At 38.1% G+C, this 121,896-nt stretch overlaps 6 protein-coding genes across 6 annotated transcripts; 4 read left to right on the plus strand and 2 right to left on the minus strand.

The window, feature by feature from the left end:
- Nucleotides 1-20,176: 20,176 nt before the first annotated feature.
- LOC139444035 (homeobox protein unc-42-like) lies at nucleotides 20,177-41,489 on the plus strand. Its single transcript, XM_071224939.1, has 4 exons — nucleotides 20,177-20,315; nucleotides 27,284-27,573; nucleotides 40,418-40,741; nucleotides 41,363-41,489. Exons 1-4 carry the CDS (start codon nucleotides 20,177-20,179, stop codon nucleotides 41,471-41,473), a joined length of 864 nt encoding a protein of 287 aa, XP_071081040.1. The 3' UTR covers nucleotides 41,474-41,489.
- Nucleotides 41,490-49,624: 8,135 nt separating this feature from the next.
- Nucleotides 49,625-81,494, minus strand: LOC139444037 (GATA zinc finger domain-containing protein 10-like). Its single transcript, XM_071224940.1, has 5 exons — nucleotides 81,423-81,494; nucleotides 79,580-80,043; nucleotides 76,260-76,420; nucleotides 50,775-51,324; nucleotides 49,625-50,609 (listed from the first exon to the last, which is right to left on the minus strand). The coding sequence occupies exons 2-5, from the start codon at nucleotides 80,029-80,031 to the stop codon at nucleotides 50,480-50,482; spliced, it is 1,293 nt and encodes a 430-aa protein (XP_071081041.1). The 5' UTR covers nucleotides 80,032-80,043; nucleotides 81,423-81,494; the 3' UTR covers nucleotides 49,625-50,479.
- Nucleotides 81,495-81,765: 271 nt separating this feature from the next.
- LOC139443249 (TATA box-binding protein-associated factor RNA polymerase I subunit A-like) lies at nucleotides 81,766-90,860 on the plus strand. The gene is made up of 12 exons (XM_071224220.1): nucleotides 81,766-81,848; nucleotides 83,280-83,403; nucleotides 83,599-83,765; nucleotides 84,451-84,515; nucleotides 85,110-85,221; nucleotides 85,972-86,110; nucleotides 86,895-87,034; nucleotides 87,510-87,662; nucleotides 88,333-88,393; nucleotides 88,813-88,924; nucleotides 89,420-89,583; nucleotides 90,415-90,860. Exons 1-12 carry the CDS (start codon nucleotides 81,804-81,806, stop codon nucleotides 90,504-90,506), a joined length of 1,374 nt encoding a protein of 457 aa, XP_071080321.1. The 5' UTR covers nucleotides 81,766-81,803; the 3' UTR covers nucleotides 90,507-90,860.
- Nucleotides 90,861-91,989: 1,129 nt separating this feature from the next.
- Nucleotides 91,990-97,294, minus strand: LOC139442628 (eukaryotic translation initiation factor 3 subunit K-like). The gene is made up of 8 exons (XM_071223487.1): nucleotides 97,192-97,294; nucleotides 96,351-96,449; nucleotides 95,522-95,642; nucleotides 94,841-94,915; nucleotides 94,290-94,356; nucleotides 93,659-93,736; nucleotides 93,163-93,288; nucleotides 91,990-92,097 (listed from the first exon to the last, which is right to left on the minus strand). The coding sequence occupies exons 1-8, from the start codon at nucleotides 97,242-97,244 to the stop codon at nucleotides 92,066-92,068; spliced, it is 651 nt and encodes a 216-aa protein (XP_071079588.1). The 5' UTR covers nucleotides 97,245-97,294; the 3' UTR covers nucleotides 91,990-92,065.
- Nucleotides 97,295-97,666: 372 nt separating this feature from the next.
- LOC139442635 (tetratricopeptide repeat protein 9C-like) lies at nucleotides 97,667-104,858 on the plus strand. Its single transcript, XM_071223494.1, has 3 exons — nucleotides 97,667-98,022; nucleotides 101,451-101,621; nucleotides 102,371-104,858. The coding sequence occupies exons 1-3, from the start codon at nucleotides 97,746-97,748 to the stop codon at nucleotides 102,526-102,528; spliced, it is 606 nt and encodes a 201-aa protein (XP_071079595.1). The 5' UTR covers nucleotides 97,667-97,745; the 3' UTR covers nucleotides 102,529-104,858.
- Nucleotides 104,859-110,070: 5,212 nt separating this feature from the next.
- On the plus strand, nucleotides 110,071-117,053 carry LOC139442036 (26S proteasome regulatory subunit 4). Its single transcript, XM_071222810.1, has 12 exons — nucleotides 110,071-110,151; nucleotides 112,083-112,139; nucleotides 112,561-112,657; nucleotides 112,964-113,088; nucleotides 113,635-113,820; nucleotides 114,262-114,390; nucleotides 114,509-114,605; nucleotides 115,008-115,096; nucleotides 115,263-115,363; nucleotides 115,664-115,760; nucleotides 116,137-116,346; nucleotides 116,860-117,053. The coding sequence occupies exons 1-12, from the start codon at nucleotides 110,071-110,073 to the stop codon at nucleotides 116,992-116,994; spliced, it is 1,404 nt and encodes a 467-aa protein (XP_071078911.1). The 3' UTR covers nucleotides 116,995-117,053.
- Nucleotides 117,054-121,896: the final 4,843 nt, after the last annotated feature.

The raw sequence follows: 121,896 nt of genomic DNA on the forward strand, positions 1-121,896 counted from the left end.
CTTCCCGTTCACGCAGAATATTATTTGCTAAAAAAAGATAAGTAACAAATTGCATTAATAATACAGGTGAAAGATAACATATTTGCAGTGGCGTTTTAAACTTATTTACACAAAACTACGAAAACGCGATTGACAGGTACATAAAAGATCCAAGGCAAGTATCTCCCGGGGACCGTCATATATGAAACACCCTTTGCCACCGACACACTCTTATGATAAATGAGACCGTCACCGTGGTCTGGTGGATAGAGCGTCTGCCCAGAAACCGGATAGTTGGTGGTACGAACCCCTGGTTGCGTCATACCAACAGACTTTAAAAGATGGTACTTGTTATGAGCACTATTAAAACCTCTTTAGTCCGAAATAGCACACACACACACACACACACACACACACACACACACACACACACACACACACACACACACGCATGCCCTTTCCCCTAACCTCTATCTGAAACAACATTTATATAAGGGCCACTACTGCCGTCAAGATAACCTATGGAACTGAGGCGAGTGGGTATAGACAAGAAAACACGATTCTTCATTTCCATTTTGACACATTACAGCGAATGTTAAAACTAGTGTACACCCTTTACGTCTATCGATTGGCGTATGTTAAGTGTATTGTGTTGTGGGTAGATTTACTTAAAATATAAAACCTCGATCGGATTTTGCTTGTAGATCTTACTCTTCGTTGACTGGTACAGTCCTTATGACATCTATCCCAATGACAAACTGTGTCACTGTGTATTGATGTGGAATACAACCTCAAGATGGGGTAAATGAATCAACTTGGGAATAATTCTCAGATACTTCTGCCCCTGATGGTATATGTGACAGATTGTCCCAGAAATTGCTCTTCCTCCTCTACGTTTTCATATTCCGTCGTTTTAATATATGGTAACGATAGTTCTGGCAGGTACATTGCGTAATTAGGAATTCATCAGCAATCTAGCAGAGAACACAAGTATTTCCGTCAACTAGTACTTCGTTGCTACATTTGCATATGCTCTCACCATGGGGGATTATTGGCCCATTACGCTTTCAAACAACAATTATGAATATTCCAATACAATCTGCATTAACGAGAGGATACTTGATTCCTTACGACTATTCATATGTCTGGCGCGACGTGGGAGTCCTGTGTTGGACGAGTGTCTCATCACGTCGTATTGCGGAACTGTCCGTCCGGTCCCGCCACAGACTCTACAAGAACAAGTAGCTGAACAAGATGAAGATTGTATTTGGTGCCAATAATTACCCATACCATTTCCAACCACTTCCATCAGCGTAGCAATTTTCTGCCTTTGGTAACCAATATTTAGGAAATTGAACAAATTTTTTCGTATGACATGGCTAATCTCGGCAAGAAAATTCATTCCCTGGCCGTGATTTCGCTAATACGGAGGACAAATGTTGCCAATTACTCCACCTTCAAGATATGTCGATTATCTTCAGTGTCGCCATCCCTTCTCTGATTTCTGCCCATGGGCGTCTTTTTCTTCAATCCACCCATCAACCTTATTATCCTGGCAATTTCGTTCCTCATCTGCTGCTCAGGATTGTCCCAACGACCGAAAACGACGTTACCTCTCGATCAGTCGTCCAATTACTAATATTAACCGACAAGGGGCGCTGTATCAACTACCAAACTTTCTTTAACTCTTAAGTACTATTTTCCTTTCGGCGTAAACGCATAGTTAGAGAAGGGCACAGGCCTCTGGCGAAACATTTAACGTTCTATTACGAGTTTATTTTTTGGCTTTTCTTTACTGATAAAACTTCAAAAACTAAAACTTTCCTCTTATGGCGATTATTAGAACAATGTGGATTTTGTACGGTATATATCAGCTTTAAGTAATCAACTTTGTACAGGTGCTAATCCACTATGGGCCTCTTACTTCGTTTCGCTGCTGTGATTCTATTTTGCTAACAATATTTATCTTTCTATCATATATAGCAATGAAGGAATAATGGCGTAGTATAATACAGATGAATGCAGTTTGGATCACATGGCAAATTATTTAACAGTTTTACTTCTAACCTAATCACTTCAAGCTGATTGACAAGTTCCCTCTTGCAAAATCAAGATAAATGAAGAGGATAAAGTACACATTAATCTCTTTTCTTATTTTGTGAAATATTTATCTACCTTTTCAGCTTGTAGAACAAATAATCTTAAGGGGTGATTGGAAGTTGTTACGATAACATCATTTCAGGTTCTCGTGGCACTTACCATTGTCAGGTCACATTGGGTGTGTGTTCACGTCTATGTTATAGATAATAGGAACAAGTGTGGTACAGTGTGGGAGTTGATCACAAAGGTGTAGCTTCAAGGTGTGTTTGCAAGAGTTTGGTTGAACGTTAGTAAAACCGTAAAAAGTGGCATTGCACTTTATACAGTACGTTTAAGAGTAATCTCATATCATGGTTGATCCCTGAATGTATGGTTGACTATTCACATGTTAAACTGCAGCCTGGGGAGAGGAAGCTATTCTCTGAAGGTGTAACATACACTGTGGGGATATGGTATGGTGTATGTTATGAGAACAAATTGTGTAGGGAGAAGGTTTGGTTATGTTGAAGAAACATACATTCAAATAGTTCACAACAATGTTTCAGGTCTCAAGGCGTTGTGTGTCGATCTCCAGTTGTAGAGATGTAACTAGGAAGTTGGCAACACATAACCTCCAACTACTTTCTGATTAACCCTTCGTATGTAAACAGAGTGAAGAGTGTCACTTTCTTTGAGATATGCTGAGTTTCGATTAATATCGTCAAATCTGGCCTTGATATATCACGAGTCAACAGTATTATTTTCACCAAAAGAGCAACAATTGCTAATAGCACCTCCCAATTGTTCAATGACGTCACATATACGTCATGGGGCTCTAGCAATCGAATATCTTTCAAATATGGTGGGAGTATTTGCCGAGAATAATCGCGACGAAGGCCCGGGTTCGAGTTCTACAAGGTTCAATGCGTGAAGCACCTGTCTGATGTACCCCGCCGTGGTATTGCTGGAATATATCTGAAAGCGGCTTAAAACCTCACTCACTTGCTCTTATCAGGTGGTAAGGAAAAGCAGATATTTTCATTCCATTCGACATTTCTAACATTTTGAGTAGAGACAAAAGTGGTTCATTGTTTGTAGACAAAGTCCAGAATGCAATTTACAGATACATCTGTCTCGTCCTTGTCATTGTCTATAGACCATGTTCTCATAACCATGAGACCATATTTCCGCAAGAAACAAAATCTGAATCCATTCAATATTGGAAACTAAGGCATATTTAGGAAATGAAGAATTAATTGACAATCGGTCTGCCGACAAGTGGCAACATGAGAGGGATTAGTTCATAAGTAACTTTGCCAGTGACCAAAACAACCTACTAGAGAATGAAGGTTTTGTAAACCCATTTACCTTTTGTTACAGCAACATATCTAGCGAATTCTAGGAAATCAAACGTGAAGATCCGGGGTAGATTAGGTCTTCAGCAATCCATGCTTGCCGTAAAAGGCGACTATGCTTGTAAAAGGCGACTGACGGGATCGGGTGGTCAGGCTCGCTGACTTGGTTGATGCATGTCATCGATCCCAATTGCGTAGATCGTTGCTCATGATATCAATCACTGGATTATCTGGTCCAGACTTGAACATTTACAGACCGCCGTCATACAGCTAGGAATATTTCTGAGTGCGGCGTTAAACAACAAACCAACAACATAGGAAATCAATCAGGAGTTCGATCAAATGTTGAATATTTGCCAACATATATTTTTAGCAAATAAACAATTTAAAGAAACAGAATAACAAAGTGAAGTATTTCACATTCATTGGCATTTTTGTCTTTGGAACAGGACATGAGATGAGACCATCTCTTTCTAAACACGGACCAGCGAACCACGCCAGTAATTTCGAAGCTAGAAATGTGTATTTAATGTTACAAAAACATGTTCGCAATAAATAGTGAAATGCACAAAGACCCAACTCAGTAGACCCAACCTTTTTGGTTAAACACTTTTGATTCAATGCTGCAAAACTATTTCAATACCTATTTTTTATATATGTTTAAACACTACAGTATCACATTGCGTATATTTTTGTACTACGTGAAATAACATTTAGAAATATCTACGCAGTATCGTTTCAAAACCCTGCTATAAAAAACAGGTATGTTTATTATCGAATTCATTTTGCAAAAATAAAAATGCTATTCTTTTTTAACCGACTTGAATAACTAGCCGACAGAAGTCCATCCACGACTTTCGATAGAGCGATTTGTATTTGATTGACACATGTGAGCTAGGTAAATCCCTCAACAGTTCACTTCCAGCACTTCCAACAATAACACACTGCAGTATGGACACGGCGGTGCCCTCATGAGCGTGAAATTCGAGGCCTGTCTATGAAACCATATTCATCACTCTTCAGTCTAAGGAGACCCAAAGTTCAACCTCTTTGTAGAAGGAGGTAAGAAAAGTCGTGGCCCAGGCCCCCTAGCGGGATTCAATTTCTTCAGCGAATGCTTCCCCGACCTCGACCGCCCCCTTAACAAATCGATAGTGTTTATTATTCACGGTCAATCGGCCTGACCGGCAATTTTTCGCTTTGGCGATTCGAGAATCGAGAGGGGTTTTCAATTATCGGTTTTATTTTGATGTAAATACAGAATCAGGGGCGGTAATTGGGGATGAAAGGCGGTCGGATTCAGTTCTTTACGCAACCTCTCTCGTCGTCTTGATTGGAAGGGCGATGACCAACTGGAATCGCAACGTTCGTAAATGACTCAACCAACCCCCGTCCGTAATGAGCCAAAGCTTGTTAAAAGTCTTTCTCTGCCTGATAATCTTGTTTCCATTTCATGTAATGGTAAATAAAAGAAGTTGGAGGGTAGTGAGGCGGACAAGGAAATCGTGAATGTGGAAGAATTGACTGCCTATTGTTTGCTGCGTCTGTCAGGTTCCAGCGATTGTGAGGGCACGTGCGTGACGCGCGTGCACAAGTTACACGTGGAGATTCTTCTGTCTGTTCCAAACACGTGATGCACTGGATGCCAACAGTTTAAAAATATTAAAAAAAACATCTGTGTGAAATTCAAACCAGTGAACATTTAACTCTGATTCAAATACACCAACACTCCACAATCCTATGAAATATTGTTTCAGAACAGCTGAATACTGTTTGAATATATATATATATATATCATATCAGACAAATAGATATTTGCTTGGAAAGTGTGTACACAAAGTTAGTCATTATTTTATTGCTGAAAAAAACTATTCAGGAGGTACGGTCCGGTATATTGTTGACTGAATGCTGTTAATAAAAGGAACATTTGCCCTTGGATAGGTTTTCACATGGGGGATGCTTAATATAGAATATCAGGATTAAAAGGTTTTCAGAATTTATCGCAGGGTCAATATGTCCCCTTTTTCAGTGTTACACACTAAGTTAATCAAAATAACCCGAAATCCAGTTCGATTTAATAGTAGTTCGTTATTCATGTAATCAAAAACAGTAAATACTTCCATCAAAATTCGGTTCAATAGTCATTTTTCGCTAATATCAATAGAGTGCTGTTTGATCCTCCTTTACAACTAACAGCTGTCGTCTTTGCAATTTTACATTACGTAATCTAAATCTAAAAAATATGTGTGTTTGACACATCTGTCTTTTTTTATTTTGTATTCAGTGGCACTGGTTGCTTAGTGGTCTGAGGCCTCTTACTTTAATACTGTAAAGTGGGGCGTGAAGACTCACTCACTCACATGTGTTGATGTCCCTAGTCGGGATATTGTTGAGATACTGTGGTGTCAAACAAGTTTCAGTATTTTGTGTTGATGATTTCAAGGTGGTGGTGTTACATCGTCATTTACGTTCGTTTGACTGTCCACAATCAATACACTAAGTGATGGATTACCAAACATACCGCTGCAGAAGCTGGTGGTCCAGGCATATTGGATTAATATTTAGTGAATGGCTTGTTTCAATATGCAATGCTACCTGGTAAGCTAATAGCGACCTTCAGGTCAAGTCAGCTCCACTTATTTATTATAATGTTTTATTTTTAATTATCTAAATGACTTACAGACCACCAATCAAACATTTCATTGTGTCTTATTGTCTTTCCGTCAAGGGCGGTCGGGTTCGATTCCCAACATGGGTACAATATGTGCAGCCCATTTCTGGTGTCCCCGGCCGTGATATTGCTGGAATATTGCGAAAAGCGGCGTAAAACCATACTCACTCACTCTTTCCGTCAACTTTCATTAATTTAATATAGGAAAGTGTTGCGGAAAGTGGACTTGGCAGCTCATGATTTAAACGCCACTTCGTGTGGCCGCCAAGACTCATCATACTGCAACAAACCTGTAGGTGATATAATCACTTCTCTATTATTGAGAATAACACCTTCTTCGGTTATTCAAATATGGACCAAAATATCATGAGCAGCCTCCTACCAATTGGGATTACAACTTCAAAATTATTATGGATGCTGTCGAAGTATTTGCCAATAAATGGACTGGAAGAACCTGTCTGTCAGAGTGGTGTCAGTGCGTGATGTTGTCATTTGTAGAATGCACAAACTGAAACAGAAGAAACAGTATGGGAGAAGTCTGGCTGGCCTACATGAAAAATGTGTAGTTGTGTCCACTGACAAGGCCTCAAATAACATAACCATTATTTATAAGCATCAGTACAATACTTGTGTGATCAAAGAACTTGTTATAAGTGGCATTTCAAATAATGCCACATATTAAGCCAGTATGTTAGCTGAGGAAGAAATCAGCCAAAACCTTGCACCAGTGATATCAACTTTTGACTTGATTCTAAAACCTAAAGACATGTCCATTCCTCTTTTGTAATGGATGCTAAGTAAAGATCCGTTCAATGAGAGATATATTGCTGGATGCAGCAAATGAACACGAAATACATGTCTCAAACAATAACCATAATCCTTAATACAATCCCAAGAGGATTTTCTATATATTCACCGAAAGTATTAAAATCAAGTGGATTTAATACCATGTGGATTCTCAAACACTCAAAGGATTTGACTATCTTTTTACCATCTCCGAAACGAACCAGGTTTAATTCTATCTAAACATTTGATTTTTCAACTTTGTACACCACCCCAGATAAAGTTACACATCCCTCTTCCGAGGTTCAAGTTTGTTAGTCATAAATGAAAGCAAATGCCATCTGAACGTTTCTGAGAAAACACTATGTGAAATGCTGGACGTCCTCAATGATAACATCTATGTAATTTCGGGGGGGGGGGGGGGGGGGGGGTGGGCATTTAGGCAAGAAGTAGGCATCCCCATAACTTAAGCTTCAGGTATAGCGATGATCTGATAACGTTGACTAACCAACACTGATTTACCTACCTGAAAGAGAAATAAAGAAGACCAGTGAGGCCGTTTCATCTGTTTCATATTTTGATCTTTGCATAAAGATTCTCCTTAAAATACAAAACAAAACACTCTCCACGAGACTATGACAAGAGGTATGACTTCAACTTTCCAATAGTCTATGTTCCCTTTATGTCGAGAAATGTTCCTGAAGTTCCAGCCCTTGGTGTCTACATATCACTTTTGAGGTACAATCGAGCATGCTTTCTCTACCAAGATTTCAAATCGCGACATACAACTCTTGCTCAGATCAAGGTTTCAACATTCATGGCCTCAGTTAAGGTTTCAAAACGTTTTAGGGTAGACATGATGAGGACATTTCCAATTTCATGCATAAGTGGAAAAAAACTGATGTCCTATGCAATTCCCTTTTTTGATTTCACCATATGTTCACGTGGTTTGTTTTAGGTGAACAATTGACTTGCCTTTGCATGCGTTTGTTATGGGTGCAACCGGTGGATCAGGTTTCGCTCACCTTTTCGCGAGCACCTGGTACCATCTATAACACATGTTCATGATATAATCGTACGTACAATCGCCTGTGTTTTTGACTGAAATTTCTTATGAATATGGAAAGGGTTTTATTCATATATACGATGTATGTAGACCTTGCATATACAATGCATTTGACGTTCTGTTATAGTGAGTGAGTTGGGTTTAACGCCGCTTTTAACAGTATTACAGTTATATCACGGCGTTACGTTCTGTTATAGACGATGTATGTAGATGTTCTTGTATGTACGATGTAGGTAGACGTTCTTGTATGTACGATGCAAGAAGACATTCTAGTATTCACGATTATTTAGACGTTCTTGTATATACGAAACATGTAGACGTGTTTGTATTTACGATGTATGTAGACGTTTGTGTATTTACGATATATATAGAGAGAGATTCTTCTATTTACGATGTATGTAGACGTTCTTGTATATGCGATGCATGTACACGTTCCCTGTATATACGATGTGTGCAGACGGTCTTGTATATACAATGCAGGTAGACCTTATATTAAGGATGCATATAGACATTCTTCCATTTACGATTATTTAGACGTTCTTGTATCTACGACGTATGCAGACGTTCTTGTAGAGACTGTGAATGTAGACGTTCTTATTTATACGATGTATGTAGGTGTTCTTGTAAAATATGATTTGTGTAGACGTTCTTGTATCTACGATTATTTAGACATTCCTTATTTCCTGACTGACGGGTTTCACTGTATTGGCGTGAAGTACATTAGGGTGCAGTCAGCATTAATGAATTATTTCGAATACATAACACGACTTGGCTTAGACCAAATCAAATCCAACTTTATCATGTGACCAACTACTTGAAATTCTGGGGCGGGACTAGGGTGTTCTATACACAGCATTGAGGAAAATATTATTCAGCATTCTCCATCTTCTACAACCAAGTTAGAATACATAGCCTTGAGGGGAAAAATCTCTTCAACTTCTTCCATTAAGTTCGAATACATAGCATTGAGGGAAGTATTCTTCGGATTATACCATTAATTTAGAATACACAGCATTGAGAGAAACATTCTACCGTCGAGTTAAAATGCATAGCATTAAGGGCAATATTCATCAGCTTCCACCATTACGTTGGAATACATTGCATTGTTGGAAATATTCTTCAGTTTCAACCATTAAGTTAACATTCATAGCCTTGAGGGAAATATTTTTTCAGCTTGCCCCGTTAACTTAGAACACAAAGCATTGTGGAAAAAAATCTTCAGCTTCTACCATTACGTTGGAACACATAGCTTTGGGGGAATTATTCTTCAGTTTCGACCATTAACATCTACCAGCATTAGAATACATGACGTTGAGAGAAATATTCTTCAACTTATACTACTAATAAGTAAGAATACTTAGCCTTGAGGGAAATATTCTTCAACTTACACTATCAAGTTAGAATACATAGCTTTTATTTTATATTATTTTCTAACTGATTTTTCTCACACATGTTACCATTCTTGTAAAACATAGGCTTCGGTCTATCCCCCCGAGGTCTTACTAGTCTCACAAAAGACTGAATTCGAGATCGGGAACTGGCTTATAAACCGATATCTTCTCAGATTTATACACGCATTAATAACAAATGTTATATTTATTTTATTATACCTCTATCCGTGTTTAAAATGGGCTCGTCTAACGCTTAATAATATGCTGGCACATGCAGTAACGTTATTGCACGTGCACCAACCGGTGGGCGACGCACGCTGTCACAAGCCATGTGCTCAGAGCCCCGGTGGCTCATTGGACAAACACTTGGGGTACAATACTATACATCATTTGTGTGGTTGCTGGTTCCATTCACGTCAGGGAATTATGTGACTTTTAACCAGTCACAAATCATCATTGGATGCTAATTATTGATATGGTTCAAAATTAAGACCTCAAGTAAAACTTTACTTGACAGAAGTAAAACCACAAAGCAGGTCTTCGTGGGACCTCCCTTTGTATATTCATAGTCGCTCCCGAGCTGTGACGTGATTGAGTTCGAGTACACACTTAGAGGAACAAAATCCGTAAAGATCAATCAGATGACGTCACCGGAGGTTTATAATCTATTCGTAAGAGCCGGCTAAAATGGGGATCAGATGGCCAAAATCTGCGACGATTCTATCCGTGAGTCATCGTGTTCCGATGGCGTTGATATTACTTAACGTTCAGTCACTGGTTTGTCTGGTCTGACTGAACAAAAATCACTCGCTGTACGGTTTATCTACCGTATATAGTCTCCCGCTCATACACAATGTTCAAACATTTTTGGTGATATATTAATGCATATATGCATGTTTGATATAACAGTCCGATAGTTTCGAAGAAAATATAAACATAAAACCCTTCAAACAAACGGCAAAACATTGATATAACTTTATTTTACTTCATGACGAAGTTAATTTTACAACTGTTTACAATTAAGACCTATTCCCCTGGGCGTATTTCCGCGCTGTGCCCCACTAATTGCTTCTTAAACAGGCAAACAGTTTGCACATAATTAAAAATACTGGTTCCTTTGAAACAGAAAGGATTGTCGTGATATCTTCGGTCAAAAGCTTCACTTTGCGCTTTTTACCTTAATCCTTGGAGGTACTTCTTGAAGCTAATTTAAGAAAACTTTTATTTTAACTCTTACAAGAAACTGATCCTTTCGCAGCTGTTCATTTGTACAGAACATGACACCCACAGAGGTGTTGCGTGACTTGAGAGGCTTTTACAGAGGGTGGCAACAATTAACCGTTTAGCTCCAAACTGACTTTTCTTAACATCTAACAAAAGACGGTTACGCTCCCATTAGGTCTTGATATTTCCACACCAACAACCCTGTGCGGAGCCAAGAACTCGACTGGCCACGTGATCAAGATGGCGTCAGCGGGAGTCCATCTATTCCGGGTAAAACCTGTCCACAAATTGTCGTCAATTGCTGTTCAAACACTCGATACATTGTGAAGTAAGGCCGACAACTCTGTCATTTGAGATCCGTTGCCTAATAGCCGAGTCTCCTTACAAAACATTGCCCCGCCTATTCTGTAGAGTTTTGACGGTAATGTAAGGTTATTTCAGAAGGGGATACACCCATCTGTCGTCGCCTTAGTGAACCCCATCTGTCATCCGCGCTAATAGGACCACGATTGAGACAACTTAGACAAATATTAGACCTTTGTTTGTTTTTATTGATATCTGATACGATTATATAGGAAAGTAGTGGGAGTTTAAAGAGAACATTGTTTTTTTTAAAAGGAGTATTGAACAGTGTGAATAATCTGTTGGGGGACATTGTTACGTCCGAGTGTGAAGAATGATGACGAAGTTTCCACGGTGCGAGATAAATTGTTAAAATACCGTGTGAAATGCAGATGATGACTTCGCCCATATGATGTTAAATTATGTTGCAATGAACCTAATAATCCGGCAATATTCTCACGTCATTGACGAAGACGACCGCTTAACATTTTATCGTAAACAGTAACTTAAAGGGAGACTCGACTCGAGACTCGTGTGGATTGTTAGTCCCAGCAAGTTACATTCAAGTTGTTCAAACACCACGGCGTGTGTTTCATTTCACGTCATACTTAAGTTGGTAATTACTCTAATTAAACAGAGATATGTCTAAATTTCTCCAGGACAATTTTTACAATAGTAAATATAAGCGACTGAACCCATTTACATAATTAGAAGAAATCTCAGAATCATTTTGAATGATTCCGACCATATCATGTACATATGTTTATGAATCACTATCAAATAGTGATGATACCAGGTGTTCGTGAAAATGTGAGCGTATCCTGTCCCATCGGTGACACCCGTCACAAACAAATGCAAAGGCAAGTCAATTGTTCACCTGAAAAAGAAGTACATATGGTACAAGTCAAAACAGGGAACTGCACCGGACATCATTGTTGTCACTGATGCGTCAAATTGGAAATGACCTCCGCTGGTCTCCATAAAATCTTTGAAAGCTTTGCTGAGGCCTTGAATGTTGTGACCCTGATCAAAAGTTTTTAGCAAAAGGCGGATGAAGACCTTTGAAATCCTCGTAGAAAGAGCATGTTCGATTGTATCTGAAAAAATCTGAAATGTACACTAATGTAGACACCAAAGACTGGAGCTGCAGGGTTACTTTTTACGACATAAAGGAAAGTTAAGTCATCCATAGTGTCACACAGTCTTGTAGATATTTTTGTGTGACTGTGTACCTTAAAGAATCGATAAAGACTGGAAATGTACACAGGACCTAGGAGCATGGTATCCCTTCAAAGTTACCCATGACCATTGTGAATGAGTGTGGTTTTACTTAGGAGTTAGCGATATTCGTGCCATTACGAAGCGAGGGACACAAAAGAAGTCTAACATTGAACCCCCTTTCAGGAAACGATCTTGAACCACAAAAGCGTAAACCACAGACAACCCAACCGTCCCTAAAAAACATCGCCCTGGTGCATTTGCAGATCTTACATAGGTGAGCGATCAGCTATGTTGAGCCCTGATCTGGTCGACCGTGTAACGTCTTCATCCGACGTAGATGTGATATTGCTGTCATTGGCATAAACCCCGTCCACGTTTTCATATTGTTTTTAAATATAGAGTAGACATCAACATGAAAAGAACTAGTGGTCATACCAGGATACAATTGCCCCCTGATTTAAACCAGAATTGACCAAACGTGGCATAGCTACAAAGTATGACCTGGCTGAATGGGTGTCACTGTCCCCCGATGAAGCAGAACGCTGATCATGCTCTCAACATCTGGTTCGTTGATTATTTTCAGGATGCCGTTATATAGATGCAGCATACAACATTCGCTCACTTCTACAGGAGTTGTTGCATGACAGTCTTGCTTGATGTTTCCGTGGTAGATAACTCGTGCACGTCGTAAGGCCCAGTAAAAAAAGAATGGAAGGGTACCCGTGTTTGCCCTGGCTTATTGCGTGTCATCGCACACTGAAGCTGTGGATCCGTCTTTGCCTGTGTTATCAATTCCGGTTTGTGTGGTCAGACTCGATTATCTACAGGTCGCTGTGATAATGCTGTGAATGTTGTTTTGGTCTCAGTCGTCAATATTGCTGTAATGTTGCAAACATAAGAATCGTATGTCATCTGTTTCGAGAATCTGAAAGAGTGAGTGAGTGAGTATGTTTTTTTCGCCGTTTTTAGCAATATTCCAGCAATATCACGGCGCTGGACACCTGAAATGGGCTTCACACATTGCACCCACGTCGGGAATCGAACCTGGGTCTTCGGCTTGACGAGCGAACGCTTTAACCACTAGTCTACCCGACCGCCCCTTCTGAAAGATGATAGTAACTTGTATGTATATTAGCTGAAATATTTTGTGTATGAATGGATCGAAAGAAATGTTGCACATGCAACCTGAGACACAGTATGTCATACCTTAGTAAATCGAGAAGTGGGAAATCGTTCAAAATCGTTCACACATCACTTTTTCAACATATTTTTCTTTGACTTAAATATATTTGGTCCAGCAAAGCTTCAGCTGTGTTATAGCTGTATTTCAAAATCATTTATCTTGGTTCCCACATTAATAATTCGAAGCCACAATCTGCAGCTGTAGCCACTGCCACTTGTGACCTGTGCGCATTGTTCTGAAGCAGTAGCACACATGAACGAAGCTTTCCTCGACGTATTTCTTTGGTGCTTCTCTCAACTGACGTAGTTCTATGTGACAGTATTACCAACTGATGGTCTGAACTCGCCGCAGATAGTCAAGCATGGTTGTCCTCCGTGCTCTCCCAGAAGGCAGCAAAACAATACTTTGCCAACTGACGCCACGCGCATCAATTTCTTTCTTCGGGTTGAGGCCAAACGGCTCGAACGTTTTGACTCCGGATTAAAGCGATGGACCCGTGTAGCATCCCTGGTTACAATTCACGTAACCAATTATCAGAGTTTTCCTGAAAACGGATCAAAAGGTCCCCGGATCTGTACAGTTGGGTCACCCTCTGACCTGGTGTCAACATTCTCGGTACCTGTCTTGCCGCCACCCTGCTCATATCTTGCTCCTTCAGTTGAATATAAACGGCAGTCATCCCCACGTGTTTCGTGACGTCATGTAAATGGAGGTCCAACTCGCACCGCTCGCTGCACTGATACCATGGGCGAATACCTTAGGCGTACCTAGACGGCCACACTAATACCACAGACAAATACCTTGGGCATAAGTAGACTGCTTCATCGATACCAAAGGGAATACCTTGGGCGTACCTAGACGGCCACCCGTATACCACAGACGAATACCTTGGGCATAAGTAGACTGCTACACCGATACCAAAGGGAATACCTTGGGCGTACCTAGACGGCCACACTAATACCACAGACAAATACCTTGGGCATAAGTAGACTGCTTCATCGATACCAAAGGGAATACCTTGGGCGTACCTAGACGGCCACACTAATACCACAGACAAATACCTTGGGCATAAGTAGACTGCTTCACCGATACCAAAGGGAATACCTTGGGCGTACCTAGACGGCCACACTAATACCACAGACAAATACCTTGGGCATAAGTAGACTGCTTCATCGATACCAAAGGGAATACCTTGGGCGTACCTAGACGGCCACACTAATACCACAGACAAATACCTTGGGCATAAGTAGACTGCTTCACCGATACCGAAGGGAATACCTTGGGCGTACCTAGACGGCCACCCGTATACCACAGACGAATACCTTGGGCATAAGTAGACTGCTACACCGATACCAAAGGGAATACCTTGGGCGTACCTAGACGGCCACACTAATACCACAGACAAATACCTTGGGCATAAGTAGACTGCTACACCGATACCAAAGGGAATACCTTGGGCGTACCTAGACGGCCACACTAATACCACAGACAAATACCTTGGGCATAAGTAGACTGCTTCATCGATACCAAAGGGAATACCTTGGGCGTACCTAGACGGCCACCCGTATACCACAGACGAATACCTTGGGCATAAGTAGACTGCTACACCGATACCAAAGGGAATACCTTGGGCGTACCTAGACGGCCACACTAATACCACAGACAAATACCTTGGGCATAAGTAGACTGCTACACCGATACCAAAGGGAATACCTTGGGCGTACCTAGACGGCCACACTAATACCACAGACAAATACCTTGGGCATAAGTAGACTGCTTCATCGATACCAAAGGGAATACCTTGGGCGTACCTAGACGGCCACCCGTATACCACAGACGAATACCTTGGGCATAAGTAGACTGCTACACTGATACCAAAGGGAATACCTTGGGCATACCTAGACGGCCACACTAATACCACAGACGAATACCTTGGGCATAAGTAGACTGCTACACCGATACTAAAGGGGAATACCTGGGGCATAAGTTGACATTTTTAGATTCAATTTCTTCGTCCCTTTTCTGACATAATGTTTCAACAAGTTTCCTCCTTTCTGTCCTTTGTGCTTGAGCTTGTGCCCCTCCCCCTGACAGGCCCGTCTTTGCTCGCTCTGTCACAACAGTTTTACGTCAGTATGTTCTTGGCCTTCTCCTTCTCTTCCCTGCTGGTGTCCATCTCAGGACAACCCTTGGTAATGAGTCTTGTGAAATTCTGAAGACATGTCCGAGGCCCAGTGTCCTAAGCATCTTGATGGTAGAGGTTGGGCATAAGTATATGGATTGATACAGTAGACGAGTACCTTGGGCATAAGTAGACTGTTACATTAAGAATGGTATGCCAAGGACATACATAGTCGGAAGGATAAGAAACCGGGAATCCTGTATTCTGCACGTTCTAAAACTGAAGATGAAGAAATATCGTCTCTTGCCACACAAATGGATCCACCTGTAAATATGTTGGTGCAGATGTTGCCAGTGTGAGCATGTCCCGTAATGCGGCAACCGCGTCATTTGTATGACTATTTACAAACACGACAATGGGGTTTATGGAGGAGAAAACTGAGATTGTAATCTGGTCATAATAAAAATGTCAGGAATTTGAAATCATGGGACTCCATAAACAAATACCCAAGTAAGGGCATATTTAGAAGAAGAAAACATAGTCACTTCATATCACATGTCATTAACGTGATTTGCCTAGAGTGAGTGTGAGAAACTATTTCTTATTTTTAATAATGAAGTTTAAAGTTCAGGTACAATTTAGTGTCGTATACTAAGAAAATATGAGCTAAATGACGCATATATCTCACAGTGGCAGTGTTTCAGAAGGAAAACAATATTTGTGCATGTGACAATGGACCGTTATAATTATGGCTTGCCTTGAAGAAGTTATATCAACATTTATATATCAAGTTATATGGACATTTCTATATTCCCAATTGTTTCCAAGCCTAACATCATGGGCACATTGAGAAGAACTCCAGCGTTTGCAAATATAAATGTGTCCCAAATATGGACAAAACGATTTATGAAAAAATAATATATTTATTCAATTTAGAATAAATGTATTTGTTTACACCAGCTTTGAAAGTCGCGTTCCGTTTCGCTCGTGTCCTCGATCTACATTATCTATATTATTTCCGATACTTATATTTTAATGTGTCAATGAAAATGAGAAATTTGAAATGCAACCCTACTCACTCACTCATCCATCCTGATATATTAATATTTCAGAACTATACATATGATATCAACTATCTCAAACACTTCCAAGCCACACCCTCAATGATTTCTCGAGGCGACTGAACAAATTTCACATTTGTTCATAGCCGTTCAAATAATTTCACAATGTCATCTAAGTGGCTTCAGCATACACATCCTGGACACTTTGACAACAGCGAACGGTAGTGCCGACAACCTATCTATCACGTCTCCGTCATATCTGCTCTCAACACAGTCTGTACATCTAGGTAATTAATCCTATTCGGTTCAGTGCCGATTCCATCAGCCCTACGCGTGCTGCAAATACAAGTCGCGTGTCACAGTTTAGCCGGGCGATATTGAGAGGGTAATTTGTTCCTGATAGTGAGATTTGTTGACAGTTATCCTTTAAACCGCTTTCGGTGTTGTGTATCTGTGTGGTTTAAATTCCCTGAAAACAACCATAGGGCATGTAGAACGCGTGGATAGAAAATTGGAAAGAATGTACTTTGATTTGTTTGTGGCGATAGTATTTGTTACATTCGGGGGAGACAGTAATTTGGAGTGAGTTTGACTGTAACTGTGAAATAACATTACTGTTGTATTATCGAGCTGAAATGGAACCGTTACTTTCATCTTGCCGTTCAACATTGTTTTCCTGTCATTTAATGTATTTTAAAAGAATGATTTTACATTTTAGATTGTTGGCAATTCTATGATTTGTTAAATAAATTTTATATTCAATTATATGAAGTGAAAAATATGCGAATACTTCATTTCCAAATACAGTATGAGAACTCTTTAAATGTTCCACCACATTTAGTTTCTTCATAATCATTTGCGAAATTCTTCCTGCAATCGACATGAAAAGGGTTTTGTCGCTTTCATTTAACATTTGGATATGTCTTCTTTGGCACTGTTTTCACACATATCTACCGAAAAAGATTCCATAGGGCGTAAAATGCAAAAAAGTGACATAAAATTATATGAATGGATCACTGAAAATCAGTGATGACACCAAGTGTTCGCGAAATGGGTAGGTGTGTCAAGCTTCACCGTTAGCACCCGTCACTCACGCAATGTTATAATATTAAACTACAGTAAACTACGGTTATAACGAACTTACGGATATAACGAACTTACTTTTTTGGTTCCGACTATTTGCTGTAGTTATGCTGTATATATGCTCATTACGAACTACGGTTATAACGAACTAAAATTAGTAGTCCCTTTGAGTTCGTTTTAACCGTACTTTACTGTAATATACATATGGCATAATATGCTAACAGTTAATTTTAGTTACATTTTCTAAAATGAAATTATATACTGCGTGGACAAAAAAAAACTTCTACAAGTCCTTGGTACTCACAGTAGTAGTAGTAGTAGTAGTAGTAGTAGTAGTAGTAGTAGTAGTAGTAGTAGTAGAAGTAGTAGTAGTAGAAGAAGTAGTAGTATAAATAGTTGAAATAATAATGAAATTTATTTAAGAAACGTTATCATCACCAATTATCGTTGTTAGTTAAATCACCCCTTTACCGCCGTTGTCGTAGTTGTAGTAGTACAGTAGAAGTTGCTGTCGTGCAACTGCTCGTGACTGAATTTGGAACAATGTCTGGCATTAAATGTACAACTGAAATTAAAGTAGAGACAAAATCGTTATCACGAAAAAGTCAATAAAAGTGTTTAGAGCAGTAAAAACCTGAAATGTCATAGACGAATTAGTTGAATGTGCAACCTGATCACGAAGCTGTCGACTAGTATGTATGTATTTAAGCATGTATATCATTTTTTGTACACATTCAACATCCTGAAATATTGTTTAAAAATATAATTTTGGAAAGTAAATGTGTCACTTTGTTTAATGTCATTGTATATTAGGTCAACGAAATACGTTTAAACTAAACTGGCAGAAATTCTGCAAAGACAAATGATTTTAAAAATTAACGTAACACTTATACTCAGGCAAAGTGAACACAGAGATCACATTAAAAATGTATTTGCTTAAGAATTGTTCTCAGAATAAATTAGTTCCTTGAGAACGAGTGTGTTAATAACCCAAGGCCCAGTGCAACTGTGAGCGGCCACATAACGCGCGGGATGGCGACAACGCTGCCAGGGTAGTTCCAGTAGTAAGACACACATGCCTGGAGATGGATCAATGAGGACGATAGCCCTGGTGTTAATAACTGTGATCTATCCCAGCAAGTCAGATGATACTGCCCGTGCTACTTCCCGACTCTGTCAGTCATTGTGGCAACTACTTCAGCTAAGATAAAGTCGAGGGTCCAGAATCAGATAGAATCATGATACCTGACGACGTAATTTGATACCTCAATATTAGATTATTACAATTCATATTGATATTCATATGTCATCTGTAGATTGTTAACATCTAGAATTATCTTTTAGTCTTCGTTTTACATTGTGTATAGTACTGTCGTCAAAGTGTGGAAATTCACGTCTAACGTTGTTCCAGGAATACATGACACTTTTTTCTGGATACCAACTTCATTTTCATTCAAAACAAGTTACTATCCATAAAAAGTGTCATGTATTCATGTTCTCCCATCTTCTAACTGCCTATCAAAGACTTTCTTTTGTTGTTCCAATTTTGCTTGATTAATCCGAAACAGACGGCAGTCGCTCTCACCTATGAAACCAAAGTTGACAGATTCTTTCTGAAAGAGTAAAATAGTTATTATTCAATCATTGTTACATGTATTTTGTGACTAGACATGATCATCACAAATACTATATGTACAAATACTATATTTTTGATACGACTGATGCTTGACTTAAATATACATTTAGATATCATGTTCTTTTCAAACATTTTTTTATGCAGCAACTAAAAGTACTTAAGAAGTCTCAAACATGTAGTCGAATGTTTTTACTTGTCGTTAGACCAAATGGAAATATTTTTTTTAGATGTATGTACTTTAAGGATAAATATTTAGAGTTTTAATAAGAAATATATTTATTTGCCATTCAGCAATGTTATTTAAATATATAGAAAGAAATGCTTTACATTACTGTATTTTCAATGAATTAAATAGAAAGTTGTCGTTCATGTATTTATTATGGTTATTAGTTCCTAAGCATCGAGACTCGGGTCTAACATTTCCATTTTATGAAATACTTTGCATGCATATCATCTCCCTCTTTTTATGAAAAAATAAACTTTTCTTTAGTAAGTTGCTTCCGAGGACAGGGTCTGAATTTGAGCTCTTAACTTTTTAGCTTTTAATACAGAGCAGGCCCAAGGCTATGCGAATCTTTTTTCTCGTGTTGTGACAGTTGGTAATATCACGGGACCCAATTTTCAGGCGGTAATTAAGGTCCATTTACGGCCCTAACATTCCCTTATTGATTCTACGGTTACATCTCGCACAGAAAAGGAGCTTTGGGAATTCCAGATTCACTACCGAACACCGCGGCACCGCCTACATTGTTAGCAAACCATAGGAGCCTAAAACCAACCAATCAAAAGCGAGAACGGCTCATAGTCGCGTGCGACGAATCATTGGCACTATTGTTGAATTCTGATTGGTTGTGAGCGTGCGGCATTTCGGCGCACGACAAGAGGCGGTATAAATGTACGTGAAAGTAAATTACATTAGTCAGTTTAATTTTTTCACAGATCCCCCCTTCAGCTGAACAGGTCTGAAATATCGGAGGAAAATGTCGGCCTTAACAGAAGAGCAAAGAGTCCCTACCGCTGACGACCGCGACAAGAGAAAGTGCGACGATTTCACCAGTCTGTACTCTATGGACGCCGCGGCAGCCGTTACCACCCCCCGGTCTCTCCCCGACCCCACAGGTAGGTCCCACAATAAACAAATCACTTTTGTTGCTCTATCCGTGTTAATTTCTCAAACAAAAAATTACAGCTGAGCGCGATGAAAATCGGATTTTAATAATTGGCTTAGCTATTGTGAGCGTCCGACCTAATCGAATAGATTGAATGTTATCAAATACCTGGCTTCGGAGAAACGCTTAATGAATGTAACATAATATACTTGTTTAAGTAATTTCATTTTACACTAGTGACGATACAATTTCAAAGTGATATTTAATTATTGATGAAAATCACACACAATTTCTATCTCCTCCGGTATTTCTACGTGCAACTTGTAGAAGATGGGAGAACCAATAATTTCTGTCTTCCGAATACGGACATATTTCTATACGAGGTAATATTCAAATTTATTTTTTCTCCTTCAAAATTCTTTAAATTTATACCATTATTCGATTCCGGGTTGTCGACAGCTTTGAAATGTCATTGTATCAGTTCAATTTCAAGTTTTATCTCAGCGTTCGGTAAATCGTTGAGTTATTTTTTAAGAAATGTTTCGCGACACATTCTGAAATTAGTTTTACCATTTGGATGCAAAACAGTCGCCGTGTAGAGATCGTGCAACTGCGTGGAGATAAAACATTATATTTAGCTCTGATCCCAGCCCTCTCTTTAGTATTCCGAGAGGTCTCAATACGGAAGCTAGGTATGTGGATATTTTGTATGCGTACATCTTCTCTCTTATAACGTTATACATTGATGCTTAGAGGTTGTTACATTAGGCATTGTGTGACTTTCATTTTCAGCTGTATTCAATTTCATATGACTGGAATACAATTTGGAACCTTTTTACTGATTGTGTATTACATTTGTGTGTGTTTATGTTGTGTTCCGTGTTTCTAGAAAAACAATCAAGTTCATACTATTTGCTTATTCATCAAATTCTATGGTTTCGCCGATACAAATTCACCTCGTCGGACTTTTATTCAACATGACTTAAATACCATTTTGAATCCTCTTCTGATTGTGTGTTCTAGGTGTGTATTCGTATTACAAAACCAGCAGGTTCATAGCACAGGGTTCTATAAATTCGTTTTGCAGATTTTCTACAATAATGTGAATACCCCGCCATCAGTCATTCTCATAAGAAATGTGTATGAAGAAAATGATGACTTGTTTAAATTTATTTTCAGAAAATATTTGTTCTATTTACAAGAATGCTTATATATATTTAAAAATATAATTTTCATATAGAAATAAATGTTAAAAATCATCACTTCGACACGTATTTTTCGTCTCGAAATTTATCAAATGTTTCTCTTGGTTGCGAATTTTCGTTTGTGTTTTGGTGCATACTCACGTGTGGCTATGTTTCCGAGTCCGATATGAATTGGTTCACACAAAGTTATATTTCTAACACTTTGTCATTGGTTGCAATAAAACTATTTATATTTAGAGAGAGATTTAGGTTCTTAAAGAATTTTGTAAATTTTCACGAAAATGTCAATAACTGGACTTTTTTCCTTTTTCTATTATTATCATCTTCCGCATTATCATAATAACAGACGGGTGGAGACGTGCTGTTTTTATGTTGCTAATTTCAATAAAGATGAAGACAGACTTGCCTTCTGGGGTTCAAATTCATTATTCTTTTTAATGCGACGGTTCGATACAGATGCTAGAAACATTTTGAACTGTCCTTTTGAATGAATAAAGGGGTTGAAATCCACAAGTCGGTGCTGTCTTCATTCATACCGTCGGTACAAATTCTAGAATGCCACTTAAAAATATCATAGGACCTAGTATACGATTCAATGATTGCCATTTTTCGATTTATCAATATCTTAAACTTAACATTATTTTACTTTCAATATTTTATCCGACGGACATTTACCGAGAGTATTGGAAATACGGGAAAGAAACATTCGAAAAATATTATTAATGTGGAATACAAATTCTCTGATACACAATAATATTGAGGACCGTACGACAATGAAGACAGTTTCCAATAAATTCTGAACCTTAGCTATAAGTGCATTATTATCAAAACATTGGAACCTTTGTAAACGGTTTGCGAGTGGAGAGCTTAACAACCAAACCATACATTCCAGATATCCCATGTTTATCACGGCTTGTATAACTGCTCGGTGACATAATGATACGAAAATATACAAACTTCTCCTTGAAAATTCCCCTACCAGCCATTCAGGTATTATCCCGTCGTTTCTAATTAACGAGGAGGTTTGGCGTATGACAGTCAGGGAAAGTCGCAAGTCGCTCGTAAGACCTCTTTACCACCAGCTAACAAACAAAACGGTCGCGCGTGCTGCTCGGGGGTCGCACGCGTTCGTGTAAGCTGAGAGGGGATAAGGAGTGTGTGGGTGGGGTCGGGAGGGGAGGGGGACCCCTCGGGGTGTGACACACGTTGGGAGAGTGATGTTAGCGGAAATGACTCTATCACTTTTGTATTGTTGTATGTTTGTGAAGTGTTGACAAGTATAACTAGTTAGTTTCAAGAGCTCTTCGCTGCCATGTTGGAGAGCGGGATAGTGTCCGAGAGATGATGCAAGATGCATCTGTTTACACCTCAGTGTGAGACTGCGTGCCAATATTACCGCCATGATATAATGTGTCATCTTATATATTATTAGATTTAAGTGTCAAAGGGTTTCTTGGTTGCGTTACCCCTAATTATCTAGATTCCTCTTGTAAAGTTGTTATTGCCAGAGATTTAGTGACAGTTTCACGTGTTTGAACCATTGTTCAGAAATATGTTATAATGTATAATCCATGTCTGTACATGTTATTATTGTTTCGTATGCATTAATTTCTTTATAGTACCTTAAACTGAATGCAATACAATATTTACATGTTACGTACAAATTACGAATATAGCGAACACGCAGGAAAATTATTTAATGAGAAGTTGGAGGATGAAAAAGAAAATTCATGTGTAATCTGTTCAGTATTCATGTCGTTTTCGGGTAGAATTTGAATAGTTGATGCGCATATTACAAGCGCCGGTAATAACTTACATGCTTATTACGTATTTAGTTAAAATATTTAAGAGTAAAGAGACAAAACAATTCTTCGATCCTGAGATATCTGGGATGACATTACTAAAACATTACCAATTCGCATTGAAATCTATTTTGTTTTCTTTTTTTACAACTAAGTATGATACTTTAGGATGTTTTTCAATTTGAATCTACAGTTAAAAGTAATTAAATTTAATCGAAAAAAACTTCGGTCTCATATAATTGTGGGTTTCCTATGAAAAAAACAAGGCACAATAGTATCAAATTTGTAATTTTTAAAATAATATACTTTCATTCAATATTATTGACGAGCAGTAACGGAATAGTTGTACATGTTAATTATAAACGTTGACATCGGTTAACTATTTAGAGTATGGACAATGTTGATGGAAATAGTGTTTATCTTTTGTTTTCAAATACTGGAAAACAGTGAAGATAACTATGACCCTGATCAAAAGCATATCACTGATATACTGATCAAGAAAATAAAGCAAAGAAAAACTGCTCTCATAAAATATCACAACCTTCTTAGAATGGATTTTGCAATTTTGGGCTTGCAGGTTTCATTACTGAAGTTAGTAAATGAAAAGAGAGAGAGAGATTTTGGAGACCTGGCTAATTTGCATTTGTAAATTCAATGCCAATATTCACGTTGTGGTAAGCTTGGTTAAAAAGATAAATAGTATGAAATCAAAGTTTATATGTTTTTCAAATTTTGCATGTTCTACTGCAACATTTTCGTGTCGATAGTGATCCGTTTTCCAAGAATAAAGACATGATATACTTAATTAGACAATGTCTAATAATAATAATAATAATAATAATAAAAATAATAATAATAATAATGCGACAAAGACCTTTTCATAGTCATAAGAAATCTCTGTTTATTGTACAATTCCGACAAAATCAAATAGTGCCAAAATATCACTACCGATGCAGCACAAGTATATTAGTTTAAAAAACCAAGACACGTTGAAGGTTGGATTGATATGGATTTCAACATACTTTTTACGCTTTCAAATGCAACGTACAGATTCCAGTGCCTTCATTGCGTCAGTAGTTTCTGTACCGACACGTAGCACTGAAGAGAGAGAAAAGAAGTCGAAATTCATAAGTCAACCCTTTCTTTATTGGTATTAAGGCTATTAAATATACATATATCACACTGCATTAGTAACTATATATGTGTTAATCCTGACATGTTTCCAAATATTCTACGAGTAGCCACACATAAATCTCCCTTGTCTGGACCGTGAACAGTAATTAGCCGTAAGCACATGAAAACTGTCACAAATATCACAGGCGACAAATGAGACAGATTTGATTACGGGTATTCAGTATTTGGCCTTTGTTGTGGTCATTTAGCGCTATGTGTTCGTGATGTCCAACTAGTAACAAGGTCCTGTCCCCATCTGTCACTGGGGAACAACTCGATACTGTAGCGTCGGGTAGGAAGCTTGGGGGTCGAGGTCAGAGCCCGGGGGTCGGGGAAATATATGCTCAGACAACTGAGGGCATGGTGAGAGATGCTTTAATTAAAGCGAGATGTGGAATTCATTTGTACATACTTTATGATCTAATGTAAACATTTGGGTATTTCAATTTTAGATATGTTTTATGTATCAGTGCACATATTCTTCCTCTCATTCTTCCATCCATTATAATTTTAATTTATTTGATATATTATTTGCATTTATATTTATTGTATTTATATTTCAATAATTATTAAAAATTGTGAACATATTTAATGAAAACTCATCGGATGAGTATTGCAGTAAGTAGAATATTAACGCAGTAAACAACAGTAATCGTGATAATGACTGTATCTAAGAAGTGTCAATTTGAGTTTGACTGACCACAGTATGTTGATAAATGTACCACCGGATACCGAGTGTACAACATGATGTTGACAAATATCGAAATGATCAATATGTTCAATCCTCTGGCCTATATAAAACATAAACATTTCGAAAGAAATGAATATATTTACACGTTGAAATGCAGGAAAAGAATATAATTATCGAAATGCGGTCAATCGTTTAATAGTGTTCAATCCTACAACATAGATCATAAATATATCAACAACAAAATATTATTGAAATTTGTTAACGCGTTGAAGAGTAAAATATATCAGTAAAGGGATATAATTATCATACCCTTGTTTGTCGTGACGTGACAGTGCACATGTCGGACTATACTACTGCACGACAGCGGAGATCATGATATGGTCGCTGTTTATACACACCTATATGTGAAATGCCGTTTCTTGACCCAGTCAGAGTGTGGGGTACCTGGTATCCTGTCTTTAAGTAAAAACGTTTTACTAAAAACTACCTATTATATCCATGATGGTGGTTAGTACAAATTATACATTTTCCATACTTCTGTTAAATTAATATTAAAATTATTAATACATTCGGGGGGAATTATGCCTTGTTATTTTCGTTATCTCGAATAGACGGATGCATAAATATGCGCATTTATTTGTGACATAGATAGCTAAATAATAGTTTAAGTACATCGAACAGAACATAATTAATTGGTTATGTGACAGCGAACATATTCCAAACAATGAAGTTGTCAATTTATGTAGTTCTTGTTCTGTTCATGGGTGAGTGAGTAAGATTTTACGCCGCAATATTCCAGCAACATCACCAAGTATAGGCACTCCGTGAATACTACCTTTTGAGTTGAGAACCAAATGTTTCGACACATTATCACCGAATCATGATAGATTTCTTCAGAGTATTGGGCAACTCTTCAACACAATTCATTCAAAGTAGGTCCTCTTTATATACGAATAGTTTTGATATTTAGCTAATAACATAAGAGTTCGCATCTATATAGGATATGACTTTTACAATGATAATTGAATGTATTTGTTTACCAGATATTTCATGATATAATTGTTATTATAGTTATTTTCATTCATGTAATAATATAATAATTAGGAGAACAAAATCTGTTCTAAGTGGCACTTGTGATGTAGTGTAAAGCGTTGGTCATAACCAGATTTGTTTAATCCGGACTGCTGTCTAAACCGGACTTAAATCCCGTCTCCGCTACATCTTCTTGTTGTGTTTACAGTTATATTACAAATAGTGTAATGCATCTCGCTTTTATTCAGCTTTGTGAACAGAATCTAATCACTTTCTGACAACTCAATAATCCCCCTGTTACATTATTTACAGTTATAGGACATTTGCACGGATTGAGACACTGAAAAAAAGTAAAAAAGACATTGTATGATTTCTGCATGAAGCAATGTTCTGCCACAACGTCTAGTGATTACATAATGCGTGTTCACAGAGTATAGCCTACCTTCGAGGTAGTCACCACTGACCATTGAGATATACGCCGTTAATCTTCACAGAACGTTAGTGTGGGTACGATCGTTATATCTTTTCAGGGAAGTGGAGGGGGTGCTAGGATCTTCAAAATAACATTATCTATGCGTAATAAATTCATCAAACAACCTTTTATCACCATAAGTGACATGTTTTGTATGACTATGATATAAATATAAGCGACAAAATCCTTTTAAAAATCGGAAGAAAAATCTACTAAAAGTAGAGTTCATTTCACGCTTCCGACTATATCATAAGCATGTGTTCATGAATCAATATCAAATGATACCGAGTGTTCGCGGAAAAGTGAGCGTATCCAGCTCCACCGTCGGCGCCCTTCACAAACACATGCAAAGGGACAGGAACACAAGGACAAGTCGAAATAGGGAATTTCATCATTCATTATTTTTGTCACTGATGCGTCAAATTTGGAGATATCCTTCAAATAATATATACTCACGTGCTACCGCTTTGTAAGAAGGTCGTGATCGTTATTTTGAACATTCAACATATTTGAAGTTAATACGTGTCACGCATAGGAGTGAATGAGTATGGTTTTACGCCGCTAACTATATACTTATCAGCTAACCTTTGCCAATGAACGCAGGCCATTATTCGCTTTCAGGGCAGGAGGGTGCCTTCAAGAAGCTCAAACCAGAAAGCAGCTCGCCGGGCATCTCGCCCCTCTCCTCGTCATCCACAGGGTCAGGGCCTTCAGGGGGACATAACCCATCTGCAGCCACATGCCCAACTCCCGCGAGACGACGTCACCGAACGACCTTCACCCAGGAGCAGCTAAGAGAACTGGAAACGGCGTTCTCCAAAAGCCACTACCCTGATATATATTGTAGAGAAGAACTGGCAAGAATCACCAAGCTAAATGAGGCAAGAATTCAGGTAAGCATTAAAATATAGTGCGTATTATTTTAAGTGTATACGGTATTTTGGTTTTAACATGCAAATGCACAATGAGCAATGGAACTACTGCTTGATACATTCTTCATCAATTTCAATAGAAAATAATTATGGTGACTTTAAACTAAATGATACTTGTTGATAGAATAGCAGGAGTCTTATAAGGTGCCGGGATGTTTGTGCAATGTGGCTTGCGTCCTTAGGGTGGGCAAAAATCGTATGATCGTGGCTTCGAATCCTAGATTAGCAATCATATGATCTCTAGGTTTGTCAGCACTGGGTTTCATCAAAGTGGTAAACGTTTCAGACCTGCATTATTTTGGGCTTTCCTCTAACATGAGATGATGCATAGTATATATATAATGAAATACTGTCAAACGTCGTTAAACACAATTCACTCACTCACTCAGATACACTTAATTCAAACTGGGCTTTCAAAATTAAATGATCACCAATGTATCTTTTTATTGAAACGAAGCTGGAGCATAAAGAACAGCTGCTTAAGAGATGTTCGACGATGTTGTAGCTCTATTGTTTAGAATGTGAGTGTATCAATCCTTTGTTTGTTTGTCTGTTGTTTAACGCCGCATTCGGCAATATTCAAGCTATAAGACGGCGATCTGTAAGTAATCACGTCTGGACCAGACAATCCAGTGATTGACATCACGAGCATCGATTTACGCAACAATCCTTCACTTGTTTAAAGAGAAACACAGAATTATATGTCCACGCAGGTTCTATTGTGATGAACCGTGATAATAATAAATTAAAGCGACAAAATCATTTCCAGATTCATAAGAAAGCTCTGCTGAAAGCAAAATCCATTGTACGCTTCCGACTGCATCATGAGCATGTGTTCACGTATCGCTATGACATAGCAATGATGCTAGGTGTTTGCGAAACGGTGCTCGTTTTCGGCCCCACCTGTGACATCCGTCACAAACACTAGCAAAGACCAGTCAATTGTTCACCTGAAAAAGAAACACGTGAAAATATATAAGTCAAAATAGGTTTTTGCATCAGACATGCATTATTTTATCACTGATGCGTCAATTTGGAAGTGTTCTCCACGTATCTACCATAAAACTATTTGAAAGATTTACTCAGTGAAGAGATAAATGGAGACAGTTAACAAGCAGACAATGTCCATAGCATCATGTTTGTTAAATGCAGATGCACACCGACTTCAGTATGCAAATATAATAACAGATGGTGATAGTGTTGAATTTGCAGTAACTTAAGTCTTCATGTTTAGAAACTATGAATTATTGTTATATGCTGATAACCATGCATTGTTCTCAAAATCTCATATTATACGTTAAACACTATATGCATTAAGAGACACGAAAAAGGATGTTTAAGTACAATTCTTCAAAAAGGATGTTTATGCTACATTCATCAAACAGTATGTTTTTGTAGAACTACGATAGTTTCATCAAATACATTTCAAACTAATGTCTTCTACATTTTAGTTTCCTGAATCTTCTTCCATTTTGATACTTTACACCTTTTTGACACGGTATCAAATGTCACATTTAAATCAAGTCATTTAGAAGGCGTTATTCAATTCACCCAGTAACTAGATTCATGTCCGAAAAATAAGGCGAACCTATTTTCATATGATGTGTGTATAAATAAATAGTTAGTACTTAATCCCCCAAAACCCAGACCAAAGACTAGGACACATTTGCAGGATCAGCCATGTTAACCACAAGTGCCGTACCAAGTAACTTCCACACAGCCGTGCCGTACCAAAAGTCTTTCACTTTATCATCACTGTCCTGCTTTCTGCACAAACCCGGATTTATTTCAGTGATTTGCCCCGAGCGCCATCTTAATATTCCTCTATATTAAACACCAGTAATGTATCCTGAGTTTTCGATGGCAGTCATTAATGGCACTTAAGCCTGGTATATTAACAATAATGTAATCATCAACGACCTCTTCTGGGCCATTGCACTGTTTTTATTACCAGCTACCCACCTAGTTCTACCTTGGGGGGTTTCTCTTAACGAGGGTTTATTCTGTTGTAGAGGATTCCTTCACTCTCGTGGCCCATATCTGTCCCTAGCCGTGTCCGATACCTGATGCGGTGGCATAATCCCCATTTCCTAAACCTAAATCCGACGCCATTTTCTTGAAAGGTTAATACGGATTACAGGAATTAAACTTGAGATTTCATGCCAGTCTTGCTCTTTCATGTAATGCATTTGAGTTTTTTCTGGTTGAAATGTGAAAAACGATGTCGCTGACAGGGTTTCATTGCGAGTTAAGTTTCCGTAGGACCAGGGAATGTACTAATTTCAAGACTTTCATGTGAAACACTGGAACGTTGTGTTCTGCTAGACTTGACTTCCGTGTAACTGGACAGATATTATTTGGCATTGAATGTGATAACTCACACATATCAAGGCGAATTCATAAACATATGATTTCAAATATACATATCTAATTACTAACCTCTGGATTATGTCTCCAACACATGTTTAGTCAGATACACAGCTTAAGTTTCTTGAATTGCACATACTTTTTTAAGCATAGATATCGCAAGAATTAGCCTCAAGGTACTTCCAGCAGATATTTAATAGACATAAATAAAAATAGACTAATGCGTGCTTCCACACTACTGAATGTCGTGTAGGGCGGTGTGGTGGATCTAACGCTTCATTCACGCTGTTTCAGTCCTATGTAAGGAAATTGAGCTTCTCCCGAAACACAAGATGAAAGTTCCCCCCTCCCCCCATTTGTCAGACGCTTTAAAATGCCACTGTTGAGTTCTCACTCTATCCAGTGCTTGTTACCCAAGTGGTAAAATAGATTCGTCCCGATACTCCATTTGTCAGAGACCCCATGCCCCATGCGAATATTTATAGATATCATATTCAAATGAAAAGAGTTTCATTGTCTTTCATTTGCTTTAAAAGCCACATAAATAATTCACCACGGTTTAATGTACTACTACATCAAGATAGCACCGTGGAACCGATTATTAGAGTCAATCCAATTTCTGTAGATGTCTTAATGACGCATCACCAGTGAACACATAATCTCTAAATCGGGTCATTCTACAGAAAATGGCAAAACGATGTCAGTACCTAAAACATGCTAGGTCCTTTCACATCTGTGTTTCAACACTATCATTAGGGTGTATTGCGTCATAAAAACACATTTTTTTTGTTGATTCTGTTTTTCATTTCGGATGTTTTTCGTTCAAAGATTGTTTTCCTTTAAACGCATTTTTCTATTTATTTCATATAAAACAATAAACCTTAATATTATAAAATTTGTGACGTATTCACCTTGGTTTGTCCTGTCGTATTGAGTATATAATCAAGGTCTATACTAGCAAATAACTGCAAATGACAGCAGAACCTGTTCTCAGATCAATTCTAACAAATTAAGATTTATATGGAAATGAAATTTGATGTTGATGTTCACCCTTCACATTTCACTATTTTTATCAGTTAATATCGTGCAAACGCCCCGCCGAGCATGGGCGTTCTATATGCCTATGTAAGGCGTGTGTGAAAACGGTATTCGTTATTACTGTACCGGTACTATTCCTTTTCTGACATCACTGAATTAATCAGGATGAAATGAATTATTCATAAGCTCGTGTTCTTTTGCATTTTTTCGTTACATGTTTGAATCCCCAAACATTTTACTGTTCTGTCTTTTCTTCTTGTGTATATATATATATATATATATCTTCTTATTCTGGAAGTTGAAAGAATAATTTGAAAAATATATTAAAACATGTATCACAAAAAGTACAATAAACATGTAATATGTAAGTAGATATGCAATCAAACGGTATAACCATTCAATAATGTTAACGCATTTCATTACAAAACTACCAATAGGAGTATTTTCTCAAGAGAAAGGTCTCCATCTAGTTCAACTCTTAACGTCACCATTAAAGTAAAATTTTGTCAAAGAAAGAAATCAAAATATGTAATTAATTTGTTTTTGTCTCGGAGGAACAAGGACGCGGGGAGACTATTTTCACGCAGACACGGCAGATCATGACAATAATCCTTCGTCTTTTACTTAAGCCTATTACAAAACCCATCCCACCGTGAGGTAACGGGATACACCTGGTGCAACCTTGGTGTACAGTTTCATGAGATTTGAAAAAGAGGCATATAGGTAGCGACAGGTGCCATTAAAAGTGGTCGGAGAATTTGAAACTTCGACGTGTTAGCTAAGTCTAAGGATTTGAAGTGTCAAAAGTTTTTGCGCCGCGTGGCATAGTGATGCTATAAGCGCCCTAATGGGGTCTTCGGATGAATATTAATGTTGACAGATGCCGCGACTTTTAGAAAATCTTATTTACAAATCTGTATTTTTTATTCCGGAATTTCAGTCCTTGATCCTAGAAGCAGACAGAAGAGGAGTTTGACTTCTCGTAATAAAATTAGACCATGGAATCCCTCCTCTCTTTCTCGTGTCCAAACGCTACGGGTAGCTGTAGTCGTACTGACCCCACTCAATTTAAGATATTCTCCCGACTTTGTGTTATAAATTCGATTACTGTTCAAGGCTTTGACTGCTCGCGCTGTTTTACTGTAGAAGCGATTGGTTACGAGATTGTCAATAAATTTGAACATGTTGTTAGATTAAAGAACGTCAGTAGACAATCATTTGATTTGTAAGGCGATGAGTGATTGTCATTGTGATCAGTCTGCGTCGACACAGTTGGTAAAACATCTTATGTTAACTTCTTTATGTATACAGACTATTTGTAAGAGAGAAAAAGCTATAAATAAATGTGAGAATCAACATGTTCATAAAATTACAGGCATTAATTCGCATCAACCTAATTTACGATAATATAACATTTTGTTCAATTAACCGTTCAGCACGTTCGTCAAATAATTTTGAAACATTCACAAATAAGTACGATCTTTTTAACCATAATAGAAGTTTTAATGTACAAGAAAAAAGTAAAAATACAAAAAAATATTTTTCTTGATAGAAGCTACAATGTTTACTAAAATGAATGTGGTTTTTTTATTAAGAATTGTTGAAAAGGATTACAATGTACCCTGTATCCCGTTTTCAAAGCTGTCAATTCCAACTGCAAAAATAGACAAATTATATCCGGTATGAAAGTATTGACAGAAGGGGAGGCATCGTCCTTGGCGTCTATCATATTCCTCAAAGAGACATCCCCCTCAATTAGAGACGATGAAGAGAGTCCCGTTTCATAGCGTATCCCCTCGCGGTACCCCCTGCCGGGCGTTCCAGGCCTAACTGTATGGCAGATGGGGAGATGGTAAGGAGGGGAGAAGTCATGTGTGAGGGCCATTGTCTTAAACACATCTTCCAGGCTGGTGGCGAATAGCTGTAAGGTGCGCTGCCTTAAGTACGGTGCTCTAAACATCGAGGTACTAATTACAAAGGAGGCCTAACATCCGACTGTGCCGCCGAGGTGGACAGTCTGTCGGCTCTATTAATGGTGCCAAGGTAACAGACCGCTGTCTTTGGTCCGGCTGACCGTTGTCTGATCGTGGAATCAATCCAGATTGTCCTGTTGTTCAATATTTGGTTCATTGAATGAAATTGTTAGATTTCTTCACGTCTCCTGTCTGTGTATATAGATTCATGGCAAGTGAATCAATGCTTGCATTTGTTTAATGTCCGGACAATCAAGATTTCCTAAGTATCTCAATTCCAAGAAACATGCTGTTTATCCGAAATATTTAAATTATTGGGAAATTATTCTTTTTAATTCTTTCACATTGTCTTTACCTTTAACTTCTTGTCTTTTCAACGTTGGCTTAATGAACGTTTTAACTGAAACCTCTGTTTAATAAATAACCATAAAGAGGACAAATTAAAATATATTAAACTATGGTGAAGATAAAATCTGATTATGTTATGACTTTCACGGCCACCTAATGGTCAGCATGGTGCTGTTATGTCTATGTTGAAAATATATAAATTTAATATTAATATGAATTACATACCAGTAATCTTAAAGGATATTTGTTTATGAAAAGTTAATGACTATTTGACACAACCTTCAAACCCGAGACTGACAAGAAAATGTTAAAAAAACATTGAATGAATATTATCTCGATAATAAAAAATAGTATTCGTATCTAAACTATCACACAGAAGGTCAGCTACATCACCATGTGCACACTAAATATTAAGAAAAGTGTATTTGTAATTTTGTTTTCATTGTTAACATTATTTCTATTGGTAAGTGTTAACCAAGGTAAATAATTTCAGATACCAGAGAAGTTGCATTTATTATATATCAGAGCTTGGGAACACAAGTATACATATCTATTTAGCTCCAATTGATGTCATGTATGTTAATATGGTCAATGCACGTTAAATGAATAAGTCCGTTTGTGCCAAGTTTTACAAATTGTAACTATTGCTATCATACTTTTTTTAAATAACTATATTAGACTGTATTTAATTGACGAGGCATATAACGGTATATCAAAGTGGCACGTTAATGTAATGACATAGCGGAAAGGGTCAAGACGCAACATGGTCAAGTGCAAAGGTCACTCTGTCCTTAATGACAACTTAAACGCCGACAAGATCAAAGAAATGTCCAGTTACTTTAACGATGAAAATGCACCGTTAACAAGACACACAACAGTAAACAAATATCGCCCCATTGCTACAAATTAATTAAGCTACAGACACTTGGCATATGCCATGGCGTTCTGGGGCCATATTTGGGACTACGCTATTTGCGCCTATTATCTATCAGATCAGCGATTAACGCCAGAGACTGGTTTCTTGTGGAACCCCTTTTAATCACTTTCCACGGTAGGGTGGATGAGGAATTAAAGTAGCACTGGGAACATTCTAGTTAATAGAGAGAGGAGTTTGGGGGGGACTCGTTATCGTCAATTAAAAGTCATCGTGGGTTGGCTGTGACTTGCCGGCTCTGAGTGTAAGCCACTGAGGTACTTGGATGTCCTTGGATGAAAGGGGGGACCTGGTGGGAATTCACGGGCTCTCCTTCTTGCTGAGCATCCGTCTGTTGTCCTGGTAAACTTAGAGAAAAAGATTAACGATAACAACAAGGTGTAATTACTGCTGAGATGATTGGTAAAAAGTGTGAAGTTGGGGAGGCAAGGAGATGGCCTCTGGCCATATTTGTTCATGAAAAAAAAGCGCTCGAACAATTTCGATTGTTTTGCATGACGGGTTTTTGACACTCTTAATCCTTGGAGGACTGCTGGTTTAGAGTTACAGATGGCCTTTAATAGTTCTTTAGCTTATGGGTGGGAGTCGTGGTTTTTACATGTCCGACACTCCAAAATGAACCCCGTAGAACAACTGTCGAAAAATTTGATTTGTTATCTTCAAACTTCACAAATACTGTGGTCCCCCGTGCGCTTGACGTTAAACGAAGGCAATCTAATAAGAGAATTTTCAGAATTGAACTGTTTGTGTGATGGAGAGGTCGCCATTAGCGACATTTGTTTTCTCATGATTTGGAACTGATGTTTTCTTATTTTATAAATTAGGCTAATCTGATAAGCGTATTTTCCAATTTGTTTTTCCTGTTAAGCGAATTTTATGTAACCCGATTAATTCATAATACTAAGCAAACACAATCCATGTAAAAAGAAATCGATGGATACGTTAAATCACATAAATGTGAAGCGAAAACGTTTTACCTTTCATTTAAGTGTGTTCTTTATGTTTATTTATTTTTCAATATGAAATAAATTTATTGACGTAAACACCGTAAGATATAGACGTCCAATTCACCAGGCGCGGTAGCATAGCCTGCATTCGCTCGGCACGCCGAAGACCCGGGTTCGATTCCCCACATGGGTACAATGTGTGAAGCCCATTCCTGGTGTCCCCCGTCGTGATATTGCTGAAATATTTCTTTTCTGAAACCGCGTAAAACCATACTCACTCACTCCAATTCATCGACAGGATATGTATAGAAACAGAAGATTGTAATTTTTATATTTTATTAAGTTGATGAAAGTTATCTCATACCTTTACTAATGATAGATGACAGCAGCCATAGCAACTGTTCCCAAAATACCTTGAATTGCTTTTGAAATTATTAATTCTTGTCATAGCTATGTTGATAACTTCTTTACGTGTCGCAAAAGGATTTTACTTGAATCTAGAAATATCCTTTATTCTTTTTAGTTAGAACCATCCACACAGACCAATGTTTTGTAAAAGCATATGGCATTGTCTGGAAACAGTTCTTCATATATGTCTTGATTCCAGGGTAAAGGTGGAGTGTATATGACACAAATCGTAAACGTATAAAACTCGGAAGATAGTGAACATTAAAAATTAAATAATTGGTATAAATAGGTCGTGTTTTGCAGAAAGTATATAAATGCACATCTATTCGCGCAGGAGGGTTACAATTATGTTATTTGCATGTTATTGGTCACGTAATATTTTTTCTGTCGTTCAAACATGCGTTTAAAATAAATATTAAAACTTTTAAGCATTCGTGAACTATAAGTTTCAAGCCTGTTGACTTATAGCAATTAGTCTATATTCATGGAACAGTCACTTAGGTATTAAACAGTTTCAAAACTTGACAAGTAACTCCTCTGAAACATAATGAAAACGGCAACGAACCAAATTTGGAAACGAAATCTAACATTTATATTTTCACCATGCTCCAAACTAGTTAAAACTAAGTTAGTACAGTACACAATAAATCGAAATAAATAAACCCACCTACTTAAGTCACGACTCTGTAATTTAAAGCAAACTGTTAATACTTTAAAATTCAATTTTGAATTTAAATTCAAGGTTTAAAACTAGCGCAGTATCGCTTCCTGCATACCGGAATTTCTTCCGACGACCCTATTACTTTAAACTTATTCAAAATTGACGCGTAACATTTTTTTGCCCCCAGGAAAATTGTGAGTTCCTGAGCGCCCTAAGCAAGTCCTTGGTCGAAATGCGAAAGAAATGAGCAAGTTGTTTTTTGGAGTTTATCGATCGAAACGTATTTTTCGACGTTTTTTTAATTCAAGCTGGACCAAGAAGCATCGACGAAATCATTACGAACACGTCATATGGAGTGAAAGAATAGCGTTATAAAACACGCAGCAAATTGAACTTAAATTCAGAATCGTTTGAGGATTTAGTTCCTGAAAGAAACAAATTGGATTTCATCCTGACATATTCTTCGATATCTTTAAGCACACCGATAGTTAATACTTTAACGTTTCTTTGTTGTAAAATTCTTGTGAGTGATGCTCCGTGTAAAAAAGGGCACGACACGTCAAACAATTTTAAGTTTAATGGAAAGTTCACTATTACGTCTTATTTCATCTCCTACAGTTAACAAGAAATGACGAAAACCAACATTATTGAAAAAATGTTTCTACTTATTTTTTACATTAGAAATAAGTCTGATTGTTTGTTTTATCAAGAGGGACATCAATGACTTTGTTTTGGTTCTTTGTGGAATACAAATTTAATGCGGTTTCAGTTTTTAGAAAATATTTTTTTTAAGAGTTAAAATCATCTGGATAGATGTTTTAGGAATGAATGTACATAATACCTACATTTACTGTCATTATTTGTTATCCTTTCCACATGTGTTATTTATCATTTCAAATTTGTACATTTGTTCATAATGAAGATTCATAAGTGCAAAAATTCAGTTCCTTTCAAATGAACCAGCGACGACGATCACAGTTCCGAACGCAAACCACGAAATCCCCAACCGCACATTATAAGTGATACATTTTGGACACTAAGTGGTGTCATTGCCAGGTCTTCGTCTGTATGGGCGTGGTTAGAAAGGCGAACTCTGTACCCAATAGATAATAACTTATGAACCTTAACGGCAAATAATATTAATTATATCCGTGGTATTCAATCATCCCATTTTTATTCTTGTTCTTGTTGGAAGTTGATCTTGTACATCTGTGAGAACCCTTAATGATTTTCCCGAAATAAACCGGTAATGATTTTCACAAATCAATCCACACAAACACGGCCTAGATTGACATCTGGCTGTGAACAAGGTATATAAGCGCTTGGCCGGCTTCCTGTATGTGACTGCTAACCTATGGTGTCGGGGGGCAGATTTGCCATCATCAAACGAGACGAATATAATATAAATCAGCATCATTTTTCGGCTGCCAGGTCGAAGGATCAATAGTCCCCGTATCCATGATAAATCTTATTTATCTTTTATGTCGTCTACCACACGAGACTAAAACAATTTACACCGATCCGACCCTAACAATTCGCCAAAATTAATTCCATAACAAGCGCGGTAGGTGCAGTCAATTGCAAAATGTTTAAATGAGTTTGTGAGCATTTAGATTCTAACGAAGTTGGCATCGCCTCTATGTGATAGTATTTGGCAATCCTGATGCTTTGGGGGAAGTAGAAATTGGATTTCGCAAATGACGAACACTTGCTCTTCTCGTACGACTCTGGTCGATGGAGGGGGAATTTTGCACACAGAGCGTCGAAGCAGTGCCACGATCTTCAAAGACTTTTCCATTAGCGACTTTGTCAATTTTCATTACGCCCGAGGTTCTCAGGAGACGGCGAAGGCGATGAGAGGAATACATTATGACTTCAGCTTCCACCGCGATGAGCTACCACCCCTCGCCAAGGTACTTCTAATTCAATGCGAGTGTTGTGCTTCATAAAGCTTGCAAATTTCTGTCTTCGGGCGACTGTGTGTCCAATTCTCCGATGACACAACACGCGAGACCTGGTCGCGCCCCTGCCTTCAACATCTCTTCTGCACGCGGGCCAAGTCCCAAGCCGTCTGCTCGAGATCCACAACTATCGTCTGCTTGCCTCTTAAAGTCGCGATGGATTGCTGTTTTGGCGGGGAATGGCTCAAATGGGCTCTCTGTTTACTTAATGGCCACGTATCGATCAGTGTATAGGAATGTGAAAGTAGGACCATAAACATCTGCTTAGATTAATTAATATCAAATAAATTGCAACCGGTATGAACCGCACGTCTGTACGGCAGTTAATTTTTGGCACGTGCTCACACGTGGAGCGTGTCCCGAGGTCTATCGACCGGCTTGTGGGCAGGTGTAGATTGGTCATAGTTATCGCTCATAATAGAGCTATTTACAAAGGACGTTAATTGAAGAGCTGAATAGACACCCAAATGACTAGGAAACATCAATTTCGAACATAATTCGATTACTAAGACATTTCAAGATTTCCAAAGAGCTGAAAAGAGGCGACTTCCACGAAATGGCGTGGATGAGGCGAGATGAATCTCTCATGCAATGGTCCATTATTCGTAGACGGTGAGTTTCCCGAGAAGGGCTGAGTCTGTTCACAGATCACGCTACGTCCCCTGACCCAAGGAGCGCACTAACCCACCCTTCTGACCGGGGCAGTCTCGCGTGGAGTAGCGGCAACTCCACAATAATGCAAATCAATACCGAGGACTTTAACCAAGTTGTCTGAAACTGCTTGCTTGTGGAATCAATGGACCCCCCTCTGACATCCCGAGCCTGAATCATAGCTGCTCCATGTCCTATTAGCAACACTTCTGCTTCTGTTTGTGGTGTGGGGAGCATGGCGTTAGCCCTTTGGACTTCTGACCAGAAGCATGAATTGTTTGCAATCAGACTGCCACCTCCCCGAGCTAGTCAATATATGTGGTCTGTTCATCAGTATCGTCATGCGTGAGTCGCACTCTTAGTGACAAAAAGTGAAAACAAAGACCTGTTTTTGCTGCCAGTTGTGTCCATTATCAGATGACAGATTTGATGTTGTTGATGTTTTATATTAAAGACGATTCATCTTATGGCTGCTGGTATTGATTTTGTCTTTACATCCTCCAGACATCAAAACACAACAGTGATACATTTTTTGCAACAGCCAGTGTTCTCGGAGCTTTGATGGCTCAGTGACATTTTCCCTGCGCAATATAGACATAATTCTTATGACATGGAATACATTCAGAAAATGTCACAGGAAATTATATTAACAACGTTGACATTCCGCAGATGGTCATCACGAAAATAAATTATCACTTCAAAAACATCAGTGTTTTCATTTGCTTTCTGAAGTTTGTTTCGTTTGCTTGTTTACTTTTTGTTTGTTAGTGTGTTTGTTGGTGTTTAACGCCTCACTCAGCAATATTCAAGCTATATGATGGCGGTCTGTAAAGAATCGAATCTGGACCAGACAATCCAATGATTGACATTAGTAGAGATCTACACAAACGGGATACAATGACATGCAGCAACCAAGTCATTGAGCCTGCTAATGCTGTTAGTTGCTGAAGACTATTATCACATGGTTCATTTCTCTATATTTGACGTAACATATATAAAATATCACCATGTAGTTGTCGTGTATGAATTTAAACGTTCTTTCTGTGTTAAGCCAAAACAAGGTGAGGTGAAATGTGTGTGTGTGTGTGTGTGTGTGTGCGCGCGCGATCGGGCCAAAACAAAGAAAGGGAAATGGTCCTCATCGTTGTGCGAGTCATTCCTTTTTTTCACGGTTCCGCCATTTCAGCCAATTATTATTTTCTGCGCTTTAGATTTTAGTCTTTAATTAGAGTTATGTTTCATTGTTGGAATTAAATACTCACTCTTTTTTTAGTGTCTCTGGTTGTCGTCTTTCATAGAAAAATGCCTTGCCATATTTATCATGTGGAATTGATGAGAAACATTTTTGTGGCCTTATTGGGATAATTGTTAAATGCCAGTTCGATATCAATCATAACCTTCCAGTTTCCGGTCAAATTTAAAAGTGATGTAGGTCTGAATGACTCGCATCAAACTTGCTGTAACTGTCAATTTGCCCGAGTCTAGTTTTCCTTTAACACGTTTGGGGTTTTTTTCAGGTGTGGTTCCAGAACCGACGTGCTAAATATCGCAAACAGGAGAAACAGCTGGCCAAGTCACTGTCGCCTGTCATCCCCACCTGCAACGGCATGATGCGTAACATCTACCCCACCAACACCCGCCCCTACGCCTACCCCAGCCCAGCCAACGTCAACATGAACACCATGACTCGCTACCCTCAGATGAACTCAGGGTACTCACCCGCCATGGCCCAGTTCTCGTCGATGGGCTCCATGCCCAGTTCCAACATGGCGTCCATGACCATGCCAAGACAGGTGCAGCAGTTCCCCATGGCCACCGACTACAACCTTGTCAGCCAGATGGTAAGCACCACTGTATTGAGACATCATCAACTATGCACGTTAAACGTAAAGAACCGACCATTTGATTTACTGAGGGAGCTACACTTTTCCAGTAATTCCTCAAACCGTTTCCCAAGATAAAATCCCTTCATGGTTAATTACATTTATATCTGCGTGCGTGCATGTGTGCGTGCGTGCCCGAGTGTGTGTTTGTATTGTTTTGCCAAAGCTTTTTGGAAAGAATTCAGATTATCGTAACCTAACGTTAAAATAGCTGCTTTCTCCGTGTTGTCATTTTAATGTATTCATTTTAAGTTAATTTTGGGATAAATACTACTCAGGTTATATTTACAAGATAAATACTAGAGAAGTTTGGAAACACCCGATTTTGTCACATGAATATAGTTAATCTAGATTCAGCAAGTGTTCTCTAACTTCTTTTGAGTAGTATATAATATACAATCCCATTGACCATATGCCTCAATGAAATATGTTTAAAAACAAGCAATGATTTGTGAATAGAGAATCAACATTGTCCATCAAAGGTATTCTCAAATACGAACCATTCCAATAACCTCGAATGGGAGGATGTATTTCTGTGATGTCCACCTCTTTTACTCACGTGTGAAGGCTTTGTTTCAGGAAAATCCTGAAGAGGATTGGTACAACAAAAGTCTGACAGCTCTGCGCATGAACAACACACATCCGGGTGCCCTGTCTAACTCAGTGCTACAGTACCAAGCCCAAGTTTAGTTAGCGGCCATCTTGAATTCCCACAGACAATCATAACTGACGTTGGTGTTTGTGTAACACGTGCCAAATACAGTGCGGTATTGGATAGTGCTGTTGGGGTATACCCTTGTCTCACAACCACCGATACGATCTTCCAGACAACAACGTATTGATGAACCTACCTTTTTCATCCAGTTCACCCAAGAATGTAATGACGAGCATGATGCTTTCGATTCAAAGACGTTTTCATACAAGTATCATTATACTCATCCTCGATAATACAGGGTATTATACTTCATACTGTTAAGATAAATGCCCTGGATCCATTCGTCACCATAGCTTCGTTTCAGAAGTGACGTCACCATTGCAATCTATATTATCACTAACGAAGCACATAGTCTCTTCCGCTCCTGAGTGTAAAGTTATTGGACGGCTATTGCAAAGTTACGTAGGTTGAATCGGGCTCAAAATTAAGTTATTGTCGCGAATGGGTCTAGGGTACTTATCATAAAAGAATGGAGGCATAATATAAATGGATTATCGGGGAGGCATTGTACTGTGTTATTCCTGGTGTACAAGTCCAACCATGACCTTTACATTGACCGTGTCCAGATACTACTGGAACACCCCTTTACCACACCACGCCAGTTGATATAGTGCAGCGTTGTGTGTGAACATATTTCAATACTATACCAAGTAGTGAAGTGAGACGCACTTCCTATATTTCCCTTCAAACGATTTTCCGATTCCATTTGGTTGAAAGATCAGTAAACTCTATCTCTACATTCAGAAGTGATAAGAATTACGTTGTCACCATTATTATAAGGCTGTCATATTTCAGAATATATATTTATGTCCCTTCAAATTATTTATTGGCAGTGGTGAAGCCTCGTGGTTAAGGCGTTCACACGTCATACCGAATCCCCGATCTTTGTACCTTTGGGCTCCCCTCCTCCCCCCTCCCCCACCGCCGTGATAATATGACTAAAATGATATTCAAAAGTGACATCAACTACAATTCACTTCCAATAACCCTTTCTGTCACATATAGCATTGTGTTTCGCTTAAACGGGGTTGTGCAATATACTCGACATATCTGTCTTTTTACAGATTACTGTATTATTTACACGTTATTGTACCACATGGTAAGCAATCAGTTTGTATATTAAACATGAATCTATGAATCAGTCACTGACATTTTATTGTCCAATGTACCATTCAGTATTCCATATTAGCTGTACATCTTCAAATGCCACATTTTCTCTGCTTCAATTGGTTAAACGAAGTCAGATCGGTGGAGTACTATTCAACGATCATATGTACACACGGATATCCCTAAATTAAAAGTTTACTATTTATTTGTTATTTATATTAATCTGTTTGCATTATGATTAAATAGTTTATTTCGTAATATAAATACGACGTATTGACAATTGTATATAAAAATGTACTAAATACCCTTGTAGCGATAACAGTTGAATAACCTTGTCTCTTTGATCTCATTATGCCACACTGTTTTTACCTGTTCTACGGATCAGCCGACTGTAAATTATGTTGAAATAGAACAGAATCAGAATTTGCTACCTTTTTATCCCGCCGATAATCTGATAGCATAATACATCCAAAAAATATTTTCTAAACAAGGACCCACTGACGTTAATGTATTAAACTTGAGAGTCAAAATAAAGTTTGTTGTTCTTGAAATTGATAGAATGGATAGATGAACAACAGTATTCCCGTTGATTTACATCAGAGTTGCAGGCTCTTCTCCCACATTAAACCATTATCATTTTTTAAATACCAGCTGACCTGTATTGGAGCAGTAACCAAACAAAATGATTTTTTCTGTAAAAAATCTTTAAAGCAAGTAAAACAGGTGTGACCTTACATTAATAACACTGCCACAGTAGAGATACAATTCAAATTGTTCGAACAAGATTCAAATTGACCTCCCAACTTGTTCTCTTCTATTACCAAAACAAACGCACAATTTGATTAGTCCATGAAAAACTACAATTGGTCAAATATAACCTTTATGCTTAAATACATAAATGCTATACATTTACTCTGATATATTACAGACGTACTTTATTGTTTATACAAACCGTCAGTGTAGTCCTTCACACTATGATGCCAACAGATACAGAAAGGGCTGATGTTTCTGTGTACATACCTACAAGATGTTTCTCCATGCTAGTCGGTGTTCCTGTCTCCGTGCATACATGTCGTGCATCCTGTCTCATTATGTTATATGTTCAAGTCTTTCAATGTTCACATAGTTTCTACATTGTAGACGACCAGTACGGTTCTAGTTTTCAAATGACCACTTTCTCAATAAAATGAGGAAACCTACCGTTGCCTTTCTTTGTATTTTCGTTGAGATACTCAAGTGAAGATAACTTTAACAGTGCGGTTACGTCCACTGCGAGTCAATACACTCACTGCTCATTATATGCACGATGACAAAAGAGTTCCCCTGTTTCTGCCCAAGCATGTACATCCTCGATTGTCCAGTGCATTACATGTCCTTTCTATTACGATACATATCCTGGGCCAGGTCCGCACCAGAGCTTCGTTTTTTTAAGTGAGTGTGTCTGTCCATCGCTGTTATCGCTAAAATGAGACCAGGGCCCACTTGCACAAAGCGATCTTAGTGCTGAGACTATTGTAAGCCTATGTTAAAGTATGGGAGTTACGATCATCTTAGCGCTAAGATCGCTTTGTGCAAGTGGGCCCCAGAACTTGTCTCGCACACTAGTCCTGCCATTTGAAGCGGACTCAAAACGAAGCTATGGCATGAAGGATAGGATAGTGATATAATACAAGGGACAATCGAGGTTACAATTATATCATATATAAATATATTTGCAGTTAATTTGGTTTCATCTTGTATAACGACCCGGGCACAGATGAACCCAGTACCCCTTGCATGCCATAAGCAGATGTGAAATGAGGTTTAACGTTGCGTTCAAGAATATTGCACCTGTATAGCGACGTACATAGACATGTGTGGGTGGCTGTTTGTACTATTCCGGATTAATGTCGGTTTTATTGTGTGAGACTACTGGGATACCATGTCGTTGTTTTAACATGGATACCCGACTCAGACAGATTAAAATCAGACTCTTAGCCCACCAATCCTTGCGTTATTCCCTGAATTCCGAGCGCCAGGCAGGGTAACAAGTACTAGTATGAGCTTTCAACGTCTTTGGACACGGGGGCGGTCTTTGTCATAATAACAGACTATGGATACAGGTGGATACAGTGTGTGACTTTGTTTGCCACGTGTCCCTATGGAAGGGGTGCCAAGAACAACATACTTGCCTTACCTGGACACGACGGCATTCAATCCGCCGTGTAATAACTGGAATATGAATGAGTGAATATATGGTTTACGCAGCGGTCAACAATCCGGTGTCTTCACTCATTCATTCTTCTCATCCGTACATCGGTAATATAAATCAAATTGGAATGTAAATGACATATAAATGACACACATTTGAATAAATGCAGATGTATTGTTGACGGGGCGCAGGGTGAAATTCAATATCGAAACCTGATCGATTCTTACCATGCCAACAAACACGCTTTGAAAGCAATGTCTCTATATCACGGTGATTGGAGAGCAACAGTTTCGTTTCAAGCAACATTTCAATTAAATTATGTTTGGTGCATTTACAATTTAGAGATACATATGTGGTTAATGCCGTATCCTTTTCTTTGGAGCCAACGTCTTCACGTTTCTAAGGCTACCAGAGTGATGGGACCAAAATCAGCATAACATTTTACCATAGAAACCCGAGGTAAAATATAACTCTCATCATTTCTATATTGCAGTGCGTTTACATAGTGTTTCGTTATATAAATCACAAACGTTCACAAATAACGATAACAAAATACTTTATTTTCTGACATGTCATGAGCAATACATCACACCCACGGAATGTTCATTCGTTACAATGAAATATACATGGGGCAAGAAGGACGCATATGCATAGTTCATTATCTACTTGAATAAATCCCTTTAGTACCATTTATTGTATATATTCTACGTTAATACCATGATATTCCAACATTGAAGAGTTAGTCATTTCTTGCAATGGAATATACAAAGGTTACACATTACCCTTAAAAAAAATCATTATAGCATCGCCCACACGATATACATTCTTGACGACACATGATACTGAACTTGTGAAAATTAATATTCAAGATATAAGTTTTATTAGCGTTAAATACCTAAAGCATAGGCTGCTTAAATTAAATGGTAACGAGAGTTTCCTGTGTTCAACGCGGTACCAAACCTTCATGTCTGTGTAATGTCAACGAATAAACGAGTCCGGAGTCGACAAAACAATGACCAACAGAATGATTTGTTTGTTTGTTTGTTTGTTATTTAACGCAGCATCCCCTTATTCACCTCTTACGACAAGCATAGTAGCATGTTACGGCAAGCATGGGTTGCTGAAGACCTGTTCTAGCCCGGATCTTCACGGGTGACCAACAGAATGAGAAGATCCGGAACAGATCTCAAACGAGTCAGCGAAGACACAGTAAAGTGTATTTCAGTTATAGAACGGAATGTTTGCTAAATACTGTGGACAAACAACATTATACAGCTTTTTGGCATTTTGGTTGGGCAAGCGGATAGGGCGTCTGCCCCAAGAGTGGAAGGTCGGAGGTTCGAACCTCGGCCGTGTCATACCAAAGGACGTTAAAAGATGGTACTTGTTGTTCCAACGCTGGCGCTAGGTACTAAGGCGATTAAACAAGTCAGTTAGTAGTCAGTTTGGAGTCAGTTTGTAGTGTCTGAGTGGAGGTATCAATGTCAAACTGGGGCAGGATATTTCAGTGAGCTAGCACCATAAACAAGCATAAGACTAGAACAAGCAGATGTACACGCACGCAATCAAACACGTCGCTACATAAGTTCTAAAATCTTGATTCCGACGTTTTACCCCATTTCACCTCACTTCACATTTGGATGGACACCAGAAGAGCATAAATACATAGGATAATAACAGAGTAGATTCTAAGATTCCACTCACCGACAATGAAGTGTGGAGACTTCAATCTATACAAGTAGTATCATGTATCAACTATTGCCAACTGATACTAAAGCACGACAAAATGAACACTTGATCAAAGTTTGGTAGAAATCGCTCCAAAAACATTTTCTCGCATATGTTCCGGAAACGAAAGCAGTATAATTCGATTGTGTTTCCGTTGACAGTAACAACAAATGAAAGAGACGGGCCACACTTCACAACTCGGACAACGTTTCTAAGAGATATATCTTGAACTGTGTTAAAACTGCACACTAGAAATCAAGAGCGTCAGGCAAGCGTGTATCCATAACCTGTTCAGGCTTCAATAATACCACCATCAGTTAAATACTCAGATAAGTTTCCTAGTTTCACAAGTGTAGTTGGCATATTTGATATGTGAAAAAGCCTTGTTCAAAGAACAAATACATGACAAATGCACAAAAGAAGGTGTTAATTACTAAATAACAATCGACAAAAATAACCCATTTTTACTCAAACAACTGACTGACTGAGTATGGTTTTACGCCGCTTTTAGCAATATTCCAGGAATATCACGGCGGGGGACACCAGAAAAGGGCTTCACACATTGTACCCATGTCGGGAATCGAACCCGGGTCTTCGACGTGACAAGCGAACGCTTTAACCACTAGGCTATCCGTCCACCCTTACTCAATCAAAAGATTTACCAAAAGATGTACGACTTCAACCACTTCAAATAATGTGTAGTGCCAATTTGACTAACTATAGGGGTTGTGTATGAATGTATTTATAAGAAAGCATTTCTTTGGAAGTAGCAAGGTCAAGTCATTTATTAAAAAAGTCTTAAAAAATTCGAGGAATACTTGTTGGTAGGCACCTTCAGTTCTCCAGACCGGTCAGGTCATCGTTTATATCAACAACACTGTTCTTATGTGAATTCCATGTAAACTACTAACACCGTTGGAAATCAAATGGAGATACATCAACAAAAAGAACATGTTTAGGATATTTATCACCTAATTGACTGCTATAAGTAAACATATACTAGTATACACAAGGAATTAATTTAGCACCACTCCATATTTCCAAATGAAATCGACTTTTATTCTAAAATGGTATGATGTATATATTTTCTGATGAAACATATTTGTTTTTGTTTACAAAGTTGGGTACTCATATTGACATACAAAAACCGAAAGTGGTTATGTAATGACACATTTTTTGTAACCATTCCATGGTGATATTAATTTGACTACCATCTCAATTGCTTCATCTCCTTCTTTGCATAATATTTGAATACTGACCCAGTTTTAGGGACCATCTGAAAGGAACATACAATATTCTTGTATCAAATATTCATCAGATGTCAGTGGCATCGTAGACATTTTTCAAAATGAGATCAATGTCATATGTAGATATTTAAAAAATATACCGGTAATCAGTTCAGAATATTTTAAAATGGAGTCTTACTTAACTTTTTCCCAGGTGTACATATGTTTACCCCCAACATGACCAATCTGACAGTGAGTTCATTTGTATAACAAGAAAACTGATATGTACAACTACTGGTCTATTGCACTTTGAATTGCTTTGAGTTTACCATTATCATGGTATAAATTGGGTAGAAATACTTAATACAGCTTTATGTTATACAATATAATGCTTAAAGTTATTACTGTTTTATGAACACTAATAAAATGCCAGAACCAGTTATTTTTAACTCAAGACCAACACGAATTACAGCATATCAGAATATGGTCAAAATGTTTGTTATCTATTAAAAAAGAAACAACAATCCTAAATAATGGATCTTTCATGACATAACTTGTTGTGATACTGCTAGTATATATAGTCATGTGGATTACGTCGTTTGGCAGACAATTAATATTTAGTTTAATTTTAAGGAAGAAATTATCTGTGTTGACTTTCCATTGACTACACAGGAGTCATGGCCCTACTGTCAATGACATCAGTTTCTATTGCATGTGGTGTGATGTTACTGTCAGTGGATCACAAGACATATATATTGTATATCATACACACATACACTGAACCTTAAGTATTGCCACTGACAATAAATAATGTACAATGTCAATAGTTACATATTATACACTGCCTTGACAATGACAAATGCTATTCTGCCATCAGTGATCAATGGTATTGCATACATTGTAAATGTTGTGATTTACCAAATAAGATAACCACAATGACTCCCATTTCTCTCATATGTAAATACCAATACAGGGCATCGCATCTGTTGTACTGTCAACTGATAACAATAAAGCCAGATCATTTCATACTCCCGTTTCATGGAAGTAACAAAATACTTCAACATCAGAATGCTTAACATTTTGATTGGAAATGCGATGTTTTGTTCAAGTTTTGTTTCCATCACTGTTTAAGTGAAATTAACCAACAATAAACCCTGATAATTGTTGTTTTTGTACTATCCTGCCTCATTGGATGAAATTCATAAATCAAGAAAATGAAGTACGGTAACCTTGGTAACACGTATAAGCAAATCCCTTCATACAATAACAGAGGACATACCAAGTATTAACAAAAAGACAAGTTTTTGTCAGAGGTAGATGGACATGATTTAAACTTGTCAGTAGTTACCATTTCAATGGATTTGATAATTTTGTTATCTTGTTTTCTTCAGATATTATTGACAAGTTTTAATGTAAGCAGGTATATGTCAAAGTGTAACAAATGTTAAACTTCAAGAAGACAATACATATATAATGAATGTAAATGTGGAGACAAATACAGAAATATGTTGACACCAATATACCAATGGTCTCAAATTGAAACATTGTGCCACAGGTACTGTAGCTCACCTGCTGTGGAGTAAAGTCCAAAAGATGTTCAGCTTTCAGTATGGTCTCAGTGCAAATGTAAAAATTTTAAATATTACAAAAAACAGAACATGTTTAGACACAGCATTACTTACAAATGTACCAAATATCATAACTTTTTCAAACAATCTGGTTGTGTCAAACCTCATGAAAAAATTAGGGCGTCATCTTAATTGAGAGGAAATATGTGAAGTTTCAGCTTCATTGGTCCTCTGGTTTCTGATGAGATGTTTCTGATGGTTGACACTCAATGGACGATGAATAATTGACACGTGAGAAACAGCTCAAATAACTTTAAGTTATGTGAGCTAAAATTTAAAATACTGAATTATAGTGAAAAGTTACATAAATCTCATGTATTGTCTGTAGGGCAAAGTTGGCGACATTGTCACGAGATTCCCACTGCACTGATTCTATTGCTCTGTGTCCACAGAATAAAAAAGTGGTCATTGCCCTAATAATTGGTGGATACATTCACCAGACTAAGACTGAAATATTCAGACTGCGGATAACTGTGTATACAGGTTACCATTATTTTATTTATTTCGTTGAGATATGAAGATGACCTGGTTCATGGAGCTTTCTTCTTAGTGACTAAAGCATGTTTGCTTCTTCAACTTATGACCATCAGTATGTTCATGTCAACACCAACCAGTGCTTTCTTACATAAACATATATGTGTAAAGGACTGTTAAATGTTTGGACGGTTGTGAAAACATATATAAGTAGTATAAACTTCTTAAGCATAAAAAATACTGAGCACAGAAAACATCATATAAAGGGTACATATTATGCATCCTTACTGTATATGTATGCATCGATAAAACAACCCATGCTTCAGTTGCAACATAAATCAAACAAGTAATTTTATATCTTATTAAAATGATATTATTTACACCAACAAGAACATTTTGAAATTCATCAGAAACTAATAACAAAACACTTGTAGAAACTAAAGACAGAAAACATGATATACTTCATGAAAGGAATGACAATTTGGTTTTCAAGGTATATGTGCAGCAGAAAATATTGGGACAAATCTAACTACATTTGATATATTCCTCTCATTGAAAATGAAATGTTGTGTGAAACTAAATGGTTGACCTCATTCCCAAAAAGTCACAAGTGATATTTACTTATTACTAAGGAACTTGATTTTGAAGTGGTACATGTTCTCCCTCTTGAGTTTGCATTTGTTGCACGGGAACATGTTCTACAGGAATTTGCTGCTGCTGCTGTTGCTGTTCTAGTGAACCTTGTTGCTGCTGTTGTAGTTGCTGCTGCTGTTGTTGTTGCTGTTGCTGCTGTTCCAGTGAACCTTGTTGTCCCTGTGCCTGTTGTGGCTGAGATAGATGTTGATCCTGAGTCAATTGTTGCTGTTCTTGTTGCTGTACCTGCTGCTGCTGCTGTTGTTGCTGCATTTCATTTTGCAGCTGCTGCTGCTGTTGTTCTTGCTGCTGTTGTAGATGCTGCTGCTGTTGTTGTTGTTGCTGCTGCTGTTGCTGCTGTTCCAGTGATCCTTGTTGCTGCTGTTGTAGTTGCTGCTGCTGTTGTTGTTGCTGTTGCTGCTGTTCCAGTGAACCTTGTTGTCCCTGTGCCTGTTGTGGCTGAGATAGATGTTGATCCTGAGTCAATTGTTGCTGTTCTTGTTGCTGTACCTGCTGCTCATTCTGCTGCTGCTGCTGCTGTTGTTGCTGCATTTCATTTTGCCGTTGCTGTTGCTGTTGGTCAACAACGTCCTGCTTGGACTGGTCCTGTGGCACATGGACTTGCTGTTCTTGTTGCTGTACCTGTCCATTGTCTGTTGGAGCAGTAAGTGGTGGCACTGCCTTGTCAGCTTCATGCTTGGCTCTCCTCTGAGCGGTAATAAACTCTACATACTCTACATAACCATCATGGTCCAAGTCATCATCATCCAAGACAGAATCGACAATCTTTGCAATTTCATCATCACTAAGTTTCCGTTTTCCAGTTAGTGCTTCACCCTCTGAAAGATACACAGGACATTTGTTAAATTTTACCTTCCATGGCATTTCTTTAGAACTGAAATAATATTGATTGATCACTGTTTTCTTCATTTCAAGACAGACTGATAAAGAAGATTAATACGTATGCAAATATGAAGAGACTTAAAAACGATTAAAGGGGAAGTGTACACGCAAAAATCACTTTCTTTCTTTTTCTAAACAAAAAGCAATTTTAGAATTAGTTAGTATCTGTGTTTGAAAATATACACTCATTTTTTTTCACAGTGAAAGTAGGAAGCTCACAATAGTACGAAAGTGATATGCCGTTATGAGGCCTTCGTTTTACGAGCAAAATAGGCCTGAGTTATCCCCCTTAGATTATGACGTAATTGGTGCCAATTCAACTGGGTCCCTGTCTATTCTCAACGCAAAAGATATCAAGGACCAGTTTGCGGTAAAACAACATGGTCTACGACACACTCCGGCGCAGTGGTGACTCAGCATAACACAATTCTGGCTGGCATCTGAGATGCTAGAATCACAAAACTGTACCTACACCACGTGAAGCGGCTCTAACAAAGCATGATGACGTCATAATGTTTATCAATTGGCACCAATGACGTCATATTGCAAGGGGCATAAGCCATGGTGTTTTTGTTATGGAAATAGAACACTTGGTAAATGTGAAAAATATAAATCGTTTTAGTGCAAAAAATATGTTAATTAAATATGATATTTTCATATTTTTGTCTATGACACTTCTATGTTAACACTTTTAATGTGGAAAAAGTACAAGAAAAAATGGTTCATTTCCGTGTGAACTTGCCCTTTAAGCATCACAGCAGCAGATTCGGTGTTTCATACATCTGACACTTAGAACACACTGTTGTATGCAAGAATCTGGATGACTTTCATAGAACTCTGCCTTGGGTATATGCCTTGGGTATAACTACATCTGAACTATTACTTATGGGTGTTAAAGAGAAAAGTTAAGAGATGTGAAAAGCACATATTCAAACATAATTTTAAGGAACTAAATCTTTATTCTATTAAATGGTTCTACCCTTGCCCTAATTTCCAAATAGAGGATATTCTCAGAAGTATCAGGTTCAGGTATTCAGTATGAAATCAATATGTAATGCTGGAGTTGACAAAAATCATATGTGTTTTTTATCATAGCATTTAACAAAATTTGTAAAACAGCCAACTTAGACTATTCTAGAAGTGAAAATCTATTGTTTACTCCCAAAATCTAACCCACATGACATAAACACACCACAAGCTATAGTCCAAACTGACCTGTGGACAAAGTTGGGTTTAATCTCTGAACAGCAGTTAAATGCAAGACTGTCTGTCCACCAGGAAACCATGTCACAAACCTTCAACCATATTGCGATATGATCTAAATGTGTTTGTATGTTGAGAACATATGTAAATAAGTGTATTTCTGTAGGTTTTGTCAAAAGTGAAAAATAAATTTAACTCTTCCTCATACAGCAGATCTCAGATGAATACAGTGTCTTATACACCCTGAGTTACCGCACTTGAGTAAGCTCTACTATTGGCGGCCAAGCATCTTGACTACAAGATCGCCCCGTTCAAAAGGCTAAAAAGCAAGGCACTATTTTGATCTTTAAAAAAGAAGGGCAATATATTCTAATAAGTGTCACAACACACACCTAAACATCACAATATATCGCAATTGAAATGCCAGGCAATACACAGTCCTAGTAACAACAAATGAAAGTAGTAGTAAGAATATGCCATCTTCCTTCCAGGAAATATGTTCAATAAAAATTGGGTTAAAAGTCAAGTTGATATAACATCTCCTCAGCATATCCATGTATGGTCATATTCCCCCAAAATGGAAAAATTATTTTCAACAATTCTAGTTTTTCAGGATAAACTACAATAAATAGATAAAAGATATTTGCTTAGTTGGTGTTGCTAGATATTCAAAGCTAAAGAAGCAGTGCAGTGTATTATCTCATAAATACATTTGTTCATCACATTGCCTGTACCAAAAACGTTGTTGAAAGTTCATGGCAAATGGTTAGTATACTTTCTACCTTATGTTCTACAGCTCAAAAGAGCTTCCATGTTATTCCTCTGCTGTTAAACATAATAAATTAATGAAGAAAATCATAACATGACGAGATGTTGTGTCAACATTTTATTCACCAAATATGACAATCTTAACTTTTAAAAATAGATTTCTAAAAGTTTGAGATGCAAAGTATGTAATAGTGAAACCCATTCTCAAAGACAAACAATCCTTGTACTAACTGATGTTGAAAATGCAATTTTAGTAATGTCAAAGCATTCAACATATATTATCCTCAGCTGGATTTACAACAGATGTAAGTTAGACTTAAACAACTTCCCATGTACATAATAAAAGTACTTCTTCATATAAAAACAAATAAAACAACATAAAACAAATCAGATGACTAAATCCTTCACTTCAAAGCTTCGCTGGTAGCAAGAATTAAATATATATATATCATTATTTACATTGATAATAGTAAGTATTCAGAAATGGAATGTTTTTAGTAGAAATATCAGTATCAAAGGTTATTAAAATACAGGTATATTGACTTGATTAATATATTGACTTTGGCACCAAACAGGCTGTGACTGAGTTGACTCCAAATGAGCCACAAAAACTCTTATATATCCATGCATATTCCATGTAATATTACAGCATCATAATGAATTTCCTATGTGCCCCTGTACACTGAACATTCTGCAGTGTATAGGATGGGGCTGGGATTAGTATTGGAGACAGGACATTTTCAGTCACTGCTTCAAAACATGTAATTTGTGTCTGTGAAAGGACAAAACCAATTCAGAATTTTTCAGGAAACCTAGTATATCCAGAGACCAATGTATTTTGGGGTAAAACTTGAGAACAAATCATATTTTCTGGAGCAAATAATCGTTTTCAGAAAAATACCCCCACCACCCATCCAAATGAAAGGCCCGTAACTCAATAACTACATTAAAACATTGGAATATCGTGAATGTATCATTGACAGTATGATGCCGGGACTTGGTGGTCACTTCAATAGTATGACATACAGTATGAGCTCCAGGATTAACAAAGTGATTTTAAATGAAGATGACATAAGTCTCTGGGAGTCTCTGTTCCGATACTTAATACAGAAAAATGTGGTATGCACTATCTGAACTGGTAGTGACACCCTAAAACTTGAGAAATGCTCTATTACGAAAGACGTTCATTGCCAGAAAATAACCAGGCTCTATTATTTGACGAAACAGATTCCATTTGACGAAAAACACAACACAGTGGTGGCAATCACATACAAATGAGGAGGAAAACTACTTAATTCTATATTTAGCAATTTGTGAATGTACACCACTTGCCAAGTGGTGCCATGATAAAATGATTTGGAGACTATATTGGTAAATTCACATGTACTTCCAAAATGACCAAAAAATATGATGGCAATGAATTTGTAAATCTTTGGTGTTCATTATATGCAATCTAAACAGACCAATTGTTTACGATGTCTAAGTATGTTTAAAGAGCTTGGGGAAATGAGGTCTCTTGGTAGTAGTAGGATTGTCCATTTGTAAAAAGCAAAACATTTCTTTAAAAAGAAATCACAATATAATAGTCATAATCAAGCTATCCAAATTGAGTGCAAATGTCACATAACAACCTATCAGTGAGTGAGTAGTGGTTTAAGCATTTAAGCAATATTCCAGACATTCTATCTATAAAATAGATATTATATTAAATGGATTCCACACACACAAATGTGGGGAATCAACAAACCTGGGTCATCAGCCTGATGAAGCATCACCAGTCAGCTTATCACAGCAACCCCTCCACCCATGAGACACTTGGTATAAGTTGTGGGATTCCTATTCATTGGTAATAACAACATAACATCATTTTGGCAACTTGCCTTCTTCTTTGGATACTAGAATATCAAAACGGTTCCTTGGAATTTGATGCCTGCTTGCAATTACTCTAATATATGTTTATGGAATATCAAAACTATATGAGCAACATAATATGTTGTACACATCAAAGAGACACATATGTACTAAACAGGGAGCGTTTGTACTCCCCCGTGTTAAACTACGCCTACTGTATATGTACAGTTTTGATTTCACTTTTGATTAGATGCCTTCCTCTTTGTGTAAGATGCATATAGCATACACAACGTGCAGGTGTCTAGCATTAATTGCACTACATATGGAACACACTTCACAAAATATTCAAAGAACGACCCAATATTACCACATCATATCAGGGAAATCCATGTCATGGAAATATCATAAAGTATCAAGATAGAAATAAAATCTAAATTTCTCCTACATTTACAGATAGAGGGTTCCTCACCATGTGTGCCCAGGCACTAAAGCTCTCCTGTAATTGTTTTCATAACACTTAAAATGAAAATCATAAGGTCTTTCAGGCTTGTCATATGCATTTGAGACATCCCTCTACGGAACATGTATGAAAAGGTAATTTTAATAAATAACTACAATTGTACCATTTGGATCTGTGTTGGTGAATCATGCAAATGTGCTTGTCACAAAACATAAAGTTGTCTCCTTGTATCAGTTTGGCCCTATGAAAAGACCAGAAACTAAGTAGTGTTTGGAGGGTTATGAATCAAAAATCAAAATATTGTTTTATTCAAATGCTTTTTCCTCAAATGATCTTGAACACAAGACGTGACCATGTTTCAGGTTTTTTATTAAAATAGTTACTACACTTCTGACCTTCACATATTTGAAACCGCCAGCGGAAGGTACGGAGTTTGATCCCCGACCGCATCATACCAAAAGACGTTAAAAGATGGTACTTGTTGTTACCCTGTCTGGCGCTCGGCATTATGGGCTTAAAAAAGGACTAGTCGGCTCGGAGTCAGTATACTGTGTCTGAGTGGGGTATTCATGTTAAACTGCAGCATGGTATCTCAGTGAGCTGGCACTATAAATCAGCATCAGTCCGGACTAGTACAAGCAGCCACACACACATGGCATGCACGTTGCTATATAAGTGCAATAATCTTGGATGCGACGTTAAACTCAATTTCACCTCACCTCACATATTTGAACCCAGGGTATGGTTTCATGAAAACTAATTATTTTTCAAAAATTGTATTGGCCTTGATCATGATAATGCCCATACAAGGATATTGATATTTCATTAAAACTAACTGCTGACTGATGTTTTCACAGAGAAATAAGGATGAAGCTTAGTGACATCTATGATGGACAAGTGTTGAGATCTTATACAAATGCTACCATGAAGTAAAAGCATCTAAAACAGCTGTAAAAAGACAGTTACACACATAAACATAACAAGTTCAAGAGTAATATCAGAATCTAACATCCCTTTTGATGAATTTGACATTGAAAGGCACATACAATCAACGATTCATAGTCTGGTATACACTCACACTCTGAGTGTCCACATTTGCACAGCAGCACATCACATAAACTTCATCACCTGACCCAAACACAAAACCACTCCCAACAATGTTCACCCAGCAAACCTAAGTAACAATGCATTCATAAATTATCCATTCATTACAAGTAAACTGTCAGGTGCAATTCAAACATATTCTAATGTGCAGTGATCTTTATGTTGTTCTGACATATTCTTTTCATGTTCCCCTAGTGGGACTTGTCTTATCTCCTTATATAAGATCATAAGGAAAGGACATAAACTGAAGCAGATACATGCTTTCAATTACCTTGATTTGAGATTGAATGGTAGGTATTTCAGGCATAAAATGTTTCTTCATATGCTTTCCTTTCTCACATCCATTATTTATATATCATATGATAGCAAATATCAATAATGGTTTGATGGTATTAGGCCTGAAAAAGTCATCCAGTTCCCTCTTAATAGATTTTGTTTGTTTGTTGTTTGCCGCATTCAGCAATATCCCAGCTATGTGACAACAACCTGTAAATAATCGAGTCTGGATCAGACAATCCAGTGACTTGTGAGCAACTTATATTGTGATCCATGCTGTCGGGTAAGAGACCACAGCATCAACCAAGTCACCGAGCTTGACCACCCGATCCATTTGGTTGCCCCTTATTACCAGCACAGGTTGCTCGGAACCTCTTCTAACCTGGAACCCAGAATTAATATCCTAATAAGACCAATTTGTTTGGCGGTGCAACTACATGACAACAAGCCCACTACCCACAAAACCATGGAGATCTGTAGCACCTTCTTGACAGTGCGCATCCTGGTGAAGTCCACCAGAAGTATACAAAGAACATCAACAAAGGAAGAGTGATAACCAGATATAAAGGGTTTCCACCAAATAGTCACTTGGGCTTGATGCTGTTTTAAACGGTATCAGTCACCCTCTTAGTCCAGATAAAGCCCTTCATTGTGAAAGTCAAGATTTAGGAGCTTCATATTAGTGAATCATGATACATGATATTGTCCCTTTAGGCCTCCAAGAAGTCAATGTTTCTGGACATATGATCAGGGTTTTACATTCAAGAAATGATATGTTTCTGTGCTTGTTCAGATAAACACTTGACTTGCCTTTGCATGCATTAATAACAAGGTTTTAGAGTACATCACACATTGCACATATGAAGGAATAGAACACTTCACTGTGAAAAGCAAATGCTTAAAACACAAAGATGACAAACAGTTTTTTACTATCACTGTCAAAATAATTGCAAACCATGGCATGACCATAAAGTTTGAACATGACAAATTGGAACTCAAAAATTAACCACATAAAGTGTATTTGTTTAATTTGTATGACCCTTTATGTCATCCTCTGATTTAATCATTCTTCCTTTGTTGACTATTCTCTATCATTTACAAAGGATCAATCTCAGTCATTCAAATTCATAAGTAATCTTAAAAGCTCATTTACACATGGACACAAACTTCAGAAAACAAGATCAGGGCTCGATTTAAGGAGCTTCATTCAACTTGCACCAGGGGCATGTTGATATGAAAACCTGGTTGCACCAAACACTCAAGTGTCACCCTGGTCCAAATTTTTTTCAAAGTTGAAACATCAGAGCATAAACTACACTTAACATACAAAATTTCCGATCTCTGATTAGTGTGTCACGACTTTTAATACACATAGTAGAGGAACATGTGCACATAATTTTGAAGTACCCACAGTTTGAGGATGTCAGGCCCTAGACAGCATGACAAATTACACGAAACACAGAGATTAGTAAAATAGTACATTGTATATAAAGCCTAGACGTATAAGAGTGTTCAAAGATTAATGTTGTGTGGACAAGTAAGGCTTAGACACAAATTTGAACTTTTTGACATACTCTTGGAGCATGTTGACTTAATATTACCGGTAGGTTGCATTTTTCAGTAATAGGTTGCACTGGTGCATGTTTTATTCAGTTAAACCAAGCCCTGAATATGCATGCAAAAAAAATTAAATCTTCTGAAAAACAAGACACAAACCCATATTAACACATCCATTATTTTGTATGGCCAAATATTAAAAAATAAACAATGAAAAGTTTCTTGTGTTAAAGCTCAGTGCCCAGGTAGACAATATGTACATATCTGCCATCATGGTGATAAGAAAAAGCATGATCATGAACTAAGCCATTCCTTTGCACAAGCACGGTATCTCACTTTGTTAATAAACACTTACTTAAGAACAAACTTCCATTTTTGCTCCCCCCCTAACTAATGAAAGCAGTATTATGTAAGTTTGCAGATACACAATAATGATCATCTTGGAACCATTTCAACAAACAGATTCTGAAGAAAACGAGAATTTCAGCATATATCATGGATGCAATGCAAATGACAGTACTGGAATTACACTGATTTTCTTGTTGAAATTTTGAAAGGTAAATAACAAATATGGCAACAATTCTATGAACAGCTGATACCAGTTTGATAGTAAATTCAAAACCTCAACGCCAGGGAATATCTGCTTAACTGAAGAAACGGATTAAACTGAGCATAAAAGGCAAAATAGTGATGAAAATTATATGAATGGATCACTGAAAAAATGAGTCATGACACCAGGTGTTCATTTCATATAATCATCATCAGCCACAAATTATTGATGAAAAGTAAGACAGATTCCCCAAAGACAATACTACTGACATATTCACATATTAAACCTAACCAGAACATCAGTATGTACTGTGTCATAGGGAGCGAACATGTTGATCCTATTCTATCCCATATAAAAATGATTTTCCCAAAACCTAAATGATTTCTCCAAAACCATAGAAGAAAATACTGTATGTTCTAAAGGAACAAGTTTCACAACTTCTTTTAGTAAAAATTCCATCTCAAGAATGACCAAATGTATTTCATGTAATCCATGTTTGATCAAACTATCGATATTCTGTTCAACCATTGAGTCAAAATTTGAACGGTTTATCAAAAATATTTCACTGAGCATTCCACTTCATCAGTTCCACTGACACATGTACCAAGGAACTTCATGGTGTCAGCATTATTACAAGAATGACTTTTCTTAACAATCAAACAATCTTTCAAACTCATTATTCATTAGTTTAGTATTAGGTGTGAGATATACCTCTACCAAATATAACCTTTACAATCAGCTACAACATACAAACAATAATATCAAAAACAATATCCAAAAAGGTCTGGTCTGTTGAAATCCTTCAAAATAAATCCAAATATTCTGAACATTTAAGATGCTTTTGAGCTGAAATGATCAAATCAACCTTTTACAAATGACATTTTGGCCATCCACAAAACAAATCATTCAAAGAAACTTTGTCAAACTCAAACAGTATTTGGACAATGATGAGTGTCAAACTGCTGTTTACTGCTGGGGAGTCTCAGTGGGTGGTGGCTTCTGCTTTTCTTTATCCTGTGCACGTTTAAATTCAGCATACTCAATGTACCCATCCCCATTCATATCATTTTCTTTTAAAACAACATCAACGATATTGGAGATTTCTTCATCAGTGAACACTTTCACTTCTGGAGGAGGTGCAGAGCTGTCCTTGTTGCTAGCTTCTGAAAGAAACCAATAAAATGCTGTCAGATTGAGCTTCACTGGTCACAAATCTTCTTTCAAAGTCTAAAAAAGGCGTTATCTTTTCTTCACCTTTAATCTCAGTCTGTTAACTGAAATCAGAATTGGACCTCTGTACAATCTGGTTACTGCTTTAGGATTTCAAGGATGCATTTATCAAGTAGGCAAAAGGTCTTTCATAAGTTTCTTACTCAATCATTTCACCATCCTTGGCCACTATGATTATAAAAAATATCTTTTAATAATTTTCAATAATGAACTTCCCATCTGTTGTTATCATGATCTGACTTCATGTTATCCATTTGACTGACTAAAATATTACGTCTTCCTTTGATGTGTTTCAGAAGGGTTTGATGATGATGGTGTGTGTTCAGTCAGATCAAGACAACAACTGGGGTTGATCCTAGATGTTGTTACTGTATCCCATCATTCAGTTTGGTTACTAGGGTCTGACCATTTGAGATTCTGGGAAGGGCCTGAGAATTTTTTTTACAAAAATATTTTGTTCCAAAATTACTGGAAAAAAATTTCCTAAGGTTTTACTTAAAATAATAATTACTTGATGGCTATGCTGGATGTCCTAAGGAAATGTTATGAAAAAGAGAGGACAACTGTTTGTCTCCTTTCAGAGAAAAGCATTATGTATTTTGAATACATGTATGTAACCCAAAAAGTATTCTATCGCTAGTGAAAACTCAAACTGTTCCCAGAATATCAAATGGTTGGATATAATATTTCAGACATTCTATGTGTGACTACTGGGGCCACAAGGGGACATATATGTAACTGGTTGATCCAGTAGCCCTTAGAAGTGACACACAATAGCTGATAACAAACTATGAACAAATAAATGAATAAGGTAACCACAGCTAGGGTTGATCCCACAAGGATGGGTATATGCAGCACAGATGGGGCAGGGAGATGTTTCCAAACAGAAGGGCAAAGAAGTTAAAACCACTAGGCAACTGCTGGCATGCACATGTCATACTTATTGCTTCTAGATTCTTCATGAAAAGCGACAGTTAAAAAGGCTGAAAAGGGAATGTTGTCAATCTTGTTGCTTCTACAAACTGGTTAAAACTAAGCAAGACAAAGATTATCTATACAAATGTATATGTTAATTTCACCACCACCAGAAACCAGTTTGTATGCCCACTTGCACTAACCTCAACAGCTTGCATGATGTGTTAACAACAGGAGAGGCATTCCACTAGCACCAGTTATAAAACATTCTCATTTTCCATTCACAGTAACAGTTCCAAAAGTAATAAACAGACATTGGTGTCTTTGTTTGGTTGTAGTTTAATACTGCACTTAGCTATAACCCGGCCGCATGATGCCAGTCTGTAAGTAATTGAGTCTGGACCAGACAATCAAGTGATTGATACCATGAGCATCAATCCATGCAATTGAGATCGATGACATGCGTCAACCAAGTCAGTGAGCCTGACCACCCGATCCCGTTAGTCGCCTCTTACAACAAGCATAGTGGCCTAGTTGCAAGCATGGGTTGCTGAAGACCAATCCTACCCCGGATCTTCACGGGCCTGGTGTGTATGTGGACAAGTTGGAACGTGTTCAGTAGTGTGTGTGAAATCCAAAGATAGTGTTACACCTGATAGTGTTAGATCATTGGACTCTGAATTTAAACTTTCTTGAATTATTAACACTAAATGTTACAGTAATAACCAGTCTGACCGCAACAAATAAAAATTAAACTAATTTCATCAGTGCTATGGACCAAACCAGGACACAATAACTGTATGAAAGCCTTAAAAGTTTCTGTCACAAACATTCTGTAACAATGCCAAACATAACCTTGTTTTATTTCTCTAACACCTTAGACAGTTACAAACCTAACCATATGAAAACAATACCCATATCACAGTATAATAAATATGTTTATTGACAAAACCTCAAAAAGATACCATGTTGCACATCCAAGAAAACACTTCCATTCACAACCCAATATTTAACTATTCAAGGTTTCAAAGTAAACTGTCACAATTATTGAAATTAAACCCACCACTGCAACTTATACATGTACTTTAAAACCCTCTTCCCAATTTGATGGCATGTTTAATTTCATAGAATTCTATGTAACCATCATCATTATAATCTGGTTGTAAACCATGGTCAATTGCAACAGCTAATTCTTCATCAGATATGACCTTGATTGGAGCAGACTTATAAATATGTTCTGAAATAAAGTTGAGAAAGAAGGCTTCTTGTCAAACATGAACACTAGGAATAACTGTTCAAAGGCATTTAAAAAGAAACTAAAACAAAATGCTAGGAAATACACAGGACTCCTCACCAGTGTCACAAGGTTGGAAGCATAAGACACCATAAACTTGATTGCACAATAATGCAACATTGCACACAGGACACACCTGACAGTTACTGACACATGCAATAATGCACAAAGACACAATGCTACACACTCAACATAGGCATACACTGTTACAAAGGTATCAAAGGACAGTGCAACACTCACACACAATAACCATGCCACAATATATTTTTTCAAGAACAAGCATTGTTTTGTTGACATCATTTTCTGTCTTATGTATTAACAAGAATTTCAGAAGAATATAAGTCAACATTTAGTGAGTTTGAAATGCTGATTTGGTCATAACATTTATTTTCTGGATGCTGCCAATGTCTGTTATCCATCTAGCTGGGGTACTTAGGGACCAACCATTTCATATTCTGGGGATGCCTGACATTTTGTATGCAGGCTAGATATTTTTTCAGCTAAATCTAATAATTTTTTATCAAAAACACCTCGCAATTTTTTAATTCTTTTGTTGCAAACGATCTTCTTCTTTTTCAGCAATCTGAAGCATATTTATCTCAGGCATTTTCTGAAACAATATATCTGTTTCGATAAAATTCCAGACCACCATCCCCATCAGAAGATCAAACAGTCGGACCCTTATCATCATATTACAAAATGAACATTTTTTTATTGTGTATTCTTCCAAGAATCCTCAGTTTGAATTATTTGTATTGACCATTTTCAAGCCTATATCATTATCTTATGGAATGATTTCTTAGGCTGCATCAATAGTCAATAGAATATACACCAGTGTACCTACTTTTACAGCTTACACATCAGCCATGGCACTCTTTCCTTGTAAATAAAAGCGACAAAACCATTTCCATATTCACAAGAAATCTCTACTAAAAGTTGCGCTACATTATTACATAACCACATATTTTCAATCATGCATTCAACCTACTGTCATCTACTACTATCAAACAATACTTGTGTACTTTCAAAGTCCTTCTATACACAGTAATCAAATCATATCTCAACATCTCCCTAACAGGCTCTTATATATCAACATGTGCATCACAACGTTCCTTAATCTGAATACAGCTTATCCCAGCAGCAAAACAGCTTACAAATAGTAGAAACTACTTCATCAGTACAATGCTCAACATGATTTCTCCAGTCACTATCAAAGCATTTCAACAACTGCGTACTACATATCCCTCATAAAAATCTTAACTGATTGAGAACTCCAGTTCTACCAACACATCGTAAACCCCACCTAACAACGTATCTACATCACATCCGTCATTTTGAAGGATTTGCCTCCCATTTGTGGCTGTATCCCTCAGCTCCCACACCAGCTCCCAGAGCCTGATATAACATGTGCCCTGGGCAAAGAGTTTGTGGCCATGCATCCCTCCCTCCTCCGAGCTCTCTTCCATTTGGCGCAATAATTCAATTACCTTTTCTGTCACTCGGCTGGGCTAAGGGACTGGAAAGCCAGGGGCTTTTACACCCAGCCGTACTCAGGCGCTCAGAGAGCCTCAAAAGGATGCTCTTGTGTCCATACACCTTCAACACTCCGACATGCTTTAATCGCCTCACAAAAAGACGCTCAGGCTATTTCCGAGCCCATTTCCGAGCTGTTGTTAAAACTTGGACACCGCCTGCTTAACAAGGCTTCAAAATCTGTAAAACTCATGTCTTTCAAAGTTCAATAACGGTTCTTGAGATAAAAAGCATTTATGTATAGAGACATCTGCGTTTTACTGATTGTGTTGTCGTCTATGTCTGATATGACAGCGGTCGATATTTCAAAAAGTTAGTTCAAAAAGTCAAAACTAATTATGCTGTGTGTAGGTGACTCACCAAACAACACAGTAAAAAAGGTTGTAATTGTGAACAGTACGACAAATGAGAGTAGTTCCTCAAGGTGTATTCCTTTTGTACACGGGAAACCTACCAGTCAAAACAAATGCTAAAAATATCTGTTTTTGTTCATGGTTGCAAGAAGTTTAAAACTGAGTTTTCATCATATACATGTCACTTCACAATATGGAAAATATTTTGGGGAAACATAAAAAATGGAAGCTGGAGTCAATAAAACTGACTGATGCACAGTCTGGGGGTGCAAAGAATACACTGAGGTGAATTTGATACGTATCACGAATATAGGGTAACGAATATGAATATTTATTTACAAATACAAAAAGAAGTCAGCAGTTGATGTGTTATTTATTATATTCAGAGAAACGACAAAATATATTATTTGACATTGTTTGACCATGTTGACAGTGTTAATTTATTACTGTTAATTACTGTCAAAATAAATATATAATAGACAATTAATTTGATCACATAAGGTATACCAGCCCTGCAAGCAGCATGACATACCAGGAAATGTACTTCAAGTTACACACAGTTTGTAACTGTTGCAAACACTTTTGTCTCAGAAACTCTAAGAATGTTTTACAAGAGAATGCACGGAAAGAAATACACTTAATCCTGTATGAAAGAGGGATATAACAAGCCAGTCAATACAAAATGGTCATGCACCTTGTCTTGTATTGGTGTCACTTTATGCCAAGTTAACTTAGTCTAAACTCTTCAGTGACTGAGTGAGTGAGTATGGTTTTACGCCGCTTTTAGCAATATTCCAGCAATATCACGGCGGGGGACACCAGAAATGGGCTTCACACATTGTTCCCATGTCAGGAATCGAACCCGGGTCTTTGGCGTGACAAGCGAACTCTTTAACCACTAGGCTACCCGACCGCCCCATAAACTCTTAAGAGATAGTGAGTGAGTGAGCTGGGATTCACACCACTATAAACATTGTTTCAGTTATAAAAATGTAAGGTCAGCGTGGAAGGAAAGGAGGAAGTGACACAGGACGTTTACCACTTTGGTGAAACCCACAGCCACATGGCAACCACAAATCTTAATCCAGGCAAGTCGGAGATTTGAACCAAAGATCAAGGGACACAACTGCACAGAGAATTCAAGCCCCTTAGGCTACTGGGAATTTGGATGAAGTTGTCCATCTTTTGTATTTCTGATACTTCGACTACCTATCACACTATCCTGATTATGTCAGTAAACAGTTCCAAATTGGAAATTATAACCCTAATTCATGTTGTTCAACTACTGATGTTACAGCATTGTGGAGGTGATGTTCAATTGACAGCAGGACCATTATCATGATAATAGAGGAAGCTGATCTTATGCTTAATATTTATACAACTGCAAAAAAAGTAATGTTAATATATAAATTTTCAAATCCTTATTTTGAACATTCCAATTTACCTGCTAAATGCACTTAGTCTAGAATCCTAGATAACTCCTTGGTATACACGTCTAGCAATACCACTATTCAACAAATATATTGATGCTGGCCATGCCATCTCTTAGACTCATGAATATAAAATAGTTTGTATCTCATAACATTTCCACCAATGAAACATTAACTTAACTATAAAGGCATGCCTACTGTCTCTTATCATGTCAAACACTAAATACAAATCAATCAAATCAGTCATGAAAGTACTTCACACATTTTAGATCATTTTGATAAATTGAAAATTAACATTTGCATCCAATAATCCCCCTCCCCTTCCACACATGACTTTGTGGAGCGGAACAAGTGCACACCACTCAACTCAAGGGACATTATGCTCCACTGCCAACAAAACCAGATCTCACAGCGCCAGTAATTAAAATTTGGTAACCTGGTTGTCTAACTAGTGGGGCGTGGCCAATGGTCCCAGGGGAGCAGGGCTCCAGGAGGGGCTATTATCACCGTCAGAGACGGCATCAAGAGGAAGGGAATTAACGGATCATTTCAATTACCGCTAAACAAACAACCCTGACATGGGATTTGGTTGAGGATAAGTGCTGGACAAAAACATCATGTAATATTCTTATTACATCTTATACACTTGATGTTTCTTTTGTTTTGACTGATGGTAGTTGATTAAGTTGTCAAATGTGGTGAAAGGAAAAGAAATTACGAAATTTACTTTCATAATCATAATGAATAGTCTTTTAAATTTCACTCCGCAATATTCAAGCTATCATATATCATGAGGACATGTAAAATACATTCTGACTTTAGCTGCTGGTCCAAAGCCAGAGTCTAATGACTTTTATTTCGGTCAAGTTAGTTCAGCTGATTCTGGTCCATATGCTAAGAGTAAAATCTGCTGAAAAGAATTCCAAGATACAATTCCGGGCCAGTAGATTTAAAACTTTCTTGCACAGACTGCAAGAAATTGATTGCACCAAACTAAGAATGGGTGAAAGCAGGAGCAATGATTGTTCCCATCGGAGTTGACATTACCACCCACTCATACTTTTAGTCTTTTCTTACAACAAGCATGGGTACTCCAAACCTATTCTGGCATGGAATGCATCAAAGACAAGTCTGGTTATTTCTTTTGATGAAGAACATTATGAAACATGAGTTGTGTTCAACACCGCTTTTAACAGCATTCCAGTTATATCACGGTGTGTCAGCTTAATGTGGGAGGGAAGATTTCTGGCGGCACCCTAATGAAACATGACATACCTGGTAGTTGTTGACTACAATAGTGTGTGTTGACTCAATGAATACACTATGTAAAGGGTCATTGCAACATAGACCAAGATAAGACCTGCCAATGACACAACATTATTGAAAGAACAATGAAATGATATGTGCTTGTATTTCTTTGAGATAAGTATTCACTTAGGTTTAACTTATAACTAACTTTATCAAATTTATTAAAGCAAATTTGTCAAGATTATCATGATTATAACTTTGTAGTAACAAATTTTACAGAACTGTTATTGACAAAATGAATATTAATTTTTGTTGATAATATATCAAACAAATAATATTTTTGTAGGTCTTGATATGAGAAAATGTTCCATTATTTCATTTTCTACATGTCAACAACTAAGAGAATATGACTCAGTCATTAAATACAAGGATGACTTCAGGGTACACATGGTATAAACAGTGGCAAAGCAGGATAACATAGTGTCACAAACTTCACAATCAGAATGTGATATCACCTCATGTCAAGATGCAAAATGACATATATTTTTTTAAAACATTAACAATTAACAGTGCCTGTCAAATATTGTTTGACGTTGAGACAAATTGCAGACATACATTTATATATTTAAGCCTTGAATATCTGAAAATACCTACAGGTATTAAAACCTCAATGTCACAGAATCTGTTGCCTTCAAACAGTCCACTAAATTGAAAGTGACACTGTCATTAGTTACAGCTAGTACGCTTAAGATCCCTATGGCCCCCCCGGCTACTGACTAGATACTGACGACCTATTGACAACCTCTGTTGCTATCAGTTTCAACAGCCTCACTGTCGGGTTGCGGCTGGACGAAATGCTCAGTCTGACCTGTCAAAACTATAGGCTTGTTTTCAAAAATGTATAATAGACACCTTACACAAAATACACAAAATATACCATGTATACTGACAGGGGGATATAGTAAATAACTCATTGTAATAATAATAATAATAATATTATTAATATTAATAAGAATAAGAATAATAATGTACATTTATGATACATGAATGGTTGCACAAAGTGATACAAGGATGTATAAAGAAAATTATTAATGTAAAATTATTCATTGAAATTGCATCAGAAAAAATACAAAAGGAGAGAGGATTGAGGCTTGAAACACTGTTATAGCAGCTAGCAAACAGGAAGGTGTTGAGGTTAGCTCTAAAGTTATCATTATTAATGATACATGCCATGTTTTCCTTCAATGATTTCTTATCCAAAGAGAACTTACAGCCTGTGTAATTCTGATCTGACATTTTGTTTGACACACCCAAAACTCAAGAAACCACATAATCAATCAAATTAGGTAAAAAGGCAAACTGATTCACAAAATGATAACAAAATATATACAAAATTATTATTGCAATATAATTCCTATTTTCAATTTGAATTAAGTGATAAATATGAATATACAAGAAAGAAGCAAAGTAATATATCATCAGAGTAAGTCGAAGGAACAGTGTAACGCCACAACTCATTTGGATGTGTAGCCAAAAACTTTCCACTTCATTTAAGTTGACGTTAGGCTTAAAATTCAATTTTTGTCTGCATAACTACTGAGGACTACTGGACAAATAAGAAACAAGTAACTCAATTTAGAAAATGTTTCTCAATCTGCAACACTGTAGTAAATACATGATGTAATATTGCAAGCATTGTTTCACAGTTTTAGATGTCCATCACATAATGTTGCCTCTCTTAGGCATATGTCTTCCGACAAGAAGTTTTCGTAAAGATTCATACTATTTTTCCAATAGTAGTTTCACAGAAGCAAATCTTCCAACTTTGATGATTCGGCTGTTTCAGCTGTTTCTAAGGAAATGTTCAGAAACTTAACTTTTTTAACATTTTTTAAGATGCTTGAAGTTGAATGGTGCCTCAAACTGATTTGAAACTATTTTTGTCTGTATAATTCAGGCTGCTTGCGGCTTTCTTGCTGCTTTATGCCTTCCATAACATCAAAAGAGCAATTGAAACATATGTGAATTCTAAAAAAAATGTAGCCAATTAATTTTGATGATTTTATAACACTTCAACCTTGCTGACATCTACATTTGGTGCTTCAGATCCTGAGGAACGGCGGGGTGAAATGGGGTTTAACGTCGTATCCAAGATTATTGCACTTATATAGCAACGTGCATGCACGCCTGTGAGTGTGGGTGCCTGTACTAGTCCGGATTAATTCTGTGGGCTAGCACCGATTTATAGTGCTAGCCCACTGAATTACCAAGCTGCAGTTTGACATGAATTCCCCACTCAGAGCTGACCAGTCCTTGTTTTAGCCCCTTAATGCCAAGCGCCAGACAGGGTAACAACAAATACAACCTTTTAACATCTTTTGGTATGACGCGGCCAGGGATTAAACCCCTGGTATTCTGCTCTCGGGACGTAGTTCTACCACAGATCACTGAGGCAAGTTCCTGAGAATAAGTAAGGACAAACAAGTATTTGTGCAATATCACCTCCGACACCCGAAGCTGAAAAAGTCCTGCCTCTAACTGGACAATCACTGTCACAGTTATCATCCACAAGCAGTAGAAGCTCTTTAAGCCTTATCTTTTAAGATCTTAAATACCTTTTTTTAAATTTTATGCACATGGTGCCAAAGCTGGGCACCAGACAAGCAATCAAGGTAAGCAAAACAGAAAGGCTTTTGACAGTTGCTTCACACACCTTTACCTTTCAAACCTGTGGAGTGTTTGTTTTACATTAACAGTAAAACAAACAGTCCACAGATTTGAGCAAATGAATTTTTTTCCAATGATGACTCTTTGGGCAACTTCACTATTGGAAGGATGTACAATATTAAAAATAAATGCTAAAGTGTTATTAACTAATGCAGTATGGGCTAGTATAGTGGCAGAATGTAACATACCCGTACCTTCCCACAATACAAAACTGACTGTCAGCAAAATAGACCGTCTTGGACTGTCAGGCAAGTGGGTATTTTAACACTGTTTACATGATCTCAAAATGCTCAAATCCTAACATCTCCTTGGCTTCATTCCAGGAACTTGTTGCGACGTTAAGGGAGGTAGTCTGATTATTTTCCAACATAAATTCATGAACAGTTGTATGATGGATTAAAAATATTGATATATTAGCTTGCCTTTAATATATTGCAACTAGGTCCATACTTACACGCCTTAAAGTTCTATTACCTTTTTAAGGTTCTTTATGACACTAAATGTCATCTTTCAGCGAGATTTCAGTAAGTGAGTTAGGGAATGTTGTGTTATGGCACAGTCAGCAATGTACATCCCAACTTGGTCAGACAAAACAGTGGTTGACAGCAGGAGCAAAGATCTATCCCATAACGGCATGATGACACGCAATCAGGCAAAAGTCGTGAGGTGAGGTTAAAGGGCAAGTTCACACGGAAATTAGCCTTTTTTTCTTGTACTTTTTCCACATTAAAAGTGTTAACATAGAAGTGTCATAGACAAAAATATAAAAACATCATATTTAATTAACATATTTTTTGCACTAAAACGATTTATATTTTTCACATTTACCAAGTGTTCTATTTCCATAACAAAAACACCATGGCTTATGTCCCTTGCAATATGACGTCATTGGTGCCAATTGATAAACATTATGACGTCATCATGCTTTGTTAGAGCCGCTTCACGTGGGGTAGGTACAGTTTTGTGATTCTAGCATCTCAGATGCCAGCCAGAATTGTGTTATGCTGAGTCACCACTGCGCCGGAGTGTGTCGTAGACCATGTTGTTTTACCGCAAACTGGTCCTTGAAATCTTTTGCGTTGAGAATTGACAGGGACCCAGTTGAATTGGCACCAATTACGTCATAATCTAAGGGGGATAACTCAGGCCTATTTCGCTCGTAAAACGAAGGCCTCATAACGGCATATCACTTTCACACTATTGTGAGCTTCCTACTTTCACTGTGAAAAAAATGAGTGTATATTTTCAAACACAGATACTAACTAATTCTAAAATTGCGTTTTGTTTAGAAAAAGAAAGAAAGTGATTTTTGCGTGTACACTTCCTCTTTAAACGGGGTTAAATGTCGCGTTCAAGGTCATGTTCATTTGAGTGTGGCTGCGTGAATTTATCTGGATTTATGCCTTTTGTTTAGTGCCATGCTGAAGTTCAACATGGATATTCCAATCCGACACAGTTCCTCTCAATGCTGCATGCCAGACAGGGTAACAAGTACCATCTTTTAATGTTCTTTAGCATGATGCAGCCAGAGATCAAACCACCTACCTTCCACTCTCCCCTGAAGATGCTCTCTCCACTGGACCAAGGAGGCATTGTAACTACCCTATTGCCATCTGTCACATGACAAGTGTACTAGGTACTAGGGCGACCTATTCTTCTGAGAATCCCCACAGTGGAGTGAGTGAGTTGGGATTAACGCCACTTTTAACAGTATTCCAGTTATATCGTGGGAGGAAAGCCCGAAGCGATGCAGGTCTCAGACGTTTACCACTTCAGTGAAACCCACGAGCACGGGTATGGTGCTGACAAACCTAGAAACATAATCGGGACGAACTGGGATTCGAACCCACAATCATAGGTTTCTGGCGTGCCCAAGAGATGCAACTCTGCACAGCGAATTGCAGCGGCTTAGACGACTGGGCCACCCGTGCCCCCGTGAAGGAGAGGATCATAAGGTAAGTTAGCTACACAGATTTCACCCATGACCATCGAAACAATAGCTATTTCGATGAAAATTTTGCTTTGAACTAAAATGTATTCAAATAGAACTTTTGAGATTTATCATCACCGAATAACACTGACAATCACCAGGATGCAGCATCACTGAGGGAAGTCACATCAGAATTACTGATCTTCTTTAACGTAGGCCTTAGTCAGAATCACACTGATGAGTGATCATGCATCAGGGGAGGTTACTCAGATCAACCTATCAACTTGGATATGCACCTTACAATGAATCAATAATGATTCAGAGATTGGCATATGTCTATTAGCAACCGTTACTGACTAACTTTATGTATTAATAATGTCGACAAACATTTTGTTTAACAGAAAGGTTGTGTCTAAAATTGCATCCATATTTGGGTCATGTTTGGAGGTGTGCAGTATTACAAATATACCAGTCTATTCAAAATAGCTTTGAAACAATATGTCTTTTAAGCATTCTGGCATATTGCGTATATTTGTTTCTATTTTCTCCCCTCACACTTTGGAAAGTGTCAATATACAAAAATGCCAGTCTACACATCACAAAATTTGTTTGAAATAAGTCCCCTGAAGACCCACTGTTGTAGATATTTGGTACTATTGTTTGCCTATTTTACATGGCTGAAATTACAGAGAAATTTATCCAGTTCCATGTTGAGTGGGATATTGTATGGTGCAATCAATTGACTTCAACAACACCTAACTCTGTAGACGGGAAATTTGATAAAAGAAATAGAAAAATCCATGTGAGTTACAGACGTTTTTCAACAAAAGATGGGTTTCATTTTTAAAAGTTTACTTCAAAAACTAAAATAATTTTATCTACTGCCAAGTTTCCCCCTCTTTAGCATATTTAGAATAGGTTAATTGATATATTTTGCATGCTTAAAAAATAAACGCTTTAGTTATTTAATGCAAGTCTGTTAACAGTGAGAGCAGATGTGCCGATTTATTTGCATTCAAATTAAGGATATATATATATATGAAACAAGAGTTCAGACAATAATGAAATCCGGAACATGCAGAAGGCAATCCCAATTTTAGAAGAAACTCTCAATCAGAATCAGATAAAATATTTGCATACTCTGCTGATTGTGTTCATCGTGTGATGGTTTCTCAATATAAGAAGAAGCTTTCTTTAGTTTTTTATCTGAAATGGAGTACAGAACATGTGACAAACCATGAATGAATATGTGTTAGAGGATTGTTCACTTTTGTTTGTATGTTTTTTAATGGCGCATTCAGCATTATTCCAGCTATATGACAGTGGCCAGTAATCGAGTCTGGACCTAACAATTCACTGATAGACATTATGAGCAATGATCCACACTGTAGGGTGAGTGAGTGAGTAAGTTGTTTTAACTCCGCGTTAAACAGTATTCCAGTTATATCGCGGCATGTCAGCTTAATGTGGGAGGAAAGCCCGAAGTGATGCAGGTCTCAGACGTTTACCACTTCGGTGAAACCCACGAGCATGGGTATGGTACTGACAGACCTAGAAACATAATCGGGGTGAACCGGGATTCGAACCCACAATCACAGGTTTCTGGGACGCCCAAGGGACGCAACTCTGCACATCGAATTGAAGCGCCTTAGACGACTGGGCCACCCGTGCACCCCCACACTGTAGAGGTATCTGACAATCCACTCTGTCGATCCACTCTGTTTGGGTAACATGACACGCAATCAAGTCACCAAGTCTGACTACCTGATCCATGCAGCTTGCAACCAGAATAGATTGCTGGTGACCTATTCTTATCTTGAATTGTTTGATAGGCGTTACTTAGAAGTTGAGAGATGACAAAGTAGAGATAATTTATGGAAAACAACTTCTTAATTTACCGTAAAGGTGGCGTTTCGGTATAGTGAGTGAGTGAGTATGGTTTTACGCCGCTTTTGGCAGTATATTCCAGCAATATCACGGCGGGGGACACCAGAAATGGGCTTCACACAATGTACCCATGTCGGGAATCGAACCCAGGTCTTCAGCGTGACGAGCGAGCGCATTAACCACTAGGCTATCCGACCGCCCACGTTTCGGTATAGATCCTTATACTGTTGTCAAGCAAGGACAACGGTATAAGGATCTATACTGAAATGTCACCTTCACAGAAAATATTCTAACCTTGAATCCCCACGAGGCAGATTTTTTGCAATATTACAGCAATATCAGCACTTTTCCCAGATAGGATCATTTGTTTGTCTTCTTGCTTGTCATTCAATGCTGCAATCAGCAATATTCTACACATGAAAGGTGGTCTGTACTTAATCATGTCTGGATCAGACAATCCAGTGATTAATATTATGAGCAAAGTTCCAAGCTGTCAACTGCCTACAGTCAACCCAGCCACCAAGCTAACCACCAAATCCACTGAGCAATCGTTCTGGGAACCCATTCTAACCTGAAATCCCAACATGGTCCAGGATATGATGAGCAGATACTCTTACCATTAGATTCCCACAACATCCCTTCAATGAATGTACCAAAACAATCCAACATTACTAACAAATGAAAAAACAGGTATATAGATTTTAGAAAACTAATCTCTTACAGTCTTAAGCATGTTAAGTCAACTGATATTTGAATGTCATACACAGAAGAGGTGTTGATAGTAATGTGACATTAGCTATTGCTAACTTAATCTGAGAGAATCAGTGAAAGTTTGTAACAGCTGGCCATGGAGGCCATGACAGTCATACAGTCAGTCAGCAAGTCAATACATCCCCATATTTCCCAGGTCTGTCAATCCTCATCCCATGATACAGAGGAAGATTTTATATTGCTTCAATCACTTATAGGTGAGGTGAGGTGAAATGAGGTTTAACATTGCGTCTAAGACTATTGCACTAATATAGCAGTGTGCATGCACGTGTGTGTGTGTGTGGCTGCTTGTACTAGTCCGGCCTAATGCTGATTTACAGTGCTAGCTCACTGAGATACCATGCCAGAGCTTAACATGAATACCCCACTCAGACGCTGTATACTTACTCCGTGCCGACCAGTCCGTGTTTCAGCCCCTTAATGTCAGGCGCCAGACAGGGTAACAACAAGTACCATCTTTTAATATCTTTTGGCCGGATCAATCACTCATAAGTTAGTTGTTTTTCCTTCAGTATTTGATAACTTGACATATCTTAAGTCAAATTATTTAAACATTTGAATAAATTAAACAAATAGGTCTCTGATTCCCAGCCATATTCCACTCATGGATACCTAGAATGGGTTGCACACATATTACCAACAACTGTCCTCCAACCCAGCTGTTCTGATGCACAAGTAAATACACAAACATGTTAAATATATGTCAATCTGCAATTCTGGATTGTTCTTTCTAGATCACTATTTTTTAAACACAAACATATCTGTACAATACACCATTACAACACACAAATCTACAAAGAACATACCCATCACCACTTATAACAGGCATGACACACATGAGCCATTTACCACATACAGAGGCAACATACAAATTGGGATTCCGTGTTATCTGCCTCTACCAAGTTTGCCAAAAATAAACACACACACTTCTAAAAAAACATGCAGTCTACTGAATATAAAGTAAGGACACAAATTTCTTCCACCAGCTGTTGATATAGAAATTAAACATACTCCTTATACATATAGTTCAATTGAACAAATGAAACAAACTTCACAACTGTTTGTTTACACTATTTCTCAACAGTACAAGGGAGATAACTCTGGAAAAGAGTCTAACCGTTAATTCTGATAGTCTATTCAAAGTATAACTGTATATTACACTTGACGTGTATGAAGGATGCTGATTTAATGAGATGGATAAAAAAGGTAAACATGCTAAAGAAGCTCCAACATCTAAAACATGTAAAATATCAAAATACTGGTTATTCAATTCAGCTGATGTTTTATTTGATTTCTTACTACAATATTATGCAGCTAATACACTATTTAGATTTTTTTTATCATTTGTTATAAGATCTAAGTGGTACTTAGAAGTTTGGGATCACTGAAGACAGGGTTCATTGGATTTCACTTTATTATTCCATCAATGCAAGTGATAATTTACAAGCACCTATACTGTAATGTCGCATTGAAAGATTAACAAAGTTGAAGTCCATAAGAAAACCTGGCTTCATGAAGTGTATAGGTTTTGTTTTAACACAACTGAAAAAAATCCCCTCCCTCCCATACTATCAAGAATCTTGAAATAGCTGAAGAAAGATCCACAGTTTTCACACATATTGTAATCTGCCTTCAGGTTAATCTCCTGTAGATATGTCAAATATTTGATATTACCGGAGACTCAATCCACTGCATACATAATACATGGGTAGCTGATGGAGCTTCATCAACACTGGAGCTAACTTGTTACATATCAATCTATACATGCTATATGTAAAACCTACCTGCATGGTAGTGTGTAAGGGCCTTGCCAATCTCTACACCATCCAGCTTGTTGTTGTTGTCATAGTCATGCATCTTAAAGTAATGGAACTCTAGTTCTTCTTCAGACATCTGGTCTTTGGGTTTGGCTTCAATAACGTTCTCAAGATGTTCCATGACATGCCTGCCAAAAAAAAAATCATTCACCAATGAAAATATTGTTCGACTGTTTGTTTGTTGTTTTATATCACACTCAGCAAACTTCCAGTTATATGTTGGCAGTCTGTACATAATCTAGCCTGTGCCAGACGATCCAATGATTCACATCATGAGCATCGATCTTCATAATTGGGATACAATGACATGCATCAACCAAGTCCCCAAGCCTGACCGCCTGATCCTGTTAGTCGCCTCTTACTACAAGCATGGGTTGCTGAAGACCAATTCTAACCCGGATTTTCATGAGGACAATGAAAATAATGAAATATCAGTAGTATGTATCAGGTGCTTTCATGACCCAACAATACATTTATTGACACAACCACACTGCTACGATTGAGTGACTTCAGGATCATAAGTGCTTCTTTTGGGTAGTTTAAATAAACTATGCAAAAAAAGAAACGGTAAAAGTGATTTTAGAGGAATATTTTATATATAATACAAATAATCAACAGTTTGTAATCAACTGTTCAAAATTGGCACCCATCATTGTCATTGACCCAGCTTCCATATGTCACACATGGAACAGCAGATTTTCCAAGGTGCAGGTCATTTGTTCTCAATATCTTGTATGGCCATGATTAGAGTCCAAAACTGACTGGAATTTTCGTCCTATGGAAGCAGTCAGATCCAAAATTGTGGCCTGGGGAATGTTCACCCACACTGCCTGCAGTGTTGAAGGTTCTGTGGTTGTTGCCAACGTGCTCGCAGTCATTGATCAGGTGCAGTCCATAAATGTTCCACTGGGTTTAAATCCGGAGACCCAGAGGGCCATGGCAGGACCTGGATGTTGTGATTCCTGAAATAGGTTGTTGTCAGTCTTGCTGTCTGAAGTCGGATGTTGTCTTGTTGGAAAAAGACGTTCACTTGTCATATCATGGGAATTTCACCCCAGTAACATTGTGCCATTTATTTCCCCAGAACTTGGTCTGTTCTACCAGTGTAGAAGATGGCTGCCCACATCATCACTCCTGTATGCAGTTTTGTGCATAACATTCCCTGTGACGCCTGTAAACACGACATCTACCATCCGCACAGCGAAGCATATAACATAACTCATCACTAAAGCAAACTTGTCTCCATCGCAGTTCTAGCTATGTTCTGTGACCCTGACACCATTAAAGTCACTGACGACAATGCAGGTCCATCAAAATGACACCTCAAACTGGTCGTCTAGCGCAAATACCTTCACCGCACAATCCTGGGGTTGCCAAAGTTGCAGAGGTGGCCGTAGCCGTATGAATTTCTCCTGTGCTCTAGTAGTCATATGTGGTCGACCGGATCAGGGAAGGTCACGTATTATCTTGTGTGTCTGATAACAGTTCCACAGTCTTGTAATGGTGCTTTGTGCTACATGACAACTTTTAAAGCAGGGCAAGTGGTGTTGCATGTGCATGTGCATGTCATGTTTGTGTGTTTCAGCACCAAGCACTCACATGGTTGTGTTTTTTGCGATTTTCCTATCTTTTCACCAAATTTCTGCAGTACCTCATTCTTTCCACACAAACCAATCCCAATCCATGCAGAAATGACCTATTCATGTTTGGTATTAGTTTTGAAAGGATGTCGGCAACACTGTCAATTATTTAAGAGTCCCTTGGTAGAGGTATTTTAACACTGCATTCAATGAAATAACACAGAACAAAGGATTAAAGCTTCTTCCTTTACATTGGTCTTGTCAACTGTGAAATACAAGTCATTCATGCAAAGCTGTTCAGCTTGGGAGCCTATATTACCTCACAGACCTTCATTCACTGATCAAATGAGGCATCACACATGTGAGAACTCCACTGCAGTGAATTATAAATAAAAGTGCCAGGTCTCACTTACTGTTACTCTGATGTCTCATGAAACAGCATTATACATGTTATAAGCAGAATATTTTTTTTAAAAGGTCTACCCCAGGGTACTCATTCATTAAAAAATACCCAAATGTTATAGACTGGACCCATCGAAGTAAAAATATATTGATTACATAAACAAAAAACATAAATACCAACTGTGATAACATGAATTAAAACTGGATGGCCCACAAATGTACCTGGATCCCAGTGAGAGAGTGTATTAAGTGGTCACCGGTCATCTGCTAGTTCTGATCTGTACCAATATACTCAGCTGACACAGTGAGATTCAATGCAATTTGTGGGTATTCAGTGTTAGAAATTGACATTAGTCCTATAGTCCTTGTCAAACTGACCAGCTGTTAAGGTATCATAAGGACTAGAAGAAATTTGTCATTTTGAAGGGTTTTGCTATATGTTATCATTATAAGGACTAGTGGACTGAAACTGTCAAGTTTCTAACGCTGGTATTATAGACAATACGGTGAAAGCCTGCACATAAACATAAGTAACTTAAGTAAAACAATCAATCAGGTGATTAAATGAAATTAAAATCAACCAAGCAAGAAATCCATATGTCAATAGAGATTTATGAGTATTGTCAACACCTGACAATATCAGTAATTTAAAATGAGCAGATGTTACAAGATGACAAGATTGCAACCTGCTTGTCTCTCATCAGCAGATATCCTGATATTGCTATGGTCACATAGGCTTTCACAACAGAACAGCCACAAACAATATTCATCCAATTCTTTAATGTTCACACTGAAGTCGGGTAAGGTAACATTACCAATAAAAACCATACCAGGGGGTACTTGATACAGGTGACAGTATCTGTACCAACCAGTGTAATTGAAATCGCCATCCAGTGTGGTTAGCATGCCATTCAATTGTTTCATATTAAAAGCCCAAGCTTTTTCCTTTCTTTCTTTCACAAATGTGGAATATAATTAAAATTACAAGGACAGTCAATTTCTTACAACTGCTAATAGAAAAATTAACATTGCCAAGGGTAAGTTTAAATTTCAAGGTCTTTAAAACAAAGAAGTAGGTGTGTAATAATTGTTACAATTACTTTAATACTTGTTTACATACCTGTTGACGTGGCAAAAAGAAGTTATAAAATGGATCATGGTTTTTTTACCCTACAGACTAAACTCTTTACATGCTTAAATGGCTGCTTAAAAAAATGATATTGTGCAGTTTTCTTTTTATATCAACCACCAATTTTCTAAAAATTAATCTAGTCTGTGTTAACCAAGAAATAAAAAGTAGCTTACTCAGCATTATGGATGTCCGAGCTGAACTTCATTGTGTCCCCATGTCCATGACCGTGTCCACCATGGACAGGCTGTGCAACTCCCTGTGGAGGGGGCACCTGCTGCTGATTCATCTGATTAACTTGCTGCTGTTGAAACTGTTGCTGCTGCTGCTGTGGTGGTTGCTGCTGGTACTGTTGCTGTTGTTGTGGTGGCTGCTGCTGATACTGTTGTTGCTGTTGTTGTGGTGGCTGCTGCTGATACTGTTGTTGCTGTTGTTGTGGTGGCTGCTGCTGAAACTGTTGTTGCTGTTGTTGTGGTGGCTGCTGCTGATACTGTTGTTGTTGCTGTGGAGGTGGTTGTTGATGGTGTTGTTGCTGTGGCGGGGGCACGCCTGGAGCAAACCTTTGTTCATTCAAATGAGCATTTGCTGTTGCAGCAAGGATTGCCAAAGCAAGGAAAGGAATCTTCATGTTGAAAAGTTCCTGAAAACAAAGAATGTAGAGTGAATCTACAGTAAGAAATTAATTATTACATGTACATGATGAAAGCAACACACAGAATCCATGACTGTAGTTTCAAGCGAATATTATGCTTAATTGGAATTTCACAATTTTAGATGTCTGCAACAACTTATCTTCAAGAGACGGCTCTAGAATAGTCTGTCATACAGACCCTGGAACAAATATATCCAATACAGCCCATGCAAGTCTATAATGTTTGGCAAGTCTAGATGACTGCAGTATCAGGAAATGAAGAAAGTCTCTGGGATCCTTTTTATTATATTTTATATAAACTATAATTTAGCAACTGTTTCTTCTGTAAAATATTTTCATTTCAGAGACTAGATGTTAGTCTAGTTCCAGAACAGTCTTTGGAATTAACTTACACTAAAGTATCATACTAGTAAGTATTTAATAAGAAATCATAACAAAATGTTTTTATTTCAGTTTATGCAAAAAGAGTTTTATGCACTTTTCTCAAACAGTCTGTAGTGTCCTCTTACTTGGGCATATAAAACAAGAAAAGAGGTACTTGATTTATAGCTTATGCTTGTAAAAGCACTGATGTTATTTGTAACTTAAGTGTTTGCAATATACAATGTATATACCTTAAAATACAATATTAAAGAGAATATTGTAAAGCTATGGAACTCATTAAATTTATGCATTTAAATCCATAGTTGTTTTATTCCATTTAATTGATTTTTGATAAATATTTGTATACTTCTGACAACTGAACAATATTCAGATTAAAAGAATGTGTTGAACATGTAGGATCTAAGTTGTATACACTTCAACCTTCTCTTTTAATTTTGGTGCTTTTCATTGATTATGATCATGATTATCACATGTATGATGAATGTACTTCTTAACCAAAAAATGCAATAAAACTCAAAAACAGAGATATGGCTTGTCATTCTGCAAGAGATTTGTGGGTACATGGATCTTTCATGTCTTTTTCATTTCTCTTTTATTGTTAGTGTCCAGGATATAATACGATTTGAAATGTTAACGAATAGAATCTAGACTAAGTACAGATGTAGGTTACATGATTTATGTTCGAAAATATTAAACAGTTAAATAGTACCCACGAGTTCATAAAATAATCCGTTGTTACAAGAAATTAAATTTACTGAGGAATTGTCTATGGTTTACTAAGAATCCCCTCTAAAGTGTTGAAAACACAATAAAAGAGATTCGGTGCCAGTGAGCCATATGGAACTAAGTGTGTTGTTGACTCTGCTGCATCTTTATATTGTTATACACGACAGTTACTTTCTCAATTGTATCTGATCACTTCTGAAGGGTGCAATAAATCAACACTTCGTCACAGTTACTTCAGCAATAAATCATATACTTACAGAAAATAAGGATGAACATATATCCCCGAGTGATTCTAAACGATGAGGTGTCACTCGTCCGAACAAGACGATCTTGTGTGATTGGAGTTACGATATATGTAGTACTATTGGAAAGTCAACTAATAATATAAATGTATATAATCCACTAATATACTTGACTCTTCTTATGTTTAGAAATATACAACATATACAATATGACGATGATATTTTCTTTATTTATACATATTACATATTTCCTGAGATTTGATATTATATCTTCTAAACTGTATTGTTATTGTGTGCGCAATAAAATATGTTGTCAATAAAGTAGGACTTTTCTTCCACGTGGAGGAAGTGCTGTCTGCTTGTATTTAACTGTTTACCCAGCGTTTTGGTGGCGTCATGGATAATGATGACGATGATATGTCCAGTTCTTTGAGACGTTTGGTATGTGTGTACAAGTCAGAAATATGCATGATAATAGGATCAACAATCTCACGATACCAACTTCTGAATAAACAGAATGTTTGGCTGATGTTTAAACGTTTGTCAGAATCAAAAATTCACTGTGTCAGTCGCCGATATCCTCAGAATAATAATACCAATTACGACTTATCAGCTATAATAACAGAAATCCTTCTCGGGACTCGGAAACACGACATTACATTGTGTTTTCAGGATAGTGATACCCATCAAAGCGCTCATAAAATAAGCCAACAAATTGTCTCCCCTTCACTGGTTCTTCCTTACCTTTATTTCTGTCCATGACATCTGGCTTGTGATTTGTATTATTGTCATGATCAGTCAAGTTTCAATGAGGAATATATGGGGGAAGACTCCATTTGTAATTTTTAGGAGCATGGGTGGCATAGCATAACCTGTCGTAACTGACTTCATCAAACTCATTATTAAATGCCTATAACTTGAATCACTATGGGCATTATTGTACTTTAGTATACCTGAAATATGGATTATATGTCATATGATGTGGTAGTTTCACAATAAGGCTGGGATGGGTAGCTCGGTTACTTGGGTCAGATCGGTCCTGAGTAGGGCCTGGGTATGCACAGGACTACCCGGATCCATGGTTAGTCCTGTGATATATTGTTTTAAAAAGATTAATAACAATAGAAGTCTATGGTTACACTACAATTTGCTAATGTTCGCAGTGACTGCCTCCATGGTTTAGTGGTAGAGCGTCTGCCCCAAGAGTGGAAAGTCCGGGGTTCGAATCCCCAACTGCATCATACCAAAAGATGTTAAAAATAGTACTTGTTGTTACCCTGTCTGGCACTCGGCATTAAGGGGCTAAAACAAGGACTGGTCTGCTTGGAGTCAGTACACTGTGTGTGAATTGGGTATTCATGTTAAGTACTGGTCGGTATACTGTCGGAGTCAAGTATTCGGGTTAAGGTAAGCTGTGGCATGGGATCTCTGTGGAATAGCACTATAAAGTCGGCATTAGTTCAGACTAGTACAAGCAGCCATACACACAACCACACACACACTTGCAAGCACTTCGCAAAATAAGTGCAATAATCTTAGATGCAACATTAAACCCCATTTCACCTCACCTGACCGAATGTTCATGTTTCTTTCTAACTATGCACATATTCCTTCAGACTTTTATATGTGTGAGTAAAGATAAAGCTTCAGTGTATACATAATCACATTGTTTTATATGTGTATCTAAATAGTTTTTGCCAGGGCTCTGGTAAAACAATTCCCAAGTGGTGGAAACTTTGTACCCTACCCTTGAGACCCACAGCAGGTACCCAGGTAGGGTCGGGTAATTGGGGGTTGTAGGGGTACATGGGCAGTAAATTTGGACTCAACCCTGCCCTATTTCACAATATATTTTGTGTATTTTCTATTCAGGAGGAATTGTTGGTGTTGATTACAAAGAGTACCCACAATCGCTACATAGCACTGGATGAAGAAGTGGATGAGGAATCTGTCAAACAATGGTTTTATCAGCTGATTGAAGATTTCAAGATGACAAGTGAGAATAATAAAGGAGGTTTTCTGGGAACATTGACAACTGGGAACTGAATACGCTTCTTTGTTATAGTTACTTCTATGGCCATTTTCTCGGTTCGCATCAGTCAGTTTTCATTCATACTATGGACATGTTCTGCAACTCTCCTTTGGATACTTTCTCAAGGCCCCGTGTATACCTTATCACTGTATGTTGCAGCCTCTGGATTAGACTACCAAGCAAGAGCCAAAGGACACACATATATTGTCCCCCAGTTCTTCAAACTGCTACAAGAGTGTTTCCTGACCCATAACTGGCAAGGAGCTGTTAAAATACTGCAAGCTCTGGCTTACGAACCCAAAGGAACATCACAGACGATTTGGAAGGTACATGATTTACCCAAATCTCCACTAAACATGTCTAATTTGTGGAAGGATATTGGTAACTTGCCCCCAAAATGAGGTTAAGTATATTCTTTTACTTTCACACATTCTTCATATAAAGTAGGCTGGAGGGGGTGTTCCATCAGATTCCCAGTTGTCTGAGGTGCAAACATTTGCTGTACAGAGCTCCCCATGCTTGTGGGTTCCATGATCGAGGTAAATACTCAGAACCTGTGTTTCTTGGAATGTTTTTCAAACTGCAAGCTGCCAAGACAAGTATGATGTACCAAATTTTCTTGAGTATAGTGCACACTTAACATATATCGCTCACTTTCACTTCCCCTCATGGAGTGTCACAAGTACCTGGTTGTTTGCCATAAGAGGCAACTATATTGGGAACCCATGGGGATTCCATCAACTTGGTTCCATCAACCTTTGCTAGTCATAAGAAGTGACTGAATGGATCAGGTTATCAGGATCGGTGACTTGGTTGATGGCATATCAAAGTACCCTGATGAGGATCATTGTTCAATTTTGTTTATAAATCACTGGACTGTGTTGTCCAGACTCCATTATTTGCAAGCCACCATCCTATAGCTGGAATATTGCTGAGTGCAGTGTTATGAACCAAACACATACACACAAACCATGTTCAACATATTCAGTCAGAGATCCTCTCTTGTTCCAGGCAGGTATGGAAGTGATGTACAGCAACGCTAAAGAAAATGATGCGTTCATATCACAGTTGTTCAGGTTTGTTGCTATACAGTTGACCATATACATGATACATGTCATGGTAGATATTGACAGGTGCCCTTAAATACAGTGTACATTGGAAAGTCAAAGAATGCAGGTAAAATATTGTCTCTTCAGTTCATTCACTGTAAAAGTAACCAAACGTCCTGTTACTGACTTACAGTGCCAGATATTTCAGATATATTTTGACATCTAAACTGATGAAGTAACAACATTTTTTTGCCACTGTCAGCAATATTTCAACCATTACATGGCAAGAGACACTATAGATAGGCTTCAGACATTGTACCTGCGTGTAAATGGTGAATATTCATACTCTGTTATAATAGTGACTTATTCATTAAAAGTAGATACAGTAAACTATGTTTATAACAAACACGCTTATAACGAACTAACCGATATAACAAACTTAGCTTTTAGTCCCGACCATTTGTTGTATAAATGCTGTATATATGCTTATAACAAACTACAGTTATTACGAACTAAAATTAGTGATCCCTTCGATTTCGTTATAACCATAGTTTACTGTATTTGTATATCCATATTGACATATATAATCATGATGTCTAATTGTAGATATGTATGTTTCAGGCAGTTGAAACTATTTAAGGACTTGCATGCCGAGGATGTGATACTTGAGTATGTGATGTACCTCTTGCAGCAGGGGAGAGTGTCAGATGCTGCAGCCGCCTCCAGACTCAAGGTTTCTAGACTACATCATTTTCTTGATGGCCTGTGATGTGATGTTAGGGGAGGCTTCTAGTTGTGCCAGTAGTTTAATCTAGTTTTCCCCTTTCAAACCCTTTACTATCCCAATTATGTTCTTAATTTAAACTCTGTTGGAACCCAACATCCCACTGCCAGTCGTAAGAGACAACTAAATTGGGAATCTGTGGTTAGGTCCAGGTTATGTGGTGACTTAAGGGATTGTTGCTCGTAGTATGAATCATTGGATTGTCTGGTCCAGAAACACACACTCTGAAATTAAGAAATCAAGGGTTCCTTGTGATAAAGATTAAAGATTTAAGGGGTCCCCATATTATTATACTGTGCAATATGCATGGACCAAGGACCCCCTCAACCTTTAGAGTCACTTTAGACAGCGATAGAATGAGTTTTAGTCCACTAGTCCTTATAAAGATAACATTTAGCAAAGCTCTTAAAAAGAGCAAATGTCTACTTGTCCTTATGATACCTTAGCTATTGTGCAGTTTGGCAAGGACTATAGGATTAGTGCCATTTTTTAACACTGTTTGGATGGTTTGTATTTAGATTGTTGGTGACAGAGGTTATATAACATTCAAACTACAGTACTTCATGATTCATTACATTTGTAGCCATGCAAAGTAAGATCCACCATAGATGATCCAGATATGACAATTTGTTACTGATCAAGCTCCCACCATTGATGGAGATGCTCCCCTCGATCTGAGTCTGACATGTCTGTGTTCAGGATAAAAGAAAGTCCAGCTTTGACAGAACAGTGAACCTGCCATCCCACCCTCCTTTCGTCTACAAGGCCTACAAGGGGCTGGTGTATTACATTGAGTGGCTGCAACTCAAACACAGCATGCAAGGGAAAGAAACTGAAGGTGACAACATGCATCATTACTTCAGATGATGTATCCAAACAATATGATATGTAAAATATTTTATATTGTACACACACTTTACATAAAGGTGTTACAAATTTTGAAAAGGATAATGCAACATCATGGCCCAGGTTGCACTGTGGTACAGGTCTCATACATCTCATACCATGCAGAGTTGTCTCCCTTGGCTGCCAGGATCCGCTTCTTGAGGGTTCAACTCTAGATTTGCCGCAATTAGAATTCTTTGTAAAAGACTATATTACTGGTATACCGGTAAATTGCAATACGGCTGTCGGCAATACACATATCGTATACAACCCTTGTGTATTGATATTTTCCAATATAGTCTCCAATAACTTAGCAGGAACCCAGCTTTTACGAGTGCATGGATTTGATTGAGAGATAAATGAAATGAAATGTCAACAGACTTTAGCAATGGTCGATTGGGATTTTCAGGTAGACAGTCGGTCTAGCTTTGTAAATCTCTGCCCAGAGAGCAGAAGGCCTGTGTTTCGATGCCCGGGTGCGTCGTGCCGAAAGATTTATCCAAGTAGGGTATCCATATTAAACCGTGGCATGGTATCTCAGTGGGCTAGCACTATAAAACCAGCGTAAGTCCAGACTAGTACAAGCAGACACTCAAGCACGCACACATGCATATGCAAACCTCATTTCTCCTCACCTTGTTTTGTACAGTTATCGATCCAATTCATATTACACTAGCATTTCGCTAGCATGCAGAAGGTTATTTTGACCACTGCCTCAAGCAATTCTGACTTTGCAGGTGAGATGTGGCAATCGTCATCCCAAGCTAACTATGATGAGATGAAGATTGTCCACCATGCCAAGAAGGCCATCAAGCTGATGGATGATGTGTGTGACCAGCCTGGCGTGTGGGACACTTTCATTGTTAAACTCACACAGGTATCAGTAGAACACTGCTTTCATGAAATGTAATCATTTTACTATGCATGGTATCAGATTTCTTGGCAATTTGTTCCATGAAATGGATCATTGGAAAATGTCATTCTCACACAAGACAATTCCTCCTTGTTTGCCAAAATTTTGAAAAATGTATTAATTCAATTTCATGATTGTACCTGTATTGTTTTAGAAGCATTACATTTCCAAAGAATTAACCTTTAAAATGTTGAGAATAGTTAAATAAATTAAGCATCTATTTGTAAACCTAGTAATAGTTAGGAAAATCCAGATTGATGACAGAAAAGATAGTTGAAGACTTGATTTTCATTAAATTAATACGGATACATGGTTTTAATTCTGCCACATGGTTCATTTCAAATATTCCTGGTCCCAAGTTCCAACTACCTCCAAATGTACCAGCCTGTCTAACAACATATCAGTAAATGGCTCATGTTCATGTTAATATTCCCAACAGATGAAGGAAGAGATTGAGGGGAAGGATGCTGCGCTGAGTGTGCTGACCAGATACCGGGACCAGAACCCAGACAACCCCAACTCTCACCGATACATCTACGACTTCTATGTCAAACATGGCGCTTCAGATGAAGACAAGATAGGGTGCCTTAAGGTAAGGAGAGAACCAGTGTAGTGGATAGAACATCTACCTGGAGATAGGAAGGTCAGAAGTTTGATCCTCTGTCCATGTCCTACCAAAAGATGTTAAGAAATGGTATTTGTTGTTACGCTGCCTGGTGCTTGGCAGTGGATAAATGTAAACACAGTATAAGGCTGTAAATAAAAATGGTTCCTGGGTATTGGTTTTTGAATATAAACCTTGGAAGCAGTTTGGATTCATATTTCATTTGTATGCTGATTGCAGAAATCACTATTTCATCAACGGTGTTGTTGTCACTGGTTCCATTTGTTCCATATGCCGATATTTTTATCCAATTTTACTTTAAACCAAAATATTAATGTTTCATTTCTTAAGTGAAGTCTCTCAAAATGTATATTTTTGGTCTTACTGATGGTAGCCTCTTTACTACCTTGTCACGTGGGAGTGGCTACCTTTTGTGGATGATTCCCTTTAAAATTAGACTGGGGCGGTCAGGAAGCCTAGTGGTTAAAGCGTTCGCTCATCACGCCGAAGACCCAGGTTCGATTTCCGACATGGGCACAATGTGTGAAGCCCATTTCTGGTTTCCCCTACCGTGATATTACTGGAATATTGCTAAAAGCGGCGTAAAACCATGCTCACTCACTATAATTAAACAATTCACACAATCTTTTTGTTTCAGGGGCTTGTGAAAAGGGATCCATCTAATCCTCTCATATTAAAGTTGTGTAACCTTTTGAATGGTATGTCCTACAGAGTTTGACCTGTGCAGAAATATAGATAAAGTTAATGTAGAATATGTATAACTAGTTTCTCTATTATGTGTAGGGAGATGAAAAGAAAGTAAATGAAGAAAGTGACTCCCATGGTACCTGCTGATACTGTTCCAGTATAATTGTAAAACTGTCTTTCATTGACAGTATTGGTCATTTTCATATAGAGTTTCTTAGGTTCTTGAGGTTTAGTCCTTCAGTACATAGTACTACCTGAATCGAGGGATCGCCTGAATTTTCTGTACAAGGGTTATCACAAAGACTCGCCCCTGCGACTTTCATTCCTAATTTCAAACATTAATAAACATACATCCTGTCTCTCAGAATGTCACTCAGTCGGATGTCATTCGTAATTTCAAACATTTATAAACATACATGCTGTCACTCAGAATGTCACTCAGTCGGGAGTCTGCTGTTCAACCTCCTGGACTACTGCAACTGGCAACACAAATTGACTCCATGGAAAAAGTTTAGGAAATACTTGCAACACATATACTCCAGGTAACATTTTGTGTAGACTATATGCTTCTTACTAGTACATTTAAGTTTACTGCACAGGTGGTACTTCATTCATTTTTCCCGTAAATATATGTAACCCTGTATGTAACAAACTAGGATATTGGTTGTACAATCAGTGTGCGTATACAAAACAAGTACCTGGTGACTTGGCTGTTTTCCTCTCATTTACCCACCTGGAAATGTGTGTGTTCCAATTTTATATATGAATGCTAGAAACACACCTGCCCTGAAAACCAGAGGGACATTGGTGGCCCTGTTCTTCTACATTGAGCTGACATGTGGTACTACAAAACTACTGTTCAAAATGGAATTAAACAAAATTCACTTTCTCGTTGGTTCTGATGCTTATCACCTGAATGATATCTGATTGGTTAGTTCAGGTCAGTTCATGTTCAGCAATCAAAGGTTATCTTGTCCTCTTCTAAAGGTGGGACACAACTTGTGGAACTTGTACACAGGAGTTTAAATCTCTTTCAGCAAGTTGACACTAAACATCTCTGTGGTGGAAGACTGCTGGCGTGAACGCGAGTCCTGGTGGCCTGCCTACCATTTCATACTGAAGAGTGGTGGCTGTGCTGACCAGGCTGACACAGCAGTGTTGTGTGAGAAAGCTGCCTGTGCTGCCTTCTTAATGGGAAAAGGTGAGTGTTGTTGTACTGCCACAGCATATGGCAAGTAGAAATGACAGAGCCGGTGTTTATTGGTGACAAGTGTGCCGATCAATTGCCTGTACTTATATACATGCATGTAGTAGTTGATATAATGATATGTTGACAGAAGCCATATTTCTTAATGGGAAAAGGTGAGTGTTGTTGTACTGCCACAGCATATGGCAAGTAGAAATGACAGAGCCGGTGTTTATTGGTGACAAGTGTGCCGATCAATTGCCTGTACTTATATACATGCATGTAGTAGTTGATATAATGATATGTTGACAGAAGCCATGGGTGACCATGGGTGACCCAGGCACTGCGGGAAGCCATGGGTGACCCAGGCACTGCAATATTCTGTGCAGTGTTGCGTCCCTCATTTCTGTGTGTGGGTCTGAAATTCTGAATCCCTGTTAATGATTCTTGGTTTCACCAAAGAAGTAAACTTTGAAGACCTGCAACACTGCAGTGTTTCCTCCTATATCAAGCTGAAAGGCAGTGATAAAACTGAAATAATGTTCAAAGCAGTCTTCCACCCAACTCACTGCTTATCATGCCAAAAATAATTTGAATTTATTTTTGGCATTTGACAAACATGCCGCACAAATAGGAATACATATTTTGTTTGTTAGTGTGGCCTTTTTGGCTTATGGGTTTTTGTGAGTTCTTTGCAACACAAGCTGCCCCTAGTGTAAAGTAAATTGTGGTTTTCCTTTTATCTATCTGTAGACAAGTTCTCACGCTTAGGAGGATGAGACTTTGCACCACTTTACTGGTAATATCATTGTGGATTTAATCATGTGATTACCCATCCTATTTCAGATAACACCTTTACGGCAGAGGTTATGAAAAGTCTAGATGAGGCATATCAGAAGAAACTTGTTGACATGTTAAAAACACTGGATGATTCCTGATGCTATGAAGAGTCAGTTGCAGGATGATGTTCACCGAACGGGGCAGCAATCCCTCCACAAGGGATGGAAAGCTGGAAGTCATTTAAAGTCATTCTCCAACAGAATGGACTGACAGTGGCTTGACCTACAGACAGATGAAAGAGTAGCTGCATGTTACTTGGAGGAACCAAGCTGAATACAGTGATACCACAATACAACCCTCAGGTGATGGAAAATGTGTCACTCCGAGAACATTAAGAGCAAAATTTGACTGACAGTTTCATTTATTGTATTGCTTGCTGGGAATACAGTTCATATGTAGGCACACTACGTCTCTGTAACATGGCAGCTATAGTTCAGTCTTACCAGCAATGTTGGGTGGTAGAAGCCATGAGAGCTTCATGTTCAATGATTATTGATTGTCATTAAACTGTTTGTTTGGTTTTCTAGTGTTGTTCCCCTTGTTGCAAGTTCCTAAAACACTTCCCATTGGGATTAATGCTGTGATAGGACCTCAGTACATGGTGTGTGTCATGAAGGTTGACCAGAGAATCAGAGGGTAGAGTAGCTGCTGGATGTGGAACTTGTAAATGGGATGTTCAAAGCTTTCCACTTTACTGTATTATCTGTTCGCTCAAAACCTGATTAGAGCACAGGTTTTGATCCTCTGGCTCCTGTGTAGTATAATTATTTAACAAACATGTACTCAGTTCTTACAGGTCAGTGCTGCTCAGCTTATGGACACATTGGCCATGGCTTTGTGGGCCTAAAGTGAAAAAGTGTTGTTTGTGCAAGCTGTTTCCTATATGCCATCCGTAGAACTTGAGAATGTGCTCTAAGACCAATAGAGGACTTGTGACAGTACTTTATCAGGCAGGCACTGTAGCTCACCTGGGTATGTAGTCAGCAATTTAAAATGGATTTGTACCTCTTAAACAAACTGTTAAGTTTCAGTTTCATTGGCTTCTGAGAAGATGATTTACAGCAAGATAAAATGCATTTAAAGAGAATATAGGCACATGGAGAAATTGCAAAGGTCAAAGTTTTAAAATATGGAAAATGTTTTAAGCCCCATTTCTTCTACACAAGTACCAACTTTTATGACATTTTGAAAGAAAATGTCCCGAGTTATGTCCATAACAAGTTTTTGCTTTCAGTATGGTCGAAGTGCAAGGTTCAGATTATATTACATTATCGCAAAAAAAATGGGACAGGTATGTTGAGCCCCTCTTCAAACAAAAACATGTCCCAAATATCATTACATTTTTAACATAAAGAGAATATTCAACATCAAATAAAATCAGATTGGAACTCTTGAACATATTGGTGAGAACAAGTATGTGAAGTTTGCTTCATTGGTCCAGTGGTTTCTGAGGACACGAATACGCCAGAAATCAGGTCATAACACTCAATAGTTAAACGTCTGAATCTGTCAAATGTAATGTGATGGCAGCTTCTAATTGTGAATTCATTCAACTGATAAAATAAGACTTCAAAGTACCTTCAAGACTTTTATTATGTTTAGTAAATACAGAATGTGTACAGGTATAAATGAGATGGCAGGGTCAGCTGATGATGCATCATAATGCACTGGCCATGATGGCGGCAACACCTGCACAACAACAAAAAGAGGAGTTAGTGAACGTTGCTTTTCACAATGTCATACAGTCTGTTAATCAAGCTTTGTCCAACAAAAGCAGTGACTATCCAAGCAACAATCAATGCAATCTGACAGAATGTGTGCTATTTGACACCCCGTCCAGCCATGTCAATGCATCTAATATTCCAGCTATATCACAGCAGCCTGTCAATAATTGAGTCTGTGCTAGACAATCAAGTGATTGAAAGCATGAACAACAATCAACACCATGAGGGCAGGATAAAAAGCTTTCTTTCTTTGTTGTTTAACTCCACAATCAGCAATATTCCAGCTATATGATGGTGGTCTGTAAACAATCGAGTCTTGACAAGACAGTCCATTGATTTACATCATGAGGATCAATCTAGGCGATTGGTATACGATAACATGCATCAACCAAGTCAGCAAGTCTGACCACCCTATCCTGTTAGTTGCTTCTTACGACAAGAATAGTCAGCTCTTACGGCAAGCATGGGTATCTAAAGACCTGTTCTCTGCCCAGATCTTCATGGGGATGATAACATACCCTCAGCCAAGTCACAGACATGTTATCAGAGACTGGCCACCCTTAGTAACTCTTATGACGTGCATGGGTTACTAGGACCCACTTCTCTGAAGACCCCACAGGGTCCTGATCTCCATAAGTCGCTTGTACGACAAGCTTGGGGTACTGTGGACCCACTTCTCTGAAGACCCCACAGGGACCTGATCTCCATAAGTCACTCGTACGACAGGCTTGGGGTACTGTGGGCCCACTTCACTGAAGACCCCACAGGGTCCTGATCTTGGAAGCTTGGGGTACTGTGGACCTGCTCTTGCCCATAATCCCCCCTCATGGTCGAAGATGGAATAGGCATGTACGAGACCAGGGTTGGATAGAGGAATATGTGACTATAAATCTTCTCTACTGAAGGGAAAATGCACATCTCTATAAATCTGTTAAAGTTATGGCGACAGCATACTATGTTGTAGGTAACCTATCTAGCTTGTGTACAGAATTTTGTCTCCCAGAAAACAAAATAATTCCAATTTGCTCACTGTCAAAGGTGATTTTCTCTGTGATGTTCTTAGTTTTGATGCTGTCATCTTGGTTCATGATAAATATCACATTCCCATCTTGTGGCACCCATCCGTACTTGGTGATCCACTGATTCACCTCAAATTCTGGAACGCAAGAAGACAATGTGGACACACTTGTTTCAAATTATAGGAGTATGAAACTCAAGGTGATGTTGGGACTCTTTAATCACGGCAGGCCTCAGTTTGAGTTTTCTCCAATGCAAGTTGCAACCAGACAGTACCTTAGATGCGCCATGTCAAAATCCTCTTTACTGTTTTTAAAAAAAATTCTTATTTACTCATGGATTTTTACCTTTAAAACATGGCGCCCAAGATGACTGGGTCACCCGTTGCCTCCAATAGAAGGACATTTCAGATATATTAGGAGAATGAGACCCATGCTGGGAGATTTGAGGACCTCAAATAACATTGTGGATACAAGGTTGTGGAGAGGTTATGAGAGTGTGATGCTGACCTGAGATTCCTCCTAGCAGCTCCTGCAGCAGGGAGTGGGGGATGGTCTGGTACGTTGCACTCACCACATGGCACACATCTGAAATACACACACACATACACACTGTTACTTCAACATGGGATGAGGACAACCGTCACACTGACAGAGATGGAACAAAACCAAAAGCATACCTGATGAAGGCTGCGAGGCCAAAAGCTTGAGGCTATGTAGGTAAACTGATTGATTGATTGATTGACTGTTCATTGTTTAACGCTGAATTCAGCAATATTCCAGCTATATAACGGCAGTCTGTAAATAATTGAGTCAGGATCAGGCAATCCAATGCATGACACCATGAGCACTGATCTCCACAAATTGTGCTCACAATCATTAACCAAGTCAGCAAGTATTCCCCCCCGATCCCGTTAGTGGCCTCTTACAACAAGCATGGGTTGCCAAAGACCAATTCTCACCCAGATCTTCATGGGTGTATGTTAAGAAGAAGAATGTGTTGATTGTATGAGGGCGAAATAACCTCTTTACTATGTAGAAAATCACTGTAAGTTGACATTTTATGAATTTGGGCAAGAACCCATTCCTTTGTGTAGATGCATAAAATGGTGTATAGCCCTTAATTGAATAATTTACTTACACTTCCTGACACAATCTCCAAAACCAACAATACCGGCTATGATATCTGGATCTGTCCTCAGATTTTCCTACAATCAGAAAAGAGAGAAACACATTTCATCTGGATCTAGACGAGAACTAAGAATTCAGAAGATAGAAAACCTCACAATCATTGACATCACTGCTGTTGTTATTTCCGTATGGAAGGCAGACATGTTTAATCCCACTGTTTCAGACACCTCAGTTTTGAAAACTTCCCTTGAGTGTTAATATAAGGAGTAAAATCTACTTGAATTGATGACTGCCTGAAAATGAAATCAGATTGCTGTATGATCTTTCACAGATCTTTGTTTGTTGTTAAACGATAACATACATCAACCAAGTCAGCGAGTCTGACCACCAAATCCCCTTAGTCGCCTCTTACAACAAGCATAGTCGCCTGTAACGGCAAGCATGGGTTGCTGTTAAGGAGCACATTTAATCATTCAGTAAGATGAAGTTCTCTCCTCACAAACTTAATTTAAATAACATCATATCATAGCAGGAACAAGATGCAAGTGCCTTTACTCTTACCCAGAAATCTTTGAACTGACAGGTTTCCAACAAGAATGCAAGCTGAACAATTCTGCTGATTGGTTCTTCCTCAAGCTGACAGAACTAAGGAAGTACGAACTACAAGCTGTGTATCACTGCCAATATAGCTTAGAAATGTGTGCACGATCACATCAATCTGCTGCGTAAAGCTCCGGGACACTCCTCATCCAAGAACACACAAACATGGTAGTGGAGTTATCGTGGTAATATTGAAACTGATTTTAAATAGTGAACAGGGGAAGCTGAAACCTTCATACAATATCTTGAAAAATGATTAGGGGCAGGTGATTTGGGTTCCTTGTTACATCATGTCGTGTCAGCCTGAAGTAACGCAGGTCTCCGCCGTTTGCTGCTTTGGTGAAACCCACAAACACAGGTATGGTGCTGACAAATCTAGTAACATAATTGGGGCGAACCAGGATTCAAACCCACAATCATAAGTTTCTGGCAAGCCTAAGGGATGCAACTCTTGGCAGCAAATTACGGAACCTTCGATGACTTTGACACCCATGCCCCCAATTGATAAGAGAGACCGAAGGAGACCAATATACATCTGCATAAACCTGTCATGAAATTTGAATTCATTCAGTGTTGTTTGACATTTTGAATTCTAATACATATGACATACAACTCATAAGGTAAGCTGAAAGTGAAGGATACTCTTGCGGTGTCTATGAGACACTTGCACAACATGAAGTCGGTGTGGGGGAGGTTGGTGAGAGCCTTCAGGAGGATCAAAGCTGTCATCTCAGTCTGGTAGTACCCGGGGTTGAACTGGTACCTGAAACACAAGGACAACAATGGACTGAAATCCAGAGCTCAAGATAAGCTGCATTTTTCAACAAAATGCACACAATACATGATCATTACCCAATTGATTTTGAGTTGCTTGCATACAAACATGCACAAATGTACTTAAAAAACAATAACAGTAAAACAACACTGCAAATGTACCAAATGAGTTCTTTTCATCTTCCATACCTGAATTTCTTTACAGGTCTCTATTGATTGATTGTAAACATCACATATTTAAGAACTATGTTGCACAAGATCGCTAGGTCTCAAGTACTGTAACTTAGACATATGTTAGTATGTTACTGGATTAGGGCAACACATACAGTTTGGACAACACATGACTTCACGCCAAATAGATGTCACCTAAGATAGTGTTTTAAGCAGACGTGTTTGTTTGAAAATACCCAACATGCTGTCTCCAAGGGAGGGAAGCACAGATGATGATTCATCCTGTTGAGAACGATGACATGCAGTAAGCCAGGTTACATACTGCATTTTCATGAGTCAGTACTTATGACACTCAAGGAACACTTGGGGACCATTGGGACCCTGAATCGTCATGGAGGTTATATAAAAAAGGACTTATGAAAACTCAGAAATGATTTCAAGCAGTCAAAGGTGGCATAAACTTCCATAAGTTGGTAGCACATGATATGCTGGTTACAGAAACCATGCTGCCTCCATTCATACTTACAATTTGAGTACAGCCAGATTGGCCTCCACATCGTATGTGTTTTCTCTTGCTTGCATATCCACATATCGCTCCAATGTTGCAAGATTTTCAGGGTTGTACCTGCAAAGGAAAACATTGATCATAGGGCTGGGATCAGTCCATATTTACTACCCGGATACCCGCTGTAGATCTTAAGAGTTGGGTACGAAATGTCTGACGCGTGAAGATCCGGGGTAGAATAGGTCTTCAGCAACCTATGCTTGCCGTGAAAGGCGACTATACTTGTCATAAGAGGCGACTAACGGAATCGGGTGGTCAGACTCACTGACTTGGTTGCGTGATTGCGTGGATCGATGCTCATGATGTCAGTCACTAGATTGTCTGGTCCAGGCTTGATTATTTACAGACAACCTAAGTCACATAGATGGAATATTGCTGTGTGCGGTATTAAACAGCAAACAAAGAAAGCTGGTGATCGAGACATGTCCATGTACCAGCGGCAGTTGGTGTCATAAAATAAAGGACTATTCCAAGATCATGTTAGGTCATGAAATGACATCTCTGTCACCAGCTGGTGACGATTTCCAATTTGCAAGTATCACGTAATTATCGGTTGTACTCGGACTAACGAATACCCTGATTTGGAGTTTATCACGACCGTATCACGATGTTGATCTTGGCCAACTAGACAAGAGTCCGACACTGTCAACAAATATCAAACATCTGGTATACCGGCAGATATAAATTAAAGAGCCTCACCTACAATGACTAATAACAAGAACCTAATATACATACTATTTGTGAAAGTAACTTCACAGTGTATGAAAAATACCTATACATAAACGTGAAAGGGAATACATACCTGTCGATTCCTTTCAATAAGGAACCAACAGTGGCTCTCATTGCTTCTGCCATCTTGGACCATGTGAAGTAAAAGACCAATTTCCGGCAGAAGTCGTGAAAATTAACTTGAAAGATAATATATGTTGGCCCTGCAAAACAATCAAAACACACCAAAACCAGAGCTAGAACTGTTAAAAGGTGAAAGATAGGTTGTTCAAAATCTGAATAGTTAGTTTAGGCTTTTAACGGTAACCAAAAACGAAAGCATACTAAATGATATCGGCACAACTAATAATAGGCAATATTTGTGCCCCATGGAAAATCGCAAATTATCTACTAAATCGACGCTCAGCGTGAATGAAAAAAACATTCCCTTGTTTTTCGTACACTTTAAAATATATAGTGTTGCTTTAAGATGAACACACTGATCCTTTGATAACATATCACTAGAATTTAATGGCTCCGATTGGAAACTAGTATTTACTACCCATGCTTCAAGAAGCTGTCGGATTCGATGTAAACAGATCGGCTTCACTTTGTGTTGTTAATTTCAGTAAGAGATACTGAGCCGTAATGGAGGAAGACGGTGGGAAAGTTCCAGACACAGTTAAACTTTCTAAAGCAAAACATTATAAATCCGAGGGAAATGACGCCTATAAAAATAAAAATTACAGACTGGCCATTGGGAAATACCACAGAGCTTTGTTGCATCTGAAGGGAATAGGTCAGGGTAAAGAATCACTAGCAGCTATGTTCACCGGCCAGGATGAAGATGAAACACACCCAATACCACCAGAAATGATTTTTGAAGTTGGCAACCTCCAATCAGATTGTTATAATAACTTAGCAGGTATATATTCACAGTGAAGTGCTTGTAGAACTAGAACACGAACTCAACGTCCTGTTTCTAAATGATAACCATTGTGAGAAAAAGAAATGGGAAACTAGATAAGTAGCCAAAGTGCTAACACAGTATAGGCATGTGTGAACCATTTCTGTCCTGCATGTAAAAAGCTGTCTACATTAATGTCTGTATATTTTCAGCTTTGTCTATTACTATGATTTTGTAATACCACATTAAAGGGGCACTGATCTAACGCAATTCCCCGGGACTGGTTGTTGCCTTTGTTATTGTTTTTTCCCAGTGAGTACCCGGATGTAGAGCAGAAATCTAGACTAGCTCGCGACCTCTGTTGCGCCATTCGTAAGCGCATTAGTCACTTTTATGGATACCGGTAGTAATAAGAGCGTATGGTCACATTGATCAGCAAAATGGAATACAGTTTTCGAGATAATAAGGAAATGTAGGTATCTTTGTGGGTAGCATCGGTAATGGTGACGAAGTTTTGATAAGTCACTTGCTTGGTAATTTTGCGATTTTCGTTTACACTATTTTGACTTGCAACACAAAGTAAATATTTCATCTGAGCATTGCTTTTTTTATAGTGTGTATATTTTTTTACTGTCAGAATGTGTAACATATTTATTAAACGTCTAAATATTCAGTTATTTCACAAAGTGACTGAACAACATTTCCATCTGTATTATTATGATAACGAATTCCAAACATTTTGATGTTTAATGTCATCACCGAGAGACCGAAAATGTAACGTTGAAAAGTACATTTCTATGTTGTTTGGCTTCTAATCCTACATAATAATCTGTTGTGATGTTTGTAGGCCCTTTTGATCGTCTTAATCAATCTGGACAGATTTTTAGTCAAAATGACATTTTACATTTTACACATTTTATAAATTGCCTGAGAGAATCACATTTTACAAATTGACGGTAATCTATACACGCTTACAAAGGAAATGACCTGTGAAAACAACGTCTATGGCGCATTGAAGAATTTCCCAACCAAGACGTAGAGAAACAAGAACGAATCGGTTCAAATGAAGGAAAACAAAATGCAAATACCATAATTACAACTTACCAAATTTATGTGTATAAATAGGCAGCTTCCTTGTTCGAGTAATGTATCCGTGAATATCCACTCAAAGGAATAATATCCCACTCATCTGCAGCTATACAAAATAACTTATTCGATGTCACGTGTTTCTGTAACTATCAAATATTCTAAAAGATATATATCGTTTCGGGATATTATAACCAGTGTTCGTTTCTCAACTGATCACTTGGATTGTTTCAGGTGTTTCACATAGGTGTCAAGTCTCAAGGGTTGGCTGAGAAAGGCCACGTGACAACTATTTTCATTACGTCCACAGTTCCTAAAAAATCCACTGAGTTTGATAACAATGAGCAACCAATCAACGTATTATCAGTTAACCCTTTGAACAAAGTATGTTGTTTTTACATCGGCACTTCACGCCATGATATGAGTGTATTCCCTTTGTTTTAGTAAACCTAGACATGTAAACACTCACTTTTGACATATCCACTGTGCAAGATAACAGTGATTAATCAATCAACGTATTTTCTGTTAATCCTTTGATGACTAGGAACGATCCGTTGATTTACCAAAAAAAGTAAATCAACTGATCATTCATCTCTTGCTGGGCTGCCACGTGCATATTACATAACGCACATTTCACCTCACTTTAAACCTGCATTTAGATTGAATAATTACCCCAGACACAATAAATGCCAAATGAGAACCTTTGTCAGGTAATCTAAGTGGTGCTAACACTAATTGTACCTGTAATAAATTCATTAACTGAGCATCAAGTGAATGACGACAAATACACAAGTGTAGGGTTATACGAGAAAACGTGGATGACAACAAGGGAGTAGTAATCGTATTATCGACGCAATCCGAAAACCGAAAATGCTTTCACTGCATGGATACTTTTTTTTAGTATTAAACTATAACCATCTGGGGTATTTCCAAATGACGACTTCCGATGAGCTCCGCCGTTCTTTTTGTCTGTTTGTTTAGGCTGAAGAAATTAATTAACATGCGCCCTTTGTCGAATCTTTATAGATCACATTTAACCAATCAGTGTTTATTCAAAAATGCGTAAAACAAATATTGCCTCCAGCCTCCAAGTGTATTTAGCTGTCCTTGCAGACGGTAGCCCAGTCTCTGGTCACGCTCAGTTGCGTTGCGTATCATCCGGGTACTCACGGGGGAAAAAACAATAACAAAGGCAACAACCAGTCCGGGGAATGGCGTTAGATCAGTGCCCCTTTAACATTACAAACAGCTATAATTTCTATCGTAAGATGACAGTCAAAATTTACTGTGAAAAATCAGACTGAAATCAAAGACCATATTTTATGTCATATAGAAAGTATTTACAAACATGAAGAATTGGATTCAAAATATAAGTACATTTGTCAGCATGGTTAGAGCTTGGTGCTTTACCAGGTTACGTATATGATTAGTGATTTCTCATGAAAACATCTGAGCAATAAGTGAAGCTTCTATCAGTTTGCATGTGTCCCTTATGAAAAGGGATGTTTTTACATTATTTGATCGGCAGGTCTGTTTCGTGTTGATCAATTTTGACTGGTACCAAATTCGTCAACATCCAATAAACAAGATAAATACCCTTTGACAGAAGGTATATTGTCATAATTGTCATGACAGTCTTTTGTCTGCTTGCTATTTCTGTTATTGATAAAGGTTGTAATGATAGCAATCTCATAATGGTCTTTTACATTTCCTTCGTGCGAGGTGAACCCTGAGAGAACTTTCACCGCCCAATCTAAATAAAGGCTACATGATTTTTTCAGCTGTCTGCTTTCTAAAATGATCCATCGTCATTTCTTTACTAACTTGATTAAGATTTTTTTATTTGTACAAATGAAAACCCACACAGAACGCAAATGTTCTTTCAATGCTATTCTCTGTTGGGTGTAGATTCCACAGTCAGAAACAATAAGTTAATTGTATGTAATATCCACAACAATGTGATGGAGCTGCTATACTTTCTACTTTTGGACATGCCGTGATATAACTGGAATACTGTTAAAAGCGGCGTTAAACCCAACTCACTCACTCATAATAAATCAGATGTGCTGGTTTGAATGCTTCGCTCTCTCATACCAAGAACTTGGACGCCTCAACACTGATTGGCAGGTTACAAAGTTCACCTGACCACTGACTTGACCTCCTTTGGAGTTGTCGTAGATCTTACACAGAGACTTTTCGTATCGGACTAAAATATCAGATCTTATTGAGATTGTAATTATAGCATGATCACTATTTCACTTGAATTCCAGAACACGGACTGAGAAACAGTGATATACTTGCTATTTTGGACACATTATTTTCCTGTGCATCTAAACATGTTAAAGTGTATCTATTTGTAGCCTGTCTCCTGCAGCAGGGTGATCCCAACTATGGGAAAGTGATAGAGTACTGTGACAGTGTACTTGCAATCCAGGCAGGGAATGTCAAGGCTGTGTACAGAAAAGGACAGGCCTTGTACCACTTAAAAAGATATGAGAAAGCATTAGATGTCTTAAGCCAAGCCAATGAAGGTATTTATGATGTGTGTGGTTAACAGTGTTGTTTTATGTAAGGTTCAATTACTTTTCTATGTTACATTGTATTGTATCCATTGTTGCTTTAATACGATCAGATATGCATAGTTGAATGGCACCAAGAGACATTAATCAGAAGACATTTGATTGTCAATGAAGCATTTTGAATTTTATTATGATTTTAGCAGGAAAAATAGCAATTAGCCATGTTGGCATAGCATATTTCTTATTTAAGTGTTATTGTATTTGAAAACTATGTCCAGGCATAGCTCTATCCACATTGGCATTCATAATTTCTAAATTCATGTTATATAAATATCGATTTATTTTTGCATAAGTGACTTGTATTTCACTGATGACAGAACCAATAAAGAGAAAAAATGTCTTTCATACTTAGTTTATATTATTATTTATTATGCTCAAACAATATCAGTGAATTTAAGAAATTAATTCTTTACCAAAATACCAATTTTGAGCAAAATAACCTTTTATCCCCAGTTTTAATGCCACTGACACTTCATTGGAAATGGGAGATAAAGCCCTGGTGTCAAAAAATATACGGCCTTTGTAATACAACACATTCACCTTCTGGTTAAAGCAAAGCATGTATCCATAAATTCATTTTTTAGTATTGCAAATTACACTTAACTTGAGACGTAGGTCATTATGTAAGATCTTTGAGTAAAACAAGACAATTCTCATCAATAACCAAAGCCCAGAGTTGTAATTTAACAATCTGTTTCCAGAACCATCAGTAAAGAAGTACACAACACTATGTAAAAGAGAACTTCAGAAACAAGAAAAGGAACTGAAAGCTGCTTACAGAGGAATGTTTAGTAAATATTCAAATGACTCAAAAACGACGTCAAGCAAAGACAATGAAGCTGATGCTGATACCAGTTAACAGTTAACAGTCTACCTTGGGAATTACTGCATTGGAGTGCCATGCTTCATGTGTTGTGGATCATCCCAGTGCTCTTTTTGACAGTTTGAAGTAATATACTACTCAAAAAAGTTTAAAAACACTGATTCTTTCAAATTACTATAGTTAATCTGTCATGACAAAAATCTGAAAGGATAATGATTAACTATAGTGATAATGTAATATGACAGAATCAGTGTTCTTTAACTTCTTTTGAATTGTATATCTATGATGATAACAGTCAATATGTGTTGCAAATGCTCCACATTCAGTCAATCATTTTTGTTGGGATGCTGCTCTGATTCTTCGATGCATCAAGATACATCAAGTTTCAATATCGCTATTGCAGCATAGCTTGATGTATTGAAGAATAGGTTGGTCTATTGATATGAAACAAAATGTTTCAAAGGCATTCATTCGTATGATACTCATTTTGTCTGCACAGTAAATTTCAGTTCATCGCAGCATTTTCAGTGTTTGTCATTATCATCGCAGCATTTTCAGTGTTTGTCATTATCATGTTCATGTTTGTAAACTTTCAAATCAAAAACGTGGACCCTGAACCAAAAATAATTTTGGTTTACATTTTTCTCTCTGAAATTCATATGCTCATCAGCATATTTCAATCAGCAATCGCAAGCAACCTCTACCAACCGTCCGGGGATCGCCTCTTTGGTCTAGTGGTAGAGCATCTGCCTGGAGAGCGGAAGGTTTAGGGTCCGATCCCCGGCCGCGTCATACCAAAAAACGTTAAAAGATGCTACTTGTTAATACCCTGTCTGGCCTTAAACTTACTGGTCGGCTCAGAGTCAGTGTATGTTAAACTGTGACATGGTATCTCAGTGGGTGAGCGCTTTGAATAGGTATCAGTCGGGACGAGTACAAGCACACACACATGCACGTCGCTATATAAGTGTAATAATCTTGAACGTGACGATGAACCCCAATTCACCTCACCTTTTCGCATATCATGAAGTTACAGGTCACTTGAAGCAGAAGCATACAAAAATGATTTCTTGTTATGTGTTTTTGTTTGTTTTATATCTGAAAAATATTGTTAATTCTGACTATTGGCACTGTTTCAAAAGCCCTATGATTTAATTAGTGCAAATGTTTCCCACTGACCTCACCCTTTGATTGGGTGGTTATTTGCAAACCGGAATAACTTCCACACAGCAAATGGTGACACATTTACACTTCAGGGTAGATGGAGGAACACATTGTACAGGAACGATTAACATGTTCGAGTTGTGACACGGAAATCTACATGGACCATGTTGACTCAATGATGCCTTTGGCTGTTGAGGCTGTAGTGTCTTCAGAATGATCAATGAAACAGCCAGAATATGCCTTTGACTGTGATGAACACTTTTTGTACAGCATTAAAGAAAATACTACTCAGTTCCTTCATGTCTAATTTGATCACATTTCACTTAAATCTGAGTTGATTTTTCCTTGTTATATTTTCTTGTGAACTTTCCACATGAATCTGAAGTTCAAATCAAAATAATTAAATATTTGGTATGAAACACCACTTGTGAAATATGAATACACATGTGTTTTGTGAGGGATGAATCTTGTAAAAAAATCATTACTGTAGTTAGAAACAATAATCATCCATCAAGGACTTTAAGGAATGTTAATTATCACAATTCTGTATCTAGTGACAATTTGACTTAGTATTACTTTTATATCACATTGAGAATATTTTCACAAACTTTTGAAAAACAACTTCAAGCATAATTACATATTGATTTCTGATAGGAGGTTGCAGAGAAGAGAAGAAGCACTATTACATTATACATGTGTTTGTCGAATTCTTATAGGGTGGTGGGGTTGCCAAGGGGTTAAAGCGTAGCTTGTCACACCAAAAATCTGGGTTCAATTCTCCATGTAGGTGCAAAATGTGAGGCCCATTTCTGGTGTCCCCTGTCGTGATATTGTAGGAATATTGGGGGGGAAAAACGTGGTTTAAAACCCTACTCACTCACTTACTCTAAGACTTACCACATTACTTGAAAGTACTTAGAAAGCTAACAATGCCACAAAAAGATCTGGTATGTCCTAATTGCCTCTTGTGAAATATCTCCTTGTAACCGTCTAGATAAACACTTGGCTTTTCTTTTCTTTTTTGGAGGTTGTTGACCAATGTATTTAATTCAAACATTCCTTTTGTTAAGAAAAATGTTGTTTTTTGTAATCAGTTTGTATGAATGATCATCTGATCCAGTGGGGGCCTGTATGTCGGTGACATATCATATGTTGTCTTTCACCGTTATTTTGTTCAGGTTTCATGTTGTTAAGCCAGCGTAATAAACATCATAATCTCATATTTTGTTGTGTATTTTGCTGATGCAGGATGCAAGTATGTTTGACTTGTTGACTGCTCTCTGCGTGTTGCAACAGCTTGAAATGGAAAAACAACATATGACAATATATTCTGATGATATTTTTTTTAGTTACAATTGTCATTAGTTCTAGAAATTACTACAATGAAAAATGTTGCCTGACTTTTTCTAAAGGTCTGGATAGCTTACATATTCACATTTCTATGAAAATTTCAAAAAGCATCTTAATTATGACTCTTGCTGAAAAGTTCTTTGGTCAGGATTTCGACATTTAGGCCTTAGTTGAGTTTTCAAAAAGTTTTGTGGTAGACATGTTGAGGACAATTACATATTGAGTGAGTGAGTGAGTGAGTGAGTTGGGTTTAACGCCGCTTTGAACAGTATTCCAGTTATATCATGGCTTATCGGCTTAATGTGAGAGGAAAGCTCGAAGTGATGCAGGTCTTAGAGGTTTACCACTTCGATGAAACCCACGAGCACGGGTATGGTGCTGACAAACCTAGAAACATAATCAGGGTGAAATGGGATTCGAACCAACAATCATAGGTTTCTGGCATGCCCAAGGGACGCAACTCTGCACACTGAATCACGGCACCTTAGACGACTGGGCCACCCATGCCCCCCAATTACATATTGTAAGCATCAATGAAAACACGATTTCCGATACAATTCCCTTTTTTTACTTGTACCAGATGTTTCTGTGTGTGATTTTTGTCAGGTGAACAATTAACTTGGCTTTGCAATTGTTTGTGCCACCAGGGGGGCAGGATACGCTCAGCTTTACATTAACACCTGGTAGCATAACTTGATAGTGATTCATAAACACGTGCTTATGATATGGTTTGGATCGTGCAATATACTCTGCTTTTGGAAGATATTTCTTTTGATTATGGAAAGGTTTTTGTCGTTTCTTTTGCCCCTCTGCGAGAAGATGTGACAAACCCTCCATATCGTGTCATTTAGATCGATTTCTCTAAATTATTGGTACTTAGTATTCAGAGAAACATATGTAATGTCTGTGTAAGGAAAACGAACATAAATGGGCAGGTCAGAATGGAATATATGATATATTGTTGTACCTAGGCGTTACACCGAAAGGGGTGTACTGTCTATGGGATATTGTGTTGACTGTAGAGCCCTCGTATCCTTCTTTTAGACAAGGTTGTCAAAGTTCACTAACACGACCTCCAAATGGTTTGTCAAATCTTCAAACAGAAAGGTATAGTAGAAGAGTAAACTATGTGACTGGATGTAAGTTTGACAAGAAGAAAAACAACCTCCCAAAATTTTAATTATATTTACTATAGTTGAGAAAGATTAAATCTGTGGAACAGTGAGCCAAATAATTGAAAAACTAAATCATGTTTACTACAGAACTACTGATGAATCCATCACAGAACTTCCACTTTTGATTATTTACAGACCGATGTCATACAGTTGGAATATTGGTAACAAACAGGATCAGTAGACTCACTTCAACAGTACCCTACATGATCAGTAGACTCGCTTGAGCAGTACCCCTACAGGATCGGTAGACTCGCTTCAGCAATACCCCTACATGATCAGTAGACTCACTTAAGCAGTACCCTACTTGATCAGTAGACTGGTGTCTGCAGTACCCCTACATGATCAGTAGAATCGCTTCAGCAATACCCTACATGATCAGTAGACTCACTCCAGCAGGACCACTGCATTCTACAGGTTGGCGATGGTGTAACGAGGAACGCTGTTGTACTTCTGACCCTCTTTTCCATCACGATGACAACAGCTGTCCCAAGTTAAGGCCTAGATGGGGAAGTAGAGGAATCGCCTGATGCGTCGCATTTGTGAGGTGAGGTGCAATTGGGCTTAACGTCGCGTCCAAGATTATTGCACTTATATAGCGACATGCATGCACGTGTGTGTGACTGCTTGTACTACAGTCCAAATGAGAACGATGAATTGCAAAATAACTCGAAATCCAGAAAAGTGTATGAAACATCAATACGGTACTTGGCCATGAATACCCTGTACTCAACAAAATCTGAATTTTGTTTAATTTAAGACCCATGACGGATGAAGTTCTTTAAGAAACTTTCATGTAATTTTGTATAGAAATGTGTACATGATACGTAGGGGGACAAACCGTGGAAGGAATTGCTACCACGTGCCAAGATTGACAAGAAATCAGCGACACAAGCCCTTGGACGATTGCAAGCTGGAAAAACCGCCAGGCAAGTAGCCAATGCATTTCAAGTCCACGTAAGGACCATATACAGGCTCCAGCAACAGTGCCGGACCACCAACACTACAGATGACCGACCTCGTAGTGGAAGACCAAAGGTCACCACCCGACTTCAGGATCGTCAGATTGCGCGACAGCATCTTCAAGATCGCTTTATTACTGCTTCGGAAATTGCTCGACAGACCATGGGGACTCGTGGGGTGGTCCGAGCATAATGGTGTGGGGTGGAATTCCATGGTCTTGCACAGAGAGTCGGCCCTGTGGTCTTCCAGAACATCGGTCCAGGGAGAGGCAATGGTGTCACAGCAGCTCGGTACATTGATCAAGTCTTGTGACCACACATCATTCCTCATTTTGGCACATCGCCGCAACTACGAGTGTCGGCATGATAACACCCGTAACCACACTGCGAGAGCAACAAGAGACTTCCTCCAGCAGAATGGCATCAGAACCATGCAGTGGCCTGCCCTCAGTCCCGATTTAAATCCCATTGAGCACCTATGGAACGAGATTCAAGGACGGCTGAAAGACGTCCGACCAAGGCCGACAACTGCAGCTGAACTGCGTCAGGCGTTCCTCAGAGTTAGGGCTCAAGTGCCTATGGCCTTCATCAACCGCCTATATCTATTCCATGTATCGACGTTGCACGGCAGTCATCAATGCAGATGGCGGACACACGAGATACTGACTTGTGATGCCATTTTCTCAGAGACTAGTGTTGTGTTTCACTTTAAGAACATTTGACACTTTAATTTCAACCTTGATAATCAGTTTTGCCAAGTTTCATCTTTTTAATATGTCTCAAAGTATGGTTACAGTGCTTGGACAAATAAGGTTTCTCATATTATCTATCCATTGTGACGTTTCTATTGCGGTTCAGTATATATTAATTAATTATAACTTCGACTTCTTACAACGCCAAATTGCCCCGGTTGACATCGTCTTCTTCGGGACGTAGGTGTATCCTTCAGTGTCGACCAACTTAGGCTTCCTTCTCTTGCTGGCACTCGCGACGATCTTGAAGTTGGTGGGGTCGACGTGACGTTGTTCCACTATCTCTGGATCTGGGTCGACCAAGGAATATTCTTGGCCTAAATGGAACATGCAGTCTATGGTGTCGTCTCCAGACAACGGATCGTGGGGCGTCGGTCCTCCATTAAGTCGGCGGAGATGGAGATTGGGGTCGGTTGGAGGTCTGGCAAGGGGGGAAAACATGCACGACAGACGTGTCCATTCCAAAGTCATCAGACGTTGGTAGCTTTCCTGTAGTCTTTACGACTAATTCCTGTACAAGGGATTCGATACTGCCACTTGTCACACTTGTCACAAGCTATGTACAGCCCAGTCTCATTAATATCAGATCTTAGTTCTCGCTACAGCTAAACAAAGATCTGAGGACATCCCATTAAGGGTCACGTCACAACTTTTCATCCGACCAGTCAGAGCGTCGCTTACCAGATCTTGAAAGTGACAGTCGGAAAGTGATTTCTAATCGTGCAGCCTCGAAAACTTTAAAACGGGTTATTCCGAACGATAGTTACGGGCTTAACGACTGAATGCATACAATCTAGACCATATTCTAGCCATTCGAGAATGTTCTTTTGTTCTGGTTTCAAATTTTTAAGCGAGAAATTGTCAAAATATGTTTCGAAGCGTAGTCGCCAATTTGAAATTAGTGCCGTAAAGCACGAGAAAGCAGAGTGGATTGTCAGATACTACAGTGTGGGGGTGCACGGGTGGCCCAGTCGCCTAAGGCGCCGCGATTCGCTGTGCAGAGTTGCGTCCCTTCGTCACACCAGAAACCTATGATTGTGGGTTCGAATCCCGGTTCACCCCGATTATGTTTCCAGGTTTGTCAGCACCATACCCGTGCTCGTGGGTTTTACCGAAGTGGTAAACGTCCGAGACCTGCATCACTTCGGGCTTTCCTCCCACATTAAGCTGACACCCGCGATATAACTGGGATACTGTTAAAAGCGGCGTTAAACCTAACTCACTCACTCACTCTCACGAAATCCATTCACTCACGATAGATACTGATTGTCAAATCGTAAAATCTCTTTACGCTAATCAACGTGATTACTATACTCACTCCACACACTGCATGATAGGTGTTCACGTCTTTAATCAAGAATAATAACTGACAAAATTGTTTTCATCGAGTTGTTACTGCTCGTGATGGAGAATATTTTGGACTACATCAAGACCGGTTGTGCTGTGTTCAACATTACATGTATTTCTTATGGATTTTATTCACATCGCAAATCATATATATTTTTTCAACATTTGAACAAACGATAAATTCTCCTGTTGAATTCACTTCGCCCCAGCATAGTGGCACATGAAGATAATAAAAATGATAAACATTATATTTTGTGAAACCATGGACCCTAATTAAGTGTCCATGGTGAAACATATTAACTTTTGATTAAACGTTATAATTTACGTTCATGAAAAGTTATTACAAATAATTTATTTCAAAGTACATACTCATCGGATGTAACAACCAGTCCCGGGGAATTGCTTTAGATCAGTCTCTGCAATTCTTCCTTGACTTCGGGATCTGACCGGAGGCAGTAAACCGATCAGTCTGGCCCATGGTCGCACGACCGCACGTTATTTTTTCCCGCAAATTTATAGAAAGACCTAGCCGAGAGCCGCGATGGAGTACTGCAGTGATGTAGAGTCATGTCTTGACTATAGGTCCCCATCGCGGCTCTGGGCTAAGAAAGCTCTAGAGTCAAAAGTCAGTGTTCAGGCGGTTCTTACTCTAGATCTAGAACAGAATTACTAATTTCCTAGCTTTAGACAGAGATCTTGCGAGATCCGAGTTGTATGCAACTCCGCCGTGTGAATTCTGAATTGCACACAGCTTCAGTCCCTACAACTAATTGCATACAATAAGTTGTATCAACTAGTTGTACCGTGTGAATGCCTGTGTAAACTTTAGGTATGAGAGTTATCCCTACGGTGTTATTTTCGATAGGTGGCGCTTGTTTGCGTCTGCGCAGACCTTCGTATCCTGTGAAAATGGTGAGACATGGAATGATTCTTTTGATATATTTTGTTTTCAGTTTCCATTGCTCATAAATTTGTGTTTATTTATCCTCATAGATGACGTACAGCACACTTTTATCTAAGTTGACTGAATATACACTATGGGCATATAACCTATTATTTTCTTTCATCTCATAGTCAGAGCTTCGTAAGCATTATTTGCTGAATCACAACGAGGTTTGTCTCCTATTTTCGTGGGCATTTTAACATACAAAAGTCGAAGGTTTAAAAATAAGATTATTTACTGGCCACGGGGACTACTACCCGGCCCAAGTACCCTAAAAGTCCCACAGCTTATTATGGTCTATCAGTTCTTCAGCATGTTCAGTATTCTCAAAACAAATCCCACTAAATCGATTGATAAATTATATAGGTCCTATTGGATAAACAAGCTTGTCCGTCAAACATGTTGCAGACTTGTGTCTTTCGTTGAAATTCTTGTTAAATTAGGATTTGGGTCAACTATACTGGATACTGACATATTTTTCACTGATTGTTTACATGTATAAGATATCACGGAGAGCAATGTTGTTGATGAGATGTTGATGTTCACTTTTTTATGTTTGGATTGATATTCAATTTAGAGATACCATACAAACGCCAGCGGAGTTATTTTTCTGTCTTTTTTTTTAGCTTTATCACACTGTTTTTTAAAATAGTAGGGGGCCCGTGAAGATCCGGTGTATAATAGGTCTTCAGCAACCCATGCTTGCCGTAAAAGGCGACTGTGACTAACGGGATCAGGTGGTCAGACTCCCTGAGTTGGTTGATGCATGTCATGGATCCTAATTGCGAGGATCCTATTTGATGCTCATGATGTCAAACACTGATTTGCCTGGCCCAGACTCAATTATTTACAGACCACCTTCATATAGCTGGAATTTTGCTGAGTACGACATTAAACAACCAACAAAATGAAATAGTGTGGCTTGTATGTATGGCTTCATTACTAGGGTCAAGCATCTGTACCCATGCTTCACATACGTAATGGCCTATCAAAAATGTTCCAGCGAAAACAAGCATCATGGCATTGTACTTTTAACGTTACTTTTTTTCGCATGAAATTACGCTCTTTTTACCCCTATGATTACTCCAAAGCTTCAATTAGGCTTGGCATCTCTTGGTGTTGATAGGGGTCATGTCAATTAAGCGGGTCATACATTTTAGCATAAATCACATTTGCAGTGGTGTTATTGTTCACATTGTAACAGTATTGATAGTTTTTTTTGGGGTACTCAATTCATTTTCTCCCAATGGGTCCAGTTTGTTGGGTATTTTTACACCCATTAGTAGACAGGTGACTTCTAATTTGTATTATTCACTTCAGTAGACATGGTAAAGTTCATATATGGGTGATGCATGCACTCAATCCGTAAATAAAGATGTGTTAAAGAAATACATGTCAGGTATGGATGCAGGCTGAGATGGCTACACTTGGTATTTATGTCGAGTTTTATTGTAGTATTGGGTTTTGGAAATATTTAATGCATATTTGTACACATGCCTCGGCAGTGGTATACTAAAAGACGTTATAAGATGGTATTTGTTACCCTGTCTAGCGCCCAGCTTTAGGAGGTAAAACAAGTCAGTATGTGTCTTTAGTGGGGTATTCATTTAAAACTGTGGCATGGCATCTCAGTGGGCTAGCACTATAACATTGGCTTTAGCCCAGACTAGTACAAGCAGCCACACACACTTGTATGCACATCTCTATGTACACTGATATAAGCATGATAAGTGCAATAATCTTGTACACAATCTTAAACCCCATTTCACCTCACCTTGTATGCAAGCAACTAAATATTAATTGAGCTGTGGTTATTTGCTTTACATTAATACACAGCTTTCCTGTCTTTTATCATGTTTATATACAATACCTTATGAAAGTGTAATTTCTTCTGTTGCAGGGTCAGAAGCAGTCTGGTGGAAGCGGTGGACAAGGTGGTGATAAGTCTGATGACAAGGTATTTTGCTTTGATCTTTGATCATGATCAGTTTTGATATTTGTACACATAGTTCTGGAATAGGAACATGACGAAAAATAAATGCTGAGTGATCCATGACTAGCAAAAAGACTTTTTATTAACATGATTAACATGATTTAGTACAAATACTGATGGTAATGATCAGTTTTACCTTTTGGCATTGTGTGTAAAAGAAAGAACAAGCACTTCTAGACAATTTATTCAACTGTGACATAGGACTTCTGGTTGTCTTTCAAATGTGTTTTGCGTAATGTTGCCAACTCTTGGGTATGTGCTAGAACTTTTATGGAGCTGTAATATGTAGGTACAGTAATAAAGCAACAGCAAACATTTGGTTCCTTGTTTTTGTGGAATGCATGTAAAGAGTAGCATTTGTCATGTTTGTATCTGTATTTTTCAGGATAAGAAAAGGAAGTATGAGCCTCCAGTTCCAACACGTGTAGGCAAGAAGAAGAGGAAAGCAAAGGGCCCTGATGCCGCAACCAAACTTCCACAAGGTGCGTATCCAATGTGGTCTCATATTGTCATCCAGACATTTGCTAGATTATAAGATATCATTATCAGAACAGCTCCCTCCTCTCTTGCTTGCCGTGGAGCCAGGTTAAATCAAGAGGTCAGACTCAGTGACTTAGTTGATTGCATGTCATATACTCATCAGTTTGAGACATTGCTCATAATTTCAAGCTCTGGTTTGTGTGGTCCAGACTCACTTATGTTCAGGTGACTCAGATAAAGTTGGGATATTGTTGAATCATTCATTATATTTGTAATTGCTAACTCACTCATTTTGATTTATTATTTAGTAACCCCCCACACAAGATGTCGACTAAAGTTATTAAAGCTAGAACGAATCAAAGACTACTTACTGATGGAAGAAGAATTCATCAAGAACCAGGAAAGACTGAAGCCACAAGAAGAGAAACATGAGGTAAGTCTCACTGGCAGTGCTTCTATTCTTCACCAATACTTCTACTTTAGTGGATAGAACAATTTAGCATAAACAGTCTGTGCCTAAAGCATTTGAGTCCACAAGACCAAACTTACCCTTAGGCTTATGCATCGTTTTCAGTTTTTTTTACATTTGCTTAACTCAGACCGGTGAAGATCCGGATCCGGGTTAGAAATGATCTTCAGTATTATGAGGCCACTATGCTTGTTGCAAGAGGCGACTGGCGGGATTGGGTGGTTAGGCTCGCTGACTTGTATTGTGCATGTCATCATATCCCGGTTGCGTAGATCCCAGTTGCATATGATTGATTGTCTGGTCCCGACTCTGATTATTTACAGACCACCATCATACAACTGGAATACTGCTGAGTGTGGTGTTATGCAACAAAGACAGAAAGAACTTTACTCTAGTGACAAAAGTTACAAACTGCATAAGTTCTTTGTCAGTACTTTTGGTTGTAAATTGTAGTAAACTCAGATATGAAAAGTGTAATGTTTATTCTAGTTTTTCTGATTGTGATTTCAGGAAGAGAGATCGAAGGTTGATGAGCTGCGTGGTTCTCCAATGTCAGTGGGCAACCTGGAGGAGATCATTGATGACAACCACGCTATTGTATCCACGTCAGTTGGCAGTGAGCACTATGTCAGCATCCTCTCCTTTGTTGATAAAGATCAGCTGGAACCAGGATGTTCAGTCTTGCTCAATCATAAGGTAAACAATATTACTGAATTGTCACTAGACTTGGCAGGATTCATTTTCTTCATTTGAGAAACAATATTATTAACCATTAACATTGTCAGTTATTTATCTTCCGTGACAGACTTGTCGTTTAAGGTATTAAATGAAGTTATTTGGGATTCATTCCCAAAACAATATTAGAATACTGCCTTTTCCCATTATAATCGTGTTAGAAATGCCCAGGTCATATTAACTGGCACACGAGTCAATTGACTATAAAAGTCCATAATAAGACCTTGCCGAAGTGGTCAGCAATTTCAGAGTTATGTTTCGACTGGACTAATAAGTCTATGCATAGTCAAATCAAAAAAGCGTAATTTAATGTATGTAACGTTACCATTAACATAAGCATGAAGCTTTGTTGAAATTTCGAGAACTTTGGGCTACAAGTGTTGCCATTCCTGTGTCTGCCAGGTACATGCTGTGGTGGGAGTGTTGTCAGATGACACTGACCCTATGGTGACTGTCATGAAGCTGGAGAAAGCTCCTCAAGAAACATATGCGGACATTGGTGGGCTTGATAACCAGATACAAGAAATCAAGGTATTCACAAACTTTCATTTATTCCTTTCAGAAGTGGATTGTCACTGATTCTTTAATAACAATGGTATGAATTTGTGTTGTTAAAGGTCCTTGATCAAATGTTTCCCGTGTATTGCAGGAGTCAGTTGAACTGCCCTTAACCCACCCTGAATACTATGAAGAGATGGGCATAAAGCCTCCAAAGGGAGTCATTTTGTACGGCCCACCTGGGACAGGTATGTCATGTAAATAAATCTGTACTTTAAACAACACACTCATTCAAGGAATGAAAACTGAGTACAAATGCAACAGGGTAACCTGTTTCAAGCTGTTGCTAGAAACAAGTCCGATTTCTTCTTTGAAATACTCATAAAAACAAAAAGCTGTCAAGGGAAAATTATTGTTACAATTGTTTTGTACTTACCCTTAAAGAGTGTGTAGCCTTATTATTTGGCAGTCCCTGCACATTTGTTTCAAGTCAGTCAAGAAACCATTTTGTCATTCTGCTGCTTTGACTAAATATGGGTACATAGGGAAACATTGTCTCCATGTAAGATGTGTGTACAATTATGTAGGGCAATAAGCACCTATGGACAAGTACTGAAGGTTATGTTTTGGAATATTTTGTACATTTTCAGGTAAAACTTTGCTAGCCAAAGCTGTTGCCAATCAGACTTCTGCTACTTTCCTGCGAGTTGTTGGATCTGAACTTATACAGAAATATTTGGTAAGTAAAGCAGTCTTTTAGCATTTTGCCATTAGTGTGAAGCGTTTGCCTAGTAGTTACAGTTTGTATTAAGAAGGGTTGCTGCTAAGCTAATCAATCTTCTTCGTCAGCTGCAAGAAGAGACATCTAGTCAAATACTTAAGTTCATTCGTTGTCATTGTTCCAGGGAGATGGACCAAAACTTGTTCGAGAGCTCTTCAGGGTTGCAGAGGAACATGCCCCATCTATAGTATTTATTGATGAGATTGATGCTATTGGAACTAAGAGGTAGGTCGAACTATGCTTGACAGGACTTATGTTGTGTTTGTTTCATCTGTCTGCATTTATCACTTAAATGAGCAAGAATTTGGAGGGGCGGTTTGGTAGCCTAGTGGGTACAATGTGTGAAGTCCATTTCTGGTGTGCCTCACCTTGAATCAATATTTGCTGGAATTTTGACAAAAGTTGCGTAAACAATACTGTGTGTAATACATTGGATTAATTTCAATGTCGTCAAAATCAAAGTATTACTAGACGTGCATTGGTGGCATTGCATGGTATTTAGTGAGATCTTTGGAACTGTTCCAGGTACGACTCTAACTCTGGGGGCGAGAGAGAAATCCAGAGAACTATGTTGGAGCTGCTAAATCAACTTGATGGTTTTGACTCCAGAGGAGATGTCAAGGTATGTGATAACTGATTGTTAAATCAGTTGACCTTTGACATGATTAACATTGTATAAGTTCACTCAAAATTATAGAAATCTGTGTGCTCTGTTACAGTTTTCATGAGTGTTAGTTGATTTGAGCTCCCAGGTGTTTATTATAGGGACTATAAAACAAGTAACTTTCTCATATAGATTCTCTCACAAGACTTTGTTCCTATATAAAATCTTCTCAACTACTTCATTATGAACAGCTGTTTACAAGATAAAATTTCTGATGCAGTATTAAACAATATCCAGTCACCCATTGAACTAGTTACTATTGAAGCTGCAAACTCAAATACTATAAGATATTTTTTCACATGAATCTTCATTTGTCACCCACTGTGTGTTACAGGTGGTAATGGCTACCAATCGTATTGAGACTCTGGATCCAGCTCTGATTCGTCCTGGTCGTATTGATCGAAAGATCGAGTTCCCACTCCCTGATGAGAAGACAAAGAGGAGGATTTTCACCATCCACACTAGCCGCATGACCCTCGCTGGTGATGTCAACATAGATGACTATGTCATGGCTAAAGATGACCTGTCAGGGGCTGATATCAAGGTTGGTATAACTGCATGATTTTGACATAAACATTAACATAAACATAAACCTTACCTATGTATAACTTTCCCAGCTACCTGGAACCCTATCGAGTGCTGAGTCTGTGGTCATGAGTTACAGTGGAGCAATTTTTTCTTTTAGTTCAAGGTTAAAATAGCTCCATGTATGTCATGAGAGCTGACTTAAATCAGAATCAAAGCCAAGAGGATACAGGCTGATTTTGTGGCTTTAAAGCCTAGCAGGTCCAGGCTGATTTTGTGTCATTATTCACCAACAGTGTGGATAGTAGCTCTGGCTGTTGACCACTAGTTTCCCTGGAGACATGCTCTAATATTTACAGGACACTGTTGCACATTTGAATTAATTCAAACACCATGCTGACCAAGCATGTATTGTGTTTCTGCTAAATTTAAATGCACCTTCATTTCAATAAAGACACAGACAAATATTACATTAATAATTAAATATAGACTCTCCTGTAGCTGCTGGCTAACTTGCCATGTCCTGTTCCAGGCTATCTGCACTGAAGGTGGTTTGCTGGCTCTGAGAGAGAGGAGAATGAAGGTAACAGCAGAGGACTTCAAGAAAGCCAAGGAGAATGTTTTGTACAGGAAGAATGAGGGCACCCCAGAGGGTCTATACCTGTGATGTGTCAATGTATTCATGTGTATGTATTGTACTGAGTGGGATGTCACTCACCATAAACATTATCATCAAATAAATTCTTTGTCTTTCTTTGCCTGATTAACATTGGAGAGTTGAATAAGAAGCCATGGGTTTGATTTCCTACATTGGTACAGTTTGTCATGGGATTGGGTACTGTTCATCAGTCAAGTTTGTTTCCAGGCAGCCTATTCAAGAAGCTGCCTTTGCTAAGACTTACAGCCTATATTACAATTACATTTGTCATAAGAGCTATTCTTGAAGCTGTCTTAAACCTATCGCAACATTGTCTTTCTTACCAAACAAATTAGCTAAGACAGTGAGCTCTTTTGAAAGGAAGTAATATGAGCTTTGTGTTTCCCAATGACGTCATCGATTTTTCAGGGAATTCTCTAGATTGAAATAATATAATTTCCTTTTATCAAATTTCATATAACTTTTGAAGATAAACAATTAAACCCCTATTGAAGATAAATGTTGATGTTATGATTAATGCTGTTGCCTCACGTTATTGTTAAGTACATTTGATCAATGAAGCTGTTGTCCTTTATAGTAGATATAGTAAGCATTGAAGATTGATATATAGAAAGGATGATTCTGAAGGAAAACGAAAATGTGATAAATTAGGGTGCAAATGCGTTGCTAGTGTTTCAACCGTAATAAACAACCGTTTTTTATGTAACATTTTGTAGGGAATGATTGTTAAGCTTTCATCTGCTTTGGACTCACTGTTAGGCTTAAGTCATAATCGGTAAATACGATGTTTCAGGGGTGTTTGCTGAGATCTGTTTGTTCATTCTTTTGAAATTGCCAGTAGAAAAACACTCGATTTTGTGGTCAGAAATTACCCATATTGACAAATCGTTTTCTTCGACATACTGACTTTTGGCTGCCATTGTACCTGTCGTAAGCTCCTAAGACAGGTCCGAACTTGTCCTTATTTTTGTCAAAAACTTAAGATAACTTAGCACTGAGACAGCTCCGAGAATAGACTTAGCTAAGATATTTTAAGCTACGACACCTTACGCCAACGTCAGCGCTAAGATTGTTTTGTGAATGAACTGATATCTATAGCTATTTAATTTTTAAAATAATTCTGTCAATTTTACCGGTACAATTCACACGCTACCATAACACCAGAACTTCTGGAATAACAGTTATCTCCGTTACATCAGTACCAAGACATCTTTACTTCGTGACTGCCACCACACTCAGAAATGACCTGGGGGACAGTGCGTAATCGTCCACATGCATTCTCATCCATATGACCCGACATCACAGGCAGACAGGCTTTCCTCCCACATTAAGCTGACACGCCGTGATATAGCTGGAATACTGTTAAAAGCGGCGTTAAACCCAACTCACTCACAGGCAGACACGTTTGGCTTGGGCTTCAGATCATGTCATTTTGACAGACCAGGACTGGGCTCCAGTACTATTCACTGATGAATCGAGATATTGTCAACCAAATCATAGATTTAAGGATTTCAACGTAGCCGATCATGACCAGTATACCAGAGACCACTGTCTGCATGGAGTTTTCAGTCCGGTCACCAGAAAACAACAGATCACGCCCCGTCCTTCCGACAACTACTGAACTCAGCAATGCACTTACTGAAGAGAGGACCAATTTTCCCTTGGCAACCAACCAGACACTTATTGGGAGCATAATACGACGGTGCCAGGCTGTGATCGCATCGAGTGCATCACATACACGCTCTGACAGTTGTGTTGTTGTTTTTATAAACGTCAATGACCTGCTTCCCGTCGGGCGTTCCTCCTACATGAGCGGACACGCCTTGATACAACTGATATATTGTTCAAAGCCGCATGACACGACTCGCAAACTCAAAATCGGTCAACTTGAAACTATCAAATGGAAAGTAAAGTAAAAGAAGCGCCCGTCAAATGTACTTGTGTAGGACGAAATGGAGCATGAATGTATTTGTGTGTGTGTGTGGGGGGGGGGGGGGGGGGGGGGGATCATTTGTTTGAATGTATGAATTCGTCTGATAAATGTGCTTCTAATATAGGATGCTGTGCAGCTGATACTACAAAAACAACCTCAAGTTAGGGCTTAATGTTTACAATCGATGCAACATCGTCCGCAAATACTTAATTCAGCTTTGGAAAAGCAAGCATCAAATGGCATTTCTAACAATCAATTGTAAAATGCAAACTTCAACCTTCAGTTAAATATTCAAGTGACACTGACATGAAATTTTAGCTTTCGCAAATAGTCGTATATTTGCTGGTTCATAAGACATAGTTAAAGAATGTACAAGACATGTTATTTATTGTCACCAGACATCACCAAGCTGTTCTTATGACGGATGTTTATTTTTGTTGACCCAGGACCAGTGGTATATAAGATGAAATAATACCACCTACCCAATTTGGGAATTTGGTTTACATTTAAGAAAGGCATCACCAAGACCCAGGACCAGTGGTATATAAGATGAAATACTACTACATACCCAATTTGGGAATTTGGTTTACATTTAAGAAAGTCTCATTGATACACGAAACATAAACACAGACACAGATACAAGCTAATATGAAATATAACAAGACATGAATGGCTATACAACGACCTTAGCACTCCACATTAGAAAGATATAAATAAAAAATAAAAACAATAAAAATTACTTCTTTTCTCTCAAATACGTGTCGCCACTGAGCAGCGCCGCCCCGTCAATCCCCGTGGAATCCCCGCCCATTCTATAAACTAAACGAATTCATACGACATTCATTTTTAAAGTTTAACAAAATTCTAAGAATCTTTGTGAATAGCGCCCATGGACCTCGTTCCATAAAGGGATCTTGCCTCTACGACTATCCAAGTCTATGTTCGGGTGTGGGAGTTTCACTTTGTGGATTTATTTGTTTGTTTGTTGTTTAACGCCGCACTCAGGAATATTCCAGCTATATGATGGCGGGCTATAGATAATCGAATCTTGACAAGATAATCCAGTGATTGATATCGTGAAAGCAATCCACGCCATCGGGTTATAATGACAGCTATCAACCAAGTCAGCGACTCTGATAGAGATGGTATATTTTTCACTACGGCATATAACAAGTTTCACACTCAAGAACTGAAATCTTCTCGCTGGTATTTTATGATCTCGTGTTCAGTCACGAGACTTACCAACATATAAATTTGCCTTGTCATACTGCAAAATGAAAAGGAGGACCTTTCGGTGTCTGTTGCTCTGTCACACACAGTTAATCAGTTGTCTTTTTGTCCTTTCTCTATCTGATTCATGTCTTTGCCTTGGGGCCATTATTTCTGCCTGAATATACTGCAACGAAGAACGCAATCACGACATGGTTCAAGTCTTCCTAAAGATCGATCTGGTGTTCTTGAAAACCTCATGAATTACCTTGAGGTTTATGGACGCACCATTAAAAATATTTATTTTTCAGACTGTTAAATAAAAAGAAATTGCCTGCCACAAAAATTTCATTGTAGCAAGGTGTTTTTCTTTTTTTAAAATCAAGCTCATGGTTTTAAATAAACAAATATCAGATTTTGTAGCTGTAACTAAAAACGTAACTGATCTCGATACAAAATCCCCCCTGCCCAGAATATCAAATGGTCGGTCCTTAACTGTGAACGAATTAGCCTGTTTTTGAACAATCGGTGTAATTATTGCCCCTTGGGTGTAGAGTACAAGTGTTCCTAATTACGAATGAAAATTATACATAGGTTGGAACATGATCACATATAAAAGTTGGCTCTGTGCGGCGTTATTATTAGTGTCAGCGTTAACCCTAGTCCTCTCCCAGACCCTAGAGAATATATTAAGAAAGGGATCCAATTCAATTCTACGATGATTTGGCAAGTCTAGATTGCCCCAGCTCCTGAAATTCAGCATTGTTCTGTGCTACATTTCGATCTGATTTTATATTTTGTAGAAATGTATTTTTAGATAAGACAACTATATTTCTGGGACTAAATGTTAGTCTAGGCTAACCCGAGTTATCCGTCTTACATACCCCTCTTCACCTCAGAATTCTATAGTCAGTCTCAGTACTCGAAAAAGTAGGAGACTTGGGGGAGGGGTGGGGGGTTCCTGAATGCTAAATTTAATTTCACCTGATAATTTCACTTCAGAGACTATATGTTAGTCTAGGATAATCATAACCGCGTATTGCTAAAGTTAAAAACCCTGTTTGTTCCTCTAGTGGCCATCCCAGTATATGAACATTCCGAGGGTAGAAAGTGTACGAGTTCAGTCATACAACAGACTACATGTCTTTTTAATGTATCCCAATGTGTGTTGAATATTGGCTACTTGTCCTTATAAGAGTGAGTGAGTATGGCTTTACGCCGCTTTTGGCAAGATTCCAGCAATATCACGGCGGTTGACACCAGAAATGGGCTTCACACATTGTACCCATGTCGGGAATCGAAACCGGGTCATCGGCGCAACAAGCGAACGTTTCACCACTAGGCTACCCGACCGCCCCTATCCTTATAAGAAAACAACCTTTTTGAACACCTTATAACCTTTTCACCTTCAATAAAAAAAAATGTATTTTTAATCTGGACGAGTCAATTCTTCGTTTTTTGGCCATATTCTAGCTGTTATATTGGTAATATAATTAGGTTGTAAATATTGGGTAAAAGTTCTGATGAAGCGTTAAGCAATAATCATCCCCTAAAACAAATGACTTATTGTCTGACACGTTAATTTATACAGGGAATACCTTAAAAGCATGAAACTTGATACAGTTGTAGGTAATGGCATTCCAAATATGGGGCCACCAAAATTAATTCAATATGGCCGCCAAATCCAATATGGCCGCCATGGTGGAATGAATCCACACTCGATTATTTACAGACCGACGTCATTTAGCTCCAATATAGCTGAGCGCGGC

This window comes from Haliotis cracherodii, unplaced genomic scaffold (genome assembly GCF_022045235.1).
Source record: "Haliotis cracherodii isolate W230 unplaced genomic scaffold, xgHalCrac1.p SCAF_5, whole genome shotgun sequence".
NCBI classification, from domain to species: Eukaryota; Metazoa; Mollusca; class Gastropoda; order Lepetellida; family Haliotidae; genus Haliotis; species Haliotis cracherodii.

Excerpts from the sequence above, each read along its gene's own strand:
- LOC139444037 (XM_071224940.1), bottom strand. The coding sequence starts at position 80,031 with ATGAAGATTCCTTTCCTTGCTTTGGCAATCCTTGCTGCAACAGCAAAT. Across the intron at positions 76,421-79,579 it reads TCGGACATCCATAATGCTGA|GCATGTCATGGAACATCTTG; the intron begins GTAAGCTACTTT and ends TTTTTTTGGCAG. Across the intron at positions 51,325-76,259 it reads CCTTACACACTACCATGCAG|AGGGTGAAGCACTAACTGGA; the intron begins GTAGGTTTTACA and ends TGTATCTTTCAG.
- LOC139442036 (XM_071222810.1), top strand. The coding sequence starts at position 110,071 with ATGAGAGTTATCCCTACGGTGTTATTTTCGATAGGTGGCGCTTGTTTG. Across the intron at positions 115,097-115,262 it reads AACTTATACAGAAATATTTG|GGAGATGGACCAAAACTTGT; the intron begins GTAAGTAAAGCA and ends TCATTGTTCCAG. Across the intron at positions 116,347-116,859 it reads TGTCAGGGGCTGATATCAAG|GCTATCTGCACTGAAGGTGG; the intron begins GTTGGTATAACT and ends GTCCTGTTCCAG.
- LOC139442628 (XM_071223487.1), bottom strand. The coding sequence starts at position 97,244 with ATGGCAGAAGCAATGAGAGCCACTGTTGGTTCCTTATTGAAAGGAATC. Across the intron at positions 96,450-97,191 it reads TTATTGAAAGGAATCGACAG|GTACAACCCTGAAAATCTTG; the intron begins GTATGTATTCCC and ends TTTCCTTTGCAG. Across the intron at positions 93,737-94,289 it reads TGGAGATTGTGTCAGGAAGT|ATGTGTGCCATGTGGTGAGT; the intron begins GTAAGTAAATTA and ends TGTGTATTTCAG.
- LOC139442635 (XM_071223494.1), top strand. The coding sequence starts at position 97,746 with ATGGAGGAAGACGGTGGGAAAGTTCCAGACACAGTTAAACTTTCTAAA. Across the intron at positions 98,023-101,450 it reads TTGTTATAATAACTTAGCAG|CCTGTCTCCTGCAGCAGGGT; the intron begins GTATATATTCAC and ends ATCTATTTGTAG. Across the intron at positions 101,622-102,370 it reads CTTAAGCCAAGCCAATGAAG|AACCATCAGTAAAGAAGTAC; the intron begins GTATTTATGATG and ends ATCTGTTTCCAG.
- LOC139444035 (XM_071224939.1), top strand. The coding sequence starts at position 20,177 with ATGTCGGCCTTAACAGAAGAGCAAAGAGTCCCTACCGCTGACGACCGC. Across the intron at positions 20,316-27,283 it reads GTCTCTCCCCGACCCCACAG|GCCATTATTCGCTTTCAGGG; the intron begins GTAGGTCCCACA and ends CAATGAACGCAG. Across the intron at positions 27,574-40,417 it reads TAAATGAGGCAAGAATTCAG|GTGTGGTTCCAGAACCGACG; the intron begins GTAAGCATTAAA and ends GGTTTTTTTCAG.
- LOC139443249 (XM_071224220.1), top strand. The coding sequence starts at position 81,804 with ATGGATAATGATGACGATGATATGTCCAGTTCTTTGAGACGTTTG. Across the intron at positions 81,849-83,279 it reads CCAGTTCTTTGAGACGTTTG|GAGGAATTGTTGGTGTTGAT; the intron begins GTATGTGTGTAC and ends TTTTCTATTCAG. Across the intron at positions 83,404-83,598 it reads TGAAGATTTCAAGATGACAA|CCTCTGGATTAGACTACCAA; the intron begins GTGAGAATAATA and ends TGTATGTTGCAG.